Genomic DNA, 144,179 nt, shown 5'->3' on the forward strand with positions numbered 1-144,179 from the left:
ACTTCCACAGAAAATAAACAGCCCAGACTATCTGCTGTGCTTAAACAAACTGTAAGCCTGCTCTGTGTGTATCTTCAAAAAGAAGACTACAGAAATAGTGACATGTGAAGACCAAAAGTCTTTCAAATTGTGCCCAACCACAAACCAGTGAATATTTGGTAACAGCAACATGGCATGCAGATAGCATGTCAGACTCTGCTTGTGTCCTGTTTAAAACAAGCCCTTTGATCAATAAAATTTACCCATGCAAAAAAAAATGACCCCATATGGAGTCAACTGCTGATACTCATTACAGAAATCCTCGAAGAATGGAGATTCTGTAACAAGCAGCATTTTCACAGAAAAAACCCCAGAATTAAAAAAATGCTTTTAGATTTTATTTCTTTGCTGCTATGACTGAAAAGGCTCCACCAAAAGGCAAACATATAGACATTTTCAATATGTAAAATACATTTTAGTACAAAAAGTAATGCACAAACTTTATTAAACACACACAGATCCTTCCCTCTTCAAAACTGCAGGTTCTCCTCCCTCTCAGCAACCAGGTTCTGCCCTGGCCCTGTTTCCTTTCATGAACCTCACTCCCCACCTTACAGAACTGCAACCAGAGTGAGACAGGGCAAGGAAAAATTCTTTGCAAAACTTACCTCCACTACTGGCACAGCAGTTAAACCATCTGAGCTACACAATCACAGAATTAACTAGGTTGGAAAAGACCTTTGAGATCATCAAGATTTCCTCCTGCAGCTGTTATTCTTAGAGCAAAAAGGGACTTGAAGAGTTGGATACAGACCTTCTGTGAAATATAGGGATAAATCTGAAGAAGAGGTTTTTAAAGCAGGACATAATACTTTAATTTTTATATTTTAACTACATTATCCCTTCAGTAATAGCTCTAGTTGGATTCCACATATACACAAGTACCTATCTGCCTCTACACCCAAATTTGATACATTGATGCCTCTGCCATGGCATCTTAACCTGATTTTCATGGTTATCTTGCTTTTCTTATGCTGCTATGTTTCTCCTCGGTTGTCATCTGGGCCAGTTTTCCCCACAGTGTTTAGATACTTAAATAGTCATGAAAGACTTTGAAAAATACTTTGACATTTAACATTGATAAATATCTACTTACCTGTAACTATAGTATCAGAACAGATAGGACATACAGGGGCTTCCAACATAGCTTTTATTGGAAAAATGATGGACCCTCATGTGTGCTGTGGAATGGGTGTTTTCTGCCACAGGTATTTCCTGAGCCTTTGGTTTTAGACATGGATATGCTTTTTGCAGTAGCCTATAGTCAATGCTTTGGAGTTACTGCTTTGTATCCATCATCTGAATTCCTTTCTGCAGTAGTGACTATTCTGAATCCTAACAGAGATTTGCTACATTAAAAAAACCTTCTGCTCTCTCACAAAAAACACAGCAGCTTTTATAAAAGTAATTGGTTTTCAACCCTCCTTTAATTAAAGAGAATAGCTGGGGAGAAATTCATGTCAGAAATACACAGGAAATCAAAGTATGACTTCACCAAAGAACTACGTGTCCTGGAGAAAATGTAACAGCATTTTTCCAGATCATTATGATGCAGGGGAGGTAAAAACTACTAAGAGAAAAGTCTGACATTGTGTGGGCAGAATGGATAATTTTAAATATTTTAATTTTTTAAAAGTTTTGTTTGGTTTTTTAAAAAGCAGAATAACATCCCATTTACAGAATAATAACTGCTTGCTTAATTTCAAGTTTCCATCCTTATACACAATGCACCTACTAAAGGAAAACCTCAACATCTTAGAACTATCCACTGGAAATTTATCCTTAAACATAAAACATTGTTGGGAAGCCAGTGTTTTCTGATTCTTGATCCCAGACTTTAAAGACAGCCCTTCTCCTGGTATACCAAATGCTGTACAAAAAATACAGACCACAGACACCCAAAAAATGGGGTGAACAATAGGATTCATACAGCACAGCTCCCAGAGGGGGCTTGCATCACAATCCTAAATATTATCCTACTCATTTTACATAGAGGAAACAAACCCACCAGTCCTCTCCAAAACTAAATTTTTGCTTGAACTCTTGATATTGTTTTTAAGCAAACCACTTTTTTAGAGCTTGTTGGTGCTTCCCTGATACTGGCCACAGGATCTGTGTCCCAGCTTCTAACCTGAGCACTGGAACTGGGGGCACCTGCACCATGTGGTGTATGAGGAGATCAGAGGCTAAATCCTGGTCCTGGGGGGCTCCTTCAATTTTTCCCTTCATTTAAAAAGTTCAAGGGCCAAGTCTATTTTGTGCTTCCTCATTTGGGCTGTCAGTGAGTAGAACTAAAGGCAAAAATGTCTTAAGAATCATCACTTCTTTCATTTATGGAGGAAAAAAAACATAGTTATAACACAAGGTGTGTTTTTCAAATTCGATTCCTAAACTTGTATTTAAATAATTGAGTAGAAATTAAATTTTGGAAAACTTCTTGAACTTTCACTTACTTAAAGAGGACAGCAGTACCTTGAATATGAAATTCTGCTCCTCAAAAGGTCCTAAATAGATTTGTGTGCCTGGGGAATTTGAACCCTGTTACACATAATGCCTTTTCAAATGCTGCTCTATGCCTAACTGGAGATTAGGGACCTTAACTCTGAACATTATTTGTTTTCAACATTTAGGTTTCGATTATGATTAATTAAAAAAAAAAGTAAATATACACACCATGAATAGGTATTACTATGAAGATCACATCAGCAGAGGGTTGAATCACTGTTTTGATGTAATTAACTCCAGACTCTGAGGTACACCAGCAGGGCAGTCTGAGGAATCCCCAAACTCACAGGGCTGCATCCTTCACCTCTAATACAAAATAGAAAGAAAAAAACCCTTAAACCTTCAGCTGGTCTGCACAGTTTAGAATTGTGCAAAAACCAGCACAAGTGCATGGAAGCAAGTAGTGACTCCTTCCTCTAAAGTATATTCCCTAAAAAGCACATAAAAATATGACAACTTACATATTTTAAAGTCTGGTAGGAATTCAGGGAGAATAAGGCATATTTATATTTTCCTCCTCTTCTGGCCTTCTGATTAAAACAATCAAACTGTCTGGGTACCTTGTGCAAGGCTCCCCCAATTAAACCCAGGACCTCAAAGAGCATTCATTAAAATCTTATTAAGATTGGCCTTTCTGAAAATATGACACACATTTTCTTTCACTGCAGATATAGCTTACTACCAAAAGGCTTGGCAATGATGAGAGATCCTAGGAGAATTTTCAAGAGCTAATCATGATGATTACTACAAGTGCTGGCTTTATAATTGCAGGAAAACGTTGAGAGTCTCCATTTTTCCAACTTGGTGCTTTATGTTCTAAACTGTACAGGATTTTATTCTATTCCATATTAGCATATTATAGTTAAACATTTTGTGTGTGTGCACAGCAGATTACACAACTGTACACTTCGGCTAACCTGCTTATAAAAAGCTGAAGCAAACAGATAATCCCTTTCTAATGAAACATGGAAATCTTCTTTTCTAGACCACCTAGAAAGAAAACCACTGGCACCAGAACAATCTAGTTCTGTTTACTTAACGAGATGGCAAAAACCTTTCATCTGGTCATGCATCCAATACCTGTTCTCCTCCCATTTTTGCTAATGAAAATTGACATTAGGGCTGCAGAACCATAAACATATTCTGGAAAACTTAAAATGCCAAAGACATTGTTCATAACCCTCTCAACATCTTTTCTTGTATCCTACTCTGCACCTTGTCAGGCTGAGAGCTGAACTCAAAATGTTTGTTCAGTGAAGGCAAAATCCAGAAACCTCATTGCTTGGGATTTGGTTCATCAACACCCAATCAACACAATATTTTTGTGGAACATCTATTACACTAATTTGCCAGACAAGCACCTTTTTTGTGGTCACGGCCAGATTAGCATTCCCCAGAAATAAAACAAGCAACAAGAAATTAACATTTAAGAAGCAGTTGGGTGCAATACACAGAGATTAAGAGCAGATGTAGGAAATATGGAGGATAATCTCAAAATATAAGTTCATCTGTGGATAGTGCTGAGCTTCTTAAGAACTACAGGTATAAAATATTTCAACAGATGAAGTGGCACTATTGCTGTCCAAATTACACACTGATATTGTATGGCAGTACTTTTTCCTTGAGCAAATAAATATCCATTCACTTTTCATGACACAAACCTCTGTAGGGTAAGGAGGAATGGAACTTCTCTCCGGGGCTGCCAAGCTTCCAAAGTACTTTTGCAAGAGTACTACATATATATATATACATGTGTGTATATATATACATATATATATATATATATGTGCGTGTGTGTGTGTGTATACACACACACACTGCTGCAGTAATAGCTAAACTTAAATTTCATTGTGATAAAAATCTTGCTTGGCTCATAGTGCACTGTAAAAGCTAGAGAGGTGCCCATGACTCCCTAATTAGCTACAAGAAACAATAAATTTTAAATTACTTAATCAAAACAGCCATACTGTAATTTGTCTGTACTTCCTAGATGTGGCACTACGTCACAACTGTCATACATGAATGGTTTGTTATTATTTTTTTACATAGATATAAATATCAGTAAAGAAAAAAGACTAATGACCACATTTTCACCTTTTCCCATGTCACATTATGAAGTTCTAGTGGAACAGAACAGCTGTGTTGCACCTGCACTTCCTGAGGTAATAGTGATTATATCACAGTGTGTAGAAGTGTGGCTATTGGTACTTAGCAGATAAAGAAATGTTCAGATCACTCCATGGAATGATACCAAATCACCTCTCAAGTCAGTCTTAGTGTACAAGGCACCACGTTTCCTTTCGATTTTTAAGAGCAAGATCTTGTATACCTGTACAAGACATATTGCATATATATATTTGCCATTTATAATGACACATACAGCAATGAAAACTGTATCTGCAACTGGTAACATAGAGTTTGAGCCAAACAAGAGAAAACTTACCTATTTGAAAAAAGAACACTTGACAAGCAACATTGACAAGCTACTTCTGCACCAGTATCTACTTGAGTTTCCACCAACTTGCCTCCAACCAGAGTGTCCTCACAAAGCTAGTAACTGAAAGTGACACAGGGCTATATCAGTTTCACTTGCTTTCTATCATCTACAACTTTAGGAGTCACATTTCCAATTTTATATTCATATCCTTAGACCATCCAAGAGCTCAGACAGATCTGCATTGTGAAGCCCCTGTAGCTTCACTCATGAAAATGAGATGTATCATCAAAAGTTAATATCACACCTCTGATTCTGAACATACCATGGACAGTATGTAAGTATGGAAGATGTAACACTGGAATATGGGGGAGAAAACTGCTTAGAAATCTAATTAAAGAGAAATTGTAGAGTGATACTTAGAAAATGTTACGCTGTCTGTACGTGGGGAAGCTCCCGTTTTCCTTAACAAAAGGGGAAAAGTCTAGAAATTAAGAGTGGATCCTCAATCATAATAACAAATAACGTTGTGAATCCTGTCAAATTTTAAATGAAGAAAGAGTAGGTGTAATCTGTAAATCAAGGACTGATATCAGCAAACTTAGAGCAAACCCATCTCCTATCACTAGCTCAGCAGGAGAGGCTGGCTTAGGAGACTGATTTCTTCCTGGCTCCCAGAGGAGTGGGAATTCACATTATTTGGCTTCAAGTTAAAAATTGTTCTAGCTGTACATCTGCAATTCTGAAAACATGTGGCTGGTATCCAGGCACTTTCCAGACACACTGACATCCGTTTGCTGCTTTGCAAGACAGAGTTTACACACCAAAACAGAACAACTTGATTTATTTAAAATTCACCTCAAAATGCATTGTGTTCAGTTTCTTTTTTTTTAAATGAACATTCAAGCATCAAAATATTACTAATTTAAAAAGAACATTTGTTAGGAAGAAGATAATTTACATACTTTAAATTGTGGCTGTGAGGGAGAGAAACAACTGATGGTAGATTAGGCACAGTACGAAGGCCAACATGCCAGAAAACAATGCAGCTTTAAGCTCAACTTTTAAATGATCTGGACAAAAAAAACCCCAATTGGGCAGGAAAATTAAACCAACCACTTAATTGAGGGTATTTGTATAAAACAAAAGTGTTAGTAAGTTTTCTATCTAGACCTAACTCATTCATGTATTTAAAGAATTCTATCTTCTTCCAAATAACAAAAAATGTTTCTAAACCAAGGCAGATTATTATTTGGAACTGGCATAGTAAAATAAAGGATCACAGTATACAGAGTTTAAAATCCTGTACCAGGAAATAGCAACAAGTGGTGTACAAGGGGATAATTTAGGTACATTATCTAATTTTTAAAAACAGAAATATAAAATATCAATTGCATAGGGATTTAAATATAAGGCCAAGCAGGAGAGTAAAGTAAAATAGAGCTCATAAGAAGGGCACTATGGTGTTAAAACATAGTATTTCCATTTGAGTTAATGTCTAATTCAAAATCACAGTATTTTGCTAGTACTACAAAAAGTGAATGTCAAACTGTCCCATTGATCTTGAACTGAAAACTGACATTAGAACTTCTAAACAGTACAAAACTAAAGCTCATCGTCTAAACCTGATCAGTGTATTAGCACAACAGTGCTTGGTACGTACCTGATTTATATACTCTACCTTCTGTAAATAATATAAAGGTTATTTCTTGTTAATAAGTGTGAGATCACAATATTACTGCATGCCATCAGTGGTTTGCAGGCTTACTTGACATTTAATTATTCAGTCTTTGAAAGTGTAAGATCCCACCCTGCAGAATCTTCACTGATTGAACACAGAACACTGTCATTAATAAAACACAACAGAAGTTCCACCACTAACAACTAACATATAAGCCAGGATTTTAGGTCTAAACCCAGTACAGTTCATTATTATTAACTCACAGCTATTTTTTGTTAGGAAGGTAAACCTGTAGACTTCCAAATAATCTTGAACGTATTAAATATAAACAAATATGTAACTAACGGTTGTCTCTTGGCATTTCAAGTAGATTATTCAATTGTGAAAGTATTTCTGCAAAATCAATTTTGAGTTGTTAAAATGAAGTTCAAATATTAATTTCCATTTCTACATGTAGCTTAATTAACCTAAAATTGTGAGGAATAGTAGTGTAAGGAAAAAAGAATTCTCCAGATTAATTAGACATTAAGGTACACTAACTGTGAATACCTGAACCAACATTGTAACTGAAAAAGTGCATAAACACAGTAATACTACAAATGTGTTAACTACAGAACAAAAGGTTTTCTGAAACCTAAGTAATATTATTTTACAGGTTATTTACAGGCTGTGATTTTTCCAGACAGAGCCAATTCAGGATCTTAAAGTTCCTTTGATATATTCAAAGTGTCTTTTGGCTTCCAACTTATTTGGCGAGGAACTGATTCCCAGCCTAGGGAATCAGGTACTGTGCAGCTGAACAGCACTGCCATTGTGGTTCTGTGATTCTTCAAAATTCACTTCTTTCCATTCTTCAAAGCCAGAGCAGTGTTTTCACTTCACACTCTTGGTGGGTGTCTCGGACTCGGTGGACTGTCTGCCATCAGTCCACGCCTCCCGCGTGCTCTTCAGGGCCAGTGTTTTCTGCTGGTCCACCACAACGTAATCCACCCTCTCGTCTGCCACGCTGCTGCCTGAGCCACTGTTCTTCTTCTGGGAACAGCCAGAAACAAGTTCAAGTAAATTAACAACAGAAAAGCAAGCAGGTGTCCCAAACAGACACAGAACAAGCACTGGTTTCTCTGAAAGGGTCAACACTGTCTCTCCACTAAGCATTTGAGAAATTACCATTAAGAGATCTTACTGAATATCTGCTTACCTTACGAGGTGGGGTAGACTTTCCCGAATCTAGGTCCAGATCTAAATATTCCACTTGTTTATCTCCTTTAGGTTTTACCATAGGGCTGCTTCCTCCATCAAGGCTGTTGCTTCCAAACAAATTCTGAAATCATAATTTAAACAACCTCAGCTACAAATGTACAAACTAACGTGGTCCACATAATCAAATATGCTTACTATAAACTGCCAAAATGTAAAAGTTTAAGGAAACAACTGTAATCACTTAAATCATGGAAATTTCATTGAGCCTGTATGGCAAGGGCATACATTCTATGTTAAAAATGGGATAGAATCAAAACCCAATGGGAGGAAAAAACCCAAAAACCACCCTCCCAAATTTTAAGGTTGCCACCAAACCCATCTGTGTTTTCCACTTAATGTCCCCTTCATATAATGAAATAAGAACAGATCATGTTTTGTTCTTTTTAAATGTAGTTATTATATCTCAAATTTAACATTACTTAAGCACAAACTTTTCTATTTTCCTCAATTTTTGTTAAATACCTACAATAATTTCTGCTTGACAGTAGTGGCAAATCTAAAAATGAAACATTTACATTTCATTCAAAAGTCATCATGATTAAGGTGAAAATCAAAGAGTATTGTTCAACTGACAAGATTAAAATATTAAAACTTTGGAAAATATGTGTAGGGCTGCCTGAAGTTGCATTGTATATACCTAAATTTCAATTAGCCCAGACTTTTACAACCTCACCTCCTCTGTCCTCTCCCAGCCTGATCCCTCCCTCTTAACAGGTGTTATAGGAACAGTACAATAGAAGGACTCTTCTCTAAAAGATAAAGAAAAAACAGGAAGACAGAGGGCAGCAGTCAGCAAAAAATGAAGAAGAAGGCAGAAGGAAAGACAGAAGGGCAAGGCTGAGAGCAACTTGAAAGAAAAAGCAGAATATTACTGATTTTATTAACTAAAACGTAAGTATGACATCAAAGAAGATGCTCCAAAGCTGATGGCAGAAAAAGATTAAGAAATACAGATTCCTTGCTAAGATAGAGTTGGAACAAGTAAAAATTTTCAAAAAGTCAAATTTTAAAACAAAGGCCATGAGATATGCAGAAACATTCTGGTTCTTTAGGAAGTAAAATATTTTATGGGCTAAAGCAAAATGGGCTGGGCTTTTTAAATTGAAGTAATCCATTGTATCTCTACTGTCCAGCTCATTTAACATTAAGTGGTAACAAGGACAAACACAAACAACTAATGTGAAGTTCATTTTCATTGCTCAAACTCTCAGAACAAATTTCTGTGTATTAAAGATACAAAAATCAGATTCTGTAACAATGTTTCCAGGATAAATTTAAAAAGCTGTTACTCATTAAACAAAAAATAATCTGTTATTTCAAACAAACTAAGCAGGCAGAACATATGCATTAGGAAACAAAAATTTTAAATACACGCAAATGAAACAGAAAGGAAACCTGTTGAATAACCTTTAAATAGGACTGGTGCAAGCAAACAGAAGATATTAATGAGCTGGAGCATTAATTGTACCATCTTGGTATGGAAGTTAAGCCCTTGGAACAGCCTTAGGAATCAACAGGAACACCTGGGCTGAACTGTGATTCTGTGCAGGCAGAACTGTGGGCACGGGTGGGGAGAATCTCTGGGGTAATATGGGATGTTTCTTGCACGTGTGAAACAGGACAGCACCCACTACTTACCAATGGCCCTTGCAAGAGAGGAGCTAAGAATTAACATCAGCAGGTCCTTGAGCTTGGTGCTTTTCCCCTGGGAAGCACAAGGCACAGCGTGGGGCGCTCCACAGGCTGTGGAGCCCGCACCCCACTCTGCATCCCTGCTCCCACAGGAATGGCATGGGGGGAAGCTGGGATGCAGCACCCCGAGGCAGCCGTGGTGAGCTGGGGCAGGGACACTGCAGGGGGCTGGGAGGGGACCGAGAGCAGCAGGGGACAGGAGAGTGAACAGCACTGCAAGAGGAGAGCCCGGGGCACTGAGATGGGCCAGCACATGCCATACAAGAAGGCAGACACACAAACAGAACAAACAAGGTGCTAGACAGGCCCTCCCCAAAGAAGGTCATACATAAATGATTTCAAGATGAAAAATACTGCTGTACCCCCTGCTAAGAACCCAAACACATGAATACACTGAACTGACTGGACAGGACTTTGAACAGTCCTAGCAGACTGTCCCTGACCACGGCATGGGAGGTTGGAACAAGATGACCTTTTAAGGCCCCTTTCAATCCATTATTTAAGGTCCCTTTCCATCCATTCCATGATTCTAGACTAACCAAAAAGCTGAGCTCAAAATACAGGTTTCCTACGGGTTTTATGCATATTCTAAACTATATTTTAGTTTAGGCGTAGGTCTGCTGCTATTGTCTCCCTTAAAACTACTGCTATTGAGTCTTTTTCTCTCTCTCCTTTCCCTCACCGAAGAAAACCCACAGTGTATATCATTAAATTTTCCTAACTAGCTGCACTCCATGCTGAGGATCTGAAGCTTCATTATCTGAGAAAATTCCCCCCCAAAGGGGAAAAAATGCAGACATTTAATACACAAAGACTCCTTCTATCTTCTTTGAAAGACGCCTAATAAAATACACATGGTTCAATTTTCATAGAATGTATACCACAAGTATCAATTGTTTTTTTCCCCTGCTCCTTCTACACTTCCTGGAAGATGTCCTTTTAATGCAGTTTTTTTAAACATGTCTCAGAGCTCCTAGGATAGTTTATTTCCCTTCATGACATAATACTGGACTCACACATAGCCCAAGGATAAACGATTGCAAAGAGGGGACAAATTCTAGAAAATAGGTAGAAAAAAAGTCATGTTGTATACTGCTTTATATAATAGACATGTATATCAACCATTTTCTTTATGCTCTTAACTTCTTCAGTGAAATCCTACCAAAATTACAGCTTTGCTATGGAGATTTTTTTATCATTCTGTTGATCAAAAGGGAGTGATGTTGAATGAAGGATCTGTATTGGCATGATTTAAAAGTAAGGACTGCACAGGAAGAGAGTAGTTAAGATGTAGATTTTACATACTGGGTCTTCAGAGGACTGATTTGGGTTCATGGATACATAATTCTCTTCACTGTCGTGCGAGTCACTGCTGGAAGTTGTGCTATGAACTGAATCCGGTCTGGGAGACACGGGAAACCTGGAGGAGCTAATTACCAGGAATTATTTCACAAACAATACATCTGCAATATCTTAAACCTCCTGGTCAACAACAAAAATAAGCATATTAGAGCTGAAATTTTCATTCAAGTTTACTAGAGTGTCACATTTTTTGGTTATACATAGTCCCTTATATTTAATATCATAAACAAAATTTCACACAGACACACTTTATTTCAATGCACAGATACACACACAGACTCACACTCTTCCAAGGGAAACTTCAAGCTACAAACAAGCTAAAAATATGATACAGATGTACACACATTTATTAACACTCCAGTCTCCAAAATGATTAATGTGAATGAGGAAAAGCCAAGAAACTTACTCTCGTGCAAAGCTTCTGGTGATAGGAGATCTAACTGGAGCTTGTAATTCTTCCCATTCAGGCAGAGGTTTTATTTCTAGTGGAGCTGGTTTTGCTATGTAAGAAACAGACAACTGTAAAGCACAGAACTTTCCTAAACCAACTTAAATTTAATAGCTTTTCATAGACTAAATACAGAAAAAAAACCTTTATCTTTCAAATTGTAAATACTAGTAAGGAAAGGGAAACACTTCCATTTTCAGAAAGACATGATATATTAACTTACATTTTTCATCTTTTCAGGTAACAAGAGGAAACATCAATTAAAAAATTAAAATATAAAATAAAAAAAACCCCACTGCAACTTCAGAATTTTGCAGCATATACTTGTAGGCAGTAATTCTGTTTTGAAAAGAGATTTTGAAAGTGGCAGCATCATGTTCTGTCCTCATTCTGTCCTGATGACTTGTTGAGCTGGCAAGCCCAGGGCAGGGCTGATGGGCTGTTTGAGCAGAACCAACTCTGGGGACCTCTCTTGGCTCAGAGCCAGCTGTTAATGTGCAAACCCTGCCCTCACACGTGTGCCCTTACTGGTGAGGTTTCACAGCTCCACGAGTGGGCAGAACCTGCAGCTACGACTAAGTCTGCACAAGTGAGAAATGAACCAACAGCAGGAGGAGCCTGGTTCGCCTCAGAGATCATCCACAGTCAAGCAGAGTGGATGTGCCACAGAGCAATGTGCCACTCATGACACATAACACTGTTCTCAAAAAAATTGCCATTTTTAAATTTCATTTTCAGAACAGAACCATGAGTAGGCTATTAGCAAGAAACACATTATCCCTCCCTCCAGCTTATATGTCTCACACGTCCTAAACATTAGCAAAAAAGGAAAGTATAAAAAGGCTTGTGGAAAAAAAATACCACAGAGTCAAACTGCTGTCAACTTTATCCTCCCTAAAACTGTTTTTAGAAAACAAAATGCAATGTCATCATGAAAACTGCCCTTTCTGTCCTTGTGCCCCCTCCCACCATGAGTTTTCTGCCTCTTGGCAGGTTCACTAAGATCAAGTGTCAGGCATGCAGTAACAGAACTGAACATGACGTAGGCAAGATGATACTAAAGCACAACTGACATTAAAAACTATCAGCTTGGCTCAAGTTTTCTGTAAAGGTCTGAGACTACCTGGCAGGAACAAACAGTGGGCCAGGTGCTGCTGCAGCACACAGAGCCAGGATTTCGTCCAAAGCCCACCAAGAACAGCACAAGTATTCAATTCCTGTTGCAATGGACTTCAAAACCCAAAGGTAATCAGTGATACTTCTCTGAGATTTTCAATGTTCATTATCATTATTTTCTCTAAATCTCCTGACTATGTTAGGCACCAACTCAGCATCTTCAATAAAGCCCATCATATTAATTAAAATACTCTTTAAGGTGCATAAATAGATGTCTGTACTAGTGTATGATCAGAAGATCAATATTTTGCTTCAAGACCTAAGTGAACTGTGATTTCAGGTTATTGCCTAATAAAAGTTTCAAGTAAATTACAAGTTACTATGTACAATTTATAAGTTGTTATATCTTCTAAATAAACAGACAAAATACAAACAGCCACAACTTAAGAGACCAGAACATTCATGTTAATATCAAAGAAAAATTTCCATGCACTGTTCAAGCCAGAAAATCTTTAATTCCTTTTACAGGAAACTGGTTGCTTGGCACGGAAAATACATCCATAACCTTAGACTATAGCAGAATAGAATATGCCAGAGTTATTCTAAAATAACAATTTTTTAAATTTTTGCTTCACTTATTTTTATAAAGCTCCATATACATACAGTGCTAAAGTACATACCCTTTCTTCTTGTAGTAAAGTCACCTATGGTTTGTGAATCAGTTCGCTCTAAACCATGTGGTTTAGGTCTTAAAATTTTAGGACTTTGACCTAATTGGCAAAAAGAAGACTCTCTTAATAATATTCTATTTGCAAGTGGAAAACTGGAATTTTATAAATAAACATCACAACCCCCTGCAGAAAAGTTAATCCCACAAGCATAAGCAAGCTGCTGAAGGAGATTTTACACTCTAGCTGGGAATCACACTAAGGGTTTAAACACCAAACCAGAAACAAAGTAAAGACTGCATGCAAGTAATAAATATATAGGAGGCAAATGTAAAAGCTGTACAAAAAGGCTAAAAAGTGCATCAACAAATATTGCAACTGATCATTACTACTAACTGGCTTGATAAAACAAATAAACGTACATATTTGAGGTATATTTACTATCAAAAGAGAACAGTCGTGTTTCAGATACTGTTGAAGTACCCTCAGAGAAATGAAATCCTCCTTAGTCATGGAATTTCTTTGGAAATAATGACTCTTGGGAGTCTCCACTCCTGTGGTACTCTTGGGAGGTCTTCTATCCGATGTGTATCTCCCACTTGAGATGCCCCAAGAATCTTTTTTTACCAGTGTGTTTCTAAAACTTGTTCCCCAGAGGTCTCCATCTGTCTGTACCAAACCCCACCACCCCGACCCTGCAGACACAGTGGGATTTTCTTCCCAAGTTTCCAGCCTGCACACGGCCCCTCCATCAAGGCACAACCCAACCTCCACCAAAAATGACCCTGGCATGAAAATACTGATCATCTCCCTGCAGAGAGTAACACAAATCACCTCCCAATACAAGGATTTTCTTTAGCCAACCTGACCAAACTCTGCAAGTGTTCCAGGTCATGCCGTCTATTTTAAATAAACACGATCAAGAATGTGTAATAGCCCTAAGTTTTCATTAAAGTCTATCTGACAAAGTATAATATTAATATTTATAAATAATAATATAATACTAATGATATATAATAATATAATATAATAATATATTATATTTTATATTAAATATAAAAAAAGGCAAGTGCCTTCAAGTGGTACACCAAGAAGCCATATGAATAAACCAAATGAAAAGTTTAAGCCTGGTTATGTTAGAAAGCTGCCCTACAGCACAAAATGGAAAAGAACTGGTACAGACTAAGGTGTGGTATTCCCAGCAATGGGTGAGAATGCTTCACAAAGAATAAACTTGGCAACAAACACCAGAAGTTTGCAAATCGCTGCCCCAAGGGTTTTGCATATGAAGTGCTCTATTAGTGTTATCACTGAAGTATTGGGAATAATCAAGTAACAACAAGAAAGGTAAATACAGGTTTTGTACTGTATCTTAACTTCTACACAGTGCTTCTGAGAGACCATGCAGGTAAGATAAAATTTGTTTATTCATTAGTAGTGCTGCACAGCAACTTCCTTACAAAGAAAAGGACATGAAGTAATTTTTACACAGACAGTTCTTTTCCAATTTCAAAATCAGATGCTCCCTTAAATAGCTCAATGTGCTGATGAAACGGGTGAACAGTTGGGCAATGCTGACCAAAGACACAGACTGTGAAGCAGAACATGAAGTATTCCTGACTAGAGCCAAGTCAAAAGCATGAGCCAACATGCTGATGTACTCAATTCTGAGCTGATCCAATATTCTTAAGTCCTTGCCTATAACTCTCTGATAAAAGCCTGCCTATTTAAAAAGACCAGGATCTTCAAACTGATGGAACAATTTAAGAAGTTCAAATCCAAACACTTTTTGATGTGATCATAATAATTTTGTATTTCAGTTTTATAATCTGCTGATCATAATAATTTTGTATTTCACAGTTTTATAATCTGATTTAAAAGAAATCTGGCCCAATGCAACTCAAGTTAATCTGCACTGACATAGAAGCACAGATCGTAAGCACAATGAGAAAACTAGCAGAGGTAACAGAGTTAATTAAATTATTTAAGCAGTGTGCACTTAATAACCTCTGCTCTTATAACCAAACAGACTAAAGTGCCTGAAACCCATAATACAGAGAATAAACTCAAGGAACTCAAGACTGTAACTCATTATTTCTCCTTCTGTTAATGATGCTACATGGTCTAGCACAGCCAACCTTTCTGAACTGGGATTAGCCCCGTTTGTAAAACATGGCTGTTGTGTAACTGCCTGATTCCCACTTAATTTAGCACTTATACCAACCACTCAGATTTCCAGAAGAGCTATATAAATAAGTACAGGTCCCTTCAATACTTCTACATCAGAAAAGAACATACAAAACTACTGAGCTTTCATCTCTTTCTGCTGGAAGACCGTTTAATCTCAATAAATTTGGTGGCAAACCAGCTTGCTGCCACCAACCAGCCAGGATAATGCAATTCCTCACATTTAATGCGTCATAGAGAATTAAAATATTTGTGCAGAGTGTTTTCTTTTTCCTCCCTGGAAAAAGAAAACCCAAAGGCCTAAACTCTGTTGAGGAGCTTATACTGTGCAACAGGACAGACCGGACACCAGGGAAAGGAAAAGAGGAAGGGGGGATCAAAATCATGAATCTGAGGTTACCTATATGTGTAACTGCAGAATTCTTTCACCCTGTTTTTGCTCATTTAAGACAATAAAGTGACATGAGCCAGGGCACTGAAAGCCCTTCAGAGTATCCCTTCCTGCTTTCAAATGATAATTTTCCCCAGGAGCACATGCCTGTATCTCTGAAAAGCAACCAAGTGATTAAAATACGGAGGGGAAACTGCTTCCCCCCTGTATAGCAGGCTGGTCTCCCACATCTGTTCTATCCACAAACGCTCACTGCAGTGTCACAGGGCTGTTCTTCACATCACTGTAGTGACAGCAGGGCTCTATGGAGAGCCTGGCTCCATACAGCATTCCAACAACAGCCATACTGAGGAACACATTTCCTGTGCTTCCCACAGGCCCAGATTTACCTCAGCTCAGGAAAGATAATACTTTTAACTTACACACCTATTCTGGGAAAGATAAATCTGGGTAAAGGAAAAAAAAGTTTCATTTATGCAATTTAATTTTTTTTCAAACTGAAAAGGAAATAAATGTTGCAACACCACTGGATGCAAACCTACATGGGGGAAAAAACCCAAAACACAAATAAATTATGTCAAGTGAAACCAACTAAACAAGAAGTGAAAATTAGAAGTTTTTACTATTCTATCAAGTCACCATCTGTGAAATGCAAAATTCAGCCAGGAGAGAGAAACTCAGCTTCTGCATGTCCTATCAGGCTGTAGAAGGGCACTCTGAGCTGAAAAATCATTAATGAAGTCTATTTTCCTAACAAATGGCTGCTTGTAGCAAGTGCCAGGCACAGCAGACGATTGTGGCTGTGGCACTGGAGCACACTCAGATGCATGAATTCTGCTCCTGGTATTTGGGGCATGTCAATGCTGCCTTTGTCTGTGAAGTCACCAGGAGAAGAGTCCATTTCACATGTTTGAGTTAATTTCAAAAAATGGTTTAAACTGAAAAATACTTTTTGGTTTTTGCATTGGCTCTGGTTGTTTTCCATAGAACACTTGGAATATAATATTGAGGCAGGAGGAAGTTGTCCCACTGCAGTAAATTCCTGCATCAGTTTAGGTGGTCCTAATGGTTTTGTTTTTGATGACATAATGCTGAAGAGATTAATTTGTTCTCAGACTATTGCCTTGAAACACCAGAACTAAACATGATTTCTGTTAAGGACACTTCTTTCCTGACTGGATGCTTGCTCCACGGCTTGCTGGCAAGGGATTTCACGTCAGGAAACTGCAAACATCCTCACAAAAGAGGCCAACACTTCTATTTAAATACTATATTTAGGGCTTAAAATTTTTAGGTAAATATACTAATGCAACATAAAATTTGAGAAATGCATTATTTGTTTCCTGGACAACAGGATTAATCGTTATGAGACTAGGAGATCATATGTAGGAATGCTAGAGCAGTGCTGTGCTTGGGATAGGAGGGGGAGAGCTAAAGGAGAAATCAGCCACATAAATGCACTGCATCTACACAAGAGTACTTTCAGAGAGAAATAACTAACCACAGTTCCTTGTTTCCATCAACAAAATACATATCTTGACCCCTTTTCCTCTGTAATTAGATGAAACTGAAATTTGCACTGAGGTCCAAGAATCCCCGTACTTAGAATCACTGTTGATTTCTCCTGAAAAAACAAGGCTGAAATTCACTGTGTTGTTCCCAAAAAATTTATTATTTGCTTTTCAATTCTGCAGAGTAAACTCCTGCTTTTCTTCTCTTCCTCACCCAAGTGAACCCTGATTCCCAAGTAAATGGTCTTCAACACAGAGCTCTACAAATATCCTGAATTTGTTTTTTCATCTCTGTTTTTGTAAGACTGTCTCCTGCCAAGGTACTTGTAATTAGAAACATGTATTTAGTTACATAACATTCAATACATTTCCATGCTAGTATCCACCAACAAATAGGAGCATCAATAATGTGCTTTGTACTGGGTGGGGATAAGACATGGATGCTGATAACTATGGTTTCTTTCGGACAATAAAAACAAACTGAAATCAACTTATTCTTCAATGTTATGAAATATAAAAAGCAGTCACATCAAGAGTTGCTCTTCAGTCTTCTCAGACATCTTTATCCCCTCAAAACAACTTTTTACAGTGAACTGGTAATTTGAATGCTACAGAAATTAATGAATTGGAAAAAATAAGTCCAGCTGGATCTGACAGCTAATGTTCACTGTTATTTCTAAAATATTTGGCAAATGCTATAAAACTACTCAAAGAATGGCAAATGCCATAAAATTACTCAGTGAATACCAAAGCTATTAATCATCAAGATACTACTTGACTATTCTGATTTGTGAGTAACTCTCCATGTCTCTATTTTATAAGCCCCCAAAGCATGATGAACTAAGAACATTCAATAACAAAGACTGTTTTAAAACCTAAGCACAGTGTTCTGGAGCATTTATTGATTAGCAGTTTAACGGTGCACTAAGATTTGCAAACTCCAAAAGACTTCAAAAACAAAACACTGAAAAAAAAACCCCCAAAATTTAAATTATTCAGTGGAAAACTAAAGATTAACATTAAGCCTATTACAAAGTAATGGAATAGCATGACAATATGTGCATTAAAAACTATGTTTCTTGAAAAAAGTGATAAGGGCACAACAAAGAGGAGAAAAATTTTATGAAGATCATTAAAAATAGGGCATTATTACTCATGTTCTCTTGTTCCTGCTCTACCTCATATCTTTGGAGTTTAAAATTACAAAAAAAAAATCCCTAGCCCTAATCCCTAAACTTAATCATCCCCAGCACTAGTATCAGACTAAGTACTGCAGTTTAGAAAACTGGCATGTTTAATTTTTTACAACCATTATGTCCAGCAAATCACAGTCCTCTGCAGCTGTGATACAGCCACCCAAATGAAATCATTATTGGAATTATTTGCTCTTTCAAAGTTTTAAAAGACAAATCACAGCTGCAAGGTAAGGATTGGTACATCACAGCAAGGAGTTATTTAAAGCCATTAAGTGAAAAACTAGACTTGTACAAGTAATTTAGTACAGGCATGCAGGAAGTGTAATTTTCAGCTAAATAGGAACTTGTGGAAGATCAAAGAAGAAAAAAAAAAAATCAATAAATTTGTACTCCACTTGCTTTACGAACTCTAAGGAAGCACCAAAACATCCCCCAAAATTCCTAATTTTTAAAAATTCCTAAATGGAATGAACAAGGGGTGTATTCTCTCTCCAAGAGAGAATAGAAGATAAAATGCATGGATTTCTCAAAAGCAAAATGAACAATGCTTCTGTTCAGAAAACTCATCACAAAAGTTACAGTTTCTTTTTCAACAGATCTTCAGTTCTTGCTGCAGACAGAAATCACCATTTTCATATTTTCAATGCCTACTTGTTCTAAATCCTCAGAACATAACTGAACCTTTATTAAAGAACATGCAAGACAATGATGATAGTGTGGAATACTGAAATGTTGCCAGTTCCTAATTATTATTATTTTTAAAGAATTGTCAGTTCTCATTGTCACAAATGCTGTCAGTGTTTCTCTGAAGTTTTATTGAAGGATGGTGTGATACTCCTGCTGTATCAGGACATGGAATATGTTCACAGTGTCCAACTTAAATATTTACATGTTTGAATGTCTAACAAGGAAACTGTTCATCAGGCTATTTATAGCAACCTTCATGATTAATGAGGGTTCTTTATTTCCTTAATAATTACCTACTTTGCCTGGGATTTGTAAAGCACCATGCTACACTGCAACAATGGATCATTATTCCAGTCATCCAGAAGCATCACAGTGGATCCTATGGGGACCAGAATGTGGCAGGTGCTTCCTGTACACAATTACCTTGGCAAAGTGGGCCTCAGCTCTTTCAGAAAGAAAACTGGAATTCTCTGTGAAGTTAACCCATTTGGGAGATGCTTGTGAGGAGTGGTGGCAAAGATACAGCCACATTTTTAGAAGCAATCCACGCATATTTGTGGTTTAACCACACAGATTATGTCTTTTAAGATTTTAAATGAGGAAAAAAACTATGACAAAAGCAACAAGATAACTTTTAAAACATTCTCAAAAATGATTAAACAATTAAACATTTTTAATCATGACTGCCAATTCCATGAGCATTTTCCTGCTCTCTCTTGGTTTCTTTTGTTTGTTTTCTTGTTTTCAAGCTGCAACTGGGTATTTTCTTGGCATGAAAATAAATGTGTGCATCACTTACTGTCTCTAAATCCAAGTTTACCACATGATCACACGATGGGCTGAAAATTACCAGGGCCAAGCAGCAGTCTCTTTTGAAGGCAACCATGCGGACTTAAGTTGTAGGAAGCCTCTCAGATTAAATGCTGATATATTTTTGTTCAAATATAAGTCATCAAAAAAAACAACAAAAAAACCAACAAAAACAAACAAAAAACCCCACAAAAAAACCAAACCCCAACCCTCCCCAACAACCGAAGCACCACATTAACTATTGGCTATTTCTGCTATCAGCGAAATAACCAATAATCTGTGCCACTCAGTCCAAAACTAGGACTGAAAATATTGTTCAAAATAATCTTGAATGCAATTAAACCCTAACAATATTTTGACAAAGTTTCTGTTGAAGACAAACGAAGCAAAGCCCAGTACCATGTCGTAAGCTGGGAATTCTAAATTCTGTATTGTTTGTGTCAGCAATTTGCTGAGTGATCCTGAGGGCATTGCTCAATCTCAGCTCCCCATGACCTGGAATTAGGACCTGAGCTAAATGGAGCTCTCTCAGAAAGTGCTTTTAAGTATTATTGATCAAAAAGTTTATATTTATATTCATTCATGCATGCATTACAATCACAGACTATATTCAAATGAGTAAGATTTAACTTTTGACCTTCATTTTATCATGGCCATTGTTAGTTCAGCCATATGCTCACTGTTCAAATATTTTTTTTCAGAATCTTAAAAAGCCCACTTTGGTAGAAATGTGCTTTAACACAGAAAAAAGAAGTTCACAATTAAATGTAAGCTGGGCATCAAGCTGAGATTTTGAGGAGGTAAACTCCACCATCTCCAATTCCATTGTTGCCTTTCACTTTGATTCAGATATTGAAAAACTGCATTTTATCAGTCAAGATGTCAAGCACGTATTTCTTACGAGATTTCAACCTTTCAGATAGGACAATATTACACAGCTATAAGGACTTATTCTGGACAGCTCCTAAACTGTTAATTAAAAAAAAAAAGTCAGTTTTTGTACTTGTTTGGTCTTAAAGTCTTGTTTTAAGATCAGATACCCCTCTGCCCAAGCCATGGAAACAAATCCCATGGCAGGAGGGGGTCACTGTCATGCCCAGGGACCCCCATCTCTCAAATGCTTCCTCCTGACCCATAAAAAAACAATTAACATCTTTTTACTTTTAATTTTGACCACAAACTTTTCACTTGAAAAGAGAACCTGGTTGTTCTTTGCTGCCTAATCTGTCTAGGGAGTCCTCCTTCATCTCACAATATTTGGGCACCTTTAGTTCCACTGCTCCTTCTTGGATAAACAGTATTTTGAAGAAGGCATGTCACCATCATGACAAATGTCACTTTTGCTCTGTGGCAGAACCAGTCACTGTCTTTGAATAATTCAGAGAGCAAGACCCATTTGCATGGGTGGATGCAGTACTTTTTCTGCTTGAAATCTTTTACCAGCAAACACACTTCCAATTTAGCATCAGAACTACATGCAATTGTGGCAAGCTAAAGCAGCCAAAAAGCAGAAACACGAAAATAAATACAGCAAATGGTCCTCCATAACTAAAGAAACAGCACTCTGAAAAAAAAAACAAACTAAAAAATAGATTATTTTTGTCATTCAGTTACAGGCAAATGCAGAAAAGCACCTGCCAAACAGTCTCCATTTTGTCCCAAGCAATACATCACTTACCTTTTGGTATTCTTCTCTAAAGAACAAGTAAAACTGTTTTGATTCAAGTTATTGGGGCAGAGAGACAACACCATGTTTTGAAATTCCTTTCAAGATTTCCAGAAAATGCTGGAAGCTCCCCATAACTACAGAAGCAGCTGTGAGCTAGAGAAATGAAACTACACGAATCTGTATTGTAATCTCAAGGCTATAGATACTTTTATTCATTATTATTTTTAACCCACTTTGTAAAACAAAGGTCTGCTAGAGATCAGTGGAAAAAGAAACAGACTGGGGAGATCAAAGAGTCTAAGGCTGTAAGCAGCAAGCCCTTAAAAATAAAGTAAAAGAGATGCTAAACACATATATTTGACAATAAAAAGCAGTGTATCCTTCCTTTTATGTACTGGTTTCACTGCATTATCCCTTTGTCAAATGCACTTTTATAACAAACCTCCCTGGCCCACAGAAACATGACTGACCTAAAGCTAAAGCTCATGTGAAAGGTGTTGATGGCATTTCTAACAGCTTCCAAAAAGCTCAGAGGCAGTGCAAACACTGTTTTGGCAGCAATCTGTAACCAATACCAAAAAAGACAGCACCTTCTTCTGACAGAACATGAAACGTGCCCTCATAACACCTTACCCCCAGCACACCCCGTCTCTGCAGTGTTTTAGAGACCATCTTTTGGAGAAGCACCAGCAGTCTTCAACAGACATTCTTGAACCAATGGCATATTTAATCCCCTCAACAGCTACAGGAGCAATAGCCTGAAGGTAAATATTTTATGTTCTGTTTCCTCCCCTTCTGTGTCTGCCAAAGATTTATTGAACACACAGACCTACTTGACACTTCCTTTGCACTAATTTGTAGCAGAAGAGCATTGCAGTACATTTATATAAACAACCTGATAATAGAAGCTGCTACAAGAACTTGAAAGCTGAAAAGGTAACACAGAAGAATATAAAGCACACCATTGTTTTAGTTAGGTAAAGGTCCATTTAAACAAGGGCTTTACATAATTTAATTCAAAGGAACCTACAGTTTTATTTTCCCAAAGGTATATCTCAACAAAGTTATTTGTGTAGAGATCTCAATTACTGAAATGGGAATATATCACCATTCCAATGTGTCATCAGATCTGTTCTTCACAACAATGGAAAACTTGCAGTGGTGCATTTGATAAAATTAGAGTGAGGCCATCTCTGTGTGTGTGTGTGCTACTAAGATAAAACCCCTACTGGTAAATCAGAATCACTACCATGCTTGGCAGCTCAAGATATTCACAAAACTTTTTTCAGCCCCTAAGCACTATATCATATTTACTTTTCAGGACAGTTTTACTTTAAAATCATTTTAGTTTCTAAATTAAATTAAATAATCCTATTATTTTATAGTGATAATGTTTTCCAAAAGTATACAGCCAAGAATTTCATCCAGCAACTCTACATTCATTAATGGTATGTTAACACATCTTAAAGTCCTTCCCCTGGTGTTAGCCACATCTTTCTAGCTATAAGGCATTTGAGAATGGGAGCAAAGCAGGAGCCTTACATGCCACTCTAAATGTGAAACACTAATTCTGTTCCAAAAAGAGATATCCAAGGGCAATGATGCTGCCCCAGCAAACATCTGTGTGGAAGCTTTGTGCTGCCAACAGCAAAACTGAGATGTTTTTCAACACATACATTTATTACTTTTGAAGGTCAAACATTTTATCAGTAAAATACACAAACTGGCCAGTCTGGAAAAATATTTTAAATTGGTGCAGTTCAGTTTATTCTGAGAATGTTTTCCAGTATCAACTTTCATCAATCAATCCTGTCCAGTATTTCTTAAGAACCAAACAAAACTGCTGTCTGATAACACAGAAACAATTAGACACAAGCAGAGGGCCAAAAGTCTTAAAAAAAGGCCATGCCTCAATTTTTGAAGATGGACAGGGGGAATGGTGCTTTCCATTGCACATACCTCATCTATCAGAGTAACACTCTACTTCCCTTCATTACAGACAGTTTTCACTTAGTGGTAAAAATACTAATTTAAAGGTTTAATTAGTGAATATTTTGGATCATCTGAATATTAGCCATTATATTTCCCACAATGAAGCCAGCCATTGTCAATGTAAATACCAATATTTTCAAGTACATAAGATTAAAAATAAGACTTACTCAAATGTAAAATAGGGCAGACATTTGACCTGATGTTCTTTAGTTCCCTCTTCTACAAGACAGTCAGTTATCTTGTCTCAAAAACTTAGTAGGGAAACAAGTTTTTTAAGTATTTGCCTGTATTTTTAGTTAGATGGTCGATGAAACATTTTAGATAAACTGGAAAATCCAAGCTATTTATTAGGGGTTCTCTATATGAGTATCACTTATAGACACATTGCAACCCAATCATCTTGGTTCATTAAGAACTCTGGTCACCCAAATAATTCTTATTTCAAGGAAAAGTAAACATGTTATGTGCCAGATTTTAGAGATTAATTTTTTAGGATAGATTCAAAGGGGCCATCTAAAATGAATATGCGTGCTGATCCTGTACCAAGCATTGCTATGGCTATGAATTTGTGTGCTACCCAATGCCTTGTGTTCTCACTCTCCATCACAAGTGTCTCCTATATACAAGGACACACTTCTGAATCTTAGGAATTCAGTGTTATTTTTTCATTAGTAAGTATGGCAATAAAATCTAAACCTATGCTTTTATTTGGATTGTTATTGTGATGTTTTAAAATGTTAAAAATAATGCCAGGGCTCCTCTGTGATTTAGTTATAGGACAAAAATGATTTCTAAAACAATTTCTAAAAACATGACAATTTTCCTCTAAGCAGAAGTTGAGAGAGCTATGTTATTTTCTTAGATGATAAAAATTGGGTTTCCTTAGAGGTTTTCCTCACCTTTTCTGTCAGGTTTGAGGTTCCGATCCACTGGCGGCGGCTCACACTCTGCAGCAGGCACCGACCGTCTGGGAGGGGTCTTTGGGCTGGACCTGAAACCCATGTGAGCAGGAGGAGGGACTTGCTTTCCAAACAATGGAAAATCAAACGTGCCAGGTATCATGGGTACATAGTTTGTTTCCTGGATGGGTTCAGTGAAGCTGCTGGAATGCTGTCGTGGAGGAGAGTTGGGATTCATTGGGACATAATTTTCATCTAGTTCTTCACTTGAAACACTTCCCACTGTCAACATGCTTCTGTTTTTCTAGAATTAACATATATTTCCTTTAACAAAATACGTTATGCAATAAGCTGTGTATCATATGAGTCTTTTAACCTAATCTACTCAGATTAATGTACTCTATTGAAAGTGAAAAATGACAAACACTGCACAGCTTGCTTTCTTACACCGGAACAAAGAGCATTCAAACACTGTCACGGTTGCCTCTCATCAGATCAAGTCATACTTACAAAGTGGTTATGGAAGCCCTCCAATGAATTAGATCTGTCATTCAGAAACGTTCGTGGAATATCATAACAGTCTTGAGAACTAATTTCTAAGGAAACAAGAAGAGAAAGTAGCTATTTATCACCCCTGTTCCTGTCACTTGGCACAGGCATCCAGAGTCTGTTGTTATTTACCGTCTGCTTCTGAGAGTACACAAACACACCTCCTGAAGCTATGGCCCTAGATATATCTATATTTGAAAATACTGTGTTCACAAACAATCTTAGCACTCATCAGTTACAACTTGAAGCATTCACAGTGGCATTTTTCCATGGAAAGAAAAGAGAAATAAATTTCTGCTTTTAAAGAAGCAGCAGAGTCTATCTTTTAACTGAGCATGTGTAAGAATTTCGTGCAATGAGTGAGAATCTGGGCCCTCATGAAAAGCCTAATCTAAAATAAACAAACAACAGATGTAGTTTAACATCTGGAAAAAGGTTTTCTGACTGATGCCCTTTGCTTGGAAAGTGCTGATTCAACAGGATCCCATCTGTTGCAGGAACAGGTGAATCCCATCTCTCAGTGCCCCAGTGTGGTCTCCAGGGGCTTTCAGTTGGAGTGGGCTGCTGCCAAACCAAAGATTTCTCCCTTTTTGGAGTCCTGGCTCTTGGCAGGCCCTCTGTGGCTGGTTCTTTGCTGGACAGGGGTCTTTGTGAGACTCCTGGCTCCCAAGTTCTGCTCATCCATGCATGCAGCAGGCTGCTTTACCCTGTGGCACGGATGCCCCCTCTCATGATGCCAGCACAGAAATTGGGTAAACTCTGGGATTTATCCCCACCTTGCCCTGAAAAAAAACGTTGGACCTTTTTTTTTGAGATTTTCACCACAGAGGAAAATAAACAATTCTGCTCTTAAGTACCAAATTTAACCAACATTTTCAGAAAGACTAATTTTCTTGAGGCAGACAATCTCAGATTCATTATAGGAATACTCATCTATAAACTTAGCAAAATGACTGTGGTGGTTTTACTTGGGAGAAAATACTACATGAGAGAAAATAAGCAAAGCAAACAAGGATCTTTCATAGTGTTCGTTTGTCATTTTAAAACACTGACAACCACCAATATTTTATGCTCAGTCTACAAAATGAATGACAAATAGGACAATAGTATCTGAGCATCTGTATGATCCCATCCATTCTGCATATTGCCTCCTCTAAAAGACTTGTATTCATCCCTCATTTCAAACCATTCTCCTTTAAAATCATCTGTAACATAAATATTGACTTACACAAATAAAAAATTTCATTTTAAAAACAACACTGTAATACCCACCTGCTTCAGAAATCTGAAAGAAAGTGAAACCCTTAGCCCAAAAGTGGTTAACAAGAAAATACGCATGACAGCACATCTGGAGGAGCAACATTTAGGTGGCCACAATAAACAACTTTAATTTTACTAAAATACTGCAGTAAGCATGTCTATCACATGGACAGAAAGAAAGCCTGGTGGCAATGATCATCAAATCAGGGCTGATCTCAAAGCGCTGGGTATACACCATATCCCACTTATCTTCGTGAAACAATTTCAGCTTCTGCAGATTGCACCACACTTCACTAAGCTCACTTTGGTCATTCTGAAAGACTGAAAATGGTAGTATTGAATTCAGTTATTTCCAAATAACTATGTCTAGATCTTCAAGTATTTTCAGCCAAGGCTGAATGCCACAGTGCAATATACATCCCTTACGGATGTTCTGCGCTTTGCTGTTTTGATGGTTTCCTTAAAAAATCTCTGTTCGTCTTTCTAATATATTTTAAACATAGTGATAGTGAATTGTGAGGGGCTAAACACTTGTTCCTACAGGCTAGAAATGCCCCTCACATTATTCAGCCCATTCAGCTCACACAGCTCAAGCCAAACAATGCTGACCTTTCCGGAAGACGTTCAGGTCTCCCGTGGAAATGGTGTTACTGCGCGAGGGCGGCGCTCCTGCAGCGGGCACGCAGTAACTGCTCTCCGTGTCCGACGCGGTGCGGCTGATGCCGCACGTCTCCACAGGAGAGCGATCCGCTGCCTGGTGAGGTTTGGGGGGCCGAGGTGGAGGGATGTCTGGAATCGTCTCCAGTTTTGAAGTCTGAGACAAGGTTCCCTCTGGAAAAGTTCGTGGGATCTGATAAGTACCTCCGGGTGTGGGGGGAATGTCATAGCTAATGGAGATGTGCCTCATCTGCGTGTCTAATGACACTGCTGATGGGGTATTGAAAACATGCTGCTCTCCTTCGGCATCAGTTCCAGATGGAGACGCTGCCTTGGGCAGAACATCCTGGGAGTAACTCCTGGGCAGGTTGTAGAGGCTGGAGTCCGCCAGCGCGGAGCGGGAAGGCGGGGAATCGTAGGCGCCCTGCTGCGGGAAGAAGCCGTTCACAGCGTGCTTGCTCCCTGGTGCAAGAGGGTTCTTGTGGGAAGGCACGTTATCATTGCAGTCTGTTTCTGAAGAGCTGGATTTTGCAGAGTCAGCCTGAGATCTACATGTGAGATTGTGAGATTAGAATGTTGACGAACACACAGAGAAAAACAAACACTGCAAATCATAAAGACAACGTTTCTCATGGAACCAACTGAAAAGTCTAACAGGGTCTTCCAATTTCTTTATTTTTATTTTTTTAAAATGAGATGCAGGCACTCTATTATTAAACAAACAGGAGTACCTAAGCATCCTAAGTAACTACATTCATACAAATTCATTCATGTGAAATATAAAGCACAAATGTGGAGCTTTACCAACAGGCTGATGTTTCATAAAGCAAGTGATTTTCAGTATGCCTGTTTGAAGCCAAGTTTGGGGGCTGGAGGTTTTTTAATAATTTTTTTTAACCCATGCTGCAAACCAGCAACACTATTGGCACTGTGAAAGGTAAAAATAAGATGCTCAGTTCTTGGACTTACAGTACTTGCTCATTATAATAATTTAGAAAAAAATGTTAAGAGAAAAAATATGACTGCTTGTAACTCCCCTAAATGCATGCCTGAAGTTATACTGACCATATAAAACCCATTTGAAATATATAAGGAAAAGAGAAATAAGAGCTAAAATCATGAATAGGAGGAAAATGGTATGTTCTTTGAGGGGAAAAAAAAATCCATAGGTTCCATGTGCAACAGAGACCTTTTGTCTTGAATGCAAATGAAGGTGGTATTGTTAGATGAGGAAATTCTTTTATGAGAACAGCACTCATTAGTACAAATACTAACCACTACCAGTAAACTTACATGGAAAGTAACCACATTACAATAATTTGATTTCCTTTCTAAACCTCTCCATTTAGTGTGCTCCAGGCAGAGAAATTCTGTTATCAGTCTGGCTTCCTTGCTTAAATGAAAGTCCAAACAGTGGCAAAATACTAGCACTGGAGATGGTAGTGGTGTAGTTAAGTTAAGGAAGTCCATACACTTTTTGATCAAACATAACATATTTCCTATTTTCATTACCTCAATAGCACACCATTGTGTTAATTTATACATGCATATGTAAATATTTCAGCATGCATGGGTATCAATGAATACCTGCAACACAACTCTTAGTAAGCTCTATTAAGCAATTGGATCACACAGTTCCAAAATTTTTGAGGAATAAAATACATAAAGTACACTCACTACCATAAGAATAATTTTCCCCCTTATTTAACAGGTTCTGCACCTAATTTCCATTAGAAAAAATATAGTAATTTTGCTCTGATTACTACCTTAAACATAGATTTCAGTTCTGTCACTGGTCAGAACAGGTTTCTAGGTAACTCTGAACTTTAATCTGCATTTAGTTTAAAAGAAGATACTTTTCTCATTATTCGTTCTTCACATAACCAAGGAAGTAAAATCTCCTATATGACTCATGATGCTGACCATGAATATATATTTCTCTTGTTTCTTAACAGCTGCCTCAGAGCTCTTTGCCTCAGAGCTTCAAAAACTCATGTATGAACCACTAGAAGTTTAAAACACTTGCAAAATATAGAGCACATAGGACTGAAGGAAGCACATGAGGTTAAAAGTGCATAATAGATTGTGAACACTAAGCTCAGGCTCTGCTGCAGCCCCTCCTCTTTATTCAAAGGATTGATTCAGGAGTTCCTCGCTTTCTAAATGTACTCTCCTAGTTCTATGATATCCATTTAGACCAAAATCCCAGAAAAAGTCAAGCAATTCTCAAATATGGCAAGGACTGGGATCTTTAAATTTTATACTATAAAAATAAAGTGGGCAGTCTACACCTACTGAAAATCAATTGTGGAACCAAAGTTGTTAGTTTCAGTTCACTGGGATATACTTAAAAAGGAAAAAAATCTAAAACTACAGGAATAAAACATAAAAACTACAAAACACACAGGAATATATAACCAAAGCTCAAAAAGAAACAACAGCATATTTACAATGCCAGAGCCTAACGATTATCCATGAAATGCAAGAAACAAATACTATCCTTCTAAATATATGAGTTTTTCTGGGTCTAAGTGAATGATGCTTCTTCTTTCTTGACCACAAGCACTTGTGCAAACAGAGGGCTTTCAAAAACCATGAGACAGCTAGGTCTGTCATTTGCTTAGCTGATGGCAACAGCTTACATTTCTTATTACAAGAGGGAATTTCTGATTTAATTCACAATTTTGAAAGCAATCTTTTGGAATCAACTTCTTAGTCTACTGAAACAGTTTTCAAAATATGAATGGGTAGTAAGCAATCTGATTTTGCACAACTGAAAGTCCGAAGACACTGTGAAACAAAGAAAACAGTTTATGCCAAAATGAAACCAGAGAATTCAGCCTTACAATTTTAACTATTTTTAAAAGTCAGCATTAACCACTGACCATGATAACAACACCATATATAATTCTGAAAATGTACAGTGCATAGTTGACAGGAGCAGACCATACTCCTGGCTTGTATTTTTGAGGGTTTTTTTAATGACTTCTATCCTTTAGGAATTTTAATTTCTGTTTAGTACAGCTCAATTAAAAAAATGTTTTAAATATTCCATTAACAAATGGTTATTATGATAAGTATTAAAGGGTTTTTACACCTCCACTTAAAATAATGGCAAGGCTGGATGTAACACAATGATAACTCCTCACTTTATTAGCAGAAGATGACTATGACATGAATTCAGTGTTATCACATGTGCGCATCACATACGTGCAAATTATGGTGAGTGGCCAAACCAGCCCTCACTCAGTGCTAGGACTGGCCATTTCCTTCCACACACCAAGAAAAGAAAAGTGCCCAGCCAGCTGAGCCGCAAGGCCTGGGCATTAAGCTGCACCGAGAGGAGGTGGGGCAGTGAGGAAGGGGAGCCCAGGAACAAGCCCGGCTCCATGTACCAAAAACCACTTGTTGACAGAGACCCAGAAAAAGCTACACCAAGCGTTTTAGTCTGAGGGGTAATAATCTCATTTGTGCAAATTAAGTATTTGGGCTGGGTTGACCACTCATCCTTTTCAGCTGAGTCTTTTCCCATCCACAGGAATCAATATGATAATGAAACAGAATATTATAAACAAAATGGCAGCAAAACTGCTCTTGTGTGCTAGCAATGTGGGACAGCAACAGCAAGCATAGAATAAACAGGACAGACATAAAAATAAATAACATCCAGACCTCTTTTCAGAAAATGGAAGCAAAAGTTATTGAGTTTTTCTGTTAAAACTCATGAACACCATGCAAGATGAGTCTCAGACAAACAGTATTTTCAGGCAAGTTAATGGCTCTGTGATTAATTTCTCACACATGTTCCAAGAATGGCTACTGTTCACTCACTGAAGTGGAATCTTTTTACTTTCAAAGTCTTCTAATAGCAGGTATTCCTGCCCTTCTTCTGAGAGAAAAGGTGACCCTTGGCTGGTTCATATACAATAGGAAAGATGAGGAAGACAGCATTTAGTATTTCAATACACCTACTGAACGAGCCAGAACAATAAGGGATTTGGAAGCAATGTTTGGCTGCATTTTCTTTTCTAGGATCCAAACACAACCTTAAAAATCTCCCTAAATGCTACAGTGAAACAATGCTCTTTCTTAAGTCAGCGGTGATCAGAGCACGAAACTATTTTAGACAAAGTACTGCAAGTGATAGTTACAGCTGCAATTGCTGCATGCAAGACAGTCTCACAACAGCATGTGGTGCACTCTATGACACTTTAATGGAACATGTAATAATTATTTTCTAGGTCTGAAACACTACAATTCTCAAAAATCCCAAAGAGGTGACTCAGATACATCTATGTTTCACAGTGACCCATCTCACCCAGAAAAGAACATCAAAGCCTTGAAATACAATTCAGTGGTTCTCAGGTTACCTGTAAAGTAACATGCAGAATCAAAATAGAAAATGTTCCCTTTGCAAAATGGTAATTTTTAAGTCTAAAGGGAAAACATTAAGTAACAGTACCTGCCTGTTTAATTACAGCTATTAAGCCTTGCACTTGACACTAAGTCTGTATGAAATACCCAGATAAAGTGTTCCAAGCCTGGAAAACAGGAAAATGATGCAGCCATTTAATTTTTATTCTTTGTCTGTAAGGATATGGATTGGGGCACTCTTACTAATCATCTTAGCAATGTGCTACTGAGATACACAAAGCTCTCATTCCATAGGAAAATGTCTATATGCTCTATATTCTGTCCCAAACCCAGCAGCTTACCTATGTTACCAGACATAAAACATAGGCAGTCCTTTTAGGTGGAACTGAAAGTCCAGCACAACTGTTATTCTGAATTTTTATGATCACAGCCTTTTTAATTTAAGGATACAGCTTTTTAGTTACAGAAAATAAACTAAACTCATATAATCTCCAAGTGATCCTAATGTCAATGTCTTCAGATTTTCCTATAAAACCATCATTTATTTAAACAATCTCTATACTCCCAAATATTTTGTTCTGTTCTTTCAGTTCACTAGGTATTTTATCACCACTGGACCTTTTGCCTTCCCCAGTACCTTCTCTCCTGTGTCACTAGTGACTCCTTGAGAAATTTTGCAGGCTAATCATGGACTCTATACCACATTTTGTGGCCCCTTCTATGGTCTCCTCATCCTCTACTTAACCCACACATCACATAACTGTGGAAATCAGGTCAGAAACTCAATTACACATCCCAACTTTCATCATTCCAAAAAACACCTTCACGTTGTGGTGGTACAACTCTGCTCTGAGCCTGTTCCTCCCAGAAGCAAATGGACACTCAGACACATTTCTGATAGGCCAAGATTGCTGAAATCCAAGTCAATTCCTCTGCCAAGCTGTTCAGGAAGTGATACCGAACCCAAAAGCTTTTGGCAGGAACACTGACATTCCTCTTCAGCACTATCAGCTTCTGAACATCACTAAACACTGAAATCTCCAACACTGGGCTTCCCTGTCCCCTGCAGGAGGTTCTGGGACATCCCACCCTGACTGGAACATGCACGTTCCATACTCTGGGGGAACTCTAGGCTCATTCCCTTGTTTTATAAGGAAGACTGTAAAGGGTGAGCACTTTTCTACACAATCATCAGTAAATGGACCAGGAAACTCAAGCACAACAGAGCAAGATAAAAACGCCAAGGGAGTGCGGAGCACATGGCACTTGTCTGTAATTACAAAAATAATATGATGTTTTGTTAATTTTTCTGTAAATATCTCAGCAGATTTTATTTGAAATTAGTACAGAAAAGAAGCTTCTCAGAGGGATTTATATGGTTCTCCTACAGAATGTTTAAGGTCGGAAGGGACCTCTGGACATTATCTGCTCAGCTTTTCCAATACCTCTAAGCAAACCCTTCAAAAACAGCAAAGGCTCCTCAGGAGCTTGTCCAGTCAAGTTCATTTTTGGTTCTTTTAAATAGTTTTTTTAAAACAGGACAGAGACTCCAGTATGTCCCCAGGCAGCCTGCTCTATGATCCATTCTGGAAAAACACAGTGATATTTCCCAGGTAGCTAATATGAATATCATATCCTCCTATGCAGGAGGTGCTGTGGATTTATTTAAGTTGAAAGTAGCACCTGGAGAAATAAATAGAAATTTAATTCTGTAGAAGTGCTAAATTTTTCCTTCAAATTTCCTATTGTACACTTCTCTAGATAACTGACTGTGTAGGCACTCTTTATTCAGTAAAAAATAAAGCTTATTTGAGTTTCCTTTTAAGTATCTGTTATTAGGAAAAAGCTCAAATTCAGGACATGGAAACCAAGTGGTTTCAGCCTCTGCATTCTTTGTTATCATAAAATAATTGGGTTTTCTTCTTGTTTGAGAGTCTGAACCATGCTAGTAATAGTAAACAAATGCCACTTGAAGATCACTGTACTCAGTGATGTGATAACCTGGCAGATGATAATAAACATCAGCATGTTTTCTTAACCCCTTCCATGAAAGCTTTAACTGGCAAAACTGGGGAACCAAATGCCAGGAGGGAGAAAGGCTAAATTCCTCCAGCTTTTTCTAGTACTGAAGTGGACTAAGAACACCAGATTGTGGCTAAAGAAAGCGTACTTTGTGTCATGCATCACTCAAAGCTCCAATGGAAGGCCTGGATCGATGCATCACTGTGATATTTCATGTTGGCAGTTGCTGTCAACACTTTTGGAGAATGCAATGTAACACTGATCAAACAACTTACTATTGCAGCAAAAGGTTTAATGCATGGAACAAAAACAAAGAAAAGTTACAGGCAGCTTCCCTGTGTAGATATGTGCATCCAAATGCTCAGTATCTCAGTAGTAACAAAATGCATTTAGCACAAGCATTCTTGGTCTATAATATAAAAAAGTGTTATTAAGAAAAAAAAGTCACTTACCTCATAGGTTCAGGTTTTTTACTTTGACAGTTTATTAGCAGTAAGTAGTCTTGAGGATCTTCTTGACCAGAGGCAGACTCCAGAGGGGGGACGTTAATGAGCCGATAAGGAGAAGGAAGGGAAGATTCTGCTTGCACGGAGGGCGGTGAAGTGCTGATGGGCAAGGGTAACTCAGCAGATGGTTGTAAAGAACTAACTGGTGGCTTCACAGCATCTGCAAACACAGAAGCAAAGATTTCTTTATATAGTGAAGAAATAGTTCTTCAACAGTAAGATAAGAGGATGGAAAAACTCTCAGGTTTTAGTTCAAATTTGTTAAATTGGACATGATAACATCTGGGTGTTAACGTTTGTTTCAGGGAATTTACATTTATACATCAATCTTTATCTTTTCAAACTGCAATCAATTTCTTAAGTAAGCCTTGCAAACAGAGGTTCTGCCTTATTTAAAGACTTATTTAACCTGCTTTCTGGCCACAGAAAGAACAAATATGTTGACAGCTGTGGTAATACAGCTAAAAACACAAATCTGTTGTTCTAATCAAGGGCAGGCACAAGCCCATAAGTTATTACTTGAACACAGCAACCCAAGTCAGCACTTGGAGGTATTCATTCTTTTTTGACCAAGGTCATTTCAACATTTGAAATTAGTTACCAGGCAAGACCTGGCCACTCTCAGTATCTGAAAACAGACAGGAAAACTGCTGCTTTGGCAATGGAAGATTCTTTACAACTAGAAAAATAATGCAAAGGTACAACAGGTAACATGTTCCACTAAGCCCCCTGATTACATACCCTAAATTTTTATTGTTGTGCAATAAATGAAGGGGTTGGGTTTGGTTTTGGTTTCATTTCCTTGTTTTGCTTTGGCTTAGTTTGGATTTCTTTCGGGGTGGGGGGAGAGGAGGTGTTTTGTTTTTTTTTTTAAATAACCTTATAATTCTTATAAATAACCTTATAATTCTTATCCACTTCCTATCCATGCAACTTCTTTTTGCCTTCTGAATACATATATCCAGACTATTAAATTATCTGGGAGGCTAGAAAATATCTACATCATCAAATATTAAACAATCATTTGGCTTTTTCATTGTTTTAATGACATTGACTAAGAACAACATAACTAAGCAAACTATTTCCTAATTATCAAGGCTTACTTGCAATTCATTGTACATTCCAAATTGCACATCCCAAGAATGGATGCTGATTATTAGCATTGTTCAAATGAGCATGTTATTATCCAATGCTCCTGCTCCTGTCAGCCTTACAGGCCAGCTACGCACTACAAAGTACCTTCATTCAGCTTCTGCTTCTCAGCACCGCTCTGGGAAATAAGAGATGAGCAGCCCAGAACACAGCCCTCCTGCTTCCAGTTCTGTGTACACCAAGTACAAGTGATTTAGACATGGAAATAGAAATAGCCACACTTGCTTTGAACTTCCATGGTATCTGAACAGGCTCAGAAATTAAATCCCACCACACCCATGTGGTTGGAAGAAGTCTAGGTGTATGAAAATTCCTCAACTCAACCTTCCTGAAAAGGTAGGATAGCCTAAAAAAACGTTATTATGAAGGGTTGTGGCTGACCTATTCATCCAACTAGTTAGCAGAAGAAGGAAAAGAAACAGACAGTATCAAGGGATCGCACGCATAAAAATAAATTGATGCATGCAGATCAGATAAATAATAGTATAGAGATGTTTATAATTCATAAAATCTTTATACATTACATTTCTTGAAGCACATATTCCTAAACCACATCCTATGGTTTAGAAAAATGGGGGTAAAAAAAGGTAAAATCCATTACATTAATTGTTATCTAAAAACTGTTACTTAAAACAGCCGATGTTTACTTAAATACCCTTGTCTTTACTATGCACATCCTATTTATTTGTATTCTAGAGTCACTTCATTTTTTCCTTTCAAATACAGCAGTACTTGGGTGCAAAAACTACTAAAAAAGTAGCTTACTTTCTACATGCTTAAATATAAAATATGAACAATTTTCTATCATTTAGGAAACTCAAGAGCTTGAAGAAGCCTCTTTGAGGCACCTGCTAATGTTTCATGATTCCCCTAATGCAGGGGTTCAACAGCAGGAACAGAGAAGTGCATGAATGGACCCACCAGGAATGTACTTTCTGTACTTTCTGGAAAAGCAGCAGTGGGAGAAAGGACAAGCAGCTGTCTGCCCTGTCCCCTGCAGAACTGAAGAACAGAAGTAAAGGGTGGGGAAGAAAGGTTTCCTGCCAAACACATAATTTTTTGACCACACTTAAGAGATGAGATCCTTAAGAGCTCCCCTGTGCCTCAGTGCCCACCCCATTCCCGGGCCTGGCGATGCACAGACCCTCATGCCATTGGAACTGCTCGGTGCCAAGCTCACAGGAGGAGAAAAAAGAGAAATCAAACAGGATATCCTTGGGGCTTCCAGGGAACATAGGTGTGCCAGTCAGCCCTCATGCAGTCAGGAGAGCCCAACATGTACACAGTACCTACGTGACCTGATGCAACTAAACACATGATGCACCAGCATTCCCAGGAAGAGCAGCAAAACTCAAGGGTGACTTTCCAGGGAAAAATAAAATCACGAATTTTGAAAGAGGCCAATGTATCCACAAAGCCTGATGCACTGCTCCAGCTTCTGGGGCACCCCAAGACATAGGCTGCTTCCACAGCCTCTGCTGACCTACCCTCTGACACACTGTTCTCTGAATTTCTCCTATTTCTTTGAGTGCCTTTATATTTTTGAACTTCACTACCATCCTACGGCAGTGAGGTCCACACCTTACTACACATGGCGTGAAAACCCATTTCTTTTTATACCTGATATATTCACTTGATATATTTCAGCTCCCATCTTCAAAGAAACTGTGAACAATTACCTCCTACTCATAATTCCCATTCCCAACTTTACACAACTTTGTCATAGTTTTTACTGAGTTGGTACTGCCTAATTCTTCCTGGTGCAGAAGCCATTTCATTGTACATCTGGTTTTCCTTTATCCTCACCTTTCCTAGCTCTGCTATTTTTTCTTTCCTGAGAAGAGAAACTAACTATTGCACACAAAGCACACACACACAAAAAAAGTCTAGGACCCACTGGTTTACGAAGATATAACAATGATTCATTCCATTCCTTTCCTAATGTGTCCCTTTCAATTGTTACTGAATTTTCAAGGTGATGCTGTCCAGCTGTCTGGAAGCTTTATGATCTGTTCTCTGAGCAAGGATCTGGAGCCCATTAATGTTAATGGATCATTAGGGACACTTTCCTTCTGATGAGCTGTCTCTTTCTTTTGACACAGATAATACTTGATAAAATCCCTGATCCTCTCACAGATCTGTGTGGGGTTTGTTTGAGATAGGTGTTTGTGTTGTTTGGTTGAGGTTTGTTTGGTTTTTTCAGCATATAGAGCATTAACTATTAAAATACCAACTTTCTGATCTGAAATCCATCCTCACACAGGCATTTTGTATGTGTTCAATAGTGTGGGCTAATGCCAGACTGAAAGATCTACTGAATTTGGTCTAAAGCACTTGAGATTTGCTTTACGCATTGATGCCATTTCAAATTTTACTACAAGGGAAGAAGTAATGCTAAAACTTTCATCACCAAGCAAATGAAAGCTCTTTGCCTATCTGCACCCTCTCAAATATTCTCTTCAGCCAAGCACTCCTGAAGCTGGTATGAAGCAAAGTTGCTCTTCCAGCAGCTATTTATGATTTCAAAGAGTACATCATCAACTTGCTCCACTTTGGACTAGCAGATTTTTAGGGAAGGGGTCATCTGCACACCAAAGAGCATTACAAGTCATTTGGTTTGTTCCCAGAGCTCAGACACTCAGACTGCTTTGAAATAACTGGGAGCTGGAAAAACAACCAGAAAATTTAACATGCAAATTAGTCTAACAAGAATTCTATTTTGTTTTTATAATTCCTGGATTCAGTAGAGCTAGAATAATGAGCTTTCTGAAAACAGGGCAAAAGTCTTATCTTTTCTCAGTTGGTTTGTTATGGGTAGTTACAGGCTTCACTTTCACTAGAATTTATACTTTTTTTCTTCATAATAATTTTTACATCTTGTAAAATTTATGATGTAAAAAGAGCATTTTCTGAACAAGGATAACAAAAGGCTCCACTTTTTTCCTCCTCATATATATAAAGCTGCTTTATCCCACAAGTTCCTACATATCTTGCTGTGTGTTCAACCTAGAAAATCTGAGTGTGGGAGTTTCTATTTAGGATTGGGTTTATATTTTGGTGTTTGTTTTTTAATGAAAGCAAAAATGAAATTGTTTTCCACAGTATAATGTACAGTCTCTTAATATTCTAATTATGCAAAAACTTGAAATGTTCTCATAGTAAAAAAACCACAGAGGCCTCATTACAGCATGCATTTCTTTAAATGTCAAAATTGCAATCAAAGTAAGAAAATGCATTCTTTGCACACTGTAGGTAGAAATATGAAAACAGAAATGGGATTTTTCCATTGCAACAGTGAATCAGCAACAGATGTGCAATGGCATGATCAATCCATTCTTCTGAGAGGTTTCATTCCATCCACTTACTATAACGCATGTGTTATTAAAATAACCAGTGGCCAACAAAATATTAGAGCAATATCCTTGTCCAAAAAATCACAGATACAATAAAAAGAGCCATAATTTAAAAAATCCCATCAAATAAAAACTTCAAAACTACACCTGAAGCCTTAAAAGAACTTCTCTGTTTGTTTGAAACATCCTGGAATCAAAGGGCCACATATGCACACACAGAGCACAAGCACGTGTGTGCTGATGGGCACTTGCATTGCTCACACATGAATTCAATAGATGAGAGCCAGATCCAGCCCAAAAGAGGCACAGACACATGAGCATGGATTTGGGATTTGGCATTAAGTGAACAGCCTGGCATGAACATGAAATCTACGCAGTAAAGCTCCAGACCAAACTGTTCTGCTATAGCCAGAGAAAGTCCTTTAAAATACTCTAATAAAAACTTCCTATGCATCTCATATGTTTATTTTCTTAGTTTAATATTACCTCACAGTATGTCTCTCTTCCTGAAGATAAGCATGATACCTTTTTTAAGGAATGAAGAATTCAGCTTCGCACTGTACGTCCAGGACAACCCTGCCTCGTGCATCCGCACCAGAAACACAACTGACTGCTCCAGGTTCCATCACCCACAGAAGTTTCCAGCTTTCAGAGCTAACACCTAAAATTTAGCTCTGCTATCTGCAGTTCATGTGTAATTCTAAGCTGTAGTTTTGGTTACCCATTTAAAATTTGAAAATACCATAGCATTTGCACTTGGAATTGACACCGCTTCTCCACCTGCAATTTTGTTTTGAAGACTATTCATTTTAAAGGAGAAATAAGGAAACATCTGTAGCCGGAAAAATAATCAAGGGGTCGTGTTATAGACTAACTTCTGTAGGTGCTTGTGAAGAAAAATAGTTCATCCCACCACACTAAAAAGCTTGGAAATGTTTCTTCACCAAAATGCCCAGAGCTTTCCTTGGCTGTAGCCATCTCTGTGCTCCAGAGAGGCTTCCATCATCCCATGTGCTGCCTCTCAGCATCTCAGACTCACGGGAACCTGCAAAACCTCTGCCAACCCTTCTCCCAGAGACTCAACAGTAACATTAACAGCACAAGAAGTGTCCAGCAGAAACAAGAGAAAATTAAGTCAATTACCTAAGCATAATAGATTCAGTTTATTTTTCCTCAAGGAAGAACAGAATCACCTTCCATGTGAACTTCTGTTACATGCAGCTGTCAGCTTAAGATAATGACCTCAAACACTCAAGATTAAGATTCTGATCATACCCTGATAGTAAATTATTTTTTAAATATATGTATTTTTGCCTCACATCTTGAAAGGGAAGATCTACTGCTGCAGATTTTGTGCTCTATTCTTCATCATCACCATCTCACTTAACCACCAGTTCTTTTACTACAGTAGAAGACATCTTAATCCTGTCTGCTGTCTTCTCTTTTCCTTTGGATAACAGGCAGTGATCATCTCAGCTTGAGCCACCAGCTACCTATCAAACCCTTGATTATTCCTGTGCAATCTTGCTAGAAAGCTCTAACATCATTCTTCACAGTCTATCATCACCTTCCTCTCAGTTATTTCAGTCTTAAAAAAAAAAATATCAGATTTGTATGTCTCAGTGGCCATTATCCCCCCAACTTTTTTTACTCAAAGTAAGCAACCAAAAAAGCCTTCAAAAAACAGATGCCTTTCTGCCACTATTCCTTCTAAACCTACTGCCTCACTTCTGTGACAACAGACAGACTCATGACCCTTCTCTGGAGAGTTTCTCTCCTAATGCTTAACTCAGTTCTTTTGTTCCTTTTTACTGCACTGCAGGTCATCAATCACCCATCCTTCTGGCACATCACCTTTGAGCCAACAATTCTTTCTAGCTAATCATATCTGAGAGATACAAAAATGCCTCAGCTCTTCATTAAGTACATCATCTCCATAGTGAAAACTAGCTGCAAATTTTTTTTAAGCTTAGTACTTTGTCCTTGCACTTTATGCTCTTCCAGAGCTGCCCTTCCTTCATATAGAAGCTCAGCTATTTCTCCTTACTTCTGAGACCTTTAATGACCAAGGTCTTGAATATTCAACATATGCTACTGGGATGGCAATTTTGCTTTGCCATATGTGCTAGGCCCTGTCATGAACTTTTTAAAGCTGTCAAAGAAGAACATTTTTTGTTTCTTACAGGCAGACCCTTCATGCAGGAAGGGCACCCTAAAGAGCATCCTTCTAATACCCATTATTTATTTAGCAAAGAGAAGGAGTCAGGATGGGAAGGTGAAGTTACATTCATCCTGTCTGTCTCTGATATTGCACCGAAGCTGTGATCAACCTGCAGTGCATGGATTATCAAAACATCATTTAAAAAAAGCAAATACAAAATTTTATTGTTCCAAAGGCAAAAAGGTAGGAAGGCATACACCAAATAGCAGCAGCCTGAAAAGAAACTTTGAAAGCATCATGTGTGAAGCAAGCTGCAGCTCCTTCAAAGTATGGTCCTTAAAATGACAGAAACTTTTTTCACCACATTTTATTGTTTATGTAAATGTAACTGTAAATTTTAATGTCTTGTTCTTCCTTTTTTCCCCTTCTTCTTCTCTACCTTATTTCTTCTGGTTTATTTTGCTACTGCTATCTTTATTCAAATTAATACATGCAAGTAACATGTCTGCATATAGTAAGATCACTTCCTCCTTTCCCTGCTCTGCCAAGAACACAATTCACTAAATTACAGAAACATGGAGCTGCATCACATATAAAACATTCATCACAGATATCTACTCAATTCTAGGGAAGGACTTTCACAGTCTGTGCTTAGATATCCTTCGAAGGGTTTTCTTTATCATTACATCACTCATTGAAAGAAAAATAAGTTCTCTCTACAGATAACAGATCCATGTCCTGCTTATCGCAGCTTGTGTTTGAAAGTCAGTTCTTCTCTCAATGTTTTCTTCTCAGGGAAAAAAAAAATCCTTCAACTTTTCTTCTCATTAATAATTTAAAAAAAAAACATTTCCTCTATTTTTACCTTTCTTTAAACATTTATCCTCATCCTGCTGAAAGTATTTCAGAGGACATCTTCACAGCAGAAGACACAAAACAGCCATTACTGGTACATCAGGTCCCTTCAGTCTCTCCATCTCAGATCGTCTCTCAATACAGCTCAAAGCAAAACACAGGTGACACATTTTTGGCTTGTAGCTCCCTCTGATTTTATAGATTCCCACATAAATCCAAGAAGGCAATGTTCCTGGATTTCCAAATGGACCCCAGAAGGAACAACAGGGCAGTGGTGTTCCTAGTTCTTGATTGAGCAATGGATGCCAATGACAGGACACTCACAACAAACCCTTAATCATTCTGGCAAGAGACATTTTTTCCAGCTTCAAAGAAAACTATCTTCTGCTTCCACAGGTAATAGAAAGACTTCTTATGCTACACACTCCTCTTGTTTAGCTCCAGACTAAAATAATAATGTGTTTTTACTACCTGAACTTCACCTGTTCTTTAAATTCCCAAAATAAGCTGCAGGTGAACACAGATTTTTAAACTACATTTACAACCTGCTCTTTCACTGGCATGAAGGAATCTTGGTAAAATAAGAACTTGGCAATAAACACTCAGCAACTGATTTTCCCATTTTCCTTTTTTAAAATTCTTGCTCAATGCATTGCAAGGCATCACTAAACCAATAAAACAGATAATGCTGTCAACTCTCAGTTGTGTGAAGTAAAGGTTTTGGAATAATTCAGTGTAGTAGACACCTGTCCTTTTCAAACCAAAACATTCAGCCAAAGAGAAAGTGTCAAAAATGAAACATGCAATGAGAGTACAATGGGGACAAGTTATCGATACAATTGACTGAAGCAAAACCTCAGTTTATGAGGGCACAGTTACATCTCTCCACATCCACAGCAGGTTTCATTTTCAGTTCAATGACAGAAAGCTAAGGGATAACAGCATACCAGCTCCCAGAGGAAAGGGCTGATGGTTTTGAGGGGACCCCACCTCTCTGTTCCGTGCAATGGACACGTGCTCCTTTGCACTCTGCCAAAGAGCTGCCAGGCAAACCTGTTTCCTCCTTAGATCCAAGATTTCCAGTCTGTCCCCAGAACCCAGGACTTGTGCCCACAGCTGCACTGGTGCACTGCCCCCTGCCCACACCTCTCTGGGGCGCAGGCTGAGCACTGAACCCCATGGCAGCTGCTCTCTGAGACGTGCTGCGGGGCCTGTGTGTGCTCAGGATGCCACAAAAACCTACTGCAACTGGCAAAAGAAGCAACTTCCCCTGAACTTGCTATTAGAGTGGCAATTCATAGATGAGGTTTTCATGACGAAGTTGTAGCTCAAAACTGCAATAAGGAGAAAGAAAAGGGCCCCTTCTTCAAAACGCAACAGTATTTTCCAATCACTTTTAAAGATCTGGCTGGAGCAAAGTGATGCAAGCCCCTTTTTCTCCTTCACCTCCCTCACTCCACAATCCTACAAAAAGCAGGGATTTAATTCTAGCCCCTTCAGTCAGGCCTTATGTATAACCCTCTTATGCCTCATGTATAACCCTCTTACCACTCCTATTTAATGTTTTCTTGGAACTTGTGCACAGATCTACAAGCAAGGCCGGTAACCCACTAATCTCCAAAAGGAATGCAGGAATAATAAGTAAATAAAAAAGAATGGATTCAGGACAAGCAGTGGCCACAAGGTATTTGCAAGGAATTAAATACAGCATTGTGTTTCCTACAAGCTGCCTTCATACAGTATCTATTCTGGTAGGATTTGAGCTGGATAGAGCAAAACTACAGGTTATTTTTTGTTTGTTTTAGCTGATGGGGGTGGATTTCTTTTCCCCCAAGTTTCAAAGCAGACGGGGAAATGATAATATTAGAAACCTGACATTTTGCACTCATTCCTGCTTGTATAACCATATGCTTTTATACCAAATGGGACTCCTTTAACAATTATGAAGATCTACTGCCACACATGATTTTACTTGAGATTTTTCCTGTACTTCCAAGAACTAACATCACACAGAAGAGTGTCAACCAAGTTCTACTGCATACTTAATTTGTAACAAATTCTGAGTACCTCCCTCTGTTCTGCTTACTTTTTTTCAGGATAACAAGGAAGTTTAAAGGCCAATACACACAAGCTTTAAAACATACGCCAGCTAAAGACAGTCATCTGATCTTTGGAATGTTCTTCACACACAGGCACTGCACTTTCTCAGAAAAAGCAACAGAACTTACCCTCATCTGTAGGGTTGAACCCGCAGATATCACAGATACATCGAACCCACTTATTCATCTCCTCCTCGCTGTCTGCTACCAAATAGAAAACTCGATCTATAGTGTTGATATCAAAAATATAGCTGTTTTCAAACTCCTTTTTGTTGAACGTTAATCCAGCATCCACTTGTTGACACAAATTTAGGTCAATAATACGGATAGGCTTCTTGGCATGGTCATTTTTGTAGTATTCCAATACATCTGGATCCCCCGTTAGGCGGCCGCTCCGAAGCACAAACCACCTTCTCTTCCATGCCTGAAAATTGGGGAGGGAGAAAAGGAAGAAAAATTAGAAGGAAGAAATCACACTTCAAGACCTTTTATGTGGGATTCCAACCTGGGTTGAACCAAGTACTAATATAACTGGTTCAATTATTATACTAAGAGATTACACATCAAATACCCACATTTAACACTATTTAGGTATTGTTACAGTAGTGGACTTAAGGATTAGTGAATTTGTATTTTAAATTTTATATCTTGACTTTTTTTGTAGCAAGTGGATATATAAATTAAATCACTGTTTACAAAATGAGAAAGCATGAATACACAAAAGAAAAAAGGGGGGTGGGGATCAGGAAAGGGGCAAAAAAACACACAAAAAGGGCTTCTGAAGGAAGCTGTCACAGGCATGAGAAAGACAAAATAAAATACATTTTTAAGTGTTCCATGGTGTTTTGTTCCCAATATATGTTGTTTCAGGCTGATGCATTTTAACTGAATTTTTCACTGATAATCAATGATATGACCTGCATTTAAGGAAAAGACACTACTCACACTGTACATGCACCTTGATTCCAGGGGAACTCTGCATTTAGAACCTCATAATATTTCTACAGTAGTACTTCTTACAGAGAAAGAGCCACATTATTATTTTTTGAAAATGTTAGATAGATGGGGATGGAGAGAATGACCAAATGATGTAGTTTTACCAGACAAATGCAGTACAGAACAAATTAATTTGATAGTCTGACACTACGCCTATTATACCAGCCCTCCTGATGCTGCAGAAAGAAGCTGGTCTAAGAGAGAAGCAAATGCAAAATGTCGTATTCTCTAACGAATCCTTAGCTGCCTTTCATCCCATGGGCCTCCATCACCTGCCATAATCCTCACTGAAGACCTGAACTGAAACCACACAACCAAGGTCAGCATACAGCTGTCCTGCTGCTTCCAACAGCATCTTTATTGCCCCACTTGGCTGTACTTTTGGTCCTCAGCTCTACCAGCAATACTATGATAGTAGCTTCTTTTTATTACCCAGTGCCAGCCAGGATAATGGGCACAGCAGAAGAAAACAGACACACTGCCATTGCTCACAAGGAGAGCTGCACGTCTTTCACACTGAGAAATTTGAAAGCAGAGCCCAGACACAGTGCAGACCAAGTAAATCAGTGCAGTAGCCAAGACACTGTGCATTACACCACAGACTCACATCATGCCCCAAGTCACCCTACTTTAAACTTCCTTAGGATATTCAAACAAGGTTGTCAGCAAGTCCTTTGAAATATTAAAAAAAAAACAAAAAGAAAAAAAAAAAAAAAAAAAAAAAAAAAAAAAAAAAAAAAACAAACAACAAAACCCAGCAGAAGAAATGCATAAATAAGACAGGTGAGAGTGAGGGAATTTTCATTTTGGCCATCCCTGGCTGTGTGCTAATCAAGGAAAAGGAACGGAATCAGCAAGGATGGTCCGAGAAGGGGTCAAGAAGTGCGACATCCTTTAAACACTGGGACAGCAGCTCTGAAAACAAGAGTTTCTTGCTGTGTATTAGGGAATGATTCAGAGCCATTTTTGTGAGGCACAAGAGTGCATTCATTTCATTTTTGTAGGTGCTACCTTCAAACAAACTAGTGGAAGGGGGACAAGGAGCAAGTACTGCACTGCCGTCTCCCCACTCTGAACAAGCGCTGTCGGCAGTGTTGCAATAGGACCCAAAATGAACGACACGCATGCTGAAACTTCCAAGGTAAAAAGAAGGTTTATTTCTTGATTTTGATATATTTAGAATTTTAAAAATGACTCTGGATTGGAGGATGAAATTGCCACTTCTCCAATGACACTGGTCAAACCAACAGTTTATCAAATTTCTCCTCCTCCAGAAAGGAATGCAAAAACAATCATTATTTACATAAAAGTGCGTGAGAAACTCCATTACAAAAATGTAACCATCAGAAGGCTTAGAAGAACAGGGCAACACCCCAGAGACTCAAAACCCCCACTGTGCATGCCTGTTTGGATTATCAAGCTACAGAAGCTATTATGAAAAGATAATACAGAAAACAGGAGAAAGGGAAAAAGGACAGACAGCACAATTAAGGCTTGTGATCTATTCTCCAACTAGCAAAGCTCTAAAAGATTTTTGATTTTAAGATAATGTCTATACTTTAAAACTACAAAACAATTGTATTTACTGCACTTGTGAAAAACAGCATCTGTTTTTAAATGATGAATGGTGTGAATCAAGTCAAAGTGTCAAGCAACTATTTCCATAGTAGCAGTAAATTTAACTGGTGAACAGTTAAAATGTGGAAGATATAATAGATTAAGCCCCTCTGATTTAGATTTCAAATGTGAGTATATCCTAGCAGCACAGCCAGATAAACAGCATTTAACATCGCCCCAAAAACATTAGCAGAGTTTTGTTTCCTGCTTCCAAATCAAGTGACAACTTAGATGCTGGGATAACACAAAGCTTCAGTAGATGAGCCTCTCTCCAGGCAAGGCTGATGACAGATAACTGCTACAAGCTGCTTCAGAAACAAGCTTTATCTTTAACTTCAGCCTTTAGTCACTCCGATGAATTTTTTAAAGCAGAAATCAAGAGGAAAGAGATTAGAGATAGGAGAGGAACAAGAGCAACTGAGAAGCATGATGTCTCACAGTTTGTCTCACAGTTTGTGCAACAACAAAACGCCAGGCAAAAAAATCTATCATCTCTGCATCAACCAGGTGTGCCTCTTCTAAAAATTTATTTCTAGTACTGTGTTAGGGAATGAAAGGTTCTTAGCAATCCTGACAATTTCTTTTGAGTATTAATAGGTAAATAGGACTATAAAACTGAGAAAAAACACTGAGTTAAAAAGAATTTCCTTTCAGCCCTTCAGGCTACAAAACAGCAAGTCTTAAATATTTAAAATATTGACTTTAGTCTGCTGGCACCTGCTACCATTTTTGAAGGGTTTTCACATAGTGCACATGTGAACATTTATTTCAGTCCTATAGTGAATCACACTCTGAAACTGGCACAGATTATATTCAAAACCAAAAGCAATTCCATAAACTACACACTAACAAGGCAGATGCAGAGGTTGTCTGGACTACAGTACAAAGCACAATTTAGCAGCAGAATAAAGCTTAAAGCTAGACAAGCAAATTGACATCAGCGCCCTTGCTAATCATAGTACAAAAGCGCCTCTATACTTGGTCCAAGTGCAAAATGAGCTCACATAAATCACCCTTTGTTATTTGAAAATATCTGGGATTCTTAAAGCTTGATCTATTTTTAGCATTTCAGTATTTGTTGCTGCAAAGAAAGCTGTGACTGCCCCACTGAAGCACAGAATATTGTGCTATTTGTGTTATATGTGGAAGGAAGAGCTTTTACAGCAACAGCTTTCCAAAGTGTAATCTCCAAAAGTGAGAAATACGTACTTATGCAAGTTTTTTCTTTTCTTTTTTTTTTTTTTTTTTTAACCCATGTGGGCATTTTTGTTTGAAAATTTTGTGTTTTCTTTTACAGAAGTGCATGCTACAAACTATTTCTCATAATCACTCAAAAAGATGCAACCAATTTACAGCACAGGAAAATTAAAGGTACTAATTATTTATCTGTCATATAACTTATGTTATTACCAGCCATACATTATCAAACATTGGTTTTCTGTGCCAGAAGTCAACTGCTTTGAGAAGTAAAAAAAAAACCACCTAGAATATGATTTAAGTATTTTGTAGTTATTTAATTCTGGAAAGAAATTTGAGCAAATATTTTTAAATGAAAGATTCACTCAAAAATAAACAATATCTTATTAATACAAATATGGTTTAGTAATATATTTTATAAATATAATAGGACTTAGTCACTAAACACTGCTTGCAAAGCCAATACCTAATTCAGAAGAAAAATTGCTCCTGTTTTAAGTGTTGTAAGGCAAAAATCATGGTAATCAAGTTCACCAAAAGCCTGCGTAGGCTTTGTAAATTATTACAAAACACAGTTTAACAAGGTTTGCTGCTTTTCCTTTGGTCTAAGAAAGGCCTTGTGTGCCTCTCAGCTTGTTTTCTCTCCTGGGCTGCACAGCACATCAGCTGGCCCAACACAGGACACCACCGTGCCGGCCAAACATTGTCCTGCCTCTGTCATGAGACCATCACAGCCACAGAAACCAGTCTGTTTACTTGCTTTGAGAGAGGCTGAAATGTGACAGGCTGCTCACCCACAGAGCATCAAATGATCAAGGGAACAGTGGAATTCTGTATTTTTTACACAGCATTTTGAGTAGGTTACAAAGTAAAACCAAGACATATCAATGATTAGGGTTGATTTTTTTTTACTAAGGTGTATGCAAACTGCTGATTTCAATGTGAATGTAGACGCTAAGAAATTGATAGAAAACAGCATGCAGCAGTGTTAGGGTTTAGTTGGTTTTTGGCTTTTTTTTAACTAGTCCATACTACTGTATACAGTACACAGAATTTACAATATATTCTACTTACAAGAGGTGTACGTGTTGAAGAAGCTGTAGCTATACTTCCCTTAATCTTTACATTTATGGATTATTTTCCCCTCCTCTCTCCTCATACACACTCAAGATGTACTTCATTCAGTAGTTCAAAGATGTAGGAAATAGGAATGCATACGTCAATGGAAAGAGAAAGGAAGGAGGAAGGGGCAGGAAAGAGCAGATAATTTAGATTTTTCAAAGGACTTAACCTTTCATTTAGATCCCCTTAAGCAGTTTCTCAAGAGGCCAAAACGATTACATGACATGTTAAAATAAAAGCTTAGAGATGTTTAATCCAAGACAGCTTTTTGTGGTCCATTTTTTACAGATTTAGCTCTCACATGGCCAAGTGACTGTTTACTGATAAACTGATCAATTATCCTTCTGTAGTTTCCTACTGTTATTACCCACCATTCTAAGACTGCTTAAAACTGATTTTCCTCTTCTAGCACATTTGCTGCCATTTTTCTTCTGGGCAGCATCCAGTCAAAAAAACCTATCAAAACTTCTGAGAACTGGCTAAGTCAAAGACAGCTCCTTACACTCCACCCCAGCAACACTGCTAATAAATATTTCCCTATATATGACCAGGAAACCCAAGAATCAAATGACAAATCTCAGGTCTTCCCTCTCATCTCTCAAGTGTGTGGATGTTTGTGCTTAGGTTTTCATCTCTGTACTCACAGAGTACTTTAAAAGGGCACTGTTTGGCGTCCTTCTTTCTCAGAGACATCAACTAAGACCTGGCAGAAAGAAATTACTTGCCCAGGGGCACAAGGAAGGCTTAAAAAAATACCTGGTGTTTCATAAATGCACAGCAAGACATTTCCTTACTCCAAAAGAACTTATGAAGTAAACAGAAGACAGCAGGCAGAACATGAACCAGAGAGATGTAGAAATAGCAAAAGACACAGCCCGAGGTGACTTTCTAATGGTCTTATGGACATTTTAGTTCTGCAGCTACTATTGAGCACTTTTCAATTGTCTGCTGGGATCAAGATTTAATTTTCTTTTGCTTTTTGCTCCCATCTATTTAATCTATTCCTCTCTTTCTACTTACTTCTCAGTGCAAAGGCTAAATAACAGTGAAATTGGTACATGTCTCTGACAAACAACCAGAAAAAGGATCCCAAACAGCAGCTGAGTATTTCTGCTCCTTTTTGCCCCCACATTTCCAGTATGCAGGTATTCCAGCCATGGCAGAAGACAAACACACCTCTGGCACAGCTTCACTGACTTGTGGATTAGACCTGTGCTCTGCATCCCAGCAGAAGCTCAAATGAAACAAAAATAAAAGCGTTCTCTCACACTGTGCTTCTTTTTAAATCCTGTTTGTGGTCAGCCTAGACCAATGACAACTGTAACTGGTGAGCTGCATCCCACAAGGCACATACCTGGGAGGACTGCTGGGAAGCAGCACAAAGAGGTCACGTTAGGTAACAATACTTCAAGTACAAGACTTCAATTTTCCCACTTGCTGCTCTGCCAGCTTGCAGAACTTACTCCAACATGGTGAAATTGCAAAATTTCAAATGTTTTCCCTAAGAAATTAACACTTGCAGATTTCCATATGGATTTCTATACAGACAGAATTAGTTTGGGGTGTTTTAAGGAAAGCATTTTCCATAATTCTTTTTAAATCTTTTAGGTTTGATGGTTTTGTGGGGTTTTTAAATCTGGTTTCTGTTTGAAAGGCCATATCAGGAGCATCAGGAACTGAAGAATATGTAATTGGTAGTTATTTCTGAAACCCTTGTCATAACACTAACTGGCAACAGACATCCTCTTATCTCCTTCCCTAAAAATGATGTCCTTTATCTTTTGAAACCTGAGACAGAACAACTAAACCAAGAACAACAACAACAAAAAAAAAAACAACCCAAAGCATATTTAGTGTCTTAATTCTATACAGCAGAATCAACAATTCCATGATTTGACAATAGTCCAAATATTCTACTCTAAGTAGTACTAGATACTAAGAAGTGTAAACAGATTGCTGGGAAACAAACAAATGGGATATGAGGAAAATACTGAATATGTTATGACTTTCTTTAAATACTTAAGACTTGTTTTCCAGGAAGCACCATCTCTTCTTACTGAGCAAAATAAGGAAAAAACATTCTCAGTGGAAGTTTCCACTCTCCTGGCCATCATCCTGATCATCTGTTCCGAATACACACAAGGCCAAAATTTCCTGTTTTCAAACTATTGTCACCGTTTTCTAGTCTTGTGCTGTCAATTCCCACTTTAGCTTGTTAAATAAACAAAACACTATTCTGTACAGCAGAATAATACTTCTACACACATTTACTGTGAGCTCTTTCATAACCAAGGTTTCAGCATGTGGATTAGTCTCCCAGCATTAATAAAGCTCCAAAAAAGGTACAAAATAAAATGCAGACAGTGTAGCACAAACCGCTGCTTTATTTTGTAAATCTGAAAGTAACTGAATATCTTCATTTTTCTCTTGATTTTGCATAGGAATTCTTAATTTTTTCTTGCCTTTTACATCTTTGTTTTCCTACATACTTATCCCTATTCCCAATGTGCAATAGTGCAGCCAGGTCTGTATCATCTAATTCACATTAAACTGATCTTTATTACAACTGGTTTCAGTAAATACTTTTCTGCAACATGCCACAAGTTTTCTAATGGCAAGCACAAACTTACTCCTGCACACCTGGGAATTATCACCAAAGGAGATTATCATCTCTTCCCCAAAGAAGAACCTATTCACAGCTGTACAGAGCAATAAAGCAGGAGCCCTGCAGCAGCACCAGAACCTGAGCCCCCATTTCACTGTCTCCAGGCCAGGACCAGTGACCAGATCATCCCTCTCTATTCCTACATTCTCCAATCCAACTGAAATGCCTATAATAGTTCCAGTGGTTCTGATCTCTTGCAAAGCCACCTTTCCACTTCTCCTCCACCATCCATCCTGCGTAACCAGGACATAACCCCTAGGAACTTGCTGGGAGCATGTCCCCCACCACTGACAGGAGCTTCGCCATCTCCTTTCACCACTCCATCTCACTCCTTTGTCAGCAATGAAGACAATACTCACAACATAGGCTCTGCCTTGGCACAAGGAGCAATACAGCTACTGCAGGTCCCTTACCCACACATCTATATGGGCCTTCGCTCGCTGCCCTGTCTCCCAGAATATTTCTAAAATTTGGGTAATTCCTCTCTGATCATGAGCATACTCTGATCATCCCTCTCTGTAGTCTTTCCCATATCTATCCTACTTGAAATAATGCTGCCAGGAGAATCTCCCTTCTCTCATTGTGATTACATAGTCTTCTATTTTAAAGTTCTCCATTTATTGACTTGCTGTATTGTACTTTGGGGCCTCTTTTCCTATTTTGATGCTTTTTCTATTTAGTGAGGTCTGTGTTCTTACTTGACTCTCTCCCTCTTGCAAGTCTCCCCCTATTGCTTTTTGCTTTACCACTGATACCAGATTTGGATAATTTTTCCTTCTCTCCAGCATCTCTCATCTTTATTCTGAAGGCTTCCTGAACAAATAAGTAAGGGCAAGACATTGCCTTCCTCCAGATTCCCCCTAAAGATCAGCCTCTTTGTTAGTGCTTGTGATCGCCCAACCAAATTACAATCTGGCTTTGCATCACGTGGATTTATTTAAGAAATGATGGCTTTGTGTATTCACCAGACAAAGGTTTTGTTGTTGAGGTTTTTTTTTTTAAAAGTTGCTTCAGTCTTTTTATCAGCTTTTAATTAGAATTCACCTCTCCCCACAGCTCTTATTTTAAGAAAGCAAATAATTCAGGGTTTGCTCTGGCCTGTTTTTAGAAGTCTCTGCACATTGCTTATCACAAGGATTGCCACCATGCTCACAGGACCCCCTTATAACAAGACAAGGCAGAGAAGACACCAGCCATGCCATTGACGTGGATTCCAACTGAGCTCATGGGTGTAGGTCGCATGAATGAAGACCCAGAAAACAAAATTAGCATTTTATAAAGACGTGAAAAATTCAAAGCTGAGAAGTCAAGCCTACACTCTACTGAGACCAACAGCTGCATGCCTTCTAACGGCCGGGGATTAACTATTTCACCATGTGCTTTTATCCATTCATCCCTCATTTCCTAGGAGCACAGGAGTTTTGGAGCAGTGTTTGTAACATGTTAAGGAAAAATTCCCATTCTTCCAGATGACAAGCCCAGTGCTTCCTGTAATATTTTGTACAAACTGGGTTTTATCTTTTTTCCTTCTTACTCTCCTGTGTAGATCATCATCTGTGAAAAACTTATACACAAGGAAAAGAAAGATGGGACACTAGAATTTTGTAAAAACATGCAATTTCTAACACGGTTTAGATCCTGGGACACTGCAGTTGCATTGACCAAACAACACATGCTTGTGTCACTGCTTCATGTTTGGATCACTCAAGCATGCTCATTTGCAAACAATACAAGAGCTTTCTGCAGATGGCAAGAGGCCAAGCATTCTGTATATCATTTCTTCAACAAAATATTCATAAACTTAAGTCCTGGACTTTGTACACCCTACAAAAGAAAGGGCATTTGAGCTACAGAAGCATCAGTTTCTCCAGCCTCAATAGGGAATGATGAATTAAGAGGGATTTAGCAATGAATTAAGGATGATGGTACAAAGACATCCCATAATTTCTACAATTTGTCTCCCACGCAACTAATCTGGTTTAACCTACCAGTTGCATTAAAGAAGCTCCTAGCCATCCATTAACACACAGTCTCCAATGGAAATTCAGACTATGTTTTAAACAGTGCCTACAAATTAAACTCAGGACATGTTGACACTCCATCCTTATCCATTCCTCATGAGAGCAAGGATGCACAGTCACCAACATCTTTGTGAATCACGTATGTGCAGACCAAAGCACCTCTCACAAATGAGTCAGCCACTGCTACAGCAACGAGGACTGACACTCACTCAAGCCCTTTCCTCAGACACACTGAAGGGAAAGCTAAAGGAAACCTATTGTTCTGCCAAAGCTTCACAGTGGATTTTACATACTGTGAGGCATTGCAAGGAATTCCCTGTTCATATATAAGGAACATGCAATTTTTCCCATCTATAAGAAATGGGAAAAATTAGGAATGGTGATTTACATTTTAACACAAACTATAAACTCTCCCATTGCAAATCACCAGATCTGAAATGTACATATGCAGAGATGGCAGAGAGAGTTGCTAAGAAAAGTAAAAGCTAAGATAAAATAAAAATCAGTATTCTGTCTGATAAATACATTCTCACTTTACACAGCTAAAAATATTTATCAATTAGGCTTCAGCAGTTTTTTTCTGAGCAGAACTGACCTGAAGAACTCCAGAGAAAAATTGATTTCAAAGTAAACAAGCACAAAGTCCAAATTTTTTTCAAGACATTATGATATATAGATTCCTTTCACTATGCTCCTTAACCCTGAGTTCTTATTGTAGCAAAAATATTGTTTTTCCAACAATGCAAACAATACTTTTAGATACAAATAACTCACTGGCAGTCACAATATGGTTAAGACATTCAGGAACCAGCAACCTCACAGACCAATAGCTAATTCAACTACATACCAGGATACTTGAATATTAAGATGCTTCAATATAATTACTTGGATTAGCTTACAAAACACTCCTCTAGCTCTCATCAGCTCACATAAAATGTTTTCTACTGCTTCCTAGACTGTAACAGAACCCTCGTGCCATACATTATTAGGATGAACAGCTTTGTAGAATGTAACCACCACAACCAATTCACAGACGTGTGGATAGACAAGGAATCACAGACAGCTCTTCAGTAACAGCACAAATATTAAGGTAAACTGTATTTTTAGATGGCTGTATTAACACAACTAACACACACCCACAATGTACTGAAGCAATACACCAGAGCTTCTATTTGTACTCCATGGCACAACACCTTTCTCCCATTTTTTAGAGCTAGTAGATATGAGGCAATCAGGTAGAGAGGTTTAGGCTCTTGCTTCAGAAACAGCATTCACCAAGTTAACTTGTAAACCAAAACAAAAGCTCTTTCTGAACAAAAAAAAATTTTGAGCACAAAGATAACATTCTTTAAGGAAGCCCCCTCACTCCAATTCATTCTCCCCATACCTAAGTTACAAAGCAGAAAATAAACAACATCAAGAACACAGTTTTTGACTAGTTTACCTCTTTAACTCTTCAGAAAATGTAAGCAATGTTGTGGCCATTTCTGTAGTTTTGTCCACCCCAAAATAAGCAAAGCTTTCTTTTTCCTGCCAACTTCCCACCTCACTCTACACCACCCTATCCTCATAACCTTTGACCAACAGGAAGCAGACACAATGGACTGAAAATAACAGCAATTGTAAGATTTCAAATGATTTAATACATGAGGGGTGGGCTTAAGATTTGAAAAACTTCTCTTGCCTTGGTTTTTCAACAGCTACTTAAAACATGTTATCTACATAGACTTAAAATGTTGCTCAAAATGCTGGGTTGAACTGGGCTAAAAACTGCAACTTTTACTATGAACTATTAAGAGCACAGAGGCACAAATACTTGCATGTGTTGAGATGTTGTGTTTAAGCCATAGGCATTAGGCTGTTATATACAACAAAATTAGTTCACCAACAGTGTAAGCAAGAGCAGTAGAAGTTTCTTAGATCATTTTGTCTTTCTTTAAAAAACTTTTATTTATGTGAGCTTTTAGATCAGAAATAGGTATATGTCCCATAGAATCAGAAGACATTCTTGTAAGAAATGCAAGGGTCCATTTAAACACTGCAGTTAATCCATGGTGATGGAAAGTCACAGATCAGTCTGCTAACACTAAGCAGCAGAGATGCACTGTGCAGTGAAGAAGGAAAGATCTTTACTCCTCACATAAAAGCCCAAGCAATGATCCCATATATATCTTCATTAACAGCAAAAAATTCATGTACTTTAAACTGCACCAATAGCTTGACATAAACACTGGAGGGTTAGAGATTCCAAAGTCCAAATAGGCAATTAAAGCATTTCTTTTCATTAGTTTTAATGCTTTTTGCTTTGCACTCCAAGTACCTGCTGATTATTACTTTGCAAAGCCACGATCACGTCCCAGGTTCCTCCTCTGCTGTTACACCACAACACACAGAGGCCACAGTCAGAACAACAGAAGCACCAGCTCAGAGAGGGACTCATCTCTTGTGCCAGAGCTACACTGTGTTTTCTGTACAAAGGAAGGGGCAGTGGGTGGGATAAAGAGTCAGTGCCGTTTTCACTCAGACTCCTGCTCCTGAGCACAGGAAAACCAAATCCAAGGTTCTCTGACAATCAGAGAGGTTGGTAACATCCTCTGCCTTGCAAACACCAAGGAAAATCTCAAGCTATGAGTATTACATGGAATAGTTACAAGCATGCTGAAATGCAAGGTCATAATAATTTTCCAACATTATTAATGCCCCAACATAATTCTGAGTACGTTTGCTACCCCATGCAAACACTTCATCAAGCACTCACTGCACCTCTATGGCACGTTAGGCACCACTCCATTTCAGAGGCATTTTAATAATGGAATTACAACAGAAACATTCTTTTCTTGGCAGGGTAAGCCCAGGCACTGCATTTCTGCAGGGTAAGACTGGATGTACCTTGTCAATGAAGCATTTCATTAAGGTCTGCTGGAGCTCAGAATAACTACAGAGAAGCCCCTCACGGACCTCGGTATCCAACAACAACTCCCAAACACAAAACATTCAAACAGCACACAAGCCACCACTGACATATTAGAGGAGCTGCTTGAAGCACAAACAGTCCAACAAGGAAAGTAAATACGAGGTCCTAAGCCAGCCTGCAGTTCAAGAGTCCCTTGATACCACTCTCTAATAGGATCCTCCTCTTCCCTTCCCCCATTTTAAGACACAACCTGATGCCATTACACCAAGGAATAACAGAGAAAGGATATCCTGCCTAGATTTTCCATTATACAGATCAAATCGTCAATCCAGAGAAGCCTTTGCTTACACATGGGATAAAAAGAAGATGCTTCCAACTGATAAACCCTGAGAGGAAGCAAGGTTGACACCATGACTATTTTTAAGAAGTCAGCATTCACAAAATGGCCTAAAATTAATGGCCAACCCCCACAGTTCATGAAACCTTCATTAAAAATAAAACTAAAATTAAAAAATAGGGAGTTTGCACATTTGAGAGAGGAAAAGCAAAACCAAAAGAACTGGAAAGTGACAGATATAAGTATGCCTCTTCCCAGACTCACCTTGAATTCAATTTGGATGCTAAGTTTAAGTAAGTGAAAAGATAGGAAGCTTTACGTATTTTTTTCTAAAAATGAAGCATTTCCTTCAACAACTGCTGGGAGAAATCTTTCTTCAACAGCTCTTGTCATTTTGACTAATACTCTTTTGCTGTAAATATCATATGACAAGAAGGAAATAAAGAGAGAAAAATAAAAATATCTCTATGTAGCTGTATTATGAAAGGAGGAACTTGTTTCTTAGCCCTTATTTTCAAAGCCAGATACCACAGCTGTGCTGCAACTCCAGCTGAACAGCTCCTTGCATCTAACCACCTACCAGACAAAGGGCATTTAGTTTACCAAATGTCCAGTGTTTCACTTTTAGATCAGTTAAAAGCATCCCACATCTAAGGCCTCATCTAAGCATAAGTGAAGTCATGCTTTGTGCATGTGGACAGATGATGAATACAAACATCTTCAGTATAATCTAAGGATAAATAATTTAAGTGGCATCATTTCAACATCAAATTCACTAAAAATGCATTCTTCTGCCAGACATTTCTCTGGATAAAGAACACGATGAGGCAAAAGGCCCTCTAAGATCATTCCTGTAATCTAGGCAATGCCCACAAACTCAAGACATTTTAAATATCACCATTTCTCTCCACTTTTTACTGCTAAGAAAGGTTTCTTCTTTTAAGCATTTATCCTTGTGGAGGTTGTTGTTCTTATTCTTTTTGATAACAGCATCCTTCTAATGAGTAACTAAGAGATTAATGGAAATCAAAAATTTCTGATCTCACCACAAACTATTCTCTCCTCCTCTGTGCACTCAATAAAAAGTGAACAATTAGCCTGCTGTTTGCTCAGTACAGTGAGATTGTTAATTTCTTCATTTGTATCAGGTCACATCATGGAATAGAGAAAAACATTAAAAATACTTTAAAGAAATAAAATCTACCATTAAATTACCAACACTGCTCTGAGAATTTAAGCCCTATCAGATTATTATTTCTTTTCTGGTTTTGAGCAGATTCAAGTGTTACACTTTACCTTATCTGGTCTGCAAAGTACTTCACATTTTTACATTTTGCTCTTTGACATTAAAAGCAAGCACTGCATTATCCAACTTTTTTTGTTGTTGTTGTTAATTTCATAACTGGTTTCATTCGCTATAAAAAGTTTAATTTTTAATTTTTAACTTACAGGCAGGAAAGAAACTCTAAAATTGAACGCCTTGTTACTTTACTTGTTGTCTTTCTTATACACCTAAATGGCATCTACTTTGTTTACTGACTGGAAGCTCTTACCACTGCCAGCACTTCAGGAACAATGTGACTGTAGAAAGGGAAAAACATGTTTTTTTACATTTTGTTTGTCATCTAACAGAATTATAAGGTACACATGTAGAAGTTTCAAAATATTTTTAATAGTGGATAACCTCAAACGGACAAAACAACTTAAGTCAGTAGGTACTTTATCTCAGCTCTTAACCCTTTTCATTTTTCTGGAGCCACTTATAACTCATAGCAATGTAATAAGTAGTAATGATTTGCAACAGCACTGGTTGTTTTTCAACATCTGTATCATGACATTGAAAAAGTGTAGTCTATTTCTAACAATGATAATTTTTAGTCCTTAAAATGGAGCTTCGAGACAAGAGCAAGAAGCATGAAATCAGAAGCAAGATTTAATTTTGTACAGTATCTTGTACAAAATTTTCCATCTCTTAAACCTATATATAACATTATTATTATTATTATTAATCCAGTTAGACACACAACCGATTTGATGATATAAATTGGAGCATGTTGTTTTGCCTCTGATGGAAGCCTCTTCCTCCCAGAAAGTCACAGAGCTGAAGCTGCTTATTCACAACTTGAATCATGAGAGAAGAACTAAGACCAATAATAACAATGTCAAACCAGAATTTTGGAAACCACTGATGCGAAGTGTCTGCATCTTTACTGTCACCAACTGTGCAGGCAAGACACCACCAATGTCACTTTATTTGTGCTGCTGCTGCCAGCTCCAGCCCCCAGACAGGCAGGTGCCACTTCACTGGAGCTACCACATGATTTGAGAGCACTTGTTATGCTGGATAGGCAGAGAGGCCAAAGGCTGACTTATGTGGAAACAAAGGAATTCTCGCTTTTGGTAACAAGCTGATGTGCCAGAGTGGCCAGAACATCCACTCTTCCACTCCCATTTAAATTTTTTTCACAGAAAATAAGACATATTCCAGCAGATTGGGCAAGTCAACTCAGATTTTACTAAAGCAAAATTACACTACCACCTAGTAAAGACCAGAAGACTTTGAGGATGGGACAATGGGATGATATAGCCAGAGTGTTTAGGTTCAAAAACATAAACTTTAAAACCTGAGGCCCCATGGCATGTGAATAGTATAAATACTGCTAGAACTGCTCACATCAGCTACTGACAGACACAGTCCAAACTGCTTCAATCCAGAGGAAAATTATTTTGGTGATGAAAGTCACTGAATCAAAGTAACAATAAAAAACACTTACTTTAATGTTTTGGCACCTTAACCAAAATATGCTGATGAATCAATTTTGCTAGTCGCTTCATGACTAATAAATAAGCATAAGCAGTATTTATTGTATGTTTTCTACCTCTTACAACTCTGCTTAAACACTATAATAAAAGCATAGTTTAATGGTCCACAGTTTAATGGTTTGCTATACTATGAATTCCTGCCCACGGTAGCAGGCATAGATGATTTTCTGCAATACCATGTGCCTGAACTAGACATACAAATTAATCACCTTCTGCCCAGCAGCATCAGATGCAGCTTGGGGGAAAAGCTACAGCTGAACTTTTCTTAGCATTTAAAAGAGGTATCACATCATACCAACAGAACTGACAAAATGCCCACAGAACATAAGAAAAGTTTCAGTGACTTGATCACACTCAACAGAAATGAGCTTACAAGGTAGAGACGCATATACAAATGACTGCTTTCTCTTTGATTCATAATACTTATATTTTTATTTCCAGCCCAGGTAAAACAAATTGGTGTTATGATACTATTATTAACACAGGCTGCATGTATAAACAGGCCAGTCAGCCCAGCAAACACATTACAAAAGAAACAGCAAAGAGGTAGAGCATGAGGTGCTGCTCAGGTTCACCCACTAGGCTGTTATGGGAGGTGGGAAGGAAGAAAAACAGCACAAAACAGTGGAGCAAATATGTTGTGAACACACTATTTTAAGAAATGTGGAAAATTTCTTGGAAAAAAAAAAAGAGACAGCTCAAGAGCTGGTTCATGCCTAGCAAAATAACTCCTGAACATTTCCTACAGACAGACAACCAAGTAGTTTAAATCACCTGGCTTAACCCAAGGCAAAAGAAACAAAGAAACAGTGGATATTGATTTCTAACAGTGAAAGGAAATTAGTGGGCAAAGCACAAATTACCATCATCCAAACCTATTTTTTTCCTCTAGGAACAAAGAATAAGGACGCAACACACGTTCTGGATAATCTAGATCTTCCACCGCATTTTATATAGAGAAGGGCCCAGTCTCACCTTCCTCTCTTCTGCAACAGCTCAGGCACTTGACTCCAATTCTCCACTCTACCCAACATTTATCTAAGAAATTACGTCAAAAATAGTTTTTTCCTCACTTCAGTCAGGAGAGGAGTTTGGAGTCAGGCTTTTTTACAGTTGTTTTCCAGGGGACTCAGTTTACAGACACAGAGTTGAAACAAGTATATCTGAACCAAGAGAGATTATGGATTTTTCAGCCCTTTTACAACCAGCCTATACAAGCAGAAAAAGAGTTGTGAGTTTTAAATAAGAAAGACAGACTAACAAATGCAATCATGGGTTAATCTCCCTAGCTTACGTTCTGCCTTGGTGATCCTGAAGTCACTTATCTGTGCCAACGGCTAACAGGGCTGAGATATCATGCCTGGAGTTCATTTTCTAAGCACATCCAGCAGGCAGAAAGAAGAAAGCTGCATGAAGAAGTAAAGCCAGTCACTCACTCCCTCTGGAAAGGGTCTTGTGAGGTCCCTCACTTGTGATTTTTTCTCCTTCGTTCACAGGAAAGAGTAAGCTGGGTGCACTCATACCAACAAAGGAGGTTTTCTATGCTCATAATCAAAACTCTTGCCCTGTTTCATGGAAACACTTCAGAATTTTATATTCTGTTCAGAAGAACACATCCTTCACTGGCAAAATACAGCTGCATAACATTTGCTCTTACAGTAAAAAGTACCTGCAAAGTAGTGCCATTAACAGAGTAGCCCTAAACATTTCAGGAAGCATCATGACTTGACCAAGGTCTCCAAAAAGGAGATTTTGAGATAATTCATACTTGAGAGCAATCTAAAGTTGAAATGGAAAATATTTGCCTAAATATACATACCAGATATCGCAAGAGTCATTTCACTTCAGTTCACAACACAGAAAGATAACTACAGTAAAATAACACTTTGTGAACAGTTCAAAAGTTTTCTTCAAAATGCAAAAATTAGAACACTTCTCAATTCATTTATTTTCTTAAATATTTGGTATTTGAGTAAATTTTATTTGATTTTGCATATAAGTTATTGGCCTGTCTCTAATTTGCCATCACTAATAGCCAGTATAACCCTGGATTTTAAAATCAATCACATGATGTCTCCTATCATCAAGCTATGCCATTTTTAGTAAGCTGATAAAATTAAACCTAAAAACTTGATGTGTCAGATTTGCTTTGCAGATCAAATCCACACAATACTGGTATCTGTAATCTGTTATTAATTTGTACAAGTTTGTGATTTTATTTTTTGTCAAATACACATGAAATAATATTTTCTTCACAGTGGGTATATTGCCCCACTTCTTCACATACTGGAATAGTCTGTAGTGGTGGCTTCTTTTATTTTTATTTTTTTTCTGACACCAGATCCAAAATAGTTCCTAGACAAAGGTCACTTCCTTACAGAACTGCTAAATAAATAAACCACATCTGATGACAGAATTCAGGAGATAACACATTGCTGCAGTTCCCTTGCCAAAAAAATAGAATCTGTGTGCTTTTGTCTCGCTGGACGTGCTCATTAGTGTCATACTGTACTTTCTGGACAAACTGCTCAGGACACACAATGCAAGTTACAAATCCCTCTTCTGTTTGTACCCAAGCTCCCAACAGATTAACTGGACTATTTTTTAACTGATTATACACCAACAGTGGTCACTACCAGTCTTACAATAGCAGTCCTGACTTGCCAAAATTCTGTTCTAGTAACCCTTGCATTAAAAATACTGCAACACTGGAGAGCCAGAATTAGAAACTTTGTAGCTTGCTAACAAGAGCAACGCTCAAGTATAGGACTAATCAAGCGCACTACTTTTAATTTGACATTCAGTGTTTTCAATGAGCTCCTTAAAACAAGTGGCACGTGAATAAGTTAGGTGGGGTTTCTGCATACCACCAGCTCTGGTATGAATATGTGGTGCCTACCACACTGCTTGTAAAGAGGACAGGCAAGAGGATAAGAAGCGACACTAAACCTCAGCACAAAGTCAAAGCCAACCTGCAGGAAAAACACAGACACTACAAAAACAAAACAGTGATACATACACTGCAATATTCCATAGGAAGTTACACAAAGCATATCCTCCCAACACAAATAGTACAGAATTTCACAAAAAACAGCAAAGCATGATAAGGCTGACAATGATTTTAAGAGAAAATTACATCATCATGCAGAATCTTACTTTTAAACACAGAAAGATGGAAAACTCTTCATCAGCTTCCAGATGCTGCAACTATTATCCTAGAGAAAAACCCAGCAAGATCTTCATTTCAGCCATCACTCCAAGGAGAGCACTTCACTTACTTAGCATCAGTTCCCAACAGCAATACAACTGAAAGCTCTGCAATCTGGTAGACTCAATGAAGGTTTTAATCATCTAATGAGATTACCTCATCCATGTGTGGTTTCACGATGCAGTCTCAATGGTAGCCCATTATGCCAGACCCCTGACACGCAGTATCAATCACACTAATCAGCTTACTCTGCTATCACTCCTGCAGAGACACACTGCTATGCACAGAAACCAAAACTGGGCACCCTTTCTACCCCACAGGTTACAATTGTGGAGAGAAAACACTGCCTGGTCCAAGCCTAAAATTAATGTTACTTCTACCCAACAGGTTATGAGCCTTGTTCCACTGTTAAATTTTACATACATATCCTATGCATTCTATACAATAGCTCTCATGGAGAACATGAAATTTACATTTAAGAATTTACATGCTTACAGTTAATAGATATCACACTGGAAAAATCTTAAACCTTCACAGAACATCAGTAGCTGCCTTTTCTGAGGCACAAGCTTCTTCCCAAGGTACCATCAAGTGAAGCTCACAAAGCACAGCCCCCTGCCTATTTTACTGTTACCAATATAAAAATGCTGCAGTAATTAATGCTCTTCATTCACCAAAGCCAGGAGTATCCAACCTCAAAGTAATCTAAGGTATGTACAAATAAAACCTATTCTGTTTGACAGATGAGGGTAATGAGAAAGTCCAAATATTAAACACACACAACTGACACAACTAATACGAAGCAGATTTACACATTTACAACCCATATTATCAGCCCATTTTGCTAGGCCAAGCATCCAGAACTCCTCTCAATGCATCTCACTCCACTGCAGGAATACTCACTTAAAATGGAAATGCAAAATGGGAAAACCAGCAATGTCAGTGAAAAAAAGGCTTTGGACCTTGTTATCCCAAATTCACTGCCTAGTAAGCCACTGAATCAGTTGGCCCAGATCTCACTTAGGACTCATGCTTTGTTGAGCAATATTTTTTTTAGACACTAAGATACCAAAAAGTGACTTTGTGTAATTTGACATTCGAGACAAAACACATATCTTTAAAAATAGCTAGATTTTCAACAAGCATATGCAATTCAAGTAGTTGTATTTTTAAGATACCATCTTTGGACATCCCAAAGACTTACAAATAATTTGCTACCCAAATACATACTAGCTGTTCAGAATAGAATGCAAAATTGTAATATAAATTTTAAAATGCAAAAAATCAAAACTCTAGATACAAATCAACAATGCTTCTTCCACTATTTCAACAAAATAACTGAGCTGATAAAAAGGAGACAAGACAGAGGAGAGGAGGGAAAATGCATGTGACTTGGCTACAAAGAGAAGGAAAAATAGCTCGCTAATAATGTTTCATTTCACCTAAAGTATCAAATATTGGTATTAAAAGGAACTTTACTATTCTGCCACTAGCATAACACTGAAACCTACCTAGAACTGGCAACTGTTAGCTTGTCTCTATAAGCATGGAACACTCACAGTGCAAAAGTGTCTGTCTCCACACTACTGAGCTGTTAATAGATTAACTTATTAAATTATTAAAATATTTAATTCTGTCCCATCCACAAACTTTCTATTGTTTTCGACTTTGAACAATATTCCAAAAGTTTCTTCTTTCTAAGACCAATATTTTACTTCCCAACTCCCCCAAAAAAGCTCTTGTTGAAAAACCCTGAAATGCCTTCCAGGTCTCTCAGCCTTGCTACTGAAACAATTTAAGAGGGGTAGAGGACAAAGAAGGACATCTTGCTTAAACAAACCAGTAGTTATCTCATTTTTACTCCTTTTCTCACACATAGCTTACAACAGATATCCAGGACCAAAAGTGGTCATGACAAAAGTCATTAGCATAACCAGTTAAACATGATTTAGCTAAGACAATACTATAACGGGAGATGTTAGGCAACCTGGAACTTTGAAATTCATTTGATGATCTACCTGTAATAATATTCCTGATGTTATTATATTAGTTTTCGTAGGGATCCAAAATGTTAATTAAATGAAAAATCAAAACATGTGTGAGTTGCACTCTCAAAAACAAAAAACCCCAAGCAAAACAGCAAGAGATCAACTTTATACAAAGTTTGTTTTACAATGCATCCCAAGTTTGCTAAATGCCTCTGTGTGATGCTCTATAAAATTGTCATTTAGATTAAAGTAACAATAAGCTCAGGTAGGAGAGTCGCATAAAGCCCAGAGGAGACGCATTAGGATGAGACAACTCATTGCTAATATCATTTTTCTAATATAATTTCTAATAGCAGAGCAGAGAGTTTACTGGCTTTCTGTCACTCATTTATCAGTGGGACCATTTTTCTCCCACAATTATTTTTGTTATTCACAACAGAAAGGCACAACGTGGCCAGAAATAAGCACACTGTGGTGCTGACTAGACCCAGTCTGAGCATCACAGAGATACCCAGGTACCAGCTCATTCTGGTGAAAGACCAGTGAATCACCAAGAGTACTCAGAGGATTAAAATGGAGGAAAAGAAGTTGCCCTGAAAAAAAAAGAAATCAAACATATCAAATCACTGTTCACCTTTCTGTTAATTTTTCTGGAGGAACTGGAATGGGGAGGAGGGATAGGAAAGAGCAGAAGATAAGAATTCATGCATGCAGGTGACCTATCATTCAGAATAGACTAAGACCAAATTAAGAAATTGCCTTCTTTTTGATAGAAACCAAGTGACAGATTCATGCAATTCCTGCATTTGCTTATTCTTGTTGATCTCCAAGGTTCTAAAATACTTCTCCTAGTGCAAGATAAGCATCTTAAAATGGCATGAACATGAAAGCAAACAGAGAATAGAAAAGAGTTAAAGACAGGAAGAAACTGATTTTCAGTGCAGGATAAGTAGAAAATAGGGATTTGTTTTGGAATAGGAACAGCAATTATAAAAATAATTTTTAAAAAACTCCAATTCCTGCTACATATCAAGAAATTACTACTTCAAACTTGGTATGCAAGACAAGTAACTTTGGGTTATAAAAACATGCTATTTCTGGCACATTTCTTGTTGGCCACAACCTATAGATTGCTACACACTTCTAACCAGGGCATTGCGATACGTGCAAATATTGAAAGATGCTTTAAGAAATATCTTCCCACCTGACAGTAATTTCTTTCTGACTTCATTATGATGAAGCAGAGCGTGAAGCTGCACTGGAACTTACGCCCACAGAAAGCTTTAAAGATGAGAAAATGCTTCTGGAGGTGGACATTTGACCACATTACATATAGGACTGGGGTTGTTTGGGTGCTTCTGTAATTTTGAGTATTTAAGAGTCTGTCCTGGGAAAGTGCAGGTGCTCCTCAGGCCAGCATGCTTTCAAACCTCGCCTACAGGATCTGCAATGCAGGCAGTTCAGAACCACAAACCTCAACACATTTGCTGCATGGCACCGCCAAGAGCGCGGCTATAGCAAGGCATATCTCAGCCTGCCCAGCACACTGAGCAACCTCCCTGCACAGCACCAGGTGAGGGACACACACATTATACACAGGCTGACACAGCCAATGCACCCCAGCTCCTCAGAGCAGGGAACCCTGACCACTTGTACTGATCTTATCCTCTGGCCAGCTCTCTCAGACAGGTGAGCAGGGAACAACCATTACCAGGGCACACACCAGCTGAAGAGTAAGGAGCTCCAGGGCATTGTCTTACTAATAGCCAAAATAAAAAGCTGGCCTAGACAAGCCTTCAGAGGCAGCAGAGCTCTAGCAGAGCAAGCTCTACACCCAAGATGTTATTAATGACCAACCTGTGATATCTTCTAATCTCTGTAGTGCGGATTCAGGGATGAAAATAAAGGATAACACCTTCTTTTTGGAATCTGCCTCCTCTGTTGTACATTATTACACACAGAGATATGGTATGCATACACCAGAAACAACATGATTTTTCAATTATAAATTACCAACATTTGGTAAGACAGTGACTTCATCTATTGTTCCAAGAGTACCAAGGAGTCATTTGCTAACATATGAATTGAAACTACATGAGATTTTACAGTATAAATTTATAATCAAAAAGAAAAACAGAACAGTTTTGTTTTCATTAAGTTTCCTTACTAAAAAGCACACTTGAAATGTTTCACAGAGTACAGTGAGTTTTATGGAAGAGGGGGAAGCACCAAAGTACATTCATGAAACCAGAGACAAGACATATGTATAGGGTAAGCTGTTCCAGGTGCAAAATATCATGGAAGAAACACACCTGCAAGAAGAGGAAAAACTGATTAACGAGCCCCAAGACGTGACGAGTTAAAGTAGCATTAGCTAGCAGTAATCCAGCACGCCTATTTGAGCAAAGCCCTGTGCCCTGTCCTGCTCTGGAGGGATTGGGGTGGCACACACCTCCCCACCCACTGAACCTCCTCCTAGGGCCGCAGCGATCCAAGGCCATCTGCAGGAAGGATGTCTGTACAGACTGCACGTGGCTGCACCTCCGATGCTTTGGCTTCAAGATTCCAACTTAAAAGGGAAAGCTGGATGTATTTATTCTTGATCAGAGGTGTCTCTTGAGATCATAAAGAAAACAACTCTTGCTCATGCCCCAAGAATCTCCCTGCAGCTGTGCATGGGTGCACACACACTTGTACACATGGACATTGGGAGGACAGTGAGAACAATTGACTTCCTGCAAGTGTAACGTCCTGCTGTATTTCCAAGGTAATCTAGAGAATTATCACAATCCCAGATGTTTACAGAGGGAAAAAGAAACGGCAGTACCTCTGCACAGGATGAGACAATTGACTGCCTAAGCACATCATTCTAAATGCAAATTCAGAGTTTTACTGCTTTTACTATAGAGGCTCCCATTTCCAAAGCATGCATAAGAGTTTCAAGTCACTTCAAGTGTGTCTGAGGCAATGAACTTAAAGTATTTTTAGACTTCTTGCAATCAACTGTCCTCCCAGCATTGCTCAATATGACACACAGTTGTCTGAGGGAAGCAGTTGTGCTACATCAGTTTAATTTTAAAGTTTCATTTCTGTGTTTTCCATAAAATAAATACTGGCAAATTTTCTCATCCAACAAGTTGAATCACAAGTGATTAAGGGTCATCTAAGCCATGCCATATTATGTAAATGCTTGTGAAATTATACTTATAAAAAGTAAATCACTTTATCTACATAAGATAATTGTGTAAACTGAATGAAACACTACTAATGACTGGGTGTGTGTAGCAAAAAGAGATGGCTAAATTCTTTAGAATTTAGATGGCACAGTAGAGTTTTGCCATTACAGCGTCTCACAAGCCTAAGATTAGTCTTGCCTGGAGATAACCTACATTATCTGGGAAGAAAAACAAAGAAAATGCTGCCTCTACTTTACACATCCTGCAAGACAGAACAATTGATCTCTAAGAGCTGTTCTATTTCCTGGTGTGGGGCAGAAAATAATAAACAGTTGAATTATTTTGAGGAGGAGCTAGGAAAGAGGGCGACAGCTGGTATCATCTGGAAATCTCCAAGAAAGAATCAAGATATATCAGTGGAACCATGGCAAGCCAGTCAGAATATTCCAATACAATATGTTCTTGCAAGAAAATAACCATGGACAGGGTAATTACTGGAACAACCTAATTATTCAGCAGCATTGAGAAATAAATCACTATTTGATGCAACTCCAGACTATTCACTATTATAATAAATACTGTCACTAACCATGATTAAGCATCATCTTTAATGAAGATGCTTCAAATCAAGGAGCTTGCTAATTAGCTGTGTCCTACATCCCAGAGTCATCAAAGCAATCTCAGAAGTCTTCTGCAACCAATTTGTAAAAAGGGGTGACTAGAATTAGAACTAGACTGCCTAATAACATGTTGGTAATACTTCTTCCATTAAGAAAACAAAAGATGCCATCGAGATATGGCGCTATGATTTTAAACTGTTACTGGTATGTTTCTTTCAGACTGTGACTGTTCTTGGTGTACTTTAGTACTGTGACTCTCATTTAGAGAAGAAACTGATGCTACTTTTGGCAACTGCCTCAATTCATCATCTCCTCACTGCTGCCATTACTATTTGAATACTAAGTCACAGAAATATTGATCACACTGCCAACTATTCAGAAAAAAATTATAGTAAGTTTCACAGACTAAAGCTGATGTAGAGACTTAACTGAATTGCCTTTGATTAAAGGCCCAGCTGAAATTACAATGCAAATGAAGTAGTTCATTTTAAAGAGTCAGTTTTCACAGTAGTGTCCTGTTGTGAAGAAATTTAAATTCTTTCTCAAGAATGACATCAAAATGACCTCAGTTTCATGTTAATAAGGATGACTGTTTTCCTCAGACTAAATGGGAACAGACGAAGAATTTAAATGAAGGAAATAGTCGTGAGGCAGGGGGAATCCTCTAAAAATGGTGAAGAACTGAGCAAAACAATCAGAATTACACTAGATGATTCAATGCTGCTGAGACTTACTACAGTATGTACAAGTGACAGTAGAGCACTGTATGCCTTTTTTCCAGTTCTCATCTTGGTCTTGATAAGAATAATTTAAGGAGCCAAAAATTAAGCGACATACAAAGCAAGGGTCCTTTTTAGTAAGCACAGAAAACATTTCTTATTATGATAAAAATGGGTTGGATTAATTGTATTGGCAAAAAGAAAACAAAAGGCTCTTTTGCCATTTGAGTTTTTAGAACTCCTCTCCTCTTCTGCGCAGCACAACCAGCAGCTCTACAAATGGATTACCAAAAAAGAAGGTTTATTAATTTGAATAAATTTACTTTTGGGAAACTGCAGAGGGTCCTTCACTGGCCAACACATAAGCAAAAGGACTCAAGCATCTGTTTTACACAACTGCTAGTTCTCTTTTGTGTCACATGCAAGAATTTTTCTGCAATGCCATCTAAATGCATTACTATTTTTGCTATCACCTGCAGGTTCAAAAGTAGCACAGCAATATCAAAGAGACCTTGCCCACACCTGCAAATTCCAAAAATTTTGGCTATATGCTACTGTTTTCACCACAACTTCAGTTCATGCTTAGACATTTAGCAGCCCAGCACAAAAAGCAGTAGCTCCAAGAGCAAACCAAATCTCAGCTTTTCAGAAGTTAAAAAGAAGAAAAAATTAAAAAAAACACCAGGCAAAACTCCAGTTGCCACACTGACTTCAGGTTTACATGTGCAAAATATCAACAGTATATATATATATGTTGTTATTATATATTATAAAGGCAATGCACGGAGTCCAAACCAACAACTCTTGCATTCACATCTCTGGGCTACCATGCTACTTAGTGAGTCACGTCAATTACTAGGAAATACAAATCTATCTTCTGTACAAGGATATGTTAGGAAAGACATTACCCATGTTGTCCCTGTAATCCTGTTCATGTGGAATAAACCAAGTTTGTAAACAACCAAAGAGAAAGAGAAATCACCAACTCCTGCCAGTCAACACATTTCTTTTGTCTTATATTATGAAAGACTAAGAAATACTTCAATAGGAATTATGTAAATGTTTTAACTGTAAGTTTTAATCGGAGAGCTACAAATAATTACTTCAATAGCTATGGATTAGAGCAGAATCTCTGTTTATATTGAGGTGAAGCAAAGAGGTTGGTATTTGTGCCATGAATACACTAACAATTTGTAATAAAGCACAAGTGATACTCTTGATACTCCTAAGAAGTATTACAAAAAAATACATACAGCAGGAGAAGCATGCACAAACAAAAAATAAATTAAAACCACAAGCGATCTCAAACTCAGTTTTATGCCTATGTCATCTAGTTTGTCAGACTGGAAAGGTGGAAAACCTTGCCATCTCCCCAGTCCTCTCTGGGAACTCAATATTCTGTCCTTTTTTTAAATCAAGCATATAGAAAGTCATACTGAAATAAGTATGGAAACTATTTCACTTCTCTATACAGATATTCTCATTTTTTATTACCATCAGATCTTGACACCTAAGTAAGAAATCCTGGTTGTATTTTATATGGGCTGTTATAGAGATTTGCCATTCAAACATAGTTTCCAAATTATTCTCCAATGCTTTTAACTGGATAGTTAAATGCTGCCAGAGCAAAGTGCTTGAGCAAGCCTTATAAAACAAAAGGCAGTTACAGCTAAAACTGCATGTATAAGACACAAGAATTTACCAAAAAAAAAAAAAAAAAAAATCAAGACATATCTCAGATCCCAGTCTTATATACATCTATCCCAAAGTTTACAGTTAAAGAAAAGAAAAAAAAAAAACCCAAAGAGAAAACCAAAACAAAAACACAGAATAAAGACCTTCACGTGAGTGTTTACTACTGTTGGGGGAACTTGAAAACATTGTCATAGTTCCTCCCTTAAAATGAAGTCAGTACAGCAACTCATAAAAGCAGAACTAGTGCAAGAGTTAAGTTTATTTTCAGTATGAGAACATCAGTACCTGCAACATAAGAGCCAAGGTCAGTTTTACATTTTCTCACTTGATGTGTCCAGTTATCTCTGGACAATACATAATCTCACAGAAGTTTCTTTAACACAGGTGATGCATGAGGGGGGAAAAGTCTGTTCTTCACATGGCGAGAGACAAAGTGGGCAGGGCATCTCCAAAACACAGTTTCTCTTTTCTCTTTACCTTTCACAGTTGTTTTTTTTTTTAAGCATGGACTGAGGCACTTGCCAGATCTACTGCACTAAGAAGAAACAAAATGTTTTGCAACAGCCTTGGTAAACTAGAAGTCACAGCTTTAAACCTAAACACCAATCATTTCAGTTGCACAGAAGTTTGAAAAAGCTACTGCAATAGCAAAGACTGAATTTCAATAGTTTATTAGGTTTTTTCAGGCAATTATGAGCATCTAGACAGTTAGTAAAGCCCCATCAGGATTTTTTTTTCTCCTTCAAACTATATGTTCTAAGGAAGCAAAACCCATTGGAACTTTTTTGCTAGGTTTCTGTGGTATGTTTTCAAACATCGTCCCTTTTATTTATTATTGAAGTTCTTGAGAAGAACTCATAAAAAGATTATGAGGAACTGCTTTCTCTAGAGCTGACGAACATTGTTTCAACAAAAAGCGTATTACATACTGTAGTAAATCCGATTAGTGTTTCACCACACAGTCTCTTTACATCCAAGTAAAAAGGCACTGAGATTACAAGCAAAGAGAAATACCAGTCCTATGCCTGTGAAATTGCTTTATCAATTTAGGACATAAAATCCCTGTCAAGATGACTTCAGATTTCATGCATTATTTTTTCACCCAAATTTAGTAACCTCTACGTTGGTTTAGGCAAAATGCTTGACTTTTTCCAAAAAAGAAACAGCTAATACAGAAACTTTCTAGATAATAATGATGATGATATTTCTATTTATTTATGATGACATTTAAGATGATATTTCAGTAGTTATCACGTGCAAATAAGCCCTGTTACAATTCTTAAAAGTTTGGCTGGTATAGATATACTTCCAAGCACATACCTGCCCTTTTGTTACCCAGAGATCTACTGACCTTAAAAGCCAAGCCTGTTGAACACGATTGGAAGGCTTCATTTGACCAATGAAGTCTGCTTGCTTAATGACTTAATGGAGGCAGACCATTAGCTTACAAAACAGCATCACTCTGCCTAGCCAGAGAGAGAGCAGAATTATCCCAGCGGGACACAGAGAGAGCCTAGTAAGGGGAATCCAGGAAATGACAAGTGCATGATTTGGATATAGTGAAGATGGCAGGGCAGAAAGAGCAGCAAGCAGCATCAAGCACCTCACCAGACACTTGACAAGCAGAACCTCCCCATGGTAAAAGGTAAGATTAGGGAGATGAAATTTTAAAAGACCTTGGAAGTTTCAAAGAGTGATAAAATGCACTAAACTCCTGCAATAAATTAGCTTCCACATTCAAAGCTATCTTCTGATACATGAGCTGTTCAGCCAAAAACTTAAGGGTCAAATTTGCATCAATAACCTCACCAAAAAGTTTTCTACAGAGAAAAGAGGAAGAAAGGCTAAAGAAGCAGACAAGAAAATAAGAAACCAATATCTGTATTTTATGCAAAATAAAGTCACTCACAGTGCAGAATCAGCCTGAAGGGGTGAGTTACTAGTCTTATTTTAACCAATATGCTCTTATCTCTTTAAGTCTTTCTAATTAGTGATATTCTTCTCTCCAGTGTTCCTTAGAAATCCTTCTTTCTTTAAAAAGAAGGGAGGGGGATTAATGACTGTCTCAGTTTTAATCCTTCCTCACACTCCCACACAGAGGCCTTTTTTTCTTAAGGACACTTCACAAGTACTTCATTATGTTCATTTTTTTTTGTGCCCAGTATATATAAAACAGCTACTTGCCATTTTTAACTCATCCAAGCTGCAGCCAAGCATCTTGCCACGAAAATTAGGCACGTTGCTGTTAAAAGAAAAGTCTCTGGATCCTTAGAGCTATAATGGTATGCTTAAGCAAGCAAACACATGAAAATGCCAAATGTAATTTCTTACCTATGGCACTTGCAGATTTCTTATGAGTCCACATGAGTTTGATTTGTTTGGGGTTTTGTCAAGCTTCCTTTCAATGAAGGACAAATTAAAGCACCCATATTTTCTACAACCAGCACCCTCCAATAAGAAAACTGAAAATCTTAATTACTCAAACCTGTCTAGTTCACAATTAACCAAGAATGCATAGCATGAAGACTTTCCACATTCAACCAGCTGGTATTTCAGTGAGATTGCATTCATATTAAACATGATATGCTACAACACTCAGACAGGGAAGGAAAAAAATCCACAGCCACATATATGCCTTATTTTCACACCTCATACTGTCAATAAAGCTTTTCAAAAGCAAACACTCAAAAAGAAAAACCCTGTCTCTTAATGGAACCTGGCACTGTGACTTGCGAAGTAAACAGAATACATTTAAAGCTGTTACAACTTAGTAATAGTTTTGCAGTGCTCAAAGAACCATGCACAACTAATATCCAAGAAGGAAGACTCCTAAGTAGCACAGTTTGCAGGCTGACACTTCACCCTCCTCAGCCTCTCCTCCAGAGAAAACCTGCAAGTATGTACCCAGCATCACTTAGGGCTGTCATACACCAGTGCAGCTGTGCCACCTGGTACTTGTGCAGAAAGGCTGAACTCTGGTCAGTCCTTCCCCCTTCACTGCAAAAGCAGAGGAATACCAGGAAACCCAGCACATTTTTCACACCTTGTCTCAGCTCTCCCCTCTAAAGTCACCCTGGGGACACTGATTTGCACCTAAAAAAAAAACCCTGTTACCACCAGGTGCTGTGATCCACCAGAAAGTAAAACTGAAATTCCCCAAGAGAACAACTTCAGCCCAGCTGACAGCAACTGTAGGTCTGAATGACATATTAAAAAGCAATCAGGCTGATTACATTAAGCGCCAAAACATGGTTAAGCGGTACAGTTTTGCTGCAATGTTAAAAGAACATCTGATCCTCCTCTGAAGAAATACAGTTTCACTGTCAAGACAGTGGCAGGGAAAAAAGATGAGAAAACTCCAGTGGAAGAAACGGGGTTTTGTCAGCAGTTACTGGATTATAAGTCTATGGCTTCCCACACCCAGTGAAAGTTTTATGGAAGCCAAGGGTGAATTTAATCACCTTGCTTTAAGAAGATGGAAGAGACTGTAACATTACAAAATTCTATTCCTTTTGGCTTTTCTTGTTTGTAGTTTTAGGTGCAAGTTCCTCAGCCAACACTATCATAACATGCTGCGATACCTGTGACCCCAGACAGCTCTTCGTAATCCAAATTGACAATATAGTGTCATGATTTTAAATGGGAGATCTCCTTCTATTTTTAATTCCGAACTTTCCACTTCAAGTTTCCTCCAAATTTTGGAAGCTTGACTAGGAGAGACAGTTCAAGTCAAAACAGCTGCAGAGAGATACAAGTTGGTACACACTTCTGCATACCTTTGCATTAGTACTTTTAACGTGGTATGGCTTTTCCTTTGAAGGACTAGAGGAAACGCTAAAAGTAATATTGTGAATATTAAACTTCTGCTTGGATTGAATGCAGGGTAAAGATTAATTAGCAGTATAAAGGCATGCTTTGCTGCACCACCACCAAGTCTACCTGTGAACCTCACAAAGCTCCAGAACTGTACTTCTGAGGCTCTGCTGTTGCAGCCCAGGGGGCACATGAATTTATTTGCCCACAGGTGGTTGGCATCTGCAGGTTAAAAAATACATCTGTCACTTATGCAGCATTTGGACCAGCAAGAACTCACCACCCCACAGCCTGCTTTTAGAACTGCCTTTTCCCTTTTTTCTTTCCTGTTTTTAACCCAAAAGTTCTGCTGACTCCTCCTGTGAAGAGCAATGCCACAAAATCGCTCCCAAGCCTAAGGCACTCCTCCACTGCAATCCCAAAATGCAGACTTTCACGTGCAGCCAAGAAGATACAGCAAGAATGCAAGTATTAAAGCAAGACTTTTCTCCTAAAATACTGTTAGCAACTTGTGAGTCCTGTACACAGTCTTGCATCACATCTGTGGAATAAAATGAAAAAAAGTAATTTTCCAAGGAAAAAAAAAAAAGATTATGTCCCACAAAGCTCTCTGCAGCCAGCTGGGAAGTGGATGTCTCCTTTTCCTACACAGTGAGTAAGAGACTAGCAAAAGAGTATTTAAGTCAGCCAACACGTAAAGTTTCCCTTTTCAGCACTGAAAAAAACCCAACCAAACCCCTAAAAAATCCCAGCAAAAACAAACACACACCACAAAACCAGGAAATTCTGCTTCCATGCACCCGACCTGAGCAGGAATATTCACTAGTGATGGCTTCTGACTCCAGTAATAACTTCAACAGAAAAGCTGTTTCAAGTTATTTTTTTAGCTATTCAGTCAAAAGTCTTTGCATTTTATATCATGATGCAAGAAATAAATTTCCTTCCAAAACCCCACCCTCTCTCCATGCCAAAAGTCCAAAAATCTGAAATTCTAGTCCCATCCTGGACTAACAAATCATTGCTCTGTCACCAAGACATATTTTGCAATGCTTCTTCAGTCTATTTGTGGCAAGAACAATCCATAAAATCCTGACCTGCCAAAACCTGCTCTGATATTCCCACTCCACTTGCTCCCACCCTCACTTACAACTCCAGTGCAGCCTGAAAGCAGAGACAAGGAAAGGATATCTCTGCCAGGAGCCCAGGGATTTTTCTCCTATGGCTACTGAGTTCTCTATCAATTCAAATTGAAAGATTCCCAACATGCCAGTAAATTTGAAATGGAATTAATAAAGCTATTTGTCTCATTTCATTCTTGCCTCATGAATGAAGAAGAACAACTACTGATCAGAGATCAGTTCATCAGGTGCTGCAGATTGTGTAACTTTTGGTGCATATACTTATAAGAATGAATGAGGAAATCCTCCAGAGCATAGCAGTCATTGTTATAAAAAAAATGCAGTTTCTCTACTCTACAAATGTGCTAGCATCTGTATGTTCTTAAATACTTTAAATTTTATTCCTATAGATGGTTCTTTCTGAGAAGGCTTGTCAATAGAAACACTGATTTCTGAACATACAGAGTGAAAGCTGTAGACAATCTGAAATTTGAAGACTGAAAAAGAGCATTTGATTTTGGGCTTCCTACGATAGCAGGAAATTGAAAATGGAAGAGTTTAAGTAGTAAAGCAATCTGGAAGTGAAGCTTTTAAGGAACAACATAACAAAGGAAGTGTATTTATAGGTTTGAAAATGGGGGAGGGGGGGAAACACTGAAGCAGCTGCATGGTTTTTGCACAGTGGGCAAGAAAAAACAATTCAATGGGAGGAAAAGGCAGACCAAGAAGAAAGTAAAGTAGTTAAAACCAAAGCTGTAGTACTTAACTTATTCCTGTCTCCGGTATCATTAAAGTGTTGCTGCTTTTTGTTTCTACTTTAAAACTAGTTCTTTTTTTTTTCCCCTACCTGATCCAGTTTTCCTAAGTGCCTTTCCCAGTTTTCATAATTAAACCCATTAAATAAATTATTATTCAGCTATGACGTGTGTTGCTATGGCAAGGACTGCGATAGCAAAGATCCAAGCTTTTATGACTTCACTACAAGGTCCTGGAGAAGCCTGCAAGCAAGAAAAGCGCGTGCTGGAGAAAGGCCATTTCCATTAACATCAACTGCAAGGAAAGACACCAAGATGAAGCACGCGGCTGCACCCTGAAGATGGGTCTAAGGGCGAGTGTTTCATCTTTCACTCCAGCCCCTGCACCACGTCACAGGAGGAAGAGACATTTGGCTGCTGACTGCCTTGTCCTTCTGGTTTTGTCTGAACGCTTCGTTAGCGCAGCGCTCCAGTGCATGGGGCGCCAGGGCCACATCCATTCATCTGCCCACTAACCCAGCTGAGTGCTCTTTTGCCTTTCAAAGCACCCATCAAAACACTGCAAGACTGTCATCTCTAAAGAGGGTGCACTCCCTGCCAGGTAACTTTAAAGCGGCGCTCGAGGAAGAAAAACACAACAGCCTGACGTCTGCTCCCACCAGCGTCCAGCCTGGGAGGGAGAAACCCCACAAGATGCACAAGAAAAGCAGCAATGCCAGCCCAAGGTGGAGGGGCAGGAACTCCTGGGAATTCCCTGGGGACAGTCAGACACACTTGGCAGTCTCCTTGGAAAGCTGTGCATGGAGTCAGACAGTGCTCCACAGCAGCGGGGAGAGGTGCAGGGAGCAGCAACAAGGTTGAGGGGGGACAAGAAGAGCTGCCCTCACATTTCTGACCAAACTTCCTCCCCAAACAGCTGGAAACCACTTTTGCTGAAGGCCATGACTTAGAAGAAAGAAGTGGCCACTCGCAGCACGGTGCCCTCCAGGTGACAAAGGCCACCACACAGACAAGCACAAACACCAGTCTCTAATGAGAAGCATAACCAAGCCAAAGCAAGGTGCCTCTAACTTGTTGCTATTTTTACCAGTAAATCTTGTCCTAAAAATATTTGCGTGGGGGAGGAGGAAAGAAAAAAAAAAGGAGGATTTAGTGAGGTGTCAACTAAAAACTTCTCATCAAATGCATGCATGTATTTGAAAGCAAATAAAACGCTTTGATGCTGCTCCGCGGCGCTGCCTACAGCTCAGCAGAGAGGACAGGTAGGCAGACTCTGACATTAACAGAAGAGAAGGGAGATCCAAAACTAGAGATGAAGAAAGCACACACTTGTACTGAACTTTCAAAACAAGTTATTCCGGTTTAACATCATCTTCCTGAACTGACATAGCATAAACAAGAACCAATGAACTAATGAAATGCAAAGCTAATCCTGAAGCATGAAAGTATTATAATTGTGCTGCGCTTTGCTAATTTTAGAAGATGAAGAAGAATGACTATACTATAATAAGTCAAATGTAAATATACAAGGCCAACCAATCACCAACAGTGCATGCAGCCCACATTACTCAATTCTTCTCTGCATCCTCTCAGTTTAATGCAATAAGAGCAGTAAAAAAAATTCCTTGCTGCTCTACTTCCAGTTTGCTAGATAAACCTATTATACTCCAGAGTAAGTTTAAAATTTACCAGTCACAATTTCCTTTACTTCAAGCCTGAGCTTCTGTCTGTAGGTTTCTCAACACACAGGATCGTCAGACAATGTGATACAGAATAGTAAAAGTCTAACACTGTCACAGTGCTCCCTGCCCCTTGCTGGCTCCACAAGCACCCCTGAATCCCAGGGAAAGCTGGATTTCCATCCCTATGGTACCCACACACCGCGCTAACATCATTAGAGTCTGAAAACAGCAGTTTCTTACATGGCACACAAAATAATTAGAATGAATATTCAAATAATGAAAAAAAAAACAACAAAAAAACACTAAAAAACCAAACTACTGAGAAGTTTCAAATAAGGGAACATCTTCCCTTCTAGCTACTATTTCCAGATAAAAATCACTATGGGTCATGGCCTCTCCAGTTGTAAAACCAGCATTTTGCACAAACCTTCTTTCTGTAACAAAGATTATGGACGTCAGATAACTACTCAGAAATATTGAGATGCAAGACACATGGCAAACTATGCATAAATATAGGCTCACTATCTCCACTTTAAGTTACCCTAAGAAACTAAGAACAATCTATCCCAAGCAAACGATGATCAGCACATTAGGAAAGCTCTCAAAACAGGAAAAGTCAGGAAAATCAAAAATTGTGAAGCTACATGTCCTTCCAACCTTTTGGGAAAGTGGGAAGAGCAGAAGGAAAAAAAATCTGGAAACATAAATTGCTTCAGTGGAGCTGTATTTTTAGTTTTCTGATTAAATTGTATTATTGCTTTCATGTAAAATTAAAGTATTTTATTTTTTACAGTGACAGAAATAATAATTAAATATTTCTGTTTTATCAAAACATTTTTATTCAAAGGTCATTATTAAATCAATGGATTATAATTAGATACTTCAATTCATCGAGATAACTATTCTGAATAACTCTCTTGAGGGAAACAAAGTCTTTTGAGAAACTTCAGATTCTTGGAGCCAAATGAGTATTACATCCCAGTGTTCAAAAGGGATTCAAAAAGTGATTCTAGACATCAAAGCCCCAAATTTTTACAACAGACCTGATTCTACAGTTGAAGCAGTTCTCATGAACAAAACTGGTAAAATATACATTAACTGCAGAACTTGGTTCAAAACGAGATTAATTTCATGTTTTTCTGTTCAGCACAACAGCGATCAACTTACAGTAGCTCTGATTAACTATCTCACTTGAAAAATTTTTTCCTAGATTTTGCTTCATATTAACTCATGAAGCTTAGTCCAAGAAGAAAATAAAACTTTCCTTTTCATTGGAAGTGTTATGCACAATGACTACTACATTCTTATTACTCTAGATCTTCTCAGTAAAAGAAGCTGTTCATAGTAGCTCTATTATATGAAATACCAAAAATATTCTTGTGATGAACTCCAAAAGGTCACCAGAAGACCAATAAGGCAGTGAACTTAGGAAAGGGGTTTAAAAAAAAAGAAAAATAAGTTGCCTCACTTGATACAAACTGTCCATCAACACATTTTCACTACATTTCAGAACAAACAATAAAAAAAACCCGCAATTCCCATTTTCCTCTGTCAGGAACACACATCCCTTGATTTACTTTTTTAATACAAAAGGCTGGTATTACGATATTTTTGAGTGTGCCTGATTTCCCACAATCTGCAAAAAATTGGTAGAATCATTCTGAGATGTCTGAAAAGCACAGAGATTTCGTGCACCATTAGTGTGTCACAGCACAGGGGCAGAGTTTGTTAATGCTGTGCAAGATGTTACAGCACATTCGTGTAGCTCTGCAGACTTTACCACACTCACTCAACAAGACAGGCTAGTTTGGCTTATACAACAGTAAACAAGCCTGAGAGCAAACATGCAGTAGAACAAGTTGAAACACTGGTTGCATTAGTTAGACCTCATTACACCTGAGTAGCCTCTTCATTTCCAGTTATTCCCATTAAGAACATTGCTGGTTAGCAAGATCAGAAAATAACAAGCCATCACCTTCTCCACTCCTGGACTCCCTTTTCAGGAATGCTTTGCACAGATTGATGCAGCAGAACAACTGGAGAGTGCACAAACGGGTCTGCACCACTTCCAGTTTGCTTTCCCATCCATATGCAGACAGCTCTACCTTTTTCTCCCAATCAGGGTCGTTGCAAAACTCAAAACTAAAACAGCCTGGTCAGTTTTAGCTCAACCAGCAGCAGCCCTCGGTACCTTGATCTGTGCAGGATCCTGGTGAGGGGCTCACACAACTATTTCCTCTTAGACAGCAACAGGCTTGGATTACATCATCAGATCACAAAATACTCTGAGTTAGAAGGGGTAGCACATGGAATACAGGGCTTATCTCCTGTGCATGGTAATTAATTCTGCTTTGTCACGCATGATTCTTAGCGAATTTCTCAAAGACTTGTGAAAACAGAAAGCAGTAGGGCCAGTGGCCATGTCACCACTATAAATGTATCTCCCAACTCCAAATCGCTTCAGACTTGCACGACAGTTTGGGAGAAAAGTTCCAATTGAGGCATTGTCCAGGGAAGACACGACTGATGCTGTCAAAGCACCTCAAGACTCCAAACCTTTCCACCTCGTTCAGATGACAGAATGAATGCACGTTATGAATTCCACCGCCTTTAGGTTTTGTTACATTAAAAATAAAATTCAAAAAACCTAATTATTTTATTATTAGAGTAGTGAGATCATCAAAGGAAAGAAAATTTGGCTTTATAGTTAAAATTGCATTCCTTTAGGGGTCAGCTTTCATAGTTCTGTTTGATTTTATATCTCAGTGGAATTTGAACCACGCACTCTGTTTGGAGCTTTACTGAAGGATGATCACAAAGAAACTTTAAGCCGATACAGAGGACAGCAGCTTATCTTGGCAGCACTCCCAAAAGAGCAGAGATAATTCCCGTGCTCACCAGGCTCTATCCTGTCAATTCTGTCTACACAAAAATTCAACCCATTTTGGCTTTCCTGGATTTCCATATGGGCAAAGTCCAAACTACAAAGGAATCTCTAAATCTGCCCAGATCCGACTAAAAAAGAGCATTTACATGTAAAGCCTGCTACATGCTTTCCAAGCAGAGAAAGAGACTGTTCCACTATGAAGTCTTCTGAGAAAATTTGTATGTAATTCCTTCCCTCAGTATAGACATAAGAACATCTCACAAAAATACACAAGTGAATAGAATAACCTCACAAATCTTTTGGACACATAACAGGAGAAATCAATCCTGATTGAGAAGAGAATGCAAAAAACACCCTCTAGTTCTAATAGTTCAGAAAATAGTTTTATCACTTAATCCAAACTTAGTGCAGAGTTTAAAACCAGAGATAAATCTGCTAGAACAGTCAGGAAAAATAATAATATATAAGTCTCTATAGAGATTTAGTGCAGTTATGAATGGCTTTACAAACCTTCATGGAAACTGCATTTTATGAATCTATGAACTAAAAAAAGAGTTGAGTTGTGGCATTTAGAGCTATATAGGCCAGCCCTCATTAATATCTCTATCAATGAACTCTGGAGCCTGGAGAAAAGGAGGCTCACGGAGGACTGACACAAAAAACCCCCAAAACAAATACCCAACCAAAACCTAAAAGCAAACAAACAAAAAGCAAAACAAAAACCACCAAAACAAACAAACAAAACCAAACCAGCTACACTGAGCTCTGTCTGGTAAATGCCTACATGCATAGGCAATGATGAATGTGGGCAAGGCCATCTACAAGTTCCTGGAATAGGCAATTCCAGTGGTGAAGAGACTTAAATGTCAGGAAGATGCTGGGTTTCTGTTAAAGGAACAGAAATGTCAGCAGCAAAACCAACTACCAAGAACACAGAAAATACACTGAATTTGGTAGCAAAACATTAGTGGTAGTACTATACAGAAGACAAGTCTTGAGAAAAGGCAACATTTATGAGCAGAGAGATTGAGTGTGTGCCATTGATGCAAAGTTTACATACAATGAGCATGAGGAGCCATCCACAGACACATAAATGGCAATGCAGAGCAAAGATGAACAGATACAAGCTGACACAGAAGCTGCAAAACTTCAAGAGAAAGTGAGACCAAAAGGAAAAGGAAAAAAATAAAATAAAATAAAATAAAAGACTACTACCTTTTAGGAAAGCCAATTAAGGTACAAGGGTAGCAGGGTATTATGTCATGAGGCTAAGTAAAAGAGCTCAAGCAAGGAGTTTTAGCTTCTAAAGTGAATAAAGGTGAAAAGAGAAAAAAAATAAATAGAATGAATAGGTATCAGCTTGGAAAAGGTCACCTGTAGGACTCTGCAAGCATCTGCAAAAGTCTTGAGGAAAGACTGAGCCAGGCTAAAGCCAAGGCTTCACTTCCTAGGAAGGCTCTTGGCTCCAAATTTTGCTCCAGCTGACCCCTCAAAGAAAACCTTCTGGGCACACTGCAAGACTTATTTATTTACCTACATTTTTACCTGAACACCACAGGAATGGAGGTTTTGTAAAGATTCTCCCGTTTTTTACTAGGAAGGCACAGAGATTTATTTTGTTGGCACATGACTAATTCCTAAGTGGTTTCAACTGCTTTAATTACTATATATATATATCTATATATGTCTATATATATATATATATCTATATATGTCTATATATATATATATATCTATATATGTCTATATATATATATATATCTATATATGTCTATATATATATATATCTATATATGTCTCAAGAGGTTCTGGTAATCACTGAAAAACATAAACTGAGCTTTATTACATTTGGAATTTATCCTTATTTGCACATTGAGGTAAGTTTTACCACACTCAATTGAATTTCAATTTGTTCTTTCAAATAATTTCATTAACAACACTTCATTTTTAACCAAGACCCACAACAAACTTGGAGGACTCTCCCATTCTGTTTTTAAGTTACAATAACACATGACTAACTAGCTACATTTCAAGCAATATGTCCTTGTTATCACAATAATTATCCCAAACAAACCTTCTGAGTTACGCCATTGAATCTTAAAGATTTGCTGGGTTCTGTCTAATCTTTACGATACACCCTTGGGTAATTTCACCCTTGTGAAACAGTCCTCGTAAATCAAAACCTCAGTCCTGCAATCCTATCTGCACCTTGGGATCTTTTTCTACAGGCGAATAAGAATGTCTGAATGCTACCAGAGAAAAACTGCAGTTTTTCACAAGAGTTATGTTTAATAGCCTCAATAAACTCTCTTCCAATCAGCCTCTTCCTAACTCTGCAGCCTGCAGTTCAGGGATCTGTTATAAAAAAATAATTAATCAGCGTTGGATGCTGCATTTCTTCATGAAAAGCCAAGATTAACACACTGAGTCAACAAGTTCTATTCTGCAATAGTTTAATTCACTAAGGAGATGACTGTTCCTCCAAATGATGCAGATTTGTCTGCTGTTGTCTCAGCCAATTCTGAGGCTTGTTATTCACTACTTGGTTGATTTCAAAATCAGACTACCCCTTCAGAAAGTTGCAGAGAGTATGACATCACATTTATGACACTTTATTGCACAATTACAGTGGCTACATCCCTGGATTTTATTTCATGGGAAAGCATGTTTCTACTATAGCCACAACCATTTTCTTGGCTTACACCTGTCCACAGTCACAAGTTTTGGTATAAGGCTTAGCATGATTTTTGTCATAACACTATATAGGTGTTTGATAGTAACTCAAGGCTGCATAGTTCAATTGTAGAGAAATACTTGCACTTTACAATGAGACTTACTGAAATTTCACAAGCAACCCAGAAGTGCTGCTTAACAAGCTGCTAAAAATCATACAACACCTCATCAGATTTCACTTTAATACCACTTATATCTTCTTAAAGAAATAAAAAGCCCAACATTCTTTGAGAAGGCAAGATTGTAATCAGATGAATGGCAATAATGCTATCACTGAAACTCAATGCAAGAGTACAATTTAATAAACTCAAATTCCAATGGAAAGATTTGGACACCACTGTAATGTTTACTGACCAGAACTGATAAAATAGTACTGTGGAACATTACAAGACCAAGTAATGCAAATGACTGCAAAATTGGGTTTCATTGTACTTTAGTAAGTGTTATCTTCATTTGAACCAAAACACTTTATATTACAAGCTTAAAGACAACAGTAGACAGGCCCTATAATACTATAATTAGAGCACCTAGCCCTTACATTTTTGTTTCTGATTCAGCAAAAAATTCACCACATGGCACAGAAAGGACACAGAATGTAGTATTTCCTACATTATTTAACATGGCATTTATTTGAATATGTACTGTTAAGTTCCAAGATTTCCAAAATGCATGTAGCAAACAGATAAAAACATTTTCATGTAATTGTTTCCACATGGTACAGTATTATTATGAAAGAGGTTGCCATGATTTTAGACTGGAATATACTATTAAGAGGATGCTGTCTTCTATCACCATGCTTTCTTTCCAATTCCCTACTAAGTACAATGAATAGAACATTACCCAAATTGCACCCCCAAGAAAATTACTTTCATACTCCACAAACAGAAAACTCATTTCAACCTCAACCATAGGAAAAAGTAACTCCTCCCACTATTGCAAAATAAAATGTAAGTTTTTTCATTACACAGAGGCAAACACTGCAAGTAGGCAATGATGGCAAAAAGGGGATCCAATCCAACCACAACTAAAACAAGTTCTCAGGTTCTAAGTCTCTCAATCTTATCTTTCTAAAGCACTTCATTAATTCATTTACTGGATGAGAAAAAATGACACAAGGGAAAGCCCCATGTCCCTGTGCATATGCAGCCTCAGCCAGAAAAAACAGGAGACATTCCCATGGCATGTAATAGCAGGGTTCTTTTGCTTCAATTGTCTTTTCTGAAACTGGTACTGAACTAGACTAGAGTAACATTCTGTTGCTTTGTCTTAGTGGGACAACCTGCAACATGGTTTTGGTAGCTTTTTTAGATCATCTGTATTGATAATATGCTTCCCATGCTATAAACACCACTGTCAGAAAAGTCAGGGTAAGCTGTAGCTTAAGAAAAAGGCAATCTCTTTATCTTTTACACAATTAAGAAAGCACAATTAAGTCAGTCATATTCATAATCAGGGTGTTCTTGCCTCATCTAATCTATCCTAAACATATTTAACTCATTCTGACCTTCTTGCATCTTAGCAGTAAGAACCAGAGAGGGCAGTGAGAAGGCACAGATGAGCAGGAAACTACAAGTGCAAAGCTGCCAAACAAAAGCCTGGATCTTTCCCCTGCTGTCTCCATTTACCAAACCAAGTCCATTTAATAGTGCCACATGCCAAGCAGGAGCTGCAGTGCTCAACACATTGTGAGGCTGCTCTATGAATTTTCTTCATAAAGAACAGTAACCAGTAAAAAGCATGCAAATGCAACAGGAAAGCCTCCATGGGTGTTAGCTGTGCCTTCTCTACATCATTCTGGAGTCACAGTCAATTCAAAAATAAAATAAAGGATTTTCAAAGCTAAGAAAGAGGAGTAATAACATGAAAAATGAGGATGACACATTTCTATTTTGCAGCTTCTACAAATGTGGTCCAAGATATACAGCAGGCTGATGGAGGCTGACACATGCTCCAAAGTACCCTGTGTTATCTTCTTGCCTTGCAGTGAAATAATCCAAAAAATGAGCAAAGCCTGAGTGTTAGACCAAGCAGTGTTTCTCCCAAGTGACTACACAGATGACCCACACCATGGACCTCAGCACCTATATGGAAAGTGTGAGAGAGCCAAGAGGCACCACCAGCAGCAGCAGGACTTGAGGCAATCTACTTGCTACTCTTATTAACTGCAGAAGCTCATGGCCCACTGTTTATGCTCTGCTTTTATCTGTTTTTTTTAATCTGTTTTTTTTCTTTTTATCTGTAACCAGTCACCTGCTTGGCCCTGATTAGCCCAGCAACTCCATCAGTTTGGAAGATTGGAAAGACAAGGAAATCAGCTGGGCACAGAAGCATGCAGTAAGCAGCTTACCCAACCTATACACTGAATTAGCTTCCCAAGCACACTGCCAGAGGGACCCCCTCCACCTTCATAAACACAATCTCAATGTTTGGAAAGGGGCCAGGAATAAAATGTTTGTTTACTGCAGGCAGGAAGAGCTACCTATGATTCAGACATTAGGAAGTGACAGGAAGAACTAAATTATGTAATTTAAAAGTAGAAAAATAAACACAAAGTAGTTGCAATGAGAGGAATGAGGAGGAGGAGGAGGGAGAGGAGGGGGAAAGGATGAAGACACACAAGTTTTGTATCTTGGATCCCACTCATGCAGGGCTGAATCCATCACTGCAGCAGGAGGCCCCCACAGGATTCCTTCACCTTTTAACCCTCCTTCTAGAGTCCCTAGCCAGGGACTTTCCTCCTCAGTACTGAGTAAGAAACATCTGTCCAGCTCAGTCTCTCAGCTGGAAAGGACGGATCACAGTCTTCCTTATTCTTTATTTTAATTAAGCAGACTGAGATTTCAGAAGAACATTCCAGTCGCCCTCCCTTTAAACAACAACCACCTGAAGCAAAGGATCAAAGACCTGATTCTCCAGGCAGCTAAACGAGTCAGGAACACGCTCCAGCTGTCTGAGGCCGGTTGCAGAGACTGACAGGAAAGGCTCTTCCCGTAAGCACAAGGCAGGAGATGCACCCCGGTGGGAATAGCACTGCATTGCCAGCAGTTGTTGGAAGCAATCTCAGCAGTGCTGCTTACCACACTGCACCTCCCATCCACAGTTTGCTAGATCACAACAAAAGTTTAAAGTTTCTTACACTGCAGTAATAATCTGCATTATTAACATGCCCATTTCAAGGCTAAAACAGCAAACAAGCAGATTTGTATCACAGTAAGTTGTGGCTGCACTGTAAGAAAACCCCACCAAAGAATACTCTCAAATGTATGTAACCATAGTGGTGCCTCCACTGTGTTTTCAGTAAAGATCTTCCAGTCATTCTCTTTCTAAATCAGACAATAAATTCCTGCTCTTTTTTTTTCCTGGAGCTGCAGAGATTCACAGACCAACAGAGCCATCAGATCAAGGAAAAATTCAAAGGACTGTGAATTAACTTAGCGCTGAAGTACACATCCTAGCAGAAAACTCTGTAGTTACTCGTCCTAGGACAAAACTACCTTGGGATGAAACCTGGGTTAAGTTTCCCAGTTTACACTAATGAGTCACTTGTATACTACTCTTCAGTTTAGATCTTCCCCCTGCCCCATTTCTCCCTTCCCCACACCAAAACTCCAGAAAAGAAAAAATAGGTTTTATTTTAGAAACGGCTGACTCCTAAATGAAGACAAGTATGTCCTCTCTGTTAACAGGTAGTGAAGAGTCATTTTAGTTATCTCTCATAGTGCTGAGGAGCTTATGCAATTTTCCTTCATTTGGGCACACAGACAACCGCATTACACACGTCATAACTAAGAGTGTGACATGACCTCAGCTTTGAGGGCATTATTTCACACTGAGTAACAAGCCATTAGACTGCAAAACTTGCTCCCACTGCACGATGCTAATAATTTCAGCAATAATTGCATACAAACAGTGAATGGAAAGGCACTAAGACATGCAAGATTCAGGAAGCTACACTTATTGACATCCCTACTCCTGCACTTACTACAGTTATCTCCCCTAGCAACAGGGAAGGATTTTGTAAACAACAAGTTTACAATGCTACCATGAGAGCATCACCCAGTGTAACACGTAATTGAAAGAGAAAACATTTCTTTAATGAAGAGCACCAAAAGAAATCTCAGAATTATGTAACAAGTAATAGATTCAAAAAGAGTAAGTTTTTGTCAGTTTGTGGTTTAAATCTCAAATTAAGTTCATAAAGATCACTGCTGTCTAGGAAAGCAGAACTGCCAGATGCATCACGCTCACAGCCTACCTCTGACTCTTCCTACAAATAGACTGGATCTCACAAGAGAACCAAAGGAACCAGTTACAACATGACATTTTAGAAGTTTCCTCTTATCACAGCCTGGACCTCCAAGTGTTCATGTTTTACAGACTGGGGATTCTCTCCAAGCCTCCCCAGAATCTCCTGCATTCCCATGGGGATACCACATGGCAGAGCATTCCACAGCCTAGTTTTCCCTGGAGAACACCAGCCTCTTCTGTTTCTAACTACACTCCAAACACTCCTCTCTTCCTCCCTGCCCTCCCTTTTTTTTTTAATTAAACAATACAAGGACAAATTGTCAATTCACATCAAGTTCATAGATTACTCTGACATCCTCTTTCTTGATTGTTTAGTGATGAAACAAACACATACCAATACTTATAACAACCATTACTAGCATCAAATAAATCATCCCCACCAGCTTTTTCCTAATAAATTCCTTACTTTTCAGTGTTTGCTGCAAAGGGGCACACTTGCTGTCAGTATTTTACCCTATTTTTAAGGATCACAGGTGTGCATATGCATTTTTAAAAATCATAAATGTCTGTTAAATTCTGTATAAGGACTTACAACTGGTTTCAAAAAGTTTCCTTATAAAGCAGCAATTCTCCCTGCACCATCCCAAAACCAGGTGCAGCTTTTCCACTACATCTGATCCTGTTTAAGAATCTACATAGAAACACAAGCATCAGAAAACCGTAACAGAAACATGCATTAAGTGTGAATGGGAACATTTGTCTAACACAGTACGTGACTCAGTGCAGTTATTCTTCATACAAAGGCAAAGTGACAAACTGACACATAACATTCAGAACTGCTTTTTTTTAGAAATGGGTAGCATTCCATTTTGAAACTCAAAATCCATCTTTCATCTGATATAATTTGCATGTTAACCCATTTAATAACCTTCCCAAAAGTACTGTAATTCTTCAGTGTTGATTGCATCACAGATCTATTTGAACTGTTTGAAGAGCTTCCTGTATTCTCATCCCATACCCCAAAATGAACTCCTGCTGTCAGAAATAAACACCTCCAGAGGGTTTATTTTGCTTTTAAATCCCAAACCCCAGACAACATAGAAAAAATAAACTGAAGCCTAATTTTGGGCTGTTTTTCTTTTTCCCCATTTTCCTTTGAGGCAGAAGCACTGAGGAGCTTGGTGATGGCGGCAGCAGCAGAGAGAGGAGCCTGCTCCACAGAAAGCCATGGCATTCCTGCCGGGGTGGAGACAGCTCACCCAGGAGGAAGGGAGAGCACATCTGCCATCACCCTGCCCCACGGCTGGCTGTGCTGGGAACTGGGTGGGGAGGCAGATTTATTTTGTGACAGCCACTATCTCCACTGCCACGAAGGGTTTAGCTGGTGTTGTTTTCACTTACAAAGCAGCAGAACGACCCACATGGCACCAGCAGGACGGCTGGAAAGCTTGTGTGGGGAACAGGCAAAGGGACGAGGTTGCTTTTTTCCTGCTAGCAAGGTTATCCCAATGCCTGGTCACCATCCTCAGCCACCACACACAGCCACTGGCCTGCACAGCACCTCCCCATCAAGGCTTCTCATCCTGTGGCAGAAGGCAAAAACTACCTCCTTTTAAAAAACACAGAGAGGGAAAAGCTTTTTCCTGACTTGCTAGAAATTCTCAGACAAAAGAACAAGCACAGCTCCTGAAAAAACATAGTTCTTAAATCAGTCTGCCAAGAAATTGCTGTACAAAATAAAAAGGAGCAAAAGCTTTTCATTTAATTCACTTCTCAATTTGGGGCCTAAACCTGGCTGTCTGAAGAGAGAGGCTGGATCTTGGCACAGCTTCCTGTATCAGCTGAAGTATCACCTCCTTCTCCAGGTATATTTTTAAACAGAATTATTTGTGTTATGCACAGATATTCTATTTAATAATGCACAAGCCTCATAAAGCTATGGACATAGCTGCCTGACCTTTTTAGTTACATGCTGCTGTGTCACCAAGAGAGACAACTCCAAATACCCCATTTGCCATTTACCCTGAAAAACTGCCATTTACCAAGGAAAAAAAAGGAAGAAAAATGTGTCACCATAACCTCAGGGAGTTTAATCAAAGTTGTAATTCTGGGCATAAAAAACAATTAGATATATTCCTTCTCAGATGAAAAACAAAAACACATAAAGAACAAGATGGTTAGAGAGTTCAACAGCTAATTCAGTCTCATCTCACAGAGAGTTACCTCAAACATTTCCTTGCTGGATCCTGCTACAGAGACAGGAAGATACTACATAACATAAGAGCACTTTTTACAAATAAAAGCACTGTGGCACGTCTGAAAGAGCTTCAAAAGTTCCTCATGAGAAACAAAACCTTTGTCAACAGTTAGCAGCAAACACAAGTACAAAAACCATACTACATCACCTTTTATTGGAAGCCGGGCTGGGGGCTGGGAGGGGCTTTTCTTTAAAAAAAATAAAAAAGCTTCACAAATACAACTAGCATACTGCACTGAACAATACTTACAAAGCTAACATTATTTGTGTAACTATGAACACTATTTCTAAAGCAAACAAGCAAGAGAATTCATAAAAGAACCAATGTAAAAGCCTAATCAAGAACTGATAAAGAGGGAATTGAAATAAATAGTATACTATTGCAGTTGGGAGACGGCAGAATTCTCTGTTGATCCTTCCAAAAAAAGGAAAGGAAAAAAGAAAGAAATACATAGTACTCCTTTAGAGCTAGTTGTTTGTACATATAAGGAGCTGAATTCACATTAGAGTCCCTCAAACAACAGCAAATTACACTGTACTACAATATTCACCTGTATACAACACTTACCTCCCTTGAGAAGATTATCCCGTTCTGTGAGATCTTTCTGCCTGCCTTGCTCAAGTCATTTGCAAGACAAAGTCTGTCCCTCCTAATGAAATACTGCAATGAAGTTGCAACAGTTGAACTTGCTTCTATTGGCAATAAAATGATTACTAACTGAAGCACAGAAAACATTAAGGCAATTTTGAAAGGGTCTCAAGAAGTTTGTCACTGCAACACTGCAAAAGTGGGAATGAAAAAATAAGGAGGTGAATCTTAGCTCTATGTTAAAACAAAACTTGCATCTCATCAGTTGTACTCCCCTTCCTGATTCAGGAAAATATTTCAACCAATAGTGAAATATAGTTCAGTGGCATCTACTTTTAGACTAGGAAAAGATGAAAGGACTAAAGAAGTATAAGATGCCCAAGCCAGAGTCATCTACAACCCACAGGTTTATCCTCTTCCCTAGATTTACTATGTTTTGAATAACCGATGTTCCTTTCACTTTTTTGCCAACACTTCTATCAAAGGCATTACTAAAATTTAATGGCGAGTAAATGTTTTCTAAATGTCTGTAGAAGAGTGCATTTGATTCAAATAAAGTGATACAAAAGTTATGCCAAAAAAGACAAAAATAAAACATGCCTTGGAAGTGACTATTATTCCAACATTTTTAAAACTTAAAGAGGGAGATAAAAGAACACTAGAAATAGTTCTGTTTGTCACTGTCTTCTCCCTGTTGGACTGCTGAATACCAAGAATTACCTCTCAGTTGAAAGAGTTATCTGCTCTACCAAAGACTTCCAGATTGATGCTCATTTTGACAGTCAAGGTCCATACTTTTCAAAGCTAAACTGTCCAATAAAACATTCTTTTCTCAATTAATCCAACCGACATTTCACACAGCTGCTCTGGGCTGATGATTGACTAAAAGGCATGCAAATCAAGATCATCTGTGTATAACTGGAAATTAGAATCATATTATTTCATTATTTCCTCTGCTTAGTACATATGTTACTTATACTTAATTTCAATGATGCAAGACTCTGAGCACACATGGAGGAGCAGCCACTATGCAGCATCAAGAAAGTAGCAGACACTGATTTGTTTTCCCACTTCCTCTCCCCGCTCCCTTATAGTTTCTAATTGAACTGTAATCTCCTGTGATTAGCTGCACCAAATCTCATTAACAGACTTATCAAAACACAGAAGCAATACTGAAAAGGTATCCATAAGTTCCTATACATCCAATTGAGAACCATCTTCAATATCATGAAAAGTCAGAATTTGATTGTTCCTTCATTTCTCAGCTGCTGCTTTCTCAAATTAGGAGTTATTATTTGGCAGCAAAGCCAAAACCAGACGCTGACATCCTGTCAAATACTTGCATGATGAGTTCCATGCTCCTCAAGTGAGCCTTACACCCCAACAGCTCGCTCAGGACGTAGCTACAGCCCCAAAGTCATACCCAAGATCGTATCAGCACCTTCACTTGGCACACAAAACAATGCAACTTCCTCCTGTAACCCACAAAAACACTGTGTTTAGTCATGCCTTCAACTTCATGATTTAGGGTTTACTAACTCACGTTTGAAAGGATCAAAAGTGAAACTGCTGTTTTCTGACCAGTGCACAGCAGAAGGGGAAGGTCACATTTCCTTCCAGAAGGAAGGTTTCTTGCCTCAACACCAATCCCTGTGAGGTCTTCAACTTCTTGAGTAGCACAAGCACAATCAAGTTCAGAATACAAAAGATGTCACATAATGTTTCTTGATAATACTCATCTGTCTCAAGTTAACTTAACCTGACCCTGTTCCATGGGGAGCTCACTCAATGATGTCAGACAAGCTCATCTTAGTTTGGCTTGGTTTTCTCCTGTAAACCAACCAGCTTCCTAAATTTGCTCACTATGCTGATGAAAGACCACAAAAGAAAGCTTAACACAAACAAGTGTCTTCCAGAAAAAGGGCTTCGGTCAGGCACTGCAGCTTTTACCAAATTGCAACTATTCTGACAAATATAACATTTCTTAAAACCCTTACATATCACAGCACAGTTAAGTATTACTAAAAACAGAAGATGCACCTATGTAACTAGTGCCAAAGAGCAACTGCCAAACAAAAAATCCAGCAAATATTCCACTTCTGTACCTATGCTGTCTGAGTCTCTAATTTAAACATCAATAACTAGCTTAATAATCTGGCATTTTTTTAGTCACTGCCTACAACTGAAAAGATTAGAAAGTAAGAGGATGCTATCTGTAGCCTTGTCTGAATCATATCAGTGCCCCTTACATCCTAGGGAGATCAAGCCCAGTTCTAATTTTTAAACTCCTTGCTTTAAAATAACTAAACAAACTATCAATAGGAATAGTCAAACAATCACAGGATTTTTAGCCATACTTACATCAAAATTAAGGTTTCTTAATTTATTTTCAAAAATAATCTTATGAACTGTAAGAAGAATGGGGAAGTCTGTTAGATACAGAAAAATCTGAACCAATTTATCCTAAAGTGTTTAGTCTACACAGTATTTTTGACTGAGTTTTACCTTTTATCCAATGAAATGTATTTCTAAGTAGGACATGTTAAAATGACAGAACAGTTAGGATTGGAAGGGTCCTTTGGAAATCATCCAGTCCAAACCCCTGTCTGGAGCAGACAACACAGGAACATGTCCAGGTGGGTCCGGAATGTCTCAAGAGAGGGAGAGCCCATGACATCATGACAGTGCTCTGCCACCCTCAATGTAAAGTTATTCTTCCTCATGTTAAGGTGAAACTTCTTGTGTTTTTAGTTTACGGCCATTGCTTCTCATCCTGTCACTGAGAATCACTGAAAAGAGTCTGGCATCAACCTCTTGGCACCAGACTTGTAGATATTTATGCACACTGGTGAGATTCCCTCAGAATACTGGGAGTTATTACACTACATCAGTAGACTTTCTACAAACTGGTTCCATAAACCAACCATCAATGCTAAGATTCTGTTTTAAAGCACATCCAGGTGCTTTAAAGCACATCCAGGTGCATCCTACTGAGCACTAGCCTACCCCAGACAAAAGCATAGTCGTTCTAAGAGAGAACTTAAGACTTATTCCTATTCCCTCAAGCTTTTTTTTCTTGCTTTACCAAGGACAGCTGTGTTTAAATATCTGGTGGTTTCCTAGCATAATAGCAGTAAAAAACCGCTGCGCTGCCACCACAAAGCATCAGCAATTTTAACTGGCATGTGCACCGCAGAACTGCAATGCAGCAGAAAACCATGAAGCCAAGGTTTACTATCACATTTTAAGGGACAGATGGAGAGAAAGGGGCTTTCCAACTAGACTTTTTAAAAATAAGAGAACAGAAAAATCACAGCAAGTTAAAGTGAGCACATAAACGTTTGCAAATTTTAAGGCAATTGAACAAGGGAAGAAAGAAAGTAACAGAAGCTGTGAAATTGAACAGCCCTCCATCTCTCTGCATAAACAAGTTCTTTCATGTACCCATGAAACCAGAGCACAGTCTGTGGAGAACTGTGCAGGATTTAGCCCCAACTCCCTTTTTCTTCTCCTCTGCTAAATCCACATCGTGACCCCCTCACCAGCACCATAAGTTACCTTCAGCACCAAAAGTTTCTTTTTTCAGCGATCTGCTGCTGAAAACAACCAGTCTATTCCCTCAGACAAACTGTTCTGAGCAGCAGCTCCAGGGAACTGACAGCAGGTACCAACAGCTGTCAGAACATTAATTCCATACCAAAACCACATAAAGAAGGCATGAGAACAGAACTCCCAAGAGGGGAAACAGACATTCGTGGCACTAAGGCATTCTTATCAAGGAAATCTGATTATCCCACCTGCAGGACAGGGCTGGTTAGAGGGTTTTTACTTTTTTTAGCCTCAAAATGACTATAAGCTAGCTTTAATACCAACAGTTAATGTCCAACAGTTTCAAACTAAAAATTATAGTCCCTGCAAAACATATGTCTGTGTTCTAGCTTCAAAGTCCTTTTCACCCTTTTTAAGAACTAAACCATATTTGATGGCAATATCAGACTTGTTATCTTCATTCCCAGATGATAACAAACCCCAACACTTGCATGCAAAACCCAATAGAGCACGAAGTTACAATTTTTCACACATACCTGTGAAAAGTATGCATTGCAGAAAAGCAGTTTCCTATTAAAATCACTTCCCCATCATTTCATATGGTGCAGCCCCTTGAAACACCACTACCATAAAATATGGCTTTGGAAAAGGCAAATCTCTGCTGTGCCTTTGCTCAAGCACAGAATTACAGGGAGCACAAGCCAACTTTCCAGCCAGTGCACTCAGCTAAAGTTCATTGTCTTAACTACATCAACTTTTTGTTTGCTTGAAGACGGCAACCAGAATGTAAAGGTCACTTTTAGTCTTTGAAGGGAGTGTCAGCCTTCAGCTGCTACAGATCAGACACTACATACAAACAGGAGGAATTTTACTTTAAGCCCTTCTTTAAATGGTACCTTTCTTTTATACAAGCAGGAAAGAGTCAAAAATAATGTGTAGAATTTAACCTCACGACCTTAAGGCCTACAGTGCATGGAGATGTTAAACTAAATCACGCTAACATAAGCATGCCATAATCACTCTGATACTCTGCCTACTCAAAAAGCACATTCCCATTTCTAGTGAAAATTGAGGCATTACCTCTTTAGGACAGGGAACTCCTTGACCAGCTCTGTAGTCAGGGTTTTCCCCTCAAAGGTTCTTGTGTAATTCCAGTATGGAAATGAAGCTATAAATACACTGAAGTGGCAGCTATATGGAAAAAAGTTGGCATATTAAGAGACTGATTAATGAGATTGATTAATGAGGTCAAACTCTGTCATTTACAGACAGCACCCTTCACGGGATTAAGAGTTTGAGCAGAAAATTTATTAAAAGTCTTTAAAAACATGAATACTGCTCTTAATTCCTCCACACTGGTAAAGATATCCTGTGAATACACACACAGACATAGAAAATATTCATAAATAATACAGTCCATGTCCAATTCAGCAGAGAAGCAGAACCCTGCTGTGACCCATCAGGACGTCCTCTTTCCTTCGCACAAAGAGGATTTTTGACATTGGGAACCAGAGACCCAAAACCCCAAATATTGGTTTTTAATTTAATGAGAGACTCATTTCAGAAATTTCCTGGCATTAAAATAAAGCCCAGAACAGTTCTTCAAGAAGAGACTGCTAATCCCTAACAGCCAAAAATAAGGTGGTCACGTTAAGATCTCTACTCACAGATTCACAAATAAATCTGAAGTTTAGCTGCTTAAAAAGGAAAACACCGGGGGGGAAAAAAATGAAGGAGAAGAAAGAAAAGAGAAAAAAAAAAAGGCCCAACATTTTGTCCCAATTACATAGATGCCGCGAAACAAGGCGGCTGCCAATGGGAAAGGGCTCAGGCAGCAGCGATGACTCCTGGCATCACCCATCCCTCGTACGTGACCTGACAGCCTCCCGAGCGGCCCCGCAGCTCCGCTGTGCCCTGCCATGGAATCTGCCCTCTCAGCAAACGCGCTCCATTTTCTCGCCAGCAGCGCGGTGTCCGCTCTGCCGCAGCCCCTGCGAGCGCAGCCACTGCCGAGCAACAGTGGCAACAACTTCGGCAAAGACACCGGCGCTTCCCTCACAACTCCCTCCCCTTTTTTTCCTGGAGCGGAGAGCAAGGGCAGAGCTCCCCCCGCCCCACCGGGAACGCTCCCGGGGCATCCCCGGCTCCCGCCGTCCCCGGGCCACCAGCCCCGGGTGCAATCCCGCCGGGAGCGGCGCGGAGCCGGGGCCGCCCCCGCCCTCCCCGGCATCGGGCACCAGCCCCAGGACAGCAAGTGTTTACGTTCAAAAATACATATATACCGAGCCCGGACCCAGAGGGAAGGGGGAAAACTCCGCCCCCTCCCTTGCAAAGGCAATAAAAGCTGGGCTGAAACATCTGACCGCTCAGCGCCCCTTTTTTAAGGAAGAAAAGAAAAGAAAAGAAAAGAAAAGAAAAGAAAAGAAAAGAAAAGAAAAGAAAAGAAAAGAAAAGAAAAGCCAGGGAAGCGGCAGGGACGTGGCGTGCAGTAGTCCCGGCTGGAACGGGCAGACGGCCGGGAGGGCGGCTCGCCCGGGCCCGGCCGGGAGGGATCGCGCGGGGAGGCCGGGCCGGGCCGGCGGGAGCGGGAGGCGAGCGCGGAGCTCCGGCGGGAGAGAAGCGGGGCAGGGAGGAAGGGAGGGAGTAAGGGGGAGCGCGGCCCGCAAGTGGGAGAGGGCACTCACGTAGCGTTTCAACTTCTTCTCCGGCGGGGACTTTCGGAGCCAGCCCGAGCAGACCACCTCCCCGCCGCTCATGGCTGCGCCGCTGCCCGCCGGGGCGCTCCCTCCGCCTCCTGCTCCTTCTCTTCCTCAGGCAGCGGACACGGGGAGCCGCGATCGGCGGCGGCGACAGCACCGCGCCCGGCCCGGCCTCCCGGGGCTGCGGGGCGAGGGGCGGGACGGGGCGCAGGGTGTGTGTGTGTGTCTCTCTCGCACAACAGCCCGCCGGAGCGGGGCGGCGAGCGGGGCCGAGGCGGGAGGGTCCCCCCTGCCTCCTCCTCCTCCTGCTCCTCCTCGCCGCCGCCGAGTTACACGGACATCGAGAGAGAAGACAGGGGCGGCCGCCGCGCCGCCACAACTTCGGCGTCCCGGGGCAGGATCCAGGATCCAGCCACCGCCCCGCGCCGGTGGCGCCTCCTCCGCGCCGCCGGGACCCTCCCGCTGGGCAGGGCCGCGGGGGGCTTACTCTTGCCCGTCCCTCCGAGCTCAGCGTCGGCCGCCGTGGCTCCCTGGTCGCCTCCTTCCCCTTCTTCCTCCTCCCCCTGCGCCGGGAGGAGGGGATCAGCAGCGCTCCTGTCTTCCCTTCCTCGCCTTTCTTTCCGCGGGGAGTGGCGGGGCGGGGGTCTGGCCTCGAGGCTGGGGCCGTGCCCGGGGCTGGCTCCGCTCCCTGCCGGCCACTGAGGGACGGCTTTGCCCTGGAATTGACGGCGCCGAGCCCTCCCCGAGTCCTCTTTCCCCGGCGCCGAGCGGCGCTGCCGCTCCGGCCGGCCCCGCCTGCCCCCGCCCAGCGGCGCTCCGAGTGGAAACTCTGCCGGAGCCTTTTCAAACAACAAGGGCTGGGAAGCACGGTGGGAGGGAGGGACGGCCGGCCGCGCTTGCAGAGGGATCCTGGGAGCTGTAGGCGGCGGCCCGTGACAAGTGCGGCGGCGCGGCCCGGAGCGCAGGGGACGGGGGAGAGGGACGGACTCGGTCCTTACGAGGAAAACAAATAAACAAACAAAACCCCGAGCAATAAAACAAAGAAACAAAACCCAACCCAAAGATCCCCATTAAAACTGCATTAAAAATAGCGCGGCCTAAGTAAATTCCTCTTAGCAAGTCTGAAACTGTCGTAGCAAAAAAAGGAAAAAAAAATTAATTATCCAATTATCGTTATCGTTAATTATCGTTCACCACCTCTGCTGTGAGTGCTGTCTCTTCCACTCTCTCAGAAAAGGATTAAATAAGTAATAACAAATAAAGTAATAAATACGATCAATAAATAATATATTCTTAAATAAAGAAAAATAATAGTATCCTTTCAACAAAAATAGTGGGGTTTTTTTAACAGTTTTTTTTCAGATTACTTAATGGCAGGTTCTGGAATGGGATCGCTGCTGCGTTATCTAGCCCCAGTGATCTTCCTTCCACTGCAGAGAAATAGTCCCCCTAGTATGCCTTGGCTGAAGGGAGCCCAACGATGCTACTATTAAAAAGTTACAAAGCACTGGTTGTAGCATAGAGGGGCATTCGAAGAAATAACAGGAAAAAAGAAAGGAGAAAGGCTGAGGTGTTAAAATCTGTGCATCAATTTCAACACAAATCTTTTCTAGATAATTATGATATTGTGAAGCATTATTAAGCACTACAAGAAAGAGCATCAAAAGATACTTTGCCAAAAGCATTTGAAATAAGAAAAGAGGTGAACGTTGGCCTTTAGCAATACTCAAAGCACATGAATCTGAGCATTCAAACCGTGACCACATGTGACCACAGAAATCCTTGCATGAATTTCTGCACACTATTTCAGCTTCCTCGGCAGGGCTTGGTGGAAACAATAAAAAAGTGATTTGGTTGGTAAACATGAACTCAAATTGTATTCTTAGGTTTAGATTTCAATCTGAGTTTCAATGCAACTCTTTTGTTTAAACCACTTATGCCATTGTTTAATAATCTCAACATTTGAGATTATCCAAGTGCCAGATAAGACCACAAAATTTTCCAGTTTTCTTTAGAACCCTGGAGACAATTTAGTATTTAGAATATGTGGAGTCAGTGTCAACTAAGTAAAAATGCCATTGGCACTAGGGCATTGTGACATGATCCAATGGTTCATTTGAATCCCAATAATTAACCCATGCCTAGAGCCAATCAAAGCTAGCTTGTTTTGGCTTAAGCAGTCTCCATGGAGGCACCAACTAAACAAGTTACCTGGTCCAGAGACACAAGATTGTCCCTGAGGTGAAATTTCAAAACATTAGTGTTCTAGAACATGCTGAAACCAGTGTCAGCCTGGACTCCAGCTTAAGTTTTCATGTATTTGTTTATCAGTTTTGTGAGGGGGTTTCATCCCTGTCATGTAACGATAAAACATACGCTAGGGAAAAAGAGTTAATGTCACAGTTGAATAATAAACAATAAAGCTTGCCTTTTTGACCATACTTAGTCGTTGAGCCTAGTCACAAGCCCCAAGACTGGACATAAAATGTTTTTATTGCATTGTGGAACCGAAGAAAAAATACAGCAAAGAACAATTTCCAAATGTTAAGATGTTGTCTCACAGACTGCTCCTTTCCTAGTCATGGCAGTGGATTTCCTTTTCTGCTCTCTTTTGAGCTACCCATCCACAGTCCCCCTGGTGCCTTCACTTCCCATCTCAGGAGAGGGTTGCACAGAGCTGTACCTCTCTTTCCAAGCTAGTGAACAGCTAGAAAATCCAAGAGTATTAATTCTGTGGATTTCTGGGCATATCCAGCAGTGTTCTGCAGTTCATAATATAGATGCCCTGTATTAGGGTAAACTGAAGAAACTAAGGGTAATGAAATGCATAAAGAGCATAATATTTCGATCTGACTCTTAACAACTGCATATTTATAACTGTAAAACTCTCTATGAAGAGAGTGGTGAAATAATTACACTAGTCAGTTCCTCCATGTAGAAAAATTTTAACACTCAGACAGCTTAGGCAAGGGCATAATTTCCTGAACTTAAGGATAAAAGTCACAAAGACCTCTGTTGAGAATAACTGTTTGAGCTATACTTCTGTCTTGAAAGTTTAAGCAACATTAAGCATGCCCCATTTTGAAATTCTTCTGCAATACAGCTTGTTTTTGGAAGAAGCAACCTCCCTTCAGGGCTTGAAGGACTGTAACCCCATGTGAGAACATGACCACCTTCTCCCCTCACTTTGTTCCCTCAGGTTATTTCTGTGCTGTTCCTTGGAAAACCTGGAAGATAAAGGTGTTTCAAGTTCAATTATTTGCACTACATAGGTCTTTGGTATTTGAGTACAGGGCCTTTGAGGAAGAAGAGAGAAAGAAAGAGAATTTTTTTTTCTTGAAGGGAAAGTTATTTTGCCTGTTTTTCACAAGGATGTTGCCATGACAGCTGTTGGTTTTGAAGAAGAAGATGTGGCCAGCAGAGCAGCTCAAGAAGGGAGCTCTGAAGGGATCCATCCTCTGCCTACAGTGCCAAATCCTGCTACAGGATTGGGAATGTTTGGAATGTTGCCATTCCTGGATCCCACGTAGCCATTGCCATCTGGAACAGTTCCTGTGCTGTGACTGGACATTGTGACCAACCTGCAGCGCACACAGTGCTCAGTAAAGTGCACTTTAACCGGCAAGGTGATGCCGTGGTCACATGGAATGTGATGGCTGCACACACGTGGGCACGATGCTGCTGCTGCCTCCCGGCTCAGGAAGCATGTGCAAGATGCCTCCACTGACCTTGTGTTCTTCCACAGGTCCATTCCAAAGTGTTTGAATGGGTTCTCCAAAATTCTGGAGTAGACTATTTATATATCTTGCCAGATGATTAGGTCATGTGGAAATCCATTTGTCTCTGGTTTGCTTGCCAAGCCGCCTTGACAGAGGAAGCAGGAGCTGATAGAAGAGGAGAATACACATGGGCTTGCTTTCAAAAATATAAATGATGCTAATTTCTCATGCAAACAGCTTAAGAATTCTGGACTTGCATAATAACATGGTGCTCACTACAGCACCATCTTTGTGTTACACTTCTAGTATGAAAACCTATGCATTCCTCTCTGGTGTCACCTTGCAGTCACAGACAGCTGCAGCTCCTGATAGTGATCCCTAAACTCCTCTATGCCCCTTGCTTATATTTGAACACAAAATTTGACCAAAAAAAAAAAAGAACCAAAGGTCTAATTAAAGAGTATAAATTAGTTTAACAAAAATTTTTGCATGTGACTCTATATCCCAAAACATCTTTAGGTGTTTATGTAACAATGAATCAGTGAAAACAAAAAAGAAAGATTCTTTAAGTTTGCAAAAATCTGCATTTATATATTTCTTTTCATCTCAATATGAGATGAAAATACTTCCATTTTGATTTCAAAATTATTCCCAGGTAAATTTAATCTATGTAGTTATTTTGGTCAGTTTGTGGATGACATTATTTACTGTTTCTTTCAGACTGTAGCTATTTAGATTATTTGGCAAACAGATTGAGGAAAGTAATACAAAACAGATATAATTAAAAGAGATGACTGTATGTCCACACACTTTAGAGTTGTTTACTGGTTGTTAAGCTACCTCATCTCTTTTCTGTGATTACTTTTAATATTGATGTAGGCAAATAAAGGCAAGAGTATACTGCAGAACTCATACAAAAACAGGAGCAGTTTTCAGTTCTGCATAGCTGTAATTCATTGAGATTTCCTTTGTGCATTCTGTGGAAAACTCTCATTCCTGATTCTGGAGTGGAAATTCACTGGTAAATGTTTGTCCTCTGTTTTTTCGCCAGAGGATCAGTTGACAACCTTACTTCATGCAAGGGAATTTCCCCTTTTTTCCTAGGCTAGTCAAGGAAGAAGAAGCAGGCTGGCTGATTGGCCAGCCATGCAGAAACTTCAGCAGGTCTATGCTGTTAAAAAATTAATCTGAAACTTTTCCCTCCATAAGGACAATACCTTTGCATCTATATACTGAAAATGTGTGGACTTTTTCTATCATAGGAAGCATTTTACAAGTTCAGCACAATGGAAACTTAATTGTTCAGCCACCTTAGGCTTGGTCTTGTAACAGAAATAAGAATTATTGTAGACACAATCATGTTTCCAGGAAAGAAAGTAATGTATGGTCATATGAGAGACAAGTACTCCAAAGCTGTACATAGTCAAAGGACACATCAGCCAGGCTCTCTGGTTGAGCATGGTTTGTCCTCAAAAAGCACAAGGTGGAATTTTTACTGAACACCTCCCCAAAGAAAAATTTATTGCAATGTAGAATCCTGGGGAACAAATTAAGTCTAAGAGACAGTAAATACGCTAACACTGCAGGCTGATGGTTTCTGTTATTGCTTTAAAAATAGTAGGCTTATATCCGAGGATGAACACAACTCCAATATTGATCCGAGCCACACAACTCCAATATTGACAAGTGAATAGTTAACATGAACAGTTCATAGCAAAATTGCCAGAATTAGCAAAAAAAAGGAATTAAACTGCCCACAGGAAACTTCTGATTTAGTGTAAGAGCTACATTTGACCCCCAAATAAATGTTTTCTACTTATTGATTTATTGATTCATCTACCTCTACTAAAGACTATTACATTATATTTTAAGGGATTTAGCATCACCATTTTGTTTAGAATATAAATCTAGTGCTTATTTGTAAGCTATCCATAATTGCTGCAGACTTTCACAGACAGCTTTTTGTGGGGTTTGAGATATAAGACTTTAGCAAAGGATTTGGTATTTTAGGGATGAAATATTTATTCTTAGGGACTTTTAAAGCATAGCTGTGGCTTGAATCAGTTGCTTCACTTGCTATGAGCTGGAAGCAGTTCCAGAGCAGTAGTTCTTGCAGGCAGACAGGAACAGGCATTCCTGCCACCCAGGATCTATGACACAGTGCTGTAGGAAAAAGGCACTCAGTTCTGAGGTTCATCCTAGGGCTGTTGGGATAGGCCTCAGGTAGCATTAAGGTTTTTTCATCACATTCACTGAATGTTTCACAAAATGTTCCTCTGGTGTGTTTTGGTTGGTTTTGTTTGTTTGGGTTTCTTGTTTTGTTTTTTGTTTGGTATTTTTTGTTGTTTTGTTTGTTTTGTTTTGTTTTTTCCCTGAGGGAAAAAAAAGCCATTTAGAGTTAGCATGTGAAAAAAGCAATTAAAATAACAATTTTGCTAAGTAGTGATAAACACTGCTTTTTAAGGGTAGCACCTACTAGAATTCTCTATAAATGTTATTGTAAGTTTTTTTAATGCTCCTTCTTCCTGGTGTTTTTAGATTGCTTAAATTTTCCTCTGGGTATTCCTGTTCCTCTAGAAGCTGGATGTGTTGCCAGTGTCTTTATAAATCAATGGTGCAAACAAAATCCTCACACAAAACAGAGAGAAAGGTGCAAGCAGAAGGTGAGTTGTGGTTAATTCACCTCCCCAGAAAATGGGAAAACTCATTTATACTTTATTGCTTCTTGAAATTTCTAATCTCTTAATTGCCTAATTTCTATCTTAATATTTCCAAGGTGAGAATTTTCTACATAGAGGCAGCAGAAGGCTTTTCAGTGATGCAGACTAACTCACAGACTGACTGCCTTCCCACAAATAAGGACATGAATGACTTAGGACAGTTTTCATCCTCAGGAGCAGCATCCTCCAGTTCAGCAGGAGATGCAGACTGCATGCCCAGAATGAAGAAGACTCAGTGGAAATTTCAGGAATCAGGGAAACAGCTTGGGGGAGAGAGAAAGAACCTTGGGACACAAACAGTCTTCAAGAGACTAAACATTTATCTTTTTTTTTTCTTTTCTTCGTTTTTGGTGGCGAGTGCACAACTTTTGTTCCACCAGGACTCTAGGAAAGGAGCAGCTTTGGTGTGCCTTTCCCAGCTCCTGTAGCATCCTCCCATGTGCTGTGGGATGGAGGTGCCTTGGCACATACAGTGGCACCATTTCTCTCTTCCTGGCCCAGGTCTTGGTGCATTTACAGCTGTAAAAAAGGAGGTGCTTAATTCCATTTGAGAAGTGCCCAACATACCTAACGGAGCAAAGGCAGATAGAGTAATGGTGATAATAAGCTGAAGTCTAATTTGTTACACACACGTGCAGCCTGTGCAGATAAAGACCTATTTGTGACATAAGAAAAGGTTATAAGTGACTTGAAATCACTTAGTGTGATAAGGTGAAAATGATTATCACCTCACTTGCATCTTATGACATTGATTATCTTTGTGTGTGTCCATGATTATGCATCTCCATCGCCATGGAGGAATCAGGCTCTTTACTGCAAAACACTGAAATCTGCACCACCACGTTTTGTTCAACAATGGTTTTGTTTGCAAGGATATGTTCTGTTCTGCATAAACAACTAAATTCTTCCATACTCTGGTCCAATAGAGCACATACTTCCATTTGAAAATGATCAGCTTCTACGCTAAAGTCTTCTGGCTGAAAATTGAAGATCATACAAACTCTTCACAGTTCATATTTTCTTATCAATGTATAATTAGAGGTTCCCATAAAACAGCTTTATGAAATGTGAACTGTTCCTGACTAGTAATGTCAAAGTTGTTCCAATGGCTTATTTTCATTAGTTGCAACATCCTGTAATTTTAGTAAGAACATAGTGCCTTAAATATCTAATAAAAATAGAGCATGAAACCATGAAAGAAAATTATTTAAGAGTCTGCTGATATTAATGGTTGGCAGTGATTTTGTTTTAACTTTATTCTGTAACAACCTAGATGCAGCATTCCCAAAGCCACATTGCATGCAAGTAAGGAACATGGGGGTTTTTTAGGGCAGGTGGATGCTGTTATTAGTCAAGCAAAGAGAAAGACAAGGCAAAAATCAGAAATAAGGATGGGAGAAAGTAAATAGAGCTGTAAGCTGAATGGGAGAGCAGTACTTGTATTGTGTTGTGAGATTTTTTGGCCCTTTTGACATGGAAATTTCTGCTTGGTACAACCATGCAAAGTAATTAGCAAGTATTTCTGATGGAAGAGCATTTCAGACTATCTCACACTATCTGTAGGAGAGGCTTCATTAGCAGCAACACATTTAGGACACACATTAACTATGTGTATCTAAAACACACAACTGAAGAAGCAGGGATACCTTTTAAAGCCCTACCTGACATTTCTCTGCTAGGAGCCCCCTCCTCTCGCTTTAAAAATTCACTTCATAAATTGCACAAGATTTGTATCAGCTTTTTAGGTAAATTCTTTTAATGTAAATTCACTGAAATACAATGAATCATGCTCCCTTTTTACCTGAGGAAAACAGGAGCAGATCAATCTATCATCTACATCCAAGTGAACTTGAAGCCTGGCTGCATTAATGTTGAGCAGCGTTGGGCCTGCCTGGGCATCCCTGCACTTCTGAATGTCTCCAGAAGAAAAAAGGGCATAGGAGAGCACAGAGAAATGGGCCCTTGAGACTTCTGTGCACAAGAACAAGTGACAGCAGTGACAAGCAATGAAGCAATGTTGTTGCAAAGAAAATCTCAGCAGAAAATACTGTAATAATAAAAATAATAATAGGTTTCTACAGTCAAACAACCTAAGATTCTGCAGTGACCACAAAACTGTGTCTGCTGCAGTTTTCTTCTCTCAATGTTTTTTCTGTTTGTCCCATCAGCTGTTTATAGATGGATGCTTTGCTACAAGAAGCCAAGGGAGGAAGGTAACCTTCAGTGACTTGTGCATTAGATGAAAGCCAGAGCAGTCATGTGCAACAGTGCATCTCAGCAGACATCTTCTTTGGGGCATGATAAACTTTTTGAATCCTATTTCTTGACTAGAAGTGGGAAGAGGCAGGACAGATTCTGCTGTAGGAAGAGTTGCAAAGCAACCAACTACTTTGTCATTTGCTTCCCACCCTCTTCCTTCTGCTCAGCTTCCCCAATCCCTGTGAAAGTGTACCTAACCACAACAGTAATGACAAAACCAACAATAAATAGAAACTCCTTCACGCACAACCCTGTGAAATTATATAAAGCAAGCCAAAGCCGTAGAGGACAGAAAAGAACAAGGCAAGAATGAAAAGCAGATGGGAATGCAGTTAATGGATTCATATGTTTCTGATATGGAAAGGCAGCCTTGCTAAATTTTTGATCAAACATATCTGCACTTTCAATAGAAGCCAGATTTAGGCTGTGAACTGTGAGGCAATGTGTCATAAAAAGCCATATTTTGCTTAGGTAGTTCCCAAAAGTTATTTACCTTGAACGATCAGTGCTGCTCACTGATCATTCTCTGCAGTTGCTTCTGCACCTCCAATATTGCCTGAAAGAAACATTTGTAACAACATATCTGAGTGTTAATTTCCATTAAGGAAACAATAAATCATGTCACAGGTTTCTGAATTCATATGCATAGGAAAGGCATGACTTTTGTGGGACAGGATGATTTTCTATTTCTTTCCCTACATATGCAAGTCTGTCCAGTTCCAGTAATGAGTGTGGAGCAGAAAAACAGTGCTCATTGCCTAATCTCATCCTTACTTCTGTGTTCTTCCAGAGGCATGTCAGCATGAGGACATTTGATTGCCCCAACTTCCACTCTTCTCCAAAAACAGCTGATATTTTTGATTGTGGACAAAAGTTTAGAAAGATGACTCCTTGTGGGAGGATAGAATGTAAAAGAAGAGGGATAGTGCGAAAGGCAATCTCACCCCTGAGGAGTTGCAGCTGTATTAATTACCAAAGATAGGAACAGGCTTGCCCTCAATAGGCCACAGCTGTGTCCAATGAGGATGAGTGCTATAAAAGAGTGGGTGAGCTGCTTGAGAAGAGCTGGAGTTGGTTGGTTGTGAGACATCACTAAGGAGGTATGGGAGATTTGTAATAAGATGACAACAACTCCCAAGCTCCATATGGATATATAATTTATTATTCAATCAGCCTTTCAAAATGCTTTAAGTTAGCAAAGTTATTTTCCCACACACTTCTTTGCCTCCTCTTTCATAATTAGGATGGGAAGGAGAAAAGGGAGGAAGGCACAGGGTGAAATTTCATTTCACTTCTGCGTGAGCCATGGAAATGGAAAGGCTGGTAATGGACACTCCTTCCTAATTGCCTTCGCACTCACAAGGGCCAGGTTTGGCACCCAAGGCAGAATCAATCATGGTAACAATTCACTGAAAAACATGATGAAATGAGATCCTTAAATCTGATAGGCCCCGATGCCTGCAATTAATTAAAATATATTTTAGTTTGTGCAATAGCTGGCACTAGATTTCTCTGCCTCCTAAAAAAACCCCAAAAACAAACAAAAAAAAAACCCCCAAAAACTAGGAGGCAGCTCCCCATCACCCAGAGCAAAAGATGCTTTGTATGTTTAGACCTCGGTTCCAGGCACAGGCACATTCCAAATTCTACTGGCCTTTTGGCCCATGGTATATGGACTCTGTACTGCTTTGAGTTAATCTACTGACCGATTTAAAACCTTGTTTTTAAATCTGGGAGCAAAATGGACAAAGGGAAATCCAAGAAGAAATTGAGCAAAACATGACACGGAGGTGAAATCTTGTTTTCCATATATAGGGACAAATGTGAAGTCAGTGGAGAAGACTTGAACATACACAGGTGGAGCTGAAGGCAGGATTTGGCCCTTGAAGCTGTGGATTATTAGGTTTGGAAGAGAATTCTGGTCACTCCATTGCAGCTTGGCACTGACAAAATATGACTTCTGGACCTTATCCCAACAAGACAGGCATTATTTCAAACAATAATTGTTTTGTTTGCATAGCTTAGGATTTCAGTCAGTTATAAATACATCTTTTAAATTAAATTTCCCTTGGGAAACAATGATTAAAGAAATGAATTATTGGTTAAACTTGGGGTATTCTTGGTCAAATCTAGAACTTACGATGGCGTCTATTGAGCCCAAACCACTGCTTAGTTTTTGCTATGACCACAACAATAGCATGTTCAATCTCAAGCAGAGAATGAGTTGGCCTCACAGTTTCCTTTGCCTTTCCTGTAACAAGGCCAAAAATTCACAGGCAGCAATGGCACAAAGTCTGTTGTTTTTCTCTCTCTCCCTGCTCAGTGAGGACAGACAAACCATGGCTCTCCAAACACTTCACCAGTGGACCACACACAGCCTGAGGTTAAAGCTATTATTGTTGCTTTGTCAGGCCTTTCTTGTCTGCTCTGCCAAATGAATTGCTTGTTCCTTTATTAAATAGGATTCTTTTCCAGTAGCTATCTCCCTTAACCTCAAAATTATCTCCTTCCCTAGTGAAGAAAGATCAGCTGTGTACTCTTGTCCCTTACTGAAATGGCAGAGACAACATTTCACCAATGGATGTTATAGAATGTTCCCTGAACCTCCTACAGAAAAGGCAAACAACAACAAAAAGGCAAAACCTCATAGTTTTCCTCCCTTTGGGGCTGGAGCGTAAGTGTATGGTACTCAGGTTTCCCCCAACCTCTTTAACTGACCCTTCAGAAAGTAAAGCCTGACTTTTTTCTTACAAAATATTAACTTTTTTCTTAGATGTATAGCTATCTATGACATATAAGAACTGTTTAGAAAGCCCTTCTGCTTTCTCTGATTTTTCAAGGGATGAGCAAGATGATTTTCTAAAAGAAAGGCTTCTGGCTCTGTGTGCAGAGTGCCTTTCACTTAATGTATCTTTGGTCATTGTCAGCATTTCAAAGACTTTAGAAGATTCCCTAAAATATCTACAGGACTATCATTATCTTCCCTTTTTCAGTTATCAGTTCACTGCTCCTATGTTCATATTGCCTCTCCTCATTTTCCTGGGACTGTGAGAAGTCCCAGAGTCCAACTTTCACTTTTTATTCCCTTGTCCGAGTTTAGGGCAAATTTGAGAGAAAACCTCCAAAGGGGTTCCTCTAGAAAGTAGATTTAACTGGCACCTCCCCAATTGATTTGGGAAAAGATTTCCTTGGAGAAATGTGGAAAAAACCTGTTTATCTAACAGGCAAAGCATTCACCAGCACAAAAATGAGCAATATTAAACAATAAAACTTCCTGCCACTCTGAAGAGATGAGGAACTCAGAAAGCCCCCTTGGTGGGCTGTAGCTCAGCTCACTCAGTTTGTTATCAGTCCCTCAGTGCTGGAAATGCTGTGGTGGCCACAGATGGAGCTGCTGGCGCTCCTCCGGTGTTCAGTCCAGAGCAGGTTAAACAGGTCCAAGGAAAAGAAAAACTGCAGTCCAGGGAACCCCTCTGTCTCAGCCAGCTAAAAACTAACTAAAAGCAAAGGAGAGATCTGTCCTGCTGCCTGTCCATGCACAGACAACATAGTCCAGTAGAGGGACTGTGGAGGAGTGAGTGCAGCTTCTGAAAACAAACTGCACACTTCTTCTCTCTCATTCTCAGAACCAGCCTTAAAGGTGCACAACTTATTTTTGGGCTAAACAGACAAATGGGGATGCAATTCAGCATCATAAAGTCACCCCAGGACAGTACAGTAAATTTTCTTCTGGTGCAGCCTTTTTTGTTTTCCCCTTCCCTTTGACTTCCTCTTTTCTGTCACCAGTTTTGTTTTCCTAACTCTTTATCACGGCCTCACTTAGAAGCTCGGCACAGGAGGTCTGTGTTAACAAATGTACAATCATGGTCTAATCAGATTCAGATGTGATTTCTTCCTTTTGTTGACTGGCAGGTGACAGTTAAATCTTTCAGGCTCTCTCAAGGAGGTGGCAAATATTTTGATTTTTTTCATCTGGGATTTTCCTTATATGAAAAAGATGATGCCCTAAGGGGTTTGCCATCTGAAAGCATGGCGTATACCCAAGAAAGGTTATTTTTGCTGTGTTTTTCTCCCCAGAAAGCACAACCAACATGCCAAAACTGGAGGCTGTGCTATGACTGTGCTGAACCAAACACGTGGGGAAGGAAATTTTTGGGTACATCTGCACCAAAACACGGACTCTTCTGAACTTCTGCAAGCAAATAATTAATGCCATAGTATTTGATAGATTTTGAACTGCATTAGTATATAACTCTGAACTTCATATGAAGTGTTAGCAAGTTCTTTTCACAGTTAAGTTAGACAAAACAATCCTTTTCCAGCCTAGAAGGAACAGAGAACCAAGGGCCCAAAAAAAAAATAAACAACAATGAATTGAGGAGAACAATCTGGGAGGATGGGACTTCATAACCTGAAGCTGCAATTGGACAATTAACCCCAATATTTAAATGGACCAAAACTTATAAAAGTGTGAAAACTCTTAAAGATGGACCTGTTGTCCATCTTGGGTGTAGCCTTGGCCAGGCTCTTGTACTGCCCAAGGTGTATCCTTTGAAGGCCTTTTAATAAATACCTACTTTATTCCTGTAACACTGTCTAGCATCTGTTCTAGGTAGCCTCTCAAGGCATCATTTTCACAATATTTTATCTCCAGACTCATCTCAGTTTGACATCCTAGCAAGGGTCCCAGCATAAAGAGAAGCGAGGGAGTATGTGCTGTCAAATTTACATCCAGTAGCCTAAATTAATTTTTATTACTTTAGAAATATTTGATTTCCCCTTCCCTCCCTGCGCTCAGCAGCCACTTAATCTAAATGCTTGATAAAATGTTTCCTTCCATTTACACACGTGGTCACACAGGAGAGTCATTCTGTAGGTAACTGTGGGGAATCTCAAATGTACAGCTCTGTGCAAGCAAACTGAGCCTGTGTGTCTATATTCTTAGTGGATGTAAGCTCTTGGCAACCCTTAAGCAAAGGGAAGTGTTCTGGATGTAAACATTGATGAGACCAGCATTTTTTAAGTTCTCACTTCTTAAGAGATCTTTTCCAAAGGACAAAATACTTCTCTTGCAAGCAGTGGAATGCAGCTTAAAATGTGGTGCTGTGATAAGCATCTATCTAGTCTGGGAAAACAGGTTATGTTTTTAGACTTAGTAGCAAAAATTGTGTTAAACCATTTTTAAATACTGTTTAGCCTCCTGCATGAATAATGATAGGAAGAAAATTAAAATATTAGTCTTATGAATAGCTAACATATGTTCCAAATCCTTGACTGTAAGGGGAGCTGAATTTTCCTTTAAAACTGATTATAAAAATATGGAGTTTTTAATATGAAAGACAAAACAGATAAGCCAGGATACAATGAAGGAATACTTTGGAAAATTTCAGGTTTGTGTTTCTCCCTCCTCCCTTCCTTTGGCTGATGGTGGTCTGCAATCCTCTGAGTCCATATCTCCTGCTGATGCAAATGCAGTGGGGACTGAGTCCTCCCATCCTGCCAGAGAATCGACCTCAGAGGGCTTCTTCCAGTTTACACCTTGTAGTGCCTTTGTCACTGTGGAAAGATGAGTTTACTGGAAGGCAAAATCTCAAATGAAATAAAAACTAATGCTTATGATTAAGAAACCCTGGCATAGCATTTACACTGCAGAAGTACATCAAACACATCTGGAAAGTGCCTCTGTTTTTCCAGGAGGAGACAGTGGAATGTGAATGTGGACTAGGCTGGGCCCTTATAAACTTGAAGAATGTAGGTCAGGTGCATTGCAAATCTGTTATCACATCTTTTTCCAGAAACAAGATGAGAACATTTAAAAAATAAAAGCCAAACAAATCCTTTTGGTGAATGACTGAGGTTACACTGTGGCTGAATTTTGACTCCAAGACCAAGGCCATCTTTACAATAAATGATCTTTTGTTTATGTAGTGAGATGTTGATCGGCATTTCACATCTGTTGTCTTTATCAGCACTTTCTTATTTTCCTTAATCCTCTCCCTTCTGCACTGCACCTGAAGAAACTACTTTCCAAAATAATCTGCTGTTTTCTCTGAGTGTCACATAGGCTGAAAGTAGAGATTTGATGGATGATGCTGTGACAGTGTCCAGGAACAAAAGCTTTTAGGTAGCAACTTATAATGGTATTTCCATGGATCATTGCCATTTTTATGAGTTTGTGGTTCCTTGAACAGGACCCTTCTTGCTGTCTGAAGCCAAGCCCACTCCCAGCAGATTGCAATTCTTTGTTTCCCTGAGCACAGGTAATTTTCTTCCCAGTGCTCATCTCTGAAGATATTAGGCAGATGGGAAAGGACCTTTCAGGGATCTTTTGATAATTATATCATAGTTGTATCATTCTAGCTTGCTTCTTGCTCTCCAGTGGGTGTGCCTAGGAGTGGGGAAATTAGACAGACTACAAACCATTTACTGATCCTCCCATTTGTGGCACTGCTGCTCAGGTCTCTCATGCCAACATTGTCAATGTCTTCAGCATTACCTCTCTCAGAGCAGAAGCCCCAAGAATGAGGGTTCTTGATCAGCATCTAAGAGAGGTGTGAGTGACCACAGCCCCTGAGAGATGTCAGTTCTTCAGAACAGATTTTTGAGGCCTAAATCACCAAAAGTCAGGATGTTTTTGCAGATTGAAGGAACCAGTTTCTTCTCAAACATCAACCAGTAACACCCAAGTGTTCTGAGCCAAGAGGTTATGTATCCCCCAAATTTCTGCAGGCTCCAGAGCAGCAGGAATTAAAATTTTTGCAAGCCTAATTCCTCATGTTCCCTATTAAAAGCTTGACTTTTGTGTTGTGCAGAAATGTATAATGAGGTGTAATTTGAGTTTAGTGAAAATTTTGTCTGCCGATAGCTTTTATCCTGTATTTTTTCTTTTCCCCCCAGTGGTAAACATTGGATGTAATTACAGCAGCAGAGTGGATATTAGTCTTGTCTGCAAAGTCTTAAAGTACTGAAAAATATACCTGAGATATTAGGAAGTAAAAGAGGGTGTAGTCTATTTTAAAAGGCAGTTATCCAGTTCCAGGTGGTTGGAGGGCAAGATCAGAGCATTCATTCATGATGTGGGTGGTCTGGACTGAGAGCTGAACTCGGTGCAAGGGAGTGGACTGCGCAGTGGGAGAAAGAGAGAAAGCAAGCTTGAATTTATTGCTTTTTTTACTTTATTACTTCAAGTAGAAGTTATTAATGGAATATGTGCAAAGGGAAAGTTGCTGGTAGAGCAGGCAATGCATAGTTTAAAATTACTAAAGATATTTAAGACAACATTGGGAGAAAAAAAAAACACATAGGAGAAAAATTTCCAAATTAGAAGTAGCTGTGGGGTAAGCACTCAGCTCTGAAACAATTCTGAATTTTAGAAAATCTGGGTCCAAATCTATTGGGCCACGGCAAACCATATTTCTTGTTTAAAGTACTTATTTTACATCCTCAGGGGCCTTCCTGTTTTTGTTTCGTTTATAGAGTGCCAAGGATTATTTAGGAGGGGCAGGGTAGGCATCTTCCTCTGGTGATGGCATAACAGGACCCTCACCATAAAAGGGGTGTTGGGAGTGCTGCAGTGGTGTAATTTAGCAAAATCAACTTTATGGCTAATAAGTATGTGTTCCAATTCAATCCTCATAGGCAAAATATTCCATAAGCATATTACTGGTTTTACAAGCAAAGTTTTTCAACCATATTTTAATCTGGGGGGCACTTTTCTGTCTGTGGCATTCATATTTTCTGAAAAATCCCTTGGCCCAGATTTTTCTCCTGGGAAGCCGAGAAGCCTCGGAGAAAAAGGAAAACTATAATTATCTCATTTGCTTCTCCTGTGTTTTGTTGCTTTGGAATGTGTTTGGAGATTGTTTACCCACAGGTGATTGTTCCATTGCATTCTGCTGTGAGTTGTTTTCACTCAGTGGCCAATCAGGGCCAAGCTGTGTTGGGACTCTGGGGAGAGTCACAAGTTTTCATTATTATCTTTTTAGCATTCTCTAAGTATCCTTCCTGTATTCTTTAGTATAGTTTACTTTAGTATTCTTTAATATAATATAGTATCATAAAATAATAAATTAGCCTTCTGATAACATGTAGTCAGATTCATCATTCATCTTCATTGGGATACCCCGTCAATACAATATCTGTCAAAGAGAAATGCTTTTTTTGATTTGATTTAAACAGTAATAATAGTTGTATTTTTGCTCTCCATGGAACATTTATACCTGAGTTTGTGATGCACCAGAGATGGAAGCAGGTGCATGACTTCTGCAGCACTGCTGAGAAACTGAACCAAAGCCCCTGTGAAGATCACTGAAAAAAGACCTAATTTTACTGGCACCAATCCTGCATGACAGAACAGAGTTTGGGCCATTATACTTTCAAGGTCACTGAAGACAGGAATAGAGAAAATGAAGAAAAATATATTCTAGATCAGCTTGATTAGAGCAAGTGAATAAGACAACAACATTTTACATGTAATGTATCCTTTCAAAGTCAACTATAATTAGTCTAAAAGGTTTCATCTACTACTTTCATCTACTACTCCGGCCCAGCCAATTCAGTATATTGGTTCTTTTTATGACCATAGTGCTTATCTTCCTCAACTATCTCCTAATGTTATTTTACATTCAGTCAGCAAAATCAGTATTTTATAGTTATTCTAGCATTTTAATTTTGCTTAAACAACAATTCCAATGAGCTAGTTGTGTGATTTTTTTTTTAGTGATTTTTTTCAGTGAATTGGATATATCCAGCAACTCTGCAGTTGTAAAAGTCTCTGCCAAAAGAAACCCTGTAGGCATCACACATCTCAGCTCCAGCAAGGGGAGCTCTCAGCTACTGGCTCATTTCCATTCTCCATTGCATCCCTATAAATCAGGAGTCAGTTATGTCAGACTCAAAAGGTGTAAGTGGGAACTGAAACTGGGTTTAGGGTGGTTCCTTCCAATCTGACCCATCCCGTGAGTCTGTTACTTGTTATGCTAGCTAGAAGTAGTATTGCTTTAAAAAAAAAAAGAAAAAAGGAAAGAAAATGAGAAGGCACTTCAGTGAAAACAGAGAAAAGGTAATTGGGACAGATAAGGGAAAACCAAACATTACCACAAGAGAATATTTAGCTATGGTTTGTAGTAGTGGAAGGCTGTTGGATGGCAGAAGGTAACTGGAACACCTCAAAGAGAAAACCCTAGTGACTGGAGCTTTCTCCTTTGGTTTATTGCCTGATATGTAATGTCCTGAATACATTAGATATTGCAGGCTCATTCATCAAGAATGTGCTTTAATGGAACCAAGGGTCAAGGGCAAAATGAATGCTGCAGAGAAGGGACAGCCTAAGAGTGGAAGGGGGGAGATGGTTATTTCCATTTTAGCTTGGGTTAAAAGGTTAAAAGGTTGCTATGTGCCTGTGTATGCACAGCTTTGCACAGTACAGGATTTCCGTGTTTGTGAACATAGGGTTATTATAAAGCTTCATGAAAAAATTCTAGATATGCTAGGCAAACACTAAAAAATGGTTTTAAACTACCAAAAAAAAGGAAAAAAGATGCTAAAAGGCACAATTCATCCCTCTTGAGACAATGTTGTAATACTTAGCCACAGAAAGAGGGAAATTAAGCATACAATAGGAGGTTTATCCCAAGCTGTTAATTTAATTCAGATTTTTAATGTACAATCTTTCTGACAATCTTGAGAAGATTGTATGTAGAATAGTTAGCAAGAGACTTTTTGCATTTGGAACTTTCTGAGATGTGAGAGAAATAAATGTGACAAAGACATCAGAGACCACTGGGATCTCTGTCTTTTAGCTGAGTCACTAAAAGAACTGTGAGCAAATACTATGGGAACCACTGAGTCCCCTTGGAGGCTGTGTGCACATTTCTAACTTGATTTGCATGAAAAAGGAGCTCAAATAAAAAAATTCCATATTTATGAAATTTGAATTCACTTCAGAATATTTTAATAACAATAATAGCTTGATTAAGATCTAAGTGAAAACATGAAGCTCTAAAATGAGCTCCTTTAATAGTACATAATTTTCACTTTTGAAGCTGTGCCTAGAAAGGAGTTAATCCTCATGGACTAAAGAACACAACATGCATAGGAAAGGTCTTTTGAATGGTTATTCATTTCTGCAATGTTAATGACTCACAAGCAATTGTGCAGGGCCCACCCACAGAATGAAGACAACAAATATCAAACTCTCTCAAACCCCATTATTGCCAAAACTTAGATTCAGCTCTCTTCCATGCAGGCTTTGGGGTAAATTTATTAGTTTTGTGGATATAAGTTATTCTTTTACAGCTGAGTCTGCCACTTGGTCCAGAATTTCCTGTTCAGGGAGCTCAATAGCTGTTAGATATTTAGTCTTCCCAATTTTGCCAGTGACTTACTTATTACCCACCACCTGAAGCCTACACAGAACTCTGATTCCTTCACATGAAGGAGAGCTGCAGGTAGGATAACAATCATGCCCCTGCAGAAGGCACCATGATGCTGTTCTTTTGTTCTTTAGGTCTGATCAGGTATCACAGCTTCCCAAAAAGACCTAAGCTGAACCAAAATTTCACAGCCACTGAAAAAGAGAATTTGCTCTCTCCTCCATCCCCACCCCTTCTCCCCCATCTTCTGGCTTGCACAATGCAGTTTGTGTTTCTATACATCTTTGGACCTCAGGCAATGACTTGTGCAAGACATCTCATCACTGGTGTCACAAAATCTCATATTTACAGGGATTTATTCCTTGGCCACCTCAGAAGGAAATGATCTAATTACAGACTAATATAGTAGGATCATTATTAGGTTAGCTGCCTAAGCCTTCTGGTTAAAAACTCCATTTTGTATTGTCTGTAATTTGTTGGTTTTGACTCTGTGACCAGATTTCCTTCATCTCATTAGGCTTCTTCAGTTGTTTTTTTTTTTTTCCATAAATAAAATTTTCTGCCCAAACCCATGCTAATTTCCAAGAATACAGCTGAAAAGAGAGATGCTGTTTTCCTGACACTAAATCTTCCATAGGAAAATGGTGGCCAACACATAGCTCTGAGTAGGGAACAGTGATTTGGGGTGAATGGGGAATTAAGGGACTGCTGTTTGAAAATCAAAAGCAAAAAAGTGATGCAAGAAAGTCTGGAAAAACAGTCGTTTGCACATGTTCAGTAGAGACTGTCCAGAGCTGTGGAACATGACTCTTCAGAGATGCTGCCTGCAATGAGCACTCTGGACTTCACAAGGTTTTCTGTGGCAGGAAGGTTTCCAACCCAAAGCCATGAACAATTGTTCCTCCAGACTGGGTTGTATGTGTGTGCAGCCCATTTAAAATCTTAAGCCCGCTGATAAATCCTGTTGCTGTCAGTACAATTACACATTTGAATTCTACTTGTTTGAACTTTTCACAAGCTTAAGAAATTTGGCATAAAAACTCTCATTTGAAAAAACCTCAACAGTATAAAACCTATGCAAAGTGAGTATTATTATCCCATTATATAGATTTGCATTGGAGATATGTGAAGTTTAAAGCCAAATGCATCTACTGGTTTTTGGGCATCCAGCCAAGAAGCAGAATTTAATTTTTCACTTTATTTTTTAGTTTTCTGAGCATGTGGCCTGATACAGCTGTAGCTGTGTGTTGTGTGACTCCTGCAAACCTGCTTCAGGTCTCAGAGTCAGGTATTCAAAGAATGGGGAATGTACAAGGTAAAGACTGCCTGTGAAAATCATGATGAAAACAAAGTGATCAGCCACAGCCCCTGTGTGACCTTGCACTACATGGAGGACTGAGCTAGGATGGGAAAGGGAATTCCTGACCAAGGACTGGCAGTAATATGCTTTTAGCACAGTATTTCTGTAACATTACCACCAAGATTAAATGTGGCAAATAGGCATACTCATTTCCTGAAAAGCCTTTGATCAGACCTATTTCAATACCAGTTTGGTCTTTCTGAGATTTTCTCTTGTTTGTTTGTATGAAAAAAAAATTATGAAATTATTTGTATGTCTTATATTGAAAAAATATTACCACTGCACAGTATATAGGGCAGATATTTGTATAGCAAAGATGTTATATGGATACAATGGTAATAATGGTTTCATTAGATCAAACCTTTCATGGGGATGTATTATGGAGCAATTAATACATTTTATTTTGTAGCTACATAGATCATTATTATACTGGGAACTTGGGCACTGTAAAAAGTTGATGACAGCTACATGTAATATTAATCACACAGTATTAAAAGACAAGCAGAGGAAATAAAACAATATTTTCTTTAAAACTATTGAGACATTATGATGAACAAACAGAACCACTTGTAATTAAGATAAACACAACATCCTCTGAGTGCTGCTGTGCTTACAGCTCTTGCAAATAACATGTATGATTTGTACTTTTATCAAGTGTGCTTAGCCCTATCTCTCCTAATGAGGGATTCTATTTGTGGTAGCTGGGAGCAAAACAAGACTAAGTTAAATACACTCTGGCTGTCCTAACTCAGAATTTCCTTGTATTTATGGATTTATATTAAATCCCTAAGATTATTTTAAAATTTTTTCAATGTTATTTTATCATTAATCTTATTACAATCCAAAAAACTAACTGGAAATGATTGCTTTCAGGATTGGCAAACACATTTGTGCAGCTTGAAACAATTTATTGGAAACATGTTGCTCACTTCAGAGAACATGCTGTCTTTAAATGTTGTTGGTAAGAAATGTTCATTGCTTGGATTTCCCTTCTATTTATGGACTCTGAAGACAGGAGAAATACATTTTAAAGTGCATTTAAAGGTTGCATATGTTTTTAGGATCATTTTATTTTAGTCTCAAGAGATCTTCCTTGTCCATAAGGCTCCACAGTGCACAGCACACAAGCCAAGGTAACACGCCTTGGCAAATCATTTGATGTCTTCTCCAAAGGAGAAACATGTAACCAATCCTGTTGTAAACTGGTGAACTATGGTTTAATAATGAGAAGATTCTAGTTTCAGATCAACAGAACAATCAATCTCAGCCAAATTATTTCTGTGAACATAGTACATACAAGAAATATTGATTTATGGTAATGCATTTCCTTATTTTTCACCTTTATCACCCTGATATCTCTGAATCCCTACAATATTTCAGTCATTTGTACATTTACATAACTCCCTAAGATGGAGTATCTTGTAACATGAAACATCTTTGCTATTTTATAGTCCTGGTGTTCCACTGATCAAGTACTTCATCATCTGCATTTCCCTAGAACACAAAAACCCAGAGTTTTTCACTATGAATGGTTTCTTATCCTTTCCTTAAGTTGGGAAGGGGAAGAAAGGTAGGATAGAAAATTCTGTGGTTTTCAGTATGTGCAAAAATTGGAAGCTTTTAACAGAAGTTCAGACCCCAGAGCACCTTCTAGAAGGACGGAAGAAATTTATTAACTTGCATTGGGAAAATTTTGCTACAGCACTTTCAAGCCAAATTAAAAAATAAGAAAAGAAAAAGTAATATCGAATTCTGTATATTCATCTACCTGGTTAGATGTGAAATTCTGCCTGTATATCTGTCTGCCCTGAAATGTCATAGAGGAACAAATACAAATCCTTTCTCCTGACTGAAGAAAAGAGGGAGCGGGCTCACTCAGAACCTCAGCTGGAATCACACATTTCTAGCTTGCTTTCCCATTTGGTCCCTTGTTTTAAATTAACAGAGGCAGAATCCAAAACTCCAGCAGTCCAAGTTGACTCTCCTGTATTAATACAAATTTTTTAATATCCAGTTTTAAATGAGGAGACTGACATATGTGCTTAGGCATTTAGAACATCTTCCTTTTAAAATTAAATATAGCTGTCTTGTAAAAAATTGAACTTTGGAAACACAATAGATAGAAAGAATCACCCAACCACAAGTATGCATAACTTACAATCACAGCCAGACTTCAGAGCTCTTGCCTTTACACCCACACCAGGGTCTTTTTTTATTGCAATTCTTTTCCAAATAACTAATTTCTTGCTAAGTGGTAAATAAGCAATTTGCACTTTCCCCTTTATCCTTCATGGGGTTGCTGACATAATGTTGAGAGCACACCTACCAGCTTCAGCAACAGCAATACAGCTCTGGCCAGGTCCCTCCATCCCAGCTTCCCAGGAATAAGGGTAACCACTTCTTTCCTGGATCATTGTAACATTTGCCACGTTCTACTTAAGATCTGATTCAGAATCTCCTGCCAAGAATCTCTTTCTTGCTTAGATTGATCACAGAGAGTTTAGCCATGTTTTTTTCAGTGCTGTGCCTCCAGAAAGCCGGGATTTTGACCAGAAACTGGCAAAAACTCTGCAGCACAACTTGCATTTCTGCGCCTCTTCTGGGTCCCCAGCAGGACCCGAGAACCTGGATGTTTGCCTGAGTGCTTGAAAATGAGAGTCAGCATTTTTGGGTTTTGTTTGTACTGTGCTAGAGTCTCCTTTCTTCCGTCCTGAGCAGCGCCTCTCTTTCCAGAGGCCCTGCCGAGGGAGGGGGCCATGCTGTCCCCGCCTGTCACCAAGCGCTGAGGCCACGCCAAGTTAAACATTGCGAGTGCCACAGATCAGCACTCAGATTGATCCAGACAGGTCAGAGATTCCTCAAACACAACACCAGCTTTGTATTTCCGGCACTTTTTCCTCCCCCTAGAGTCTTCTCACTTGAAAAAGATCCAAAGAATTCTTATGGAAACCGAAGAAAACCTTCAGCCATTTGTTGTTTACTCACTGTCTTGGTTTACAAGACAGGTGTCTGCTAAGGAGGAAGGCAGAAAAGCCTCCCTTGGAACGGCGAATGTAAACAACTTCCCTCAGAATTATTGGAATTTTGAAATTAAGGGGCTCTCGGGCAAAGCTATGGGAATAGGATAATAGTTCTCTGCTAGTATGTGTAATAAAGCAAACAAACAGCAACAACCCCTGCACCGGCCTCAACGACAAACAGAGCCCGGAGCCCGGCCCCGCCTTTGGCTGCAGTTCCGGGCACGGCCGGCAGGGGCGCTGGCGGATCCCGCTGCGCTGGCGGGTGCGGGGCTCCCCGCGGGGCTGCAGGGGGCGCTGTGGCGCAGGCTCGGCCAGGACGCGGCAATGGCGGCCGGGCCCACACGGGAAGGGATGGAAGGGAGGATTTGCTCCACAAAACCCTGGGGCGGCTGATGTAGCAGGACTCTCAGAAGCAGCAGGCTGTAACAGCAGGGATGAGCAGAAATCCTGGGGCAGTGGACAAGAATGTATCAAAATTCCATGACAAATAGCTGGAACCCACGGGATGTCCTAGCAGGGCAGGGGGATGTGGGGCACAGCAGCAGAAGAAAGGTTCCCCGCTGGGTTATGGTGGTGGCAGCAGAACTCCTTTCCCAAGCTGGAGGTCCGATTGTCCTTGAGAGGAGAAGGCAGCAGGAGATGGAGCCTCACAGTTGTGGCGGATTCTCCCTACAGTGACTGCAGCCTATCTCCCCTCCCCGCAGCCAGAGAGCTGGGAGTTGTGCCCAGCCCTCTCCCCAAGCCCCAATCTCCCGGTAAATCCGCCCCCTGCCCCCAAGAGAAACTCCCAAAACCCAAACGAGTTCCCTGTCCCACCATCTTAGCAACTCAACGGGGAAAAATTCTACAGGTGGTAAAGAAAGAACAGAAAAACACCCCAATGCCCAACACTCACCTACAACCAGTAAGAGACAGATTATGGTAACAAGATCATCAAACTTTTAAAGATCAGTGGTCAGGTTTTCACAAACAATGTTTGCAGCATATTTTTGTCTGGCAACATATAATCCAGTTACACAAAACCAACTGATCGCAATTACTACCAAGTAAGTAGAGAGTTTACTTCCTAATCACCTTGTTAGGTCAGCACTATTCACTGACATACAATTACATTGATACAGGCACTAAAAATAGTTCACCTGGATTCTTCTTAAAGGTCAAGCCTGGAAATTTATGGTAGCTGTCTAAATTTCTGTGAGAGGGTAGCTGTGAGCTCCTTTACAAAGCCTACTTGTCAGTATAAATAGTCAAAATAAAGAGAAATTGAGCCAATTACATCCTGTTGACTAAAGGTTATTTTAGCCTGCATTAAGCACTCCCCCAAGTTATTTTATGAAGTGGTTTAAATAAACATATTTCGTAGGTTTTATAAATTTACTTTATGTTCTTAAGACATGACTGTTTTCTTGGTTTTCTTTTAATTTTTCCTGAGTTTTCTGTGCATGAATTATCATGGGCAACTTTCCCAAAGTGTTATGCAAGGTGATTTGAGATGGTCGTGAGGCCGTGTGGTACTTTTTGAAAAGGAGGAGGAAAAAGCATAGACCTGATGATGGATTAGCAAAGAAGCCCTGAGAAACACATTAAACATCAGACCTGGCTGGGTAGGTGAAAATACAGATCAAAACTGAAGGCTGCAGCTCCAGGCAGGTGACCTGGCACAGGTATGTGGAGGAAGGTGTGTGATAGGAGCTGAACTAAAATAACCTACAGCTCCAGTGGGGCTTTCCCAGCTCACAGCTACCTGGTAAAAAGGTAACTGCTGGGACACCAAATGCAAAGCCAGGTAACAGTGTCACATCAGATGGACAAGTTTTCACCTTTAAGCTGCTGAATTCCCTTACTCTGGAACTATGGAGAAAAACCTTAATCCACCACATTTTGAACAATAGTACTCAAGTGACCCAGGATGCCAGACTACCCACAAATGGCCTTCTAATGCTTTATGGGCACCACAAACCCATGGTTTCAAACTAATACTATTGTACTTATGAATCTGGTATATCCTTAATCTTAAAAAAAAAAAATACCCCAAACCCAAAATACTGTAAGAGGAAGAGGGAGAAAGAGCTTTATTACATGTGAATGCAGATCAAAACAACTTTCTGTGCCTAAAGGTATTTCAGAAAAATATACAACAAAACATAACTTTCAATGAGGTGTTGTTAATGAATGATTTATGGGCTATTTGCATAGAAGTACTCTCATCTTGATAAATCAGCTCAAATTCCACTAGTGCTATTAATAAATCAAGAGCAGGTGAGCTCTATTCTTAATGTTATTATTATGGCTTCTGTTTGCTAATACAAGTTTTGACATCTTCTTCACGCCTTAGTATGAGACAAAGATACATCTATCTCCTCAGTTAATTAATTAGCAGGATTTTGCATCCCACCACTCTCTTCCTTGCACTCCTTCAGCTTGCTAAAGGGACATCTATAACATATGAAGGATGAGGATACAGCACTATGATAAAACTGAGTCAAATGAACAAACAGCTCTTCTAGAAATGGAAGATTTCCTTCTCCCCTTCTGCAATATCCTCTTCTCAGCCTTTCCCTTTGCTCTCCAGCTCTGCAGGTCACACAGGGTGCTGGCATCAGCACTTGTCCAAGTGGAAAGTAAGTTGATGCAATTTACTATCCCAGCAGAACTCAAGAAACCCCAACAAAAAATAACAACAGAAAAACCCAACACCCCACGCCACACTGTTTTGAAAACAAGCCAGAATATTTGTGGGAACATTCAGCAGAACAGAAAGAAGTTTAAGTGCTTTAAATTTATTTAAATGCAGTTGCAAATGTCAAAGCCAGCTCAAGGTGAGAGGAGGGAAGAGGATAGTATCTCTTCCTTCTGGTAGCTGCCTGTTGCTAATTTGGCTCATCCACTTATGAAGCTTTATCTTAAGACTCTAGGACACATTAGTGGGCTTAAGAACCATTAAACTACCAGTTAGTCTAATTTTAACTTTAGTTGGTGTGGGAATTGGCCCAGCTGTGACTTGGAGTCAGCCAGATTTCATGCTGAAAGACCCAGACATCAGTTTCAAGCCCGGGGAATCATTTGTTTAACTCAGGGCAAGCCTGAGAGCTCCCCTATAAGCCTTTAGTGTTACTATGTTAAATTGTCTAAGTTCTGCTTGGACATATTGTTTCTCCTATATGGTTAATTGCTTTTTTTGCCACTGTGTTTTTAAAATACAGGCCCAAGTCCCATAACTGATTTGAGTGTTCTGGTGGCAGTTCCCCCAAAGGTGGAAAGAGAGAAAAATGGATGGTCAGATGGCCAAAGTAGAAAGAAGTGTATACGGACGCTTTGATTCTCACTGATCGTGACAAAAAATTTTCAAAAAATGACTTAAAATCAATTGTGAGGTGGATCATTAAAAAATTTCCAGACTCTTCTGCTGACAAAATCCATACCATTGAATTTTGGGACTCAGTGGGAGTTAAGTTGTACAACCTTTCAATCAAAAGGGACCCCGTTACACCCTGCATGCTCCCCATTTTCCACACCTTGAGGCCCTTCACCAGCAAGCAGTGCATCGAGAACTCCATCCATGGGTAACTCTTAACATGGGACCTCCCCTGAAACTTACCCAGACCTTCCATGGTGGTCCAAGATGGCTCCAGCCATGCTGCCTTGGAGCATCGTGCCCCAGAGACGCAAGATGGAAGGAGTCCCAGTGTGGCTCGGGAACCTGACCATCCTCCTGCAGTCTTGGCTCCTCCACTTCCTTCTCTTCCACCCTGAACCAAACTCCAGCCTCCACCCCCTTAACTGCAGGCCATCATGTCAATCATTCCACCCACCCTGGGTCTGCTCTCCAGAACTGCACCCCGGAAGTCCGCCATCTTGAATCAAGGCCCTTCCTCCCCGACACCTGACAAAATGGTGGTGCCCTTTGCCTCACCCTCCGGCAACAACATAGCCCCCTTGGTCAAAGATACTAAGCTTGCCTGTTACACTGTTTCTAATCCAAACCTTTCTGCTCCAAGTTATCCTTCCTCTCCGGTAGAGAGTTTGAATTCCCCAGAGCCACCTCACCCCTCAAGCCTGGAAGATCCCTGGGATATAATCTGGAAGGATGTAGTTAAGGAAGGAGACTGGCAAATAATCTTTAAATTTAGGATTGATTGACTTAGGCAACTCATTGTTGCTCCAGTACGTTATGAAAGAAAGGGGGCAAATCGCAGGTATGAGCCACTTGTTTACATGGAAATCAAGGAGCTGTGTAGAGCAGTAAAAGACTATGGGAGGGACTCACCTACTTGAATGACCTAGTGAGGGCCATGTTTACTGCACATGTCTTAACCCCCATGATTTAAAATATATTATGACCATGTTGTTATCACCCCAGAGTACACCTTATGGGAAGGGGGATGGAAATGTTTGTTAAATCAGTTAATAGCAGAATATGCTAATAAAGAGGCAAGGGAGGAATTGACAATTAACCATCTAGGCCAGGAAGGACAACATGCCAGCGCTGGACAACACAATCAGGGAGCAAACATCCCCAGAGAGGTACTAGATGATATAAAAGAGATGGCCCTGAGAGCATTAATCCAGATACCTGATGGTAGCACTCCCAATTTGGACTGCATAAATATAAAACAAGAGCCCAAGAGCAATACATGAAATTCATTGATCGCCTTAAACAGGCACTACAAAAACAAATTTGGGATGAAAAAACCCAAAGGGTTGGATAATGTCTCTAGCCAAAACAGGACTGTTGATTCTTTTGGTTGTTGTTGTTGTATTACTCCTTGCTGCATTCCCCCCACCTTTTCCTCCTGGGCCGGCCGCTATCAAATTCAGACGCCGGCTCTCCTCTCTCTCTCCTGGGGGGGGGAATGACTGCCCGATGTCTCCTGGGGCTCCTCCACCCTTCCATCCACAAGGGCCTCCTCACCCCCCATCTCTGTCCACGCCCAGGCCTACCACATGGCTGCCCCTCCCCCGCCCAGCAGCAGCGGCTGGACGGGGGAAGGGAGATCCGACCTCCGTCCCTCGAGGTCCCAAGAAGAACCTCGTAGGGCTGAAGCTCTGCTTTTAACCCCTGTGTGTTCTCAGAGGTGTGTCCAAACCCCACTGGCTACACCAGGTGCCAATATCAAAATCCAAGCACCCGTTGTTTTGACCACAGCATCCCATGTATGTTCCATGTTTGTTTGGATGTTGTTATAGTTTTGCAGAGTTCTCTCAGTTCTATCTTTATTGTAAAACAAAATGGAGGAGATGTGGGAATTGGCCCAGCTGTGACTTGAAATCAGTCAGACTTTACCCTGAAAGACCCAGGCGTCAATTTGAAGCCCTGGGAATTCTTTGTTTAACTTAGGGTGAGCTTGAGAGTTCCCCCAAAAGCCTTTACAGTTATTAAGTTGTCCAAGTTCTGCTCCCCTATTGGTTACTTGTTTCCCCTATATGGTTATAGTTCTAGAATGTTCTACCCCCAGTATATATACTGTTACTTCCCCTTTGTTTCGGGTCTTTGGATCCCGCCCCTGGTATTGTTCTTGACCTCCATGTTTGTTGTTTTTTACCCCTTTATTAAAGCTCTTTTCAGGCAACTCCACTGAGCCCCTCTTTTTCATTTTTGCCACCCTCGCCCTGAAGTCAGGGAACCAGAGAGATTTGTCACAGGCACCCTCACTGCAACAACTTGGTCTAATTAGTTCCTACACACAAGTAACAGTAATTCTCCATATCTTCACTGTGCTGGTTAATACCCAACAGCAGAAAGGGCTGGTCATTGTATTACATTTAGCATTTATTATGCATCTTAAAAATAGTAAACTTCTACTTGTAATATAAAACATTCTTAAGATGGCACAAAAATTAGTTTTTGTTCATATTGTATTGATGAACTTAGACCTTCTGAAACACAAGCAGGTTCTGCAATGGGAAAATACTAGGCTCAGTAGGAGCTGGCAAGCACCAGACATAACTGTGGGAGTGAGTCCCACAGTGGGCTCTGGCTAAGATATGCCAGCTATGCATTCTTATTTTATCTTCCTTGTAAACTGGGGTTCTGACAAACACCTTTCCATTTGGCCTTGCCTGTGCTCACACCCTGCCCAGCTCTGGCCCTGCAGCAGCACTGGCTTGGTCAGCTTTGTCATCACAGCAGGAGAAACACATCACAAAATAGTAAGGGTTCCAAGGGACCCCTGGAGGTCACCTACTCCAACTCCTTATTCAGTTTATAGCTGCATTTCAAAAATCCAGCATGATGTTTCTGACCTGTCAGAAACTGTAATTTCTCCAAGCACCTCAGGTGAACAAAATCACACCTGTGACCAAGCTGGCCTCACTTTTTCACTTGCTTTAAGAGAGATGGATTGAAATGAACAAGTTTAGATCCTTAACATCTGTTCAGCAAATGCTCACATAAATCAAGATGCAGAACATAGAGCATTTACCACACCCTGAATAGCAGCAGTCATGCAAGAGGAAGAGCAGAGTGAAATCCAGGACTTGCTGAAGTCCATGGCAAGACTCCCATTTAATTTCAGGCAGGCCAGGGTTTTAATGCAGATGGTTACCATATGGTAGATTTTAAGACCAAATGACAAATGCAATTAAAGCAGAAAAGAATTTACAGTTATAATAGCTACATGAATGAACTGCATTCATATTACCAAAACCCAACATACAAAATACATGTATCTGCCAGCAACACCTATGACTACCCTCTTACAAGTATCCATTTCACTTAGAAGAACTGAAATTCCTCTAATCCAGAAACATTCTCCCGCAAGGAAGCAGATTTTCTGTATCAGCTTGACTTCTATGCACAGAAAGATGCCACTATTAATGTTAACATAGTATATTTAAATATACTATCTTATTCATGACTCAGACCTTTTCCCCTTTTTTCCCTATTAATTCTAATAGAAAAGATTCTGTTCAAATAGCAAGGATAAAAACTGGGAGTTGTTTTTGAGGTAATACAGTGGTCTCCTAAATTCAAACCAAACATCAGCTAATGCAAAAGGCCTAGAGATAACACTACAAGCTCATGCTCAGCATCATAATGTGCCTGTTGGATTTTTTTCCTTAACTCCTTACAAATAATTTAATAAAGGCATTGCCTTCAGACAGTTATTCTTAAATTCATGCAAGACTGAGATGAATTACTATAATTCATGCTTCTCTCAGTATGATTGTTTCAGACTGCTTGTGTATTTAGGAAGATTAATATACACTAGACACATTATTAAAATCCTTTCGTTATCCTAAGGGAGAACTGAAACACCTTTTGCTCCCATAGGCACTATCTTCATGCTGCAGATGTAAGGTTAACAGTTCTGTGAGCTACTAAGAATGAACAGAGTTGGGCAAAATGTTTTTCACCATGCTGCCCAGCAGTCCAGGACATGAATTTGAGATATGTTTTTTATTTTGAAACATTTAGTGGGTCTGTTTTTATTTTCTTCTTGGTTCCATCTAATTTTCTCACAAAGTGTATAAAGGGACTTTCAAGCTGCTGGTCACAAACTCCATTTAACACCGCAAAGTCTTCCTTTCTAATGCAGGAGAGTCACCCGTGGTGACTCCAGAATTCCAGCTTCAGTAAATTATCTCATGTCCAGCTTGGCTCTGAAGCAAAGGCAGACCCTACAAGATGATTAATAAGAATGCTTTTTTAGCCACTGCTGACAAGATTCTGGCTACATAAAAAGAGGCAGGAACCACCTTGATTATACCATACCATAGAGACATCTAAGATACTTGCAGCATCAGCACTCAGAGATCTGTCCTGGCACCAGCTGCTCCAAGAGGGATGTTGATCAACTTGCACATGGAAGGCCTTCTGTTATCTCTTTAGTGCAAAGGAGACACCACAGTACTGCTGTGCCTCCCAAATGTGGGTTAATGTTAGTTCAGCATTTCCTGCTTTACATTCTTCTCCCCCAAAACTATTTATAGCAGAGCTTCAGCCACACAGTGACTTGGAAAAAACTCTACATTCCTAAGCCCAGCCCAGTTCTCCATAGCACAAAACTTTAAAAAAACCTCTAATAATTTGATGGGATTGTCAACTAATGGATAGCAGCGTCATTACTGCTCTCTACTGGATAAACACATAATTACTCAAAAAAAAAAATTGGACATCAGGAACCTCAGTAACTAAGCAGAGTAAAACTACTTGCATTTAAATGATAATGCTTGGAATATATTTATAAAATCTTATTCCACTCTAAGGAAGTTAAAACCTGACATAAGGATACAAAGGATGTACACAAGTCCTTGAAAACAAGACATAGCTGAAGTTGCAACTCTGATCTCTGGAGCAGGACAAGTAGGAAAAAAAAACAGGCAAGACTGTACAAGAATACTTGAGTCAGGGCAGTTTTAATCAGAAATATTTCTTACTTTTTTCCTCAAACTATATCCACATGCACAGATTAATTTATAGCTAACAACTGTGAAATTCAATTTCAGAAACTCCTCTTCCCTCAAAAGCAGCAATGTCTTTTGAAGTCACAGCAATTTGCTTCATCAGTGTTCATACCCTGCTAATACAGGGCAAGCTTCTACTTGGCAATCAGACTGTGGTTCACTGACTTAGTGACCTTAGTCCACTGACTCCCGCATGAACAAAACCAAGTTAAGGTTTCTGTTACACCCCACCATCACCACCAGTGTCCATGGCTCCATCTGAATGAAGACTGCTGTAATTTACCATTCTCTCCAGCCAGCACAGAACCACCAAGCCCTGGTTGTGCTGCCCTGGAGTTCAACATTATTCAGAGCCAAACATAAAATAACTAAATGGGCACTGAATCGTTAATGGTTTGAGCACCTGCAACCACAAACTGTTGCATAAAAATGAGCAGTGACTGCCCTTTGTGAGAACTTCTAAACACTGCAATTCCCTACAAATACCTGAAGCAAACCTACCCCTACACTACCCCCTTCTACATGGCCATACAGATTTCTCAGCAGTTCTTACAAGTGTGGAAGACACAAAAACCATTTTACTCTAACTGCTACTTGCCTGAATTTTTAAATGCAGGACTGAGACGGTACAAAAAGTCCCTTCTTTAGGTTTTCTAATTGCATTTTTGCTACCCTATGTTTGATACATTAGGGAATTATATTTATCACAGTACCATTTAGAAGCTAACCAAGAAACAGTGTTAGGTGCAGCCCTGTGCTTACCTGAATGCAGTGTAGAAGATACATCTGTGTCCTGGAGAGGTCATCAGTCAGCTAGGGACACAAATGAGGTGCAGGAGGGAGAGTGGATGTGAAAAGGAAAAACACCACAACACTGCTGAAGCCATAGCAGGAAATATTTTGTAAGCATGATTTCCACCAAATTTGTTTAGAGGAGAGTAAGATAAAACAAAGCTCCCAAGTGTAAAGGGCAAAATAGGTCAAAACTACTACTAAACACAGAACTGCTGAGAAAACTCACCAAATTACGATTTTCTCTTATTTGTGATACCACAGTTTCTTTCAGCCAGGTATATTCTTGGTTGCACCACTTCAGTTTTTCATGAGGCACTTAAAGTAGGAGGATAAAGAGAATAGTCTTGCTGGGACCTAGGGATCGAAGGATACTATGCATCCTAAAAAAGAATTTGGGGTTAAGGAGGTTTCATGGACAAGACTATCTACAACCTAAATTAATATATTTAACACACCAAATTAGTTTAATTGTCATCACACACATCCATACCTCTTTATGTAAGAAATTGTGCATGATCCCTTAAACTGGGGAGAATATGTAAGGCAGAAAACAGTTAAAAAAAATTAAACAGCTATTTCCAAAGGAGATTAAGTTAAAAAGACAAATACCAAAATATTTAGTTTTGTGTAAAAAAATTGCTTAAATAAAATATAGAGAGATAGGCTGGGCATTATTATAGTTCCAATAATAAAACCACAAATAGGTCAGAACTACCTTGGCCAAGTGATTGCTATATTTTGTCCCACATCTTTTCTTTATGTATAGGTGACATGTGAAGATGGTATGGTTTTGCTTAAACAAAGCAAACTGCTTTTGTTCCCCAAAAGAGTAGGAAATCCACAGCTTTGCGTACCCACATGCTCCAAAGCTCTTGCTTACATTTCTGTCCAGCTTCTTTTTAAAAATGCTCTGCTTCTTTTCATCAAATCCTCTCTGAAGCTGAGCATTCATGCCCATTCTCAGAACATGAACTGGAGAATGTGAAGTTCATCCTGGTTTTTCCCACTCCACAAATCCTTAGCGCCAAAGAGGACCAAATAAGCTGGAGATGAGGTGACTGGAGCTCTAAAGCAGCCTTGTCAAATAAGCAGGTAAAACCTTGCACTTGAAGTGCCTCCTGACTTGGGGCTCATTCTGCGCAATCACAACAGCAGAAATATGGACCACAATGCACAAACTCCACACTGGATTTGCTCCCAAGAAAATGAGATGCTGCAGAAATACTCTGCTTCTCGATACCCCCAATGAAAGGAAATGCTCTTTATCTATGACAACACAAACCTGTCATCTCTGAACAGAGGGTGCAGTCTAGTGGACTAACTGCATTTCTGTCCTTTCATCCTTCCACTCTAACACACTCTGGGAGCAGCACTACTCTTGGAGATGCTATGCAAGATCACACTGCCACTGCCTAGGATGCTGCTCCAGGAACTCATCCTTCTCCTGCAGAAACACTTGCAACTGCTTTAAAAACAAGCACTCCTTACATGATTCTTTCACATCAAATCCCCAAGTGCAAAACACAGAAGACCAATCCAAAGGATGCTATCATCCACCTAGTTGCTTGTTTATACCGCAGCAGATTTCCTTCCCCAAGGAATTCTGCATAGCTGCTGTTTTCATGGTCTCAGCAGCAGGAAACACCTCTTGCAGACCTGGGATGTTTAAAGCACAGCACACAAAGAGTAGCTTCTACTGGAGCCAATGCACTTACTTAGGAAAAAAAAACCAAGATTATATTAAAGTTTGATCTGTCTATTCCCTTGGCAGTCAGCAGATTCAAGTTACTTAAAGCAAAATTGAAACAGTTCAGGTCAAGAATAATTCCTCAATTAGCCTGAATAGGACTTGGATGAAGGGGAAGTTCCCACGATTTTCTCCTCACAGGCAGTACCAAACTTAATCTGGAGACCACATAAAGGCAGCTGTTTCTAATGCCAGAGGGAGCTGTGGGCAGCCAACTCAAGGAGACAACTTCGAACTACATATTCTAAGGGCAACCCAACCTTTCCCTTCCCTTTCACACAGTTCACCACCCAGCAGCACTTCACAGATTATTAACTGGCCTGTTAATTGTTTGAGTTTCTTAGGTATTCCTGTAGTCAAGAAAAACAACCAAACCCAAAAGCTCTCTTTCAACTTGTAGTCTGGGGAAACTTGAGGAAAAATATAGAAGAGTTGAAAACAGCTTTTGAGAATCATGTCTTTATTTACAGGAGGCCTGAATGTTTCTGTGCCGTAACTTCCAGGTTCAGTGACAAAGGCTGAATTTTAACCAACTATGATGTCCTTGATTATTTCAACAAATTGAAGTAATTTCCTCTTCTTTGAAGACTGAGGTATCACCAATTGAGAAGAGAACTCAGATGAAACAATCGTATCACTGCATTGCAAATACACAGGAAATCCAGCTACTTCGTTCTCCAGATACAGCTGGACCATCAAGAGTTCTCAGATGACTTATTCTCCATGTTTTTGTGTCAGATGCTTCAAGCTGAGATGTACAGGTAAAATATTAAAAATTAAAAAACCCCAAATCACCACTGTTATATTTTACTAGAACATCTATCTTGCCTCTCCAAACACATGAAAACCCACATACTTTGAGACACTTTTTGAGATGCATATTTTGACTTCCTTATGCAGCCCAACACATGTAGTCATTTTGCCCCATCAATTTTTAAAAACTGATATGAAATACTATTAAAAATTTATGCCAGTTTACAAGATTCAAGCACAGGCATACTGCAAATATGGTTTCAACTGCAGTTCAGTAAAATAAACACCAGGAAAGACACAGCAAGAAAATTAATTACTTTCTTCTGGGAGGCTGAGCACTAAATATGGCAACTCTAGTGAACATTTGAAAAAGGACAAGTCAGTTGAAATATGGTAGTAATCTTGAAAGCCAAGTACTAACACATCCCTGTGTTTGACAAGGGATATGCCCTCCCTTCCAAACTGGAAAGGCTTTGCATTTCTGCAAACCACTTAAGGCTGACAACCTCCTCTTTTGTCATTTAATGCACACTGTAGGAAAACAAACAGCAAAATAGTTCACAGGCCTTGGACCAAATTTTGTAAGAACTCTGAATAAAGAGAGATCCAAAAGTCATGCAGTGTGGGAGTTTGCAGGCAGCCCCAACATGGGAACAGATGAGAATCTCACTCCATGTTTCTGAAGGCTGATTTATTTTTTTATGATATTTATTATATTAAAAGAAAACTACACTAAAAGAATAGAAGAAAGGATTTCATCAGAAGGCTAGCAAAGAAAGGAAGAAGAATGGAATGATAACAAAAGCTCGTGACTCTCAGAGTCTGAGCCAGCTGACTGTGATTGGCCATTAACTAGAAACAACCACATGAGATCAAAGATGCACCTATTACATTCCACAGCAGCAGATAATCAATGTTTACATTTTATTCCTGAGGCCTCTCAGCTTCTCAGGAGGAAAAATCCTAAGGAAAGGAATTTTTTTCATAAAACATGTCTGTGACAATGCAGCACAAAGTTAAGGACAATGGTCTATATTCACAGAGTAAAAGAAACTGTCATTATGAACTGGTCAGTTTTGATACATGTTCCCATCAAGTTAAAACTCTTTTCAAGACTACCCTAAAGTGGTCTCCAAAGTGAGGTGCATGCAACCCAAGACAATCCATTTGGGTGCAAGAAGAAAGTATATTTTGCAAAATTAACAAATGAAATTTTAAATAATTTAAAAATAGTCTTTATTTCACTTTTCTGTCATAGTTTAATTTCTATTCCTGTGTATGTACATAATAAATTAGTATAGTAGTCGATATATTATTTATAAATTAATAAATATACGTAGTGGGTGGACACTAAGAGTTTTTAGTGATATGGATGGCAATCACAAAGCTTGGAGACCACTGGCCTTGAAGATGCTGTATGATGCTACAGCTGCTTGCACAGTCACATATCCCATTGCTGAATTAATTTTTTTAATGTCAACCTGAAATATGCTCCTCAGCAGCATATTTTCCATATGCCTACTGAGAAATTTCTTCTTCAAAATATAAATGGATGTAATGATACAGTAGAAACTTCTAAAGGATCAGGCTCAGATAACACAAGGCATTGTTGACAAAGTGGCCTTTGGTGGAATAAAGTTACAGCAGTGAAATTAAAACATGTGCAACTTTTAAATCAGAATAAAGCCATGCTTCCTTTCAGCATTTGTCCCATTTCAGTTCAGTACCAGCTCTTCTCCTTCACCACCCACTGTCCCTCTTTCCTGTGTTGTCTCTTTTGACACGTCTATTTAAGCACTTTTACACCTGATTCCTAAAAATACTATCTGCACAGGAAAACAAAAAAAAAGGAACAAGAAATGTGTATCCTGAATCCACATTCCTATCTAGAATCTTGCACATTAGGAAGATATTCCATTTTAAATAAGGAGGGTGCATATTGTATTAAAAACCATTAATCCGTGCTTCAGTCTGGGTAGTTTTGGTTGTTGTGCCTTTGATTTGGATGCTTTAATACAAGCAAAAGCAGATTCCCAGTGAGCTGTGTGTGTGCATTGTAACACAAACGCTTGTGTGGTGAGGCAGTGCTCCACTACAACCCACAGGCGGAGCTTGTGTCAGACACAACCCAGCCAGCACCACACAATTCTCGGTTCTCTGTCACACTGGACCCCACACCACTGTGATTTAACAACATATTACTCATAGCTCTGAATTCAGATTTAGGTAGACCTATGATGACTGGCTGCACAGAACATTAAAGCCTTCAAGATTGTCTATTCCAATCTCATTTATATCATAGATCATTTGCTCACCCTTTGAAAACGTCCAATAATTTCCATTTAATTACAGCCTACTGAAGATACCAAGCGCTCCAACTCATTACATTACACTGCAGGTTGTTACCCAGGGAAATCACCCTTGTGTTAGGAACTGAGCACATTTCTTGAGATCACAACCCCAAGCTTCCACTCACCATGATTCAGTAATTGCTATGCTTCATTCCCCTATATCAGAGACCAACACCACCCCAGATTCAGCAGTTAACTTTTGGTATGTCACTGCTTAATAGTCTATTTATTTACCCTCAAATGTTTAGGCTTTAAAAACAAAACTGGTAATGAGGCAAGACAGGAAACCCAACAAAAGAGCAAAACTCTAGGAAGGGACTGGAAGGGACCTCTGGTTTATCAGGTCTAGCTGCCTACTATTCAGACACCACTTTGCATTTAATTTCTTTCATCCACATAGTTTGCTCTTCCTTTGAAGCAAGGCTCTTCCCAGAAGGCTGTTCCAGAACTAGGAACTTTGTTTCTAACCTAAATTTTATTTACAGACAGTTTATACCCACTTCGTTTTGTTTCAACACTCATCTCCCAGAGCTTTTGCCCTTTGCCTGTCACTTGTACAAAAAAGTGTTCTGACTCAATGAAAAAACTTATTGCTAGATTAAAAAAAAGAAATTAAGGCTTACCCAAATGAAACTTCCAGAGCATAGAGAACATAAAATATTTAACTTTCCAAAGAAGGGAACACAGGAAAAAAAAAAAAAAAAAAGAAAAGTCTAGCCAGAAAGTATGTTTTGTTCAGTTATTCAAAGAAGCTTCTTCTCATCCTGGATAAATGGGCTCATAGACAATGCAATCACTTGTTACAGGGGAGACTGTTCACAGTAATCCACATAAAAAAACTGTGATGCTCCACATTAAAAAAACGTAAAAAATTAACAGCACAACAGAAAGTCAATACAACTCCAGTGACCATTAAAACAAAGACCAAATCACAGTCTGTCCTGGTAGAAGCAAATATGATTTTAAGACATACCACCTTTGAGTGGTACAACTGTGTCTCTTTTATGAAAGTAAACAACAAAAACCCTAAAGCTTCTGAAACGGTCTTATGCATTTTGTATCTTTCTATTGATTCAACTGAATAAACTTAAGAATTGAGCCAAAAAGGTAAATAAACCATCCAGCATTCATTCACAAGCAACAGAAATCAAACTACCATATCTATATTTTTCTCTCATGTCCAGAAGACAGCAGCATGCAACACCATAACTGTAAGCAATAATAAAGATGCACATTTCAAAGCATGAAATAATTCTTCACTTCCACTAGGTTTACTGAAACCTTCCAAGATGGGTATCTGTGACTCACCAGCCTAGGACAGCTGTCATGTCAGCAAGCAGACTTACAAAAAGGTATCCTGAATTATAAAATTTACTTTAAAAACCCCTAGCAAATGCATTGACAGAAGTCAACAAGGTGAAAGAAGGAAGTTATTTTCAATTTCAGACATCCATCATTTTGCACCTAAGCAGATCCAACCTGATTTGCATTACTCATTTAAATTTTCTACATTTAACCCCTAATTCAGAATAGGCAAAAAGGGTGTAGAAAGCCTTCTAAGAACTCATGAAATATAGTTCAACAGGTGTACAAAAGACATACTGCATATTATTTTTAGGTAGGCTGCATAATTTGTATTTTTACTGTGAGAACATAAAAACAAAACTGACCTTAACAATACTATGACTTCATAAAGAGTAAAACCACTCACCCCTGCTTCTACTTTCTAGTAGTTTAAAATGAGCAGTAAATAGATAGAGAGACAAAATATTCCCAAGGTAACGCAATGAGTAGACAGCTTTTTAGCGTGTCCTCAGTCTGGGAGAGAAAAGCCAAATTAACCTGTCTCATAAAACATTTTCAAACCAAAGCAAGCTGGCAGAGAATCCTAAAAGGAAACAAAAAAACCCTCTGAGACAAAGTTATAGAATTTCAAAACAAAGTGAACTTTCAAAAATAAGCTCATCCAAGTGCAATGAAATGAGAATGTTCCTCATGCTGGTCTCAAAACATCCCATGTTTCTGTGGCTGAACCCCTGGTTCAGAGACCTACCACTGAGATAGCAATGAAAAGAGTAGGCCAAAGCCAAGGTATCACAAACTGTTACAAGAAAGCTTGGAAAGTATTAAAAATAAAAATAAAATATCGAAGTCAGCTGCTCTAGCTTTCTTGAGTATAACATCTAAACCTATAGTAAATCGCATAGTTTTAGTGATAATATAAAAATAACTTGCAAGCTAAATTACCTTTCAGACTAAACTTCATATTTAATATCATATGAACAAGACTTAATTCTTTCAACATACCTTACGCTTTTTTTAAAGCATTTTTAAGAAATTTGCTTATTTTTATACAGTTATGCTAAAACCTGCCAGGTCTGCATGCTTTTTAAGGACACACTTTGTCACCTAATAAAATATAAAAACACAGCAAAAACAGTGTAGAATTTTGTAAAAATACTCTAAATAAATTTACACTTCACTCTAAGATTACTCAAGAATTAATCACTGGGTTCATCAGTCTAAGTCCTTTACTTCTGGTATCCTCATTGCACATCAAAATCAAAGTTGCTATTTCTGTCAAGATTCAAAGGAGTGGATCCTCAGCCTCTGGTTGCCTAATGAGCAATCAAACAGTGCTCCTTAGGCAGAATAATTGTGGGCTTCTGCAGACTACAAAAAAAAAATAAAAGTCCTGAACTCACCAGAAAGTTCTCACTACCAGCAAAAGCCAAAGGCAAAGCTTCAAAAGACTCTTCTAAGCAAAGATCCTCAGCAAAGACCAAGAGAGGCAGATTTTCTGTGATTGCATGAACATAGCTCCATCTTTATGACCAGTTTTTTCTCAGCAGTACAGGCCATGAAAGTTATAGATCACTTGGTATATATATTTTGAAATCAAAAAATAAAGGACAATACTTACTGCATTTCAAACTAAAAAAATTTAACTTCTGGAAACCTAAAAGCCTTCTATAAATGTCTTGATTTCTAATGCTGACAAAAAAAAAGACTACTAAGACATTTTCTCATCCTCTGCAGCCTCAGAGAGTTTAAGTTACAGTACTGCAAGGCACATACAGAATCTCTTCCTTTCCAATACTCAGCAGATATATTCCCTGAAATAATTTTAAAATCCTCAAAACAATTAGAAATGCTACTGAGTTAGCAATTTCTATTTAAAAACATTGCTGCTACACAACATGCACTTTTTTGGATAACAAGTTAGCAAATATGTGTAACTTTTTTCTTTTCATTTACACTGGAAATGGACTGAATAATTTTTAACCTGGAAAGTACTGTATCATGTCACATTTGAGTTATTGCCTTCATTACAAATTGCATCATATCTGAAAACCCACACAGGTATTGTATTTGAAAATAAGCAGTGGGTGAGAGAGTACAGATGCAGCTTAGCCCATCTGAAAATGGCTTTCCACATAAAGCAATATCATCAGAGTAAAAAGTGAACTTTCTTCATTCAGTGGATGAGGACAAGAGAAACTGACATAAGTACATTTTTGTTCAGTTTAATGCAACATCATCATCATTTACTTAAAAAAAATCTTAATTTTCTGGTTTCTGGGCAAGCATACCTTAATATGAAAGCAACTGAGCTTGAAGAGGTAGGTTTCTTTCCATTATGCGCTTATTTATTTCAAATAAAACACAACCAAAAACCCACTACTATTTGCTTTTGGACAAGGACCAAGTCTCAAAGCCTGATACAACTTGGGCAGAGTTCGGTATTTTATTTGTCCTCAGCAGTACTAGGCTGCTTTGGAACCAGTGTATTCCAGGTTGTCTTCACAGTCAAAAGACCAATCTACCAACAGTGCTGAACCCACCCCCTCCTCCTCCACCTGTGGGCCCACAGCTTCCCGGGGGATCATTGTCATCAAATCCATTGGGCCGGAACGAGCAAGAGGCTGAGGCAGCTTGCAGTGCTTGTGTTCGAGCACTGAGCTCTTGCTCCTGAAATGAGAGAATAAAGACAATTAAAAAAAACCCAACCCACAATCTCACACCCTAAAGTGGCTTTTAGAGCAGCATCACTAATTTCTAGTGAACAGCTAAGCTGAACTTTCAAGGTGATCATCCTCAGCCAACCTAGGATGTACAACTTCACTGATTGTCAGCATGCATAAACGAAACAAAATAAATCCATCTGAGTTCATGCTAAAATTGTATTGGAGCAATGTGGGACATCGCTAAAGATGAGACTGCTGATGAGAAGTTAACAAAACAGCTTTTGATATATGTTTAATATAAATTTTCATCCTAGCAATTTTCATATGCTCTTCTTGTTGGTTGCAAAGTCAAAAGGTAAAACTTTTATATCAATGTTCATTAAAGACACTTCCTCATTCCACTCCAACTGCACAGGATAGCAATATACTCAGATAGCTTTGTCCATCCTTTGGCCTTTTATCTAGTTTCTATTCATTGCAGCTTTTAAGCTTTCAATTATTATTGCTATGCTAACTGTTATAACATAGCAAGTCTCTGCAACTCTCAAGCACTTGATAAAAATCAGAGTCAATTGCTGGAAAATGTACCTGCACAAGTGGAAGGAACACAAAAGCTCTGCTGCCTGCCAGCTGCTTTTTCAGCTGAATGCTCCTGAGGCTTCTTAAGACATCTAAGAAAGGGATGAGCCACATGCTTTTCCTTCATTAGACGTGTCATGCACTATTTTGTCTCTGGCCAACTAGTTCAATAAACCCTGCAGCAATTTTCTATCTTTAGTATACCTCTCTCAGCTTGGCCAAGAGCTTCAAAAATTGAGGGAGAGAAGGCAGATGCTGGCTCTTCAAGGCTAAACACAATGGACCTGGCAACAAACTGAAAGCATTCCAGTGCTAAGGCTCATACTGATTGCTGCCTTCACATGACACTTTATCACCACACACCTCCCTAAAGGCAATGAGAGCAAACTTTAGAACAGGGTTGCAGTAGCTACAGGGGTCACCCTTCAAGATTCTCCCTGACTGTATTATACTACCATGAAACCACTAAACTGAAGTTTTGTCCAAATACTTTCACAGGTGCTAAAAGTAGACCTTGTGAATTTAAATTATTCTGCCCTTGTCAAAAACACAGCCTAAGTTTGAAACTATTGTACACTACTAAGGACTGAAATGTACACTCATTTTAAAAATTAAGATATTTGGAGGACACTGTCTACACAGTTGTGCTGGCCATACTCCTGAAGACAGTATTATGCTATCTTCAGCAATATGTGGAGTCCTAAGCATCTGGCTAACTCTATGACACACCAAAAACTATGTATGTTTACTAGGAATAACAAGGAAATATTTAAAACTTGTAGTACCAGAAATCAAACACAGATTTTGATTAAAATAGCAGACCTTGCCTAAATAGCCTGTTCAGTTAAAAAAACTACACTACCAAACTAGCTACCTTATACAAGTGGTGTTTTTACAAGCACCTTATTTCTAAAACATTTAATATTTTCAGGTTGTTATATTTATCCCCACAAGTACTACAATAGGTTAGTAAAACTTGATAGTCAATACAGTTCTCTGGACTCAGAATTTGCAGAGCATCCCCCCTTGCTTTCCATTTATTTGCAGTAAGGGTTTTAAAATTTATTTTAAATAGAGTGGGAGCAACCCATATTGCACATTTAATTATTTATACTGAAAACATCTTCATTTGCCATGTGGTAAACATATGCAATAGCAAAACAAAAGCAGTAAGGTACAGAATTTTTTGAACATTTTCTGAAAATTAAAGGCTTTCTCAGGACAGAATAATATATTCTTAACTTAGCTGGAAAAATTAATTTAGAACTCTGAACCAACAGTGAAATATGGCATCTTAAAACATACTTTTACTCCTAGAACATAAAAAAAGCAGCAATGCTCTAAGAAAGACACATTGAAGTGTGGAGAGCATTGTTTCCTTTTACCAGCAAACCAAAAGGCTGCCACAGCTAGGTGAGGTTCTCAGAACACAGGGAGTGTGCTGCTGGAAGCACTGGTCCCACAGAGAATATGGCAGAGGCAGCAAAGGGAAAATGGAATCCAGTCACCCACATCTGGGCATCATTTCAGTTGTTCAAGCACAGTTTTAGAAGCCAAACTTCACTACTAATGAAAATGCACTAGTAAGAACACCACTCAGAAGTTTTTAAGTAAACTTAAGCCACTCTTGTAATTCCATAAAGGCAATGAAAGTTGGAACTGTTTGAAGCCTCTCCCATATGGAATGGCAAGTGGTTAAATGACCTATACAAGCACCTCCACTCAAACTTTAAACTGAACTGAGTTTGTGCCATTTTCCTTGAAATTTCCCATCTAACAGTGACAACCTTACTACAAAACCTGTCCAGCAACACCAAGATGAAGCCAGACTGGTGATTTATGGGTAATATGACAGAGTACTTAAAAGCTACTGTGTTCTTTCCTGTAGACTGCCTCTTGTGAGGCTTAAGGAGACACCCCTTACACAAAACTTCCATCTTACCTGCAAGTACAGTTTGTTATCTTTTGTAATAGCATCCATGAGGTCTTTTTGTAGAGGAGGGTCTCCATTTACCCACAGGCCATTTGCTGGATTGGTGTTTAAGCCACAGGTGCTGTTCTGCTTTTTGTAAAACAGAACATAAGCAGTGTCCTTTGGAAATCTACTGGTGATTTTCTGGACTGACTGAAATGAGGTAAATGTCACTCTGCTGTCATTGAACAGAAACCATTCTCTTGGCATCTCAGTGTCCAGCTCATTCTCTACAACAGTACAAGGACTCTCCTCTGTAAACAACTTATCCTGAGGAGCAACTAAAGAAAGAGCTGTAGACTGGTGGCAGAGCCCTGAAGGTCCTGATCCAGTAACATTTCTAGCATATGAATAATAATGTCCACTTTCAGAGGATACCCCAGAATGCACCACCACAGAGCTCAACACATAGGGCACCAGTTGTGGGCAGGTCACTTCATCAGCACCAGAGGGCTTCAGTTTTTTAGCAAGGTTTTCTCCAGTGTCAGAAACCTCCACACCAACAGACCAGCCTCCTGAAACAACAGCTAATGGAGATGTTGCTCTTTTCACTGGCAGTTCCAATACAAGCGGTAGAGAAACATTGTCCAAGATTTTGCGCCTTATGTGACATTTTGGATCATATGAAAATCTCAAAAGAGTGAGAATGAGGTATTCAGGTTCCTCAATGATTTGCATAGTTTTTTCAGCATTCTGTAAAGAGGCACACTTTTCACAATAATATTTGTTGTCTCCACTAAGGATTTCAGGTGCCAGAAAATAATTGAGCAAGTCTGTAACTGACAGGGTGTTTTTACCTACTAGACTCTGAGACATATCCCCATTATTTTCAACTTTGAGTTCAGAAATTGTGGTATTCTCAGAGCTTGGCTCACTAGAAAAATGTATGGTTCCTTCATTCATTATTGTGTCACATCCACGATTTACTTCCAAATTACTGAGAGGTGTTTCTGCATCAGGACTGGTAGCTGAAGCATTACTTTGCACCATGTAGTCATCTTTCACTTCAGAATGTTCTATGCACTTTGGGTCAGCATTCTCTAAGGAAGCTGGGGGACAGAAAGCCAAAGAGAGATCTGTGAAAGCTTCTTCCTTTTGAGACATACTTTTGCAGTTCAAACAGCATATGTTAGTCTTCAATTTTCCTCCAAACATCTTCTCTATTAGAGTTCTTTCTTCACTTTCCATACAAGGTGCTTCAGTAAATGCTTTATGGGCAGTTTCTTGTGCCTGGGACTTGTCAGTCATAATACTTTCAGAACTCCTTGCTGAAGACAATGCTTTCAAAGTTCTCTCTTCTTCATGCAACCTGAAAACAAAGAAAGATAAATCCAAGTAACTGTGCTATATTCCAAACACTGCCACACTATTTCAGATTTTTTTCCAGCTAAAAACCACAGATGGTTAAGTTGCTAAAGTATCTTACACTAAAAAAAAATCTGTTTGTTATTTTTTTATATAAGGAAGCTGAAGCATAGAGTTCCAAACTAGAGTACAAGTGGCACAAATACATTTAATGTGGGTCTCATTATATATAACAGAACACAATGGATATATTGAAGAAACTGGCAAATATTAAAAAAACCTAACAATGTTTTTATTATTTACCATTACATTGTGTTAATAAATCAGCTCCCGAGTTGACTGGGCCTGTATGTCAGACTTGGTAAGAGAAAAAGTAACTATTTGGAAATAGTCTGGCCATAAACAAAGAAAACGTCAATTCTGCAGCCAAGAAAGTTCTGTGGCAAGAAAATCCAAACTGAAAGAGGAACCCAAAACATGGAGATAAAAAGAGAGAACACTATTTCACTATTGAGATAAATTTGTCCAAGAGCAGAATGTGTCTTCAAGTAATACTGCTTAAGTCTTCTTTAGCAAGCCAAAAATAAGGAGCATTATTAATAAATGTAGGTATTACTGATTTATCTCTGCCACAGCTAATTTGCTTGCTTAATTAACTGGTTATAAAGACATGTACATCTCTTTGTGACTTGCACACCTTGTATGAAATACACCTGTCTCCAACAACATGAAATTCCAGAAGCACAACTAAACTGCTTTCACCAACTGCTATTAATTTAACAACAGGACCACGACTTAAACATAACACCCATGTTTAGATTTATAAAAGTGGCACATTGTTACCACCATAATAACATGTTCTCAGTTATCTGGATTCAATATGGCATCCAGAGTTCACTACAGACTAAACCCATGAAGAAAAGTAGTTTGTAGACTATAGAGAGGAATGAGGTTGAAAACTCCTGATCCCCACTCATGCACTGGAACTGTTACACGACTGCTCCTAGGAGCTCAGCATTACATGGTGAGGCTGCAGATTGACTCCCATCGATGGCACCAGAACCATACCTGTCTAGCAGGAATCTGAGATATTCTGAACAATCCTGCTGGGACCGAGGAGTGAACCATGGTGGTCTGGAAGCTTCAAAGAAAATTCTAGGAGCATAGGCCTCCCTCTGTTCAAGTGAGAGAACAGACAAGGTTACATAGTTGTAATATAATAACTTCAGTTGATTATATTATTTTAATTTTAACAGCTGAACTATGGACTACATTATCACAGAGTAGCTGAATGAAACACAAGGTACACGAACATTTAAACAACTTAATCATACAAAGGGAGAGCCAATAATTTTGTGGCAATCACCTCTAGTACAAAGACACAAGTAGTTTATCCTGCCAGCAAATATTCATGTTTAGTGAGTACAAGCCAGGTATTATAGCAGCTATCTTTCTTGCTGGTGAGTTAAAAAAACCTGTTTGCTTTCTTCAGAACATCAGTACTTCATAAGGATGCATTTATTTTGAAGCTGTCTTGTGCCTTTCCAGCATTAGCAAAATGTTTTGAACAGCTAATAATGTTCACATTAGAATTCGAACTACAATCAAATTTAGTGTAAAAATCAATGAAGGTCACAGTTTACCCTAGAAAGATACATAAAATCAGCTTGTATATCAACTGAGGTCTTATTTGGATTTTTTCATTCTTTCTCCTCAAAGAAAACATATCACTACCTATAAACAGAAACAACAAAACTCCAACATAATCCACCTAGAGAAATGTGTATTTCTAAGTCCATTCACACCATCTGAGCATTTGAAGGCAGACCGATTCCCATACAAAAATGTAATATTTGTACTTGAAATACTCAAGAGGATTCCCATGGCAT

The 144,179-nt window shown here is 39.1% G+C and overlaps 2 protein-coding genes across 7 annotated transcripts in view; both read right to left on the minus strand.

Moving 5' to 3' along the window:
• Positions 1 to 5,805: 5,805 nt before the first annotated feature.
• Positions 5,806 to 97,738, minus strand: GAB1 (GRB2 associated binding protein 1). 6 transcript variants are annotated; one of them, XM_059470526.1, is made up of 11 exons: positions 96,949 to 97,738; positions 43,665 to 43,959; positions 33,862 to 34,075; positions 26,966 to 27,561; positions 25,058 to 25,143; positions 24,548 to 24,851; positions 13,218 to 13,307; positions 11,380 to 11,473; positions 10,917 to 11,040; positions 7,858 to 7,980; positions 5,806 to 7,688 (listed from the first exon to the last, which is right to left on the minus strand). In XM_059470526.1, exons 1-11 carry the CDS (start codon positions 97,018 to 97,020, stop codon positions 7,533 to 7,535), a joined length of 2,154 nt encoding a protein of 717 aa, XP_059326509.1. In that variant the 5' UTR covers positions 97,021 to 97,738; the 3' UTR covers positions 5,806 to 7,532. The 6 variants fall into 6 exon arrangements, 5 of the variants coding, with proteins under 5 accessions (XP_059326509.1, XP_059326511.1, XP_059326508.1 ...); XM_059470528.1 differs by having other exon boundaries at positions 5,806 to 7,691; positions 24,548 to 24,758; positions 96,949 to 97,696; XM_059470525.1 differs by having other exon boundaries at positions 5,806 to 7,691; positions 96,949 to 97,694.
• A 40,356-nt stretch (positions 97,739 to 138,094) lies between these two features.
• The window catches only part of USP38 (ubiquitin specific peptidase 38), a 17,145-nt gene continuing 11,060 nt past the window's right edge, over positions 138,095 to 144,179 (minus strand). The window contains exons 8-10 of the mRNA XM_059469952.1: positions 143,359 to 143,465; positions 140,956 to 142,294; positions 138,095 to 138,438 (exon numbers count right to left, since the gene is read on the minus strand). Of these exons, the coding sequence (XP_059325935.1) occupies positions 138,277 to 138,438; positions 140,956 to 142,294; positions 143,359 to 143,465 (1,608 nt within the window). The 3' untranslated portion in view covers positions 138,095 to 138,276. The remainder of the gene's footprint in view (positions 138,439 to 140,955; positions 142,295 to 143,358; positions 143,466 to 144,179) is intronic.

This window comes from Ammospiza nelsoni, chromosome 4, assembly GCF_027579445.1.
Source record: "Ammospiza nelsoni isolate bAmmNel1 chromosome 4, bAmmNel1.pri, whole genome shotgun sequence".
In the NCBI taxonomy this organism is placed as follows: Eukaryota; Metazoa; Chordata; class Aves; order Passeriformes; family Passerellidae; genus Ammospiza; species Ammospiza nelsoni.

Bases quoted from the DNA above. Each gene is read 5' to 3' on its own strand.
- GAB1 (XM_059470525.1), bottom strand. From the start codon at position 97,020: ATGAGCGGCGGGGAGGTGGTCTGCTCGGGCTGGCTCCGAAAGTCCCCG. The intron at 25,144-26,965 runs GTCAGCATTGTT...TTGTTTCCTTAG, and splicing joins CCTGAACGTCTTCCGGAAAG to AAATTAGTTCTCAAGACTGT. The intron at 11,041-11,379 runs GTAAGTTTCTTG...CCTGGTAATTAG, and splicing joins ACCAGAAGCTTTGCACGAGA to CTCCTCCAGGTTTCCCGTGT.